The sequence below is a fragment of the Chelonia mydas genome, chromosome 9 (assembly GCF_015237465.2).
Source record: "Chelonia mydas isolate rCheMyd1 chromosome 9, rCheMyd1.pri.v2, whole genome shotgun sequence".
Taxonomy (NCBI): domain Eukaryota; kingdom Metazoa; phylum Chordata; order Testudines; family Cheloniidae; genus Chelonia; species Chelonia mydas.
Window position 1 is genome coordinate 37,226,427 of NC_057855.1, and position 144,179 is coordinate 37,370,605.

At 41.1% G+C, this 144,179-nt stretch overlaps 1 long non-coding RNA gene across 1 annotated transcript; it reads left to right on the forward strand.

Moving 5' to 3' along the window:
* The first annotated feature begins 28,209 nt into the window (after positions 1 to 28,209).
* On the forward strand, positions 28,210 to 95,571 carry LOC122461788. The gene is made up of 4 exons (XR_006283968.1): positions 28,210 to 28,314; positions 55,777 to 55,870; positions 58,734 to 58,812; positions 94,186 to 95,571. It is a non-coding gene; the product is annotated as an uncharacterized LOC122461788 (long non-coding RNA).
* The last annotated feature ends 48,608 nt before the right edge of the window (positions 95,572 to 144,179 follow it).

Here is a 144,179-nt window from a genome sequence, read left to right on the forward strand (position 1 = left end):
ATTTTCTGTTATTGTTTTTGCCATTCATTGAGTAATGGGCCTACCCTGTCCTTGATCTTCCTCTTGCTTCTAATATATTTGTAGAATGTTTTCTTGTTACCCTTTACGGCTCTAGGTAGTTTAATCTTGTTTTGTGCCTTGGCCTTTCTAATTTTGTCCCCACATATTTGTGTTTTGTTTATATTCATCCTTTGTAATTTGACCTAGTTTCCACTTTTGGTAGGACTCTTCTTTTGAGTTTCAGATCATTAAAGATCTCCTGAATAAGCCAGGGTGGTCTCTTGCCATGCGGTTTTCCAAAGTGATGTTAGCCATTAAGATGAAGCACCATGAGCTCTCTTCTGTTATCCTTATATTTCAGCACCATCCTCTTCCTGGAGTTTCTTCTCCTCAGTTACTGTAGCTCTGGGGGAACTGTCTGTGATTTCTCCCTTTCCTCCATCAGTGAAGTGCTGGTGACAGAGTGCTTTCCTGACCTGAAGCTAAAAGGCAGGCATTTGAGCTGACTCCATCTTCATTTGCTCTGTCACTTGGCTTTTTTGTTCTCTGCCCCCAAGCACTTCATAATATGATAGAGTTATGCAGAGCAGGAGAGCAAGAGACAGCATGGCTGAGGAGAAAGTCAACCAGCCCACTCACATATCATCCTTGGAAACAGGGAATTGGGATGAAAATTCCTTAAGGAAGGGAGGAGCAGGGGACGTAGAGGCTAAAACCAGGAATCTCCTCCCCAAATTAGGAGATTTAAGATATGCCTCCTGAAATGCTTGCCAGAAGTGCTCACAATTATGTGGATCCTTTGTATAGCTCCATGGGTCATGGGTTATACCAGTTTCTTGTTTTTGTTATCAAGTTCTAAGCAGAAATGGTTCTGGAGGGCCATACATGCAGCCAAAATATGAACCCTAACCACTTGGAAAGTAAAACTGATACCAACTATGAACGCTGCTTCAGTTTGCTTTTGGAGATAGCAAGTATGAGCTAATGATTTTTTGTCCATATAAATAAACTGGCTACATATTGTGTAATATGGACTCCATTCCTGGATTCCTATGTGCAGCGGGTGACCAATCAATTATTTAATAGATACCAGAACTCAGAAGCACTTCCAATCTAAAGATCAATCAAGAGCATAGCCGTGACCTTTAAGAAACTACCTTTATGCTCTATGGCATCATCCAAACTTTTCATATATTTTCTCTTTCGTTCTTTCTTTTCTTTTCTTTTCTTTTCTTATTTATATGTTGAGTCACCACCAAAAAAATCCTTGCAGCTTGGTACTTATTTGATTTGGGGTCTATGTTAATGCCTCTTTACTTATTTGATTTGGGGTCTATGTTAATGCCTCTTTACTTATTTTTGTTGTTATTTTTGAATAAGCTGCACTAGTTATATGTTTTTAGATGGTGTCAATTTTCCATTTTTTTTTCTGGGCAGTAATACAGTGGTCACCATTCAAATAATCTACATTTTCCAACAGTTTTTGCACAGTGGTCTCTGGAAGCCAGAGTTTTCCACTGGAAACAAAGGCAGTAGTTGAGATCCCACAGTGTGGCAAGTGCTGGTAAATGTTAGCACTGTTGTAGAGAGGTTTTCAAAGATATAAATGGCCATTAGCAGCTCCTTGAAAGTCAATAAGGGTCAGGCACCTACCCACAATTTATGTGTCTGAAAATCTGTGTGTGTGAGAGAGAGTGAGAGTGATTAGGGCCAGTTTTTCAAAGGTATGACACCTAAAGATAAAAATAAATGCTTCATGGGATTTTCAAAACCATGCAGGCTCAGATTTGTAAAAGTATTTCGGCGTTGCTGCACTCAGCTTTGCAATGCTAATCTAATTTAGAAGCCTAAATCTCATTTTCAAAAGTGATTTAGGAACTTACAAGCCTAAATCCATTGACAGTTAATGGAATTAAGGGCCAAAATCACTTTAGAAAATGAGTTTTAGGCTGCTAAATTAGTTAAGCATTGCAATGCTGAGTGCAGCAATGCCTAAGTACCTTTACATATCTGGGCCTTAGGCTGATTTCAATGGGCATTAGGTACGTAGGTGTTTTGAAAATCCCACTGGGTGTCTACTTGCATCTTCAGGCATCTCCATACCTCTACAAATTTGGCCCTTAGTCTGTAACCTAGACCTTCATCATTCCTTTATAGAACAATCAATACAATTTTATCCAGTTAAAAAAAAAGCTAATGTTACTAACCTTTATGTAACCAAGATATATTTTAATTTTTCAAAGGAGTGCAGCTGAGTGTAGTCAGTAAAGTATGCTAATCACCGCAATGGTACATATGAAAGTTACTTCCTTTTCCCAGAATGCTGTTGATTGTTGCTGACGTGTAACAGGTACGTTTTTCATGTGTCAGCAACTATGAAAGCCCTTCGATGTGTTCTGTATGTAGCATGGTTCCTTTTGGCCTTAAACGCCATAAAACGTAATTCCTAATAAGGAAATATATAAAATGACCACAATATCGGTTCAAGCCATCGACTGTCAATGAAACCGTCGAAAACAATATCTCGAACCCCTGAACTTCTACCAATGATTCATTACAATATTGTATTAGTTCCTATTGCTTCACATACCAGGTGCATGAAAAGCTGCCTTCTGAGGAGCAGCTCCCACTTTCAGTTTGGTTTGGGTCTTCCAATGGCTAACAAACATTGGCTGTACATTTTCAGTTGACTGCTAAATGCTTTTCATGTAATGTAGGATACATATTTTGCTGCCATGTGTTTATATAACATCCCCATCTTCATAAAGCAGAGCCCATAATAGATCTGCATGGCTGGGAGTATATTCTGTATATAGTTTTATATATTGTATGTATGTATATATATCAAGTGCACACACATATAGAGACTCAGAATTATCATCTGAAAATAGCGATGTCAGTTAGAATTATGCTGTTAAAAACTTGCACCAATAACTGAAATACAAAAATAGGGAGCCTGCTACTACTCCCACTGAAGTCAACAGGAGTTTGACTCTGGCTATGTGTGGGAAACATGTGGAAGGTGGCGAAGTCATGCTGTGGGCCAAGCTGGAAAGCAGTGCTCTGGCCAGTCCCCAGCCAGTGGAGTGGTCATTATGTGACAGGTCTTAATCCTACAAACCGTGTCTCATAGGAGTAGTCCTTGAACTCAACTCACATATGTAGGATTGGATCAGACCAATCAGAAAATGCTTTGTTGACTTACTGTTAAACCATGTTCCCACGAGCAAGTAGCTGCGGCAAAGTGCAGCACACCAGCAAAAAGAATCAATGGAACAACGTTGTTTAAAACATTGTTTAATACATTTGTGTTGCCTTGGAGTCAATGACCAAATGGGCTTATAATGCCGAGCACTTGTGGCTAGCCAGCCAGTATGGCCTTTGGACTTGCACTGTTTATTATCCAACCACTCAGCCTATGTCATAAAAATCACAATAAACCCGGAAAGACACATTGCTTTTAACCTTTGCTGAATAATTTAATAAAGTTAGCTTCATACACAAATATGAAAGAGTGGCTGCTGATAAGAGCAGAACTATTGCTTCCTTGTCTCAGACTTGGAGACAGTTCAGAAGTTTTATCAGCTATTCAGCATCTTCATCATTGGTGAGGCTTATCCCTGAGGCCATTACCAAATGTTAAGCTGCTTGTTTCTTCTTTGCCTCACTTCCCTTCTTTCAGTTCTCATGCTGATATGGTTTCCTGTGCTGTGTATGATTACAGGGCTATGCTTTCAGTTTTTCTTAGGGCTTCTCTACACTACCGCTTAAGTCAATGTAACTTGTATCTCTCAGGTGTGTGAAAAAGCCACTCCCCCTGAGCAGATTACATTGACTTAAAGCAGTGTCCACGCTGCGCTATGTCGGCGGGAGAGGGCTCTCCCGTCAGCATAGCACGTCTTCACCAGACATGCGACAGCGGTGCAGCTGCATTGTGCCGACGTAGTGCGGTAGTGTAGATTAGCCTTTATCCCTGTGTGCAATTATTCTTATTTTTCTTATAAGTGCAGTTCAATGTTCTTAAATACATCCACCCTCCCACTATATATCTATGGCCTATGTCTTACTGAATGGATGTACCGCTTCTTTTAAAAATTACTGTGATATATTTTCTCAAAAGAATAGTCCATGATTCTGATCCTGCAGTTCTTACCCCGGCCAGATTAAAAGGCATATAATGCCCAAAAGCTTTTCAAATACTACCTTGGTGCTTGTATATGTACACAAACCAGAGGAGTATCACACATGGGTTTTCACACATTCTTAGATTTTGAGGCCAGATGAGATCATTAGATCATCTAGTCTGAGCTCCTGTATAACGTAGGCCACAGAATTCAATCCGGTTCTTCCTGTACTGAGCCCAACTATATGTAACTGAAGTATATCTTCCAGCAGGGCATCTAGTCTTACTCTGAAGACTCCCCTTGGTTTCCACACTCCCATATGAATCGTGTATGTATACTACATCATGGCAGGTGTCACAAGGCTGTAAGACAGTATTAATTGACAAGGTTCAGATCCAGCGTAACACTAAGCAATGGCTGATGGCTACTATTCTACCCCATTGCTAACAGTTGCCTGCAGCAGGCCAGCCTCATGACCATCCAGAACTTACCTAGCTTGCTGAGGCTTAGGATTTGTTCCCCCTAGGTCAGGGGTTCTCAGACTGGGGGTCGGGACCCTTCAGGGGGTTGTGAGGTTATTACATGGGGAGGTCATGAGCTGTCAGCCTCCACCCTAAACCCTGCTGTGCCTCCAGCATTTATAATGGTGTTAAATATATTAAAAAGTGTTTTTAATTTATAAGAGGGGTCGCACTCAGAGGTTTGCTATGTGAAAGGGGGCACCAGTACAAAAGTTTGAGAACCACTGCCTAGCTTTTCTCCTTTGGAGCTCCCTTCCCCACATCGTCAGCCCTTCTACTCTGACTTTTCTCTTGTTTGAAGATTTGCCCCAGCAGGAGTTTTGCCTGAATAAGGCCTTCAGGACTGGGCCGATTCTCTTCCATGAGCGTTTTGCATGCATAAGCAATGTGGGATTGGACCCACACTTTAGATACCAAATTTATTAATTGGTCAGCCCATGTGGAGCTGGGGCAAAGTTGGCTTTAAGCCACGCTGGCACCCTCCCAGTTCTGAGCTGGCACTGGAGCCGGTGCAATCCCCAGACCTCTCTGAGGTCTCCCTATAGTTGGCTCTGCAACATGGAGCCTCGCAGACCCTCCATAGAGAGCAATGTGACTCCATGCCTCCTCCTGAACATGGCCTGGGTCACTCCTCTTACACTAGGGCTTGCAAGGGGGAAGGAAACACCATAGGATGGCATTATGGTAGCCCAGTGTGGAGCCTATGCTAGGGGAATTCTCCTGACAGCTTTGTGGCTACACTGCCAAACAGCATACAGGGAACAATTGAAGGGCAAATCTCTCCTGTAGTTGATAATATCATGAAGCTGTAGCTATGCTTCTATAACCCTGTAGTATAGTCACAACCTACAGTGATGGCAGGGGTTTTTCCATTGCTGTAGGAACTCCAGATCCCCGACTAACAATAGTTAGGGCAACAGAAGCATTCTGCCAACAGCCCACCTGCTTCTACACCAAGGGTTAGGTTGGCAAAGCTACAGGGCCCAAGGGTATGGATTTTTCACACCCCCTTAATGCTGTAGCTATGACCACCTAAGTTTTAAGTGTAAATCAGACCTCAGGCTTAGCCACTGGTGTTCCTAGCTTGGATGATTCCCAGCTTTGACTCCCAACTAGAGGTCCCAAATGTTCCATTAACCTTTTATTTTCTATCTACTGATAAAGCTACAAGCATTCTTTTAAAGAAAAATGTGCAAACCTCAGCCACACTTTAAATTTAATTGATTTCTTTCTTCAGCCTCAAAGTTTTGTGGCATTTTGACTGAAGCCCCCCTTGTAATATAAGCATTTATTTTAATTACACATTCTGCTTGATTTTGTAACTTTAAACGAAAGAATTAAATTTAAATTGGGACTGTGCTGAATTTGGTGGGGAAAGAGATGCAGAGCAGCGAAGAAAACCCAAACGAGCAATTAAAAAGGTAAAATGTTGAGTTAGTGGCACTTTTGTATTTTATTTTTAAAAAGTAAGGAAGATATTTAAAAAGGTGATTGCTTAAATGATTTTAAATTATAATTTAAAAAAAATACCTGTAGAGCAAAGTGTAAAACAAAGTCCAGTTGCGTATTTCTTTTATAACTGAGAAGTGTACTTAAATGTGTTGTAGTATAATCCCGGTCAGTGTCTGTTATGTGTCCCTTTCTATTTCCATTCCTAGAGGAGGGGAATCTACAGTATTAAAGTCACAAGCCACAGAGGCTGGCTATTTATCTTAAACAGTACCGACTCATGTGATCATTTCTAGAGGTCCATATTTTAATCGGTGTGGTGTCAGCCGTGGTTAGCTGTCACATATTCCCATTAAATGATAAGTATATTTTTTAAAAATAGCAATTAGTCTGATGAAATAAAAATATGTAAATCTTGTTTAGTCCTCCTATCAAGGCAGTCCTGAGTTCCCAGTTCACCCCAAACACCCATTAAACAGGCTGTAATGGGGAGGAAAGCATTGCTACATCACTGGTAAGTATTTGCATTTCTTCATTTTCTTAAAGTTCATTTTACACATTGTAGAATCTCAGGTCAAGGTTTTCAAAAGTAACTGGTGGTTTGTGATGTACCAGCATTTGGGAGCCCAACTTGGAAACATCTTAGAAGAGCCCGCTATTCAGAAGGCTTGGCATTTTCTGACAACGTCTCCTGTTCAGTACTAGAGCGCGTTAAAAAATTTCCAATGGAAATTGACACATTCCGTGGGAACATGTCAGTTAGGACAACATTTCAGAAAAATTGAGTACAAGCATTTCGATAAAGGGTTAGGCAAATTTAAAAATCTCACAATTCCCCATGAAATGGAAATTCCGGTTCCCGTGCATTTCTACCCAAAATCAGAGGCACCCAGACTAAGTAGTCACTTTCGAAAATCTTAACACCAGTATTATAATGGGTTAAATCATGGCGGGCCCAGTGCAACTGGAGGAGGGCAAGGGATTGCTGTCACTCTGTGTAACCTCCCCAAAAAGGGGCAAGCAGGAGGTAGTCATAGTAAATCAGACTAGCGTATGCTAGTGTCTGCTGCTCCCCTACAAGGAGTATTGCAGGTGGCTCCCCTCTCCCCTGGGCAGTCATAGAGCTCTAGCCCTGCAATACCTGAAGTACAGGGCCATGACTACAGGTCTGATCCCCAGTGGGAGTCAGGGGAAGTAGAACTGCCAGGTGGGGGCTGGGCTAGAACTCCTGCAGTAGAAATATTGAGGCTGCTCTGTCCTCCTGTAAATTTACGCCTGCCTGAGTGGGGCGGAGGTGAGAGCAGGACCCAGAGGGGATAGAGTGGTTGTCACGGGGCACAGGATGGGGTTGGGGAACAGGGAGCAGGACCTAGAGAGGCTAGAATAGGCCTGGGAGTAAGTAGGAACCCCTGGCAACCCCCTTCCCACCCTGAGCCAGCTGCCTCTTCCCCACAATCTCAGTACATCTCCTCATTCCCCCTTCTATCCTGCCACACCCTCCCCCTCCCCTGCCCACATAGGATCTGCTGGGTGTTGAAAATTTTTGGAAATCTGAGCACTAAGTGCTTCAACTGGGTTTCTAAATGGGAGCTGATTTCTTGAGAAAATCAGGCCCCAGTTGTGGTTGGGGAGCATTGCCTTCAGGATAAGGTCTCCCCAGCTTTAACTGAATGGTTTCAAAGCTTCTTCTGGAATTGATGTTATGATACTTTATAAGAGAATAGGAAAAAAATACAGATTCCAGACTGAGTTTATGGGCCCAATCTTACTCCAATTAACTTTAGTGGAAGCTGGATCAGGCCTTATGTCACTGTATGAGCATAGGATGTGTTATCAAGAACTGCTAAGTTCCAGTCCCAGCTCTGCCACATATGCTGAACTTGGTGGAAAAAATATGCATTATGGTCCCAATACAGCAAAGCACTTAAATATGGACATAACTTAGAGCATGATGAGCACTCCTACTGGAGTGGGACTACTCACATGCTTAAAGTTAAACCCATGTTTATCCACTTTGCTGAATTAAAACCCGTGAGCAGTTGGCTTTCCATTTGCCCATCTGTAAATTAAGGATAATTCTACTTCACTGGGGTGTTGTGAAGCTTAATTACTTAATATTTACAGATGACTTTGAAGACATATGCTGTGATTTTCAAAGCCTCCTTGGAGATCTGGACACATTTAACCATTTTAATGGGAATTGTGCATCTAAATCCCCTAGACAGCTTTGAATGCCTCAGTAGTAAAGTGTTACATAAGTGCTAAGTATTACTATGGCCCAAAAGGAAACTGTTTTCTTACATTTCATATTAATATTATTATTATTATTTATTATTTATTTTAGTATTTTTTAATAACCACTTAAAACCAGGAAAGCTAGTCTAGCAAAACAACTGGTGAGATCATCATAGCTAAGGAGGAGCCTTTTATCCTAAAGGCTTCTATAAAAAAAAATACAAAGAATAATGGACTGGAGATCAGTCTTAAAGTCCTGCGCACTGAGTTTAATGGGAGTTTTGCGTGTGTAAAGACTGTGGAGTGAGGAAGGTAAAGAGCACCAGGGACTTATGATTTCGGAAACTACAATACTATGGCTTCTATTCTGATTCTGCTCAAGTTCATGAGGAAAGATTCACTTTGGCAGCTTATTCAGTGACTAAATCTTGATATTTTTCTGGCTTAATTCATAACATAACTGTAAGCTATTGCCCTGTGTTTATATTTCCCATCCATTTCTCACATTTCCAAAGCATACTGATATGCGATCCCAGCAGTTTAGCTACCATAATTGGCATTTTTCTAGAGCCAAAAGGAAACAAATTCCTTACCCACCATACTTTTTTAATTTCTGAAAAACAACAAGTAACATGGTTAATCCTCTTTTTGATCTTTTCCCCCCTTTGAGTTTCCCTTATATTCGTTTCCCTTTTAATCTTTTACTTTCTTTTTAATCTTCACTTATTGTCCCTCCAGATATGAAGAATTCCATGTACTTATGTCTTTCAAAGAATTGGACCATGCTAAGGAAATGATTCTTTAGGATCCTGTTCAAAATACCATTATTCACTTCTGGCTATTTGGTGATGGGGGTGGGGCAGCGTTGGTAGAGAACAATTTTACAGCAGCATTTACTAGGAAGTTTCACTGGATTATTATTAATTTATATTAATAGAACATTAATCTGTTCAAGTAAATACAAAGTCAGTGTGCAGAAACACCTTGGGCCAGCCTGTAAGTTAGACTATGTGTCTGCACAGGAGTATAAGAGATAATAAGCATCTCACATTCACTATTCTCTCGGCTATCTGTACCATTGGTGCAGTTGTGTAGCAATAAAGGGGTTCTTCAGGAGTGGGTGTGTTCAGCACAGCTGACCCAATGCAAGGGGTGGAGTAATGATAGGCCAGCAGCAAATTACTTCCTTCTCCCCATTCCCCTGCAGGAGTTGTGCCTCAGTTCCTGGTGCTGATGCTGGGGTGTTGCAGTTTATGCACCACACTTTACTCAGAACTGTGCCTAAAGACACAATCTAACCCTTTGAGTTTGGAAGAATCATAGACGATTAGGATTGGAAGAGACCTCAGGAGGTCATGTAGTCCAACCCCCTGCTCAAAGCAGGACCAATCCCCAACTAAATCATCCCAGCCAGGGCTTTGTCAAGCCGGGCCTTGAAAACCTTTAAGGTTGGAGATTCCACCACCTCCCTAGGTAACCTATTTCAGTGCTTCACCACCCTCCTAGTGAAATAGTGTTTCCGAATATCCAACCTAGACCTCCCCCAATTTGAGACCATTGCTCCTTGTTCTGTCATCTGCCACCACTGAGAACAACCGAGCTCCATCCTCTTTGGAACCCCCCTTCAGGTAGTTGAAGGCTGTTATCACATTTCCCCATCACTCTTCTCTTCTGCAGACTAAACAAACCCAGTTCCTTCAGCATCTCCTCATAAGTCATGTGCCCCAGCCCTCTGATCATTTTCGTTACCCTCTGCTGGATTGTCTCCAATTGTCCACATCCTTTCTGTAGTGGGAGGCCCAAAACTGGACTCAGTACTCCAGATGCGGCCTCACCAGTGCTGAATAGAGGGGAATAATCACTTCCCTCGATCTGCTGGCAATGCTCCTACTAATGCAGCCCAATATGCCGTTAGCCTTCTTGGCAACAAGGGCACACTGCTGACTCATATCCAGCTTCTCATGCACTGTAATCCCCAGGTCCTTTTCTGCAGAACTGCTGCTTAGCCAGTCGGTCCCCAGCCTGTAGCGGTACATGGGATTCTTCCATCCTAAGTGCAGGACTCTGCACTTGTCCTTGTTGAACCTCATCAGATTTATTTTGGCCCGATCCTCCAATTTGTCTAGGTCATTATCCTATCCCAACTCTGGACCCTATCCCAACTCTCCGCCCAGCTCAGTGTCATCTGTGAACTTGCTATCCCACCATCCAGATCACTAATAAAGATGTTAAACAAAACCGGCCCCAGGACCAACCCCTGGGGCATTCCGCTTGATACCGGCTGCCAACTAGACATTGAGCTGTTGATCACTACCCATTTAGCCCAATGATCTAGCCAGCTTTCTATCCACCTTATAGACCATTCATTCAATTCATACTTTTTTAACTTGCTGGCAAGAATACTGTGGGAGACCATATCAAAAGCTTTGCTAAACTCAAGATATACCACGTCCACTGCTTTTCCCATATCCACAGAGCCAGTTATCTCATCATAGAAGGCAATCAGGTTGGTCAGGCATGAGTTGCCCTCGATAAATCCATGTTGACTGTTCCTGATCACCTACTTCTCCTCCCAGTGCTTCAAAATGGTTTCCTTGAGGACCTGCTCCATGATTTTTCCAGGGACTGAAGTGAGGCTGACCAATCTGTAGTTCCCTGGGTTCTACTTCTTCCCTTTTTAAAAGATGGGCACTATATTTTCCTGTTTCCAATCGTCCGGGACCTCCCCTGATTGCCATGAGTTTTCAAAGCTAATGGCCAATGGCTCTGCAATCACATCAGCCAATTCCCTCAACACCCTCGGATGTATTAGATGTGGACCCATGGACTTGTGCATGTCCAGCTTTTCTAAATAGTCCTTAACCTGTTCTTACACCACTGAGGGCTGTTCACCTCCTCCCCATACTGTGTTGCCCAGGACAGCAGTGTAGGAGCTGACCTTGTCTGTGAAGAGTGAGGTAAAAAAAGCATTGAGTACTTCAATACTATAGTATACACTTCAGGAGGGTGTGTATACTATAGTAAGTGCATTCCATACTTTATAATTCTTTTGTGCATATGCACACAGAGCCTTCAAATCCTCCTTCATGTAAGCAGTGTTCTGTCTGCAAGCCTTTCCTCATGTGGAGCCCAGTCTGCTACTCTTACGCACATGAGAACCTTACTCCAAGAGTAGGGTCATGGAAATTGATGGGGGTATGGTAACACTCAATAGAAGAGTGAAAGGATCTGGCTATGAGTAACTCTTATGTGAGATGGACCTACAGTTATCTTAGAAGAGTTACAGTAACAACATAGATATTTGTGACAATCATTTGACCATATATTCAAAAAAACAGGCGAAGCATGTTATTTTCAACCAATTTCTACCTCACACTTTCCCAGAAACAGTGCTGCAGCTGCATAACATGGAGACACTTAAACATAACAGTCTATCATCACAGAAGTAATTGTGACATTTTATAATCACATTCATCCAAGGCCTGATTTTCCTTTCACTCTCAGCTGAGTTCAGTGGTGTTATTTTTTGACTTACTCTGCTATAAGCAAGATCAGAATCTGGTGCAAGTAAGTGACCAAGCAAGCTAGGTAGAATAGACATATAGATTAGATCAATATTATCCCCAGTATGCCCTTTAAAGAAAATTGCCAGTTTTTTCTTGAAGCAAATCTATTTGCAAACAGATACAAAAAAATCTGATCTGCAAACCTTGAAAACTTGGAGCTGAAATCTTTTTTTCCATTACAGCCATGTAAATTTGGAATGACTCCACTGAAGTCATTGGAGTGCCTCCAAATCTGCACTAGTGTAAGGATCAGATCTTGCTGCCGGTGAACTCCATGGTAAAACTCTCACTGACTTTGAGAGCAGCATTAGGTCCCCACATCTGTTCTCTTAGTCCACAAGAATAGTCCTACTGAGGAGAATAGAATTATTCCTGTGAGTAAGATGAGGAGAACTTAGCCCTAAGTGAGAGCCGGATTTGGCGCTGCTCTTTATGGAGATTTTGCACCATTTTAAAGGCTAATTTTAAAACAAATCCTTAAAATGTAAAGCTGTAAATTTCTTCTATAAATTGCATCTTCTGCATGTATTTATACCATAGTGTGCTGTTCATATAAAATTACAGAATTCACTTTCATCTTTCTTTTTACAAGAAACCCCTAATGACAAATGCAGGCAGTTTGGTGATACTGATATACCCCAACCTTAGCATGTGAATTAGTCATCATGCAATCAGTTCAGGGGTCAGGCTTAGAGAAACAGTGCAAAGTTTGCAAACTGTTGGTGGGGTGAGGTGCTTTCCACTTCAAAGTCCTTGTGCTCCCTCCCCAGAATTTAGATCACAGCAAAAAACAGCTGGAATTGCCATTTGTGCCAGTAGAACTTTTTTTTTTTTTTTTAGCAAGATACGGTCTCACTCCTTTGTAAAACAACAGTTTACTTTAGACTGACTGAGCCAGTAAAACACAATAGGAAGCGGGCATCCACAGCGTACTGCTTTGCTATTATCATGTAAGTAGACATGACCTGTGACAACCCACACTGAGGAGAACTTAACCCCTTGCTCCTTGTCTGAAAATACTCCATCTAGTACACTTGTCACTGACAGTCAAGGATTTAATTTTCCAAGAAATATTTACAAGCACTTCTCTCTTTTCTGTTCAGAAATGTCTCTTTCATATTTCCAAGGTGATGGGGGTGTGTGTGTGTGCAGTTGTTTACTACCAGCGCTAATATTTACATAGACACATAACATCAGATTTCCTTTTTAATCTTTGAGGTTCTCAGATTTGAGCTGAAGCTAGAGTTTCACATTTAGCCTTCGGCTAGAAGAGCACGTGAATGCCGAGCCAGAGTTTTGTCTAGGATTAGATTTTGTTACCCTTAATCACACGAGTAGGAATTTGCACCATAGGCAGTCCTGTGGATTTTAACAGCACTACTTGGAACAAGGATGTCCCAATCTGGCCATAAGAGATATCTTTTTGTATAGTCTAACCACTGGGCCCTTGATTCAGGAAGTTACATAAGCACATGTTTAACTTTAAGCACATGAGTAGTCTCCTTGAAGTCAGTGAGATTATTTATGTGCTTAAAGTTGGGCATATGCTTTCTGAAGCAGCACTTAGTTTTGCAAGCCCCCTTTCCTGCCCCACTGCTGTTTTTAAAATCATTTCACTCAGTGACCTAAAGTCATTTCCCCAAACATTAAACAGTCTCTTAAATTGCATCACATTATTATTCTATTTTTATTATTAATAGACTTCACAGTGGATGAAGGCTTATCTGCCAAATGCCTCATTATCAGGTGACTGAGACCCAATAAGTGCTTAACAGCATTCCTTACCAAAAGAGGATATGGTTAAGAAGGGGCTGATCCAATTCCCATTAAAACAAATGGAAAAACTTCCATTGACTTTAATGAAGGATGGATCAGGCCCCAGATCACTAGCTGCCTTCTATTTCTTTAAGACACACTTTTTGATTCCTGAGAAAAGCAACAGCATGAACCAAACAGCTTTAGCTTCTCTCATCTTACAGTGCATTTTGCAAGGTTTGGAAGGAAACCTGGACACAGAGAAAAATGCTACAGCGAAAAATGAGCCAGAACACAAACCATATGACAATGCCTATTTCTTCATTCTCTTTGTCATGTTGTTTTACTCTTTCCTGGCATTAACTGTCTTTTTTGGTTATGTTCGCTCCAAGAAAGCCATTTCAAAGAAAGATCCTTACCAGGAATTCATCGAGGATAAGGATCGAAGTAAGAAGTGGAACATGACCCGGCCGGTGGTAGTGAAATTTGACTTTGAAGAAGAAAGTATTCTTTGAACTACTTAAACCAAAATATTCTGCCAAATGCACTGGACTGTCTCTGTCGCCTACATCTCAAAGGAAGATCTATGCATTCCTCTTGATCAGCTACGTCCAGCATAATAAGTCAAAGCATTGCTTAGAAATAGGTAATGGAAAAAGAAGTTTCACATTTTTTATGAATGCGTTTGCTGGAATGTTGCTTTTATATATATTAGAGCTTGTTCCATTGTACTTTACAATGGAGGGAGATACGGTCATTTTTAGCACAGCTTATGATTCCTACTTTGAGGAACAAGAATTGGATTCCTTCCTCCACTGATTATATTTATTACGTTTAGAATGTGGGTGAGGGGAACTGATTTGTGCATACACACACACACACACACACACACACACACTTGAATTTCCAAAGGAATGTTGTCACTTATATATATTCTAGTCTAGACATTGAATGGTATGAACCTTCACTGGGAATACAGTATTTCTCACAAATAGCAGAATATATTTTACTTTGTTTAAACCAACTAATACTATTTAATATGTAAATATAGCAAACTCCTCCTGCCTTTCTCCGGTCAAAGATTAATTTCACATGAAATGGCAAAAAAGATCAAAACACCATCTGCAAAATGTAATTAAAATGCATTTAGCCAAAAAACAGGTTACATATTCATTGAATTCTATTTCTTTTCCATCAGTTAGATGTATTCATTCTTTGCCAATTTCTCATTTGAAATGCATGCTTCAACCCTAATGAGTGGTGGCTACAATATATCACAAGTGTAATGCTGAAACTGCCTGTCTGAATACACCAAAAATATCCTTTTACTTGCTAAAGTGCCTGACAAGCTTCATTTCAGAGTTGTTGAGTTTATATATGTATTGTCTGTTTACCCAGTATAATTGGATTTGTTTGCCCTTGTTTATTTTCTTTAACACATTATCTTACTCATATAATAATATGAGGGAATTAGTTGATTTTAAACATATCAGTGTGCCCATTAAATACAAGAATATGTGCAACAAATGGTTTGTGATATGAAAAATATATATGGGTGACATTTTCCTGAAACTTATATTTGTTTGTATTCTTCTCTTGGGTCTCAACAATTTATAGGTATTTACTTGTTTGCAGTGGTAGCCGTGTTGGTCCCAGGAAATGAGAAGACAAGGTGCATTTTTTTATTTGATCAACTACTATTGGTAGAAAGTACAAACTTCTGTTGGTGGAAGGAGCTGAAGAAGAGTTCAGTGTAGCTTAAAAGTTTGTACCTTCCACCAACAGAATTAGACCCAGTAAAACATATGACCTCACCTACCTTGTCTCTCTCAGGTATTCATTTCTAATTGGACCATTTTAGTGGATATATGAAACTAATATAATTAAAAACCTCTCTTTTGTATTGCAGGCAGTGTTAATATACAGTGCTACCCAGAGGCGTTCATGATCACAATACTGATTTTCAGCAATACATTTAGTGAATTCATTTAAAGTTTGCAGCATCCACCTAGCTTTATCTGAAATGGTTTTAGAAATACCATTGTGTATGAAGCACATTAATTTACCTAAAAGCTATCGCTATCCTTCATTTGCAGTAGTTTGGGGTAAAGAAATGGAGGTCAAAGTCATCTGGGTTTACTTCAGGCCAGCAAGCTGGGACTGTGTTAAAAGAGAACTGCTGTTGCTTGGAGACTCATAGTAGATCTGAACAAATAGGGGGAATTATTCTACGGAACACTGAGCCCTGGAAGATGGTTCTATATTTCATTGTCTTCTCAGTATGCGTGTAAATATTACTCTATGTATTTGTTGAAAACCTCATCATATTTTTATCTCACTGTCATTGTTTTAAGTTGTTTTCCCAAAAGTGACTGGGTAATGTGCAAACTTAAAAATTAAAGTTCCATTGCCAAAGCATCACTGAAGCCCATCGTCATTTATTTTTGTGAGCTGGTTGATCTGGCTCCTGACAGCTGTCTGATAAGCCACGATAAGCAAACTTCTCTGAACGTTACTTAGAAACATGCTGCCATTATGCAGTGTTTTAAGTTGTTTGCTAATACTTATGTCATGTTTATAATTAGACAGGCTCTTCAAGGCAGGGATATTGCACTTCAGCATGAGCCAGCCAGAAGACACAAAGACCCTTCACCCACTGTTGCCCTCCATAGAGGCCAATCACAATCCAGCTCTTTGTCGATATTAACCATAGGGCAGGTTACTAATAATATTACTATTATTTTCTGTTCTTTTACAGTGCCCCAAAGTGTTCAAGTCCCTGCCCCAGGAAGCTTACAGTCTCATTACAGACAAGGCACTAAGATGAGGCATTTGGATACTACGATGGCAAGGGCTATGGCCCAGATCCTCTAAGTATTTAGGTGCCTAACGCCCATTGTTTTCCTGGCCCTTTGCATGCAGGTTGTTTCGATGGGACAATGGGACATGGACAAGATGGCTCTGTCTCTGGGCAATCCCTGGCTGCTGGGATGGCACCTAAGGGCCATGGGTTGTGGTGTGTAATTCATACCCAGGATAAACCAAGTCCCCTGCCAGCCCCGATACCAGGGTGGAGGGTAAGAGTAGCATAAAGCACTGAGCATAGCTGGGACACAACCCAGAAAGGGGATTAGAAAATCCAAGGTCTTCAAGACGGTAAAGAGCCGTGGTCCTCTTGGGCCCGATCCTGCAAGGCACAGCTGAATGTCTCTGACTGCCACAGATTTATGAAGACAAGTGCAGACAGATTATTTTGTTACTTTTGACCCACGTTTCTAACCTCTCTCACTCCATTTACTGGTGTTCAAAACTTTTTTAAATTTAGTATCACCTGCAGATTGTATTAATATGCTTGTGACCCAAGGAGTCCCTCAAGGCCATCTGGCAGAGGGGACACAATACCATAACTCAGATCAGGCCTGACAGTCTCGTTCCCCCAACACACTGCTTTCATAATCTAGTTTATCGTTAAATATATCATATGCAAATAGGTAAATGCTGGTCATTAATACTGTTGCATGATACATATAAGGGCAGTGCATAAAGACGTATAGATGTGTGTTGGAAATATGCTCAGGAAATATGTTTAGACCAAGCAATCAGAGTAGAGCAGATAAACAATCTTCTACTAGACAAAGGAATGTAGGTTTGCCAGTCTGCCAGGGTCAAGCTTTTCAAGCAAAGTACAATAGAAGAACATTTGCATCTAAGGCAAACAAAGTGATCAAGCTAATCAAAAAGGCAAGGGGTTTGGTGCCTGCATGCTGAAAAACAAGCAGGGAAGAGGAACTTTGTCTGGGCTTACTTTTCAAAAATACATTTCAAAGGTTTACCGAACTACAAAAAGAAAGGGAGAGAACCCATTAGTTATCGCTCATCTAGGGGACAAAGCGGAACAGCGCTCTTTGAGCTAATGAAAAGTGGATCCTCTTGGCCTGAAAACCAAGAATAGCTAGAACTGACTACAGGTGGGAAACCTGCTTAGACAGTTTGTACCTTGCTGAAGTTAAGTTTTAGTCTCTAGAAAGTGAGTTTTGTTTTGTTTTACGTGTAACCCTACCTGTCTTCTATTCTTACGTATCACTTCAACAGCTGTTCTTTGTTAATAAACTTATTCTTGTTTTATTACAAAACCATCTCAGTGCTGCATATTAAACAGAAGAGTGAAGTCCTCCACTGAACTGGAAGGCTGGTGTGTGCTCTGTCTCTTTGGAGGTAATGACCATAACAACACCTGTGAGTATCCAGTGAGAGGGACTGGACCCTGCAGGGGAGATGGTTTGGGGGAGACACGGGACTGGAAGGGCTGTTGGTGTCACCCTGCAAGGAGTAACCAGGCTGGTGGATGTCAGGGTGAGGCCATTGTGCTGTGAGCAGGCTGCTGGTGGCAGGGATCTGAGCCAAAGCTGCACAGCACAGATGCACCCAGGGTTACAGAGTAAGCTATGACAGAACCCCATGCCAGTCTCGCTGAACCTCCAACACATCACAATGCTGTTTATTTATTCCCTCTTCAAGATCATGAATGAAGATGTTAAATAAGACTCATCCTATTGCAGATCCTGCTCTTATGCCAAAATTTGCTGTTTGCTGTTACTCTTTGCTTATGTCCTTTCTGCCAGTTTTCAGTTCACACACGTGTTCCCGTTCACCTCAATTTGAAGTCATTTGGAGAGTAAGATTTTATGCAATAATGTATCAAAGGCTTTGCTAAAATACAAATATGTTACACCTTCCACTTTCCCTTCATACTTTTGTAATTCTATCAAGCATGTTTGTGTGGTAAGATATACTGATAAATCCATGATAACAAAGCCAACTGGTGCATATTAGCTACTTGTCTGATTATTGTGCTATTTTCAGCCTGTTGGTGATCCCTACACCAGAAATTATAAAGGATGAACTAGGCCAACTAAGCTTGTGGACCAAATGATGCTTTCAGTTATAATGGTGAATATCTGGAGCAACCTCATTTGCCTTAGGTTTTTGAATTTCCTGGCTTGTGAGTATTTGATTGCTCAAACTGAACTTTATGTTAATGTTAGATTTTGCTCATGTGTGCACGCACACACACACATCTGTTCAGTACAAATGAAAGATTCTGCTTGCCATTAGGAATCCAAAGTGCATGTTTCATGGAACCGATTGTCCTTAAAAGCGTAAGCAAGACTTTAAGGGCGTTACTGTGGCAATTACTCGTGCTTGGAGAATTTCATGAAATAACCATTGCTACATTCCAGATAAGTTAAGTGTGCATGAATAACTGCAGCCTTGATGCCATGCACATTTTGTGCCTTCTTTTCTCTTTGTGTAATTTGCATATCACCTGCAGCAACCTTTCTTAACCCCATCTATGACATATCTCTATACGTATCCAGGGCCATACATTTTAAAAGAAAGTCCCTTTCTTTTTTTCAGTGGTGCAACAGGTCATATAGTGTGTTTCTATGTAATCAGTAAAATGTCCTCTGGCCCCAGTTTAGGATGTAAGTACATGCTGAAGTCTAGCCCTCTTCAGCGAAGCAATTCAGCACATGCTTGACTTCAATGAGATTTGACCATGTTGTAGCAGGGTGGTTACCCTGCTCCAGCCCTGAAGCGGTTAAAGCAGCCCTGGAGAGGGCTGCAGTTGGGGAAAAGCTAGGCTGATTGAGGGAAGCAGCCACAGCTGGGCCCATGCCCCAGTCAGGCCACAGCTGGCCCTATAAGAGGGCTGAGGGCCAGACACTGGAGAAGTCTCACTCTAGCCTGGGAATGAGAAGGGCTAGCTGCCTAAAAGGAAGGTACCTGACATGGAACAGTGCTGGGGAAGGGCAAAGGGAGGTGGGGAGCTCCAGCCTGGTAAACCCCCAGGCTGCAGGCCTTGTGCAAGGTACTGGGGCAGCCCGAGGATAGGCAAAGGCAGCAGGTCCTAACTTCTTGCCAATGATGAGTGGCCATTACACTGCAGTTGGCCCCAGTGAGCAGGGGCAAGATGATGACTGGAAGTAGCCATTGAGGCAAGGTGGGTTAAGCGGGTTGGGGGTTCCCCTGGGAGGGGAGACCCAGAGTAAGGGGGGTATTGCTGGGGCAGAACCCTGAGGAAAAGGGCACCAGGGTCTGGGAGGGACACGGGGCCAGTGGCAGGTGAGATACCGGCCAGGAGGAGGTGCTCCAAATGCTGGAAGAGAGCTAAGTCCCAGGATGACCAGCAGGAGGCGCTGTGATGGTGAGTCTTCGCATTGCTACACGTGCTTAAAATGAACATGCGGTTTGCTGAACAGAGATGCTTTCCTGAATTGGGGCCTCTATGACTTATGCGGTATGTAGTACTGACCTATGGGGATCAGTTTTAAATAAGCTTTTTTTTTAAAAAAGGACTTATTCCTACCTACATGCCTCCAGCTTTCACCCAGACCACACCACATGATCCATTGTCTACAGCCAAGCGCTACGATACAACAGCATTTGCTCCAACCCCTCAGACAGAGACAAACACCTATAAGATCTCTATCAAGCATTCTTACAACTACAATACCCACCTGCTGAAGTGAAAAAACAGATTCACAGAGCCAGAAGAGTACTCAGAAGTCACCTACTACAGGACAGGCCCAACAAAGAAAATAACAGAACGCCACTAGCCATCACCTTCAGCCCCCAACTAAAACCTCTCCAACACATCATCAGGGATCTACAACCTATCCTGAAGGACAACCCATCACTCTCTCATATCTTGGGAGACAGGCCAGTCCTTGCTTACAGACAGCCCAGCAACCACACAACAACCACTAATGCAGGAACCTATCCTTGCTACAAAGCCCCTTGCCAACTGTGTCCACATATCTATTCAGGGGACACCATCATAGGGCCTAATCACATCAGCCACACTATTGGAGGCTCGTTCAGCTGCACATCTACCTATGTGATAGATGCAATCATGTGCCAGCAATGCCCCTCTGCCATGTCCATTGGTCAAACTGGACAGTCTCTACGTAAAAGAATAAATGGACACAAATCAGACGTCAAGAATTATAACATTCAAAAACCAGTCGGAGAACGCTTCAATCTCTCTGGTCACTCGATTACAGACCTAAAAGTGGCAATTCTTTAACAAAAAAAACTTCAGAAACAGACTCCAGTGAGAGACTGCTGAATTGGAATTAATTTGCAAACTGGATACAATTAACTTAGGCTTGAATAGAGACTGGGAGTGGATGGGTCATTACACAAAGTAAAACTATTTCCCCATGTTTATTCACCCACCCCCCACTGTTCCTCAGATGTTCTTGTCAACTGCTGGAAATGGCCCACCTTGATTATCACTACAAAAGGTTTTCTCTCCCCCCACCCCACCCGCTGATAATACCTCATCTTAAGTGATCACTCTTGTTACAGTGTGTATGGTAACACCCATTGTTTCATGTTCTCTATGTACATAAATCTCCCCACTGTATTTTCCACTGAATGCATCCAATGAAATGAGCTGTAGCTCACGAAAGCTTATGCTCAAATAAATTTGTTAGTCTCTCTAAGGTGCCACAAGTCCTCCTTTTCTTGTTGCGAATAATTTTTCTATGATTTCTTATTTTAAAGTGCAGCTATTACTGAACACACAGCATCTTAAAATACCCTTAGAATAGAAATATATGGGAGCAAGCAGGGTAATTTCCTCGGACCGCACACCACAGGGGCTCCTGTGGAGCAGGCCTCGGGCTTCAGAAATCCAATGTGTAAGCAGGTAAGGAAGGCAGGGTGGAGTCCTGCTTCTTAGCTTCTGCCCTGGGCCCCAACAAGTCTAATGCCAGCCCTGCATCCACTAATTGGCTGCTGCCAAGAGCCTAACGTCTGGTCTCCTCTAGGAGCATGACCCAGGGTGACTGGCCGAGAAAGATGGTCCATCCAGTCCCACCTGTGACACACTTAGCTTGCCATCCCAGGTAGAGAAATTGAGCAAAATCAAATGGTCATGTGGTGTATATTAAACAGGGGTGGCGAGAGAGAAGATGGAAGGGTGTTGAGAACCAAAGTGAGAGAGAAGAAAAACTCCAGATAGGAAATCCTGGGAGTTGCTGTTTGATAGAGAGCAGGGAGGGACTGAGGAGAGAAAACAGGCCTTTAGGAACGAGGGGCTGGGCTCAGCTTGAGACTGGTCTGGAAGACCTTTTTGTGTTCGTTTGGGACTTAAGGGTACCCTGGAAGCAGCGGGGTGGACGTTTTCTTCAATGGCTTAGCTGGAGGGCCAAGTTACTGCAGTAGCTAGCCTGAAGCCAGATGGGTTAGGCAAGGCTGTGACAAAGCACTTTGCTGGTATAGCTATACCAGTATACTATATACTAGTGTAGAGGCATTTGTACTGCCAAGTGTGGTTCTACTCGTATATATTATCCCAGCTTTCTCCTGCGCGACCCCCCCCCCCCCAACCCTGAAGCAAAAAATGCTGTACCAGCAAAAGCAGTCTTACAGTCTAGTGTTTATGCCAGGGGCTTTTGCTATTTCAGTCACTAATCACACCTCATCATACCACTGACCAACATAGCCAGGTCAGCAAAAATTTGTAGTGTAGATCTAACTTAACTCTCCATTGCCATACTTCTGATATCACCATCTCCACCTCTGCAAAATGAAAGTAAAATGGATGATTTGGTAGCATGTTACACCCACTTTGCACACATATAGATGACCACCCAAGGTTCAGTTAGGAGGAGAATCAGGCACAATGAGCAAATGTGTTCCTCATAGTGCAGATGGGGATGTGTCTATGATTTGGGAAAGGAACAGTGATAAAGGTGACAGAATGCTGTCTCAGCACGCCATCGTGCAAGGTGTTGAGCACTCTGGCCCTGATTCAGCAAAGCATTTAAGAATGTGATTAACTCTAAGCATGAATGGTGCAAAGTGGCCTTAGCAAACCGGAGACTCTGGCCATATATTTTATAAAAATATATAAAGAATAGCATTTGCTTGGCATAACTTGAAGTGACTTTTATACACCATCCTTTATGTTAGCTGTATCAGTCTCATTTCAGGCAGTGGACTTTGTAAGTGTAGCTTACAAAAATGTTTGTGTTTTGTCCATAATATGTTAGACACTATATAGGTAAAAATGTCAAATGCCTAAGTGATGTAGGGACCTAAATCCCATGGGATTTAGGCACCTAAGTTGAAACCTGGTCAGAAAAATTTCAATGAAACAATTTTTTCTGTTGGAATTAGCTAATTTGGGATCGTGTTGATTTTGCCAAAGCTGCACCAGAAATCAGGCAGAACCCTGGCTAGCAGGAAACCAAGCAGATTTCTATCAGTTTGTTTGCCTGGCTTCTTAGCAGCCCATCTGACAAGCTGATGGGGAATCTGAAAACCTAGAAGACAAGACTCACAGCTCTTCAGCAATCTGGGCTTCCAGGGTTCCCAGCTGTGGAGCAGCCCCCAAAACAGACTTCTCCAAAGCTGGGGATCCCAGTAGAGCTAGGTAGAGAACAGTAATTCTGCTCTGAGAATTTTGAAACTTTCAGATTTTGTTCCAAATTTAGAATTTCTGAGTCTTCCTCAGAAGAGAACCACGGTTCTCTGCCCAGCTCTATTCTGAAGTCACACAGACATTTCTGAAAATATTAACCCTCTTACTTCCAGTAGCAGGCCCAGATCCTGCAGCCTAGTGTGTGTGGACACTGTGTGCTAGATGCCTAACAAACAAATTTTGGGTGTGGACACTGTAACCCTGTATTCCCTCTTGAAATCAATGGAGTGCATTGATGGAATTGAGAGCAGAATTTTGCCTATTTAAACTATTTGTTGCTTCATGTCTACTCTTGTGGGTGCATGCTGTAAAATGTGTCAAAAAGGAGTGAATGGAGTTGATTAGCACTCATGGCTACCAGACAGAGAGCTGCTTGTTGCACTGGATACCCTGAAAACATAAACGTGAGAAAAATTCTGATCTCATTTTCACCGGTGTAAATCCAGAATAAAACTATTTACTTCACTAGATCTACACTGGGATTAATCTGGTGTAATGGAGAGCAGAATCTGGCCCACAGAAACTACATGGATAACAGTTACACCAGCAGGCACTCTCAGTGCCATGATGGAGTCTGGCATCAGGGCAATTACAAAGTGAGATATCTGATAAACATCAAGATGTAAGTTCCCCATTTTGCTTAAGAAGGTGATGAGAGAAGTGGTCAATAAAAGGATGTATGAAAAGCTTTAAGTGAAAGCAAAGAAAAACAAAAGGAACTGCCCTTGTTTACTCAGCACTCAGACAACCTGGTGAAGGCATTCTTATATAAACACTTACCAAAGTAGGCTTGTGTGACCAAAGGAAAAACTCCTAATATGGGTTACTTTAGCCCAAAGCCAAATACTGATAGCTTTACTCATGCTGAGTAGGACCTTATTCTGTGAGTACGTCTAGTGATTTAAGGACTACTCGTGGAGTAGGTTACTACTAACTGTGAGTAAGGCTAGCAGAATCAGCCAAAAAATAAAACCAAAAGAAGTTATTTCACCCCGACTATGGATAGGATGGAACAATGCAAGTTTGAGACATTAAGAACCTACACAAGTTGGTTACCAGAGTGTAGGCACTTATAGTCCAGAGCCATACGAGCTTGTGTTGAGAATAATCAGCTGCAAAGGTGATGTCAACTAGCTTTGAAGTGACCCTGCCCCATATGTGGACCTTTCCCTGAGCATGCTCAGATGAATTACTTACTTTCTCAAGGTCCAGTCTGCTTTTAATATGTTTGTATAACTTTCATTGCTATTAATAGCCTTTACTATTTCCTTCTTTGTTTAAATAAAAAATCAAATGTAGTCAGTTTAGCAAATGCAACTAAGAGCTTCAGGTTTACTGGCTGTAAATAACCAGTTTACTGGGCCAGTTTTTGATCTCACTTGTACCAACATAAATCATGTGTAACTGCAGTGAAGTCATGGGAGTTACACTGGTGTAAAACCAGTGTAAGTCAGAGAGAAATAAGCTGACTGTATTTTCAATATACAGAGTTCAGTTTGGAACACCTCCCCTCTCCCTTAAGCACTTCACAGTCTTGAAGTTTGGAACCATATTATGGTGACATGTTTTTGTCCAAGTGCCGCATCTGGGCAGGTTGGATATGTGCATAACATGCACATGGCAAGACTTCCAAGAAACGCTCAGCTGCTGCAGGAAAAGGGGTGAATGATTCCTTTTGAACCCGTACAGAACCAGTGACACAGAATGGTGCGAGAGGGTGGCATGGAAACTGCTCTCTATTGAATGAGAGGCAAAATTGAACCCTTAAGCACAAGTAAACATTAAAGAAGCCATGGCAGCTATGAAAAATCAGGCAAGTTAAATAATAAAAAAAATATTATTATGATATATTGGGCCAATAGTGTGCTAGATGCTTAACAAACAAATTTTTGGTCTGCAGGTCAAATTCCAGCTTGGATTACATTCTGTCCAAATCAATTCCTCCTGTAATTTGATTGGGATAAATTATTCCTCGCATCTGATCCTGCAAACTGTTCTGTTGCTGGTACAGAAAGTTTTCTAGGGGCCAATTTCAGTGGCATGTCCCCTGTGTACACTGTGTATAAAGTGATTTCAGATCTTTATCCCTCATGAATATAATATCATTATGAAGTGATTTTTCCCTCCTCTCATCTCACTTGAATTGTAAAGATTTCTAATTGCTTTTGTCAATTGTAGAAGAGCTGTCACTGCAGTCATGGGGCCAATTCTGCTTCATTACTTTTGCACTAGTGTAAGGTATTTTGCACTCTTTTCTGTAGTACCTGGCCCTGGCCACAGAAACTGTGCTAGATGGACTAAAGGTCTGACACAATATGGAGATTGCTATATTCCTACATCTCAAATAACACTATGGAAGCCATTGTGGTTACTCCAGATCTAAACTAGTATAACAGAGAGCAGAATCTGACCCATAACTTTTATATCCACGTGTCATGGTTACAGGGTGAACTAATCTTTAGTCCCTCTTGAGTGCACTTCTCTGACAAGCTTGGTTTCCTTCACCTCCTTTGAGCGAAACCCCATGGTATGACCACTCTTGGGCTGGATCTCTGGGCTGCAGCCCTCCTTTTTCCCAACTCTGATAACATGGCCGGCTCAACTATGTTTGGAATAGGTGAGCTCTTTTCCTCCCAGCTCTGTGACAAGTGGCTGATTAAGGTGACTCAACAGTTTCTTCATAACAAAGCCTTATTTATTCACCCAAAGGTACATAGAGGGAAGAGCTAAAACAACAAAGGCCTAGCCGCCTAGGATATACCTAACAGTTATTCTTTCCTTCTAAGTTCTCAGTGAGTTCCACTCCTCCCAGGCCCCCGGCTCCTGGCCTGGGAGAGTCGGACAACTATTGTAGCCTTCTTTGTGTTGTACAGTATTTCTCTCTCTGTGTCCCACTCTGAGATTCATCTCCAGCCACTATTGCCCATTCAGCAGGGCTCCTAAGCCAGGATCTTTAAGATTTTAGTATCCACACTGATCCTTGGTCTGGTTCTGGGAAGAATAAACCTTGCTAGCCTTGCTGGAGCTAGGCAGGTGGACGTTCCCCATAATAGATTCCCCTCTGTTCCACTCCCCACCCCCCCTCCCCCAACAGCCTTCTTTTGATTTAACTCTGTGTAGTCAGGAAGGATAATATCAAGCAGATAGATTGAGGTGCTTTTGGTATTCATAAACAGTAATACAGATAACTGCCTCTTACTCCACACTATATCAGATTTGTTGTTGCCTGATAGACTGACATATTGTAAATTCTCTGCTATGAATATTCATGTAATCAGTGAATTATTGCCTTTCAGAATTATGTATGTTTTCTTATTAGGGTCTTTCATTTACTTTCCTTGGATCAGATCCACAACTCGTGTAACTCAGCCTCACCCTGCTGAAGTTGGTAGAGCTGCACTGATTTACACCAAAAAGAAAAGGAGTACTTGTGGCACCTTAGAGACTAACCAATTTATTTGAGCATAAGCTTTTGTGAGCTACAGCTCACTTCATCGGATGCATACTGTAGAAACTGCAGAAGACATTATATACACAGAGACCATGAAACAATACCTCCTCCCACCCCACTCTCCTGCTCATTGTCCCTAACACACACTTAAAAAAATATTTAATCCACCTTCTGTAACTGTAGGTAACAGGAGCTTCATTCCATCATATAGTGCGGAAGCACCTCATATTGCATTCTGTAATCTTAACATTTAAAGAAATTAAAGCTAGAAGAACCTATGTGAAAAAATCACAAAACTCTCTCTCTCAAATTTCTTGCTAGAGCAAAAATTATCCCTTACTCTGTGATCTGAATGCACAATGTGTTATTTCTAGAAACAGATATAATTTCACCACCCATGAAGGTACATTGTTGGTGTAGAAATTGTTTTTTTTTTGTTTTAAAGGGTGGCAGAAAATACTTTCTAAACTAGCCAGTAAACAGGTCACTTGGCATTCAACTGTTTGCTGAATTTGTGTAATTTACAGACAGACTGGTCATAAGTGCTGAAAGCTCTGGGGATTTGGGTACCACCCAATGCAGAACAGATTAATTTCATGGTTTCCCTCTGCATTTGCACAATTTAAAAAATGAGTTTGTTTCATTTGTTTGAACCCCTTGGATGAAGTTTCTTCAATTAATTTTGTGCTAAGGTTTGGTCACTCAGCATTTTCCAAAATGCTCCAATTCATCCACGTTTAATGCTGTTCAAACACCCATACTTTGCTCTTCCTATAATCTAGTACTCTCTAGTAAAAAAACAAAACAAAACAAAACATTTTGTTACTATAACCTCTGTTCATCAGCAGTTTTCAGCACTTGGATGTTATCCTTGTTTGCGCATTCCAGATCTAGCTTTCATATATTGGATGATTAGAGGTTGCTGCATAAAGTGCTGATCCTGGGACAGCTTAAATTGCACTCGCTACTTTTTCAAATAGTCTTGAAGTCTTACTTTTAAGAAGCTGTATTCCCTGTTGGCCCTGGAGCCATTCAAGACCCTTTGGAACAAGGGATTAAAGGAAGTGTTGTTGTGGCACAGAGCTTCCATGGTCGCTTGATAGCCAAAATCTAATTGACCACCTTTTGATGGGAGAATCTCAATGATTTGACTCAGTTCTGATAAGACTCTTATATTCAGATGCTACTTTGAAGCTTATCCAAATCTTTTGTGGCTCTTCCTTTCCTAGTTCTCATCCTTCTTTCCTTTCTTGCAGTTAGAGATTGTCAAAATGGTTCATATTTTTTCATGGAAAATATTTAAAAACACTTGTTTATGTCAAAATTTTCCACAGACAATTTTGATTTTTATTGAAAAACTGAAAACTCCTAAACAGAAAAATTTTGGTCAAAAACTAAAAATGTTGGTGAGCCAGTACTTCATGAGTCACACTGACCCTCCCAGGTTGCTCCAGGGACATTACAATAAAACTTGTGATTGGATTTACCCACCCCACTTTGAACCAGCAATGGTTAACAAGCTGCTGTGGGCCCACTCAGCCCTGCCCCACTACACCTGCACTCTTTGTCAGGGAATGAAGGGGCAGTTAAGGGAAGACCAAGTACTTGGTAACTGGCTGACTAGGGAGGAGAATAGAGCTCCTGTGGTTTCCTGAAGAAAGGAACAGTCCAGAACTTCTGTAGAGGCTGCTGACTGCCAAAGGCCCTCTGGAGAAAGGTGGGTCTGGCACAGGGCTATTGAGTTTGGTTTTTGCATGGAATCTTTCTTTGCTATGTTATAAAGAGACTGCTAGACTGTTTGTGGTGCCTGGAGAGGCCTGAGGGGCCTAGTGAGACTGTTGTAGGGAACTCCAGCCCAGTGTGTGTATGTGGGGAACTGTTTCAATAAACTGTGGACTTTTTACAGCATACTTGTTTGTCCTGTAGTCTGCCTTGGACCCTGAAGCTGTCCCTTGCTTGGTGCCTGATTGCAAACTGATGACCTAGTTCTTGGCAAGCTTTGGCACTGGAAAAACATTTTTTCCCTCACAGTTCCCACAGTAACTTATCTCCTCTCTTTTCCTCCCACCAATCTAGCACTTCTGAGTTAAGGCAAAGTACATTGGGATGGCTAGCAGACAGAGCAACACAGGAGGTGACCTGGAAATAAAATGCTGGGGATAGGTTGGGGCTAGTAGCGAGACTATATTAACCTTGGATGGAAAGGGAAGCCATGGCATTTTTCCAGGGGCAAGCAGTAGAGATGCCATTTCAAAGTTAATCCAAAAGGAAAAAAACAAATTTGGAGTCTTTCCACTTACCATACCATGTTTATAGCTTAGAAACCCAAATTACATTTGCTTAAACTGCCAGCTGCTATTTCGATGAAGGGTTAGAGCAAGGCACTAGGAGTCAGTGATTCAGTGTGACTTTAGAAAGTCATTTCAGGTCTGTCTCATTTTAGTCATCTGCATACATAGGGGTTTTGTAGGTGTGAATCATGAACTTTTAAAGTGCTATTTGTTCCTAGGATGGAAGCTGCTTGATATGTACAAATAAAATGAAATATAATTAAGGATGGTTTGGCTACTACAAAACCAAATGTTAATTCACTGACTTTGTTTATAAGTGGAAAATAAGTTACTATTTATCTTCATCGCAACAATAACTTAAAAAAAAAACCCTCCAAACAAACCAGAAAATAGATATTGTCCATTATTCCCTCTGCCTGATGCTTATCTAATATACTGAAGAGCAATAAACTAGGGAGGAATATACTGTAGTCTACATTTCATCTATCGGATTAGGAGACTTATTCTGTAAGTATTTAATAATTGAGAGACCATGCAATGTTAAAACATCAGGGTCATTCACTAAGTACTAGGATTGCTAGTAGCTTCTACTAAACTTTATCACTGAATGTTCCACTAACCCAATTTGTCAAAGTAGAAGAGATAGTGATGCTTCAATTACTAGCAACACTGCTCAGTCCACGAGATGACCAAATCCTAGATGCTGAGGACGATCACTGAATTGAATGGATTGCATATTAATGCAGTGATTGCAACTTGCTTAAATAAAGCATTTGAACATACCAGCCTGCTAATGTGTTGGCCAGGGAAAGACCAATATAAGCAGCTATATTTTATGAACATTTCAAAGCTTTTTTTTTTTAAGAATGTGATTTATCTCCTTTGTTCTGACATCTCCTCCTTCACTATCACTTTTTTAATTAGTGCCCTTTCCCTGTCCTAAATAAGGAGAGGGGAGGAGTCTCAGTAGCATGCGAATGAATATATCGATTCCAAAAATAGTCACTTTCCCTCTTCTGCATTTGTCCTGTAAAACAGGCTTGATCTTCAACAGCTTTTTTTTTCAGTCACTAGACCCCAAATCACTTGTATGTAGAAACTTTCCTATTCTAGAACTCATTAGCTTTGATTCAGTAGCCCATCAAAATTAAGTAGAAGTAGTAAGAATCATGTTTCCAGTAACACTTTCCCTGTTTAAAGAAAACTGGAATAAACGGTGGAAGTACAATTACTTTATCTGATTATTCTTTTTGAGAGGCTATGTTTTTAAATGACTTGACAAGAAAAAGCTTGCTTTTAAAGCACAGTTATATTAAATTTTGATCTTGCAAGTGGATTATAGCTTGAGATTTCAGGCTTGCTTGAATACAAAAGCACTATGGACTCCATCCAAAGCCCATTGAAGTCTCCCATTAACTTCCATAGATGCTGGATCAGGCCTTATGAGCCTAATCTTGCATTGGGTGCACACCCAAAATTCTCCCTGCTGTAAGTCAATGGGAGTTTTTGGGTGTGCAAATGAAAGCAGGACTGTCCCTATTATAAGGGGAGGGGATAAAGATAGTTTAACATTCACTGGATAGGAGCTACCAGTAAATTACTGTGATGTGGGTTGTGTTAAGTGGGATGGCAGAAATGACAATATCTGTAGTACCGAGGGGCTGTGGAAACCACCATTTTCTTTGCTAGTAAATCGTCAATTCAGCCCCCTTCCCTGAATTCTCTTGGCTTGAGCATTTACTCACGCTGGAATTATATGTTCATGAGTTGATTTGTCTCACACTAACTTTTGTATGAATATTAATAACTTCAAAAAAAAATTCTAGGTCAGTACCATTCTGCTGTGGTTAATTCTCATGATTTAGGAGCAAATCCTGCTTGCCTTAATCAGGGGGATTATTTGACTCTACGTTCTTGTACCATGGTGATAATGGCAATGGAAATGCTTAGATAGCTATTGCGGGAGTGAGCTTTGGTGCTGAGCCTCTAAGGCCTTGTGTTCACTAGATGTTTTTGTCCCAAGGACGCTCTTACTAATAAGTATCCACCCAGGAACCTATACCAGTATAACAAGAAGTTATGTTTCTTGGCTGTCCATTTTTTCTGTTTGTTTCCCAGTTAACTATAGTCCAGCCCCACATAGTGACAAGTTTGACCTACATTTAGGAGAAGGGACTGTGCAGCAGGCTGGGAATTCTGCAGGAGCTTCAGGAAAATTGACAAATGGAAGGTTTTAGTGAATTGAATTTGACAAACAATCAATGCACATCTGAAGAAGTGGATTTTTTTTACCCACGAAAGCTTATGCCCAAATAAATGTGTTGGTCTTTAAGGTGTCACCAGGCTCCTTGTTGTGGATCCTTTTTGTGGATACAGACTAACACAGCTACCCCTCTGATACCTGAATCAATGCAGTATATCTTATGCTGTTTAATTTTTTGCAGATTTTAAAAATGAAAACTGCATTTTAGAATCTGTGAGGGTGAAGCTGGAGGTTTAGACAGCTAGGTAGGGAGTAGTTGAGACTCTTGGAATCAGACAAAGTATTGGATGTACTTTGGAGTAGCCATGTCCTTTGCTAAAATGTCCGGTAGTGAAAAAGTTAGAAATGTTTTTAATAGATCATAATTAGGTTTGAGCATCAACAACCCATAGGGACTTCCACATAGGTCATCTCCTCTCTCTTAAAGCTATTGTGGTTTTTTGTTTTTGTTTGGCTTGTTTTTTCTCCAACAAGCACCTTCAGGATTTGTCCTGTGCTGCTCTTTAGGCTTGGGAAAAGCTTCCTGTAAACATCCATAAAACTAATTCATTATCCTCCTTAAAACTGCTCTTTGCTGTGAGGCCTACAAAAAAACTTGACAAAGATTCAGCTGTTAGTGAGCTGAGACCACCACTTACCATACTGATCAATATTGTCTCCTTGTTTCTTTGTATTCCCCTATCTGGCTATATTCGTCTGTCTTTTGTTTTACACTGAGACTGTAAGCTCCTTGGGATAGGAGACAGTCTTTGTTTCTACAGAGCCTAGCATGATGAGGTCTTGGTCCATGTCTCTTCTGAGGTACTGTGTTAATACAAACCAATAATGTTGGTTCAGGCAGATGTAGCTGCAGCTGCATTTGTTTGGACTCAGACAAGTATGTATTAAAAGATTTCATTGCAGCCATAACTACATTTTTCTTTCTTTTATTTATTTTACATTTAAGTTCTGCAGCAAACTTCACACCAAGGCTACTTGCATTCAGACTCCACAGCTGCAGAATCACACAAAGTAACCAGTGCCCTGATTACAGGACGTACGTTTGGGACCTGATCTCAGCTGGTGTATATCAGCATTGAAGTCCATTTGCAACACTTGAGGGGTCTAACCCGTTGCTGTTTCTCTTGACACGCAATATAGCAAACTCCAGCTTTTTGTTCCTTCCTCTTCCTTTTGTTCTCCTGAATAAATGATGCATCTTGTATACGAGTGCACCTCTGCAAATCCCCACCAGCAGGATCTACATAGGACAATTAATGCACAACACAGCATGCTTTAGACCTCACAGCCCCATAGTGTGTATTTCCCCACTGCGTAGACAAGCCCCAATACAGATGGCTTTCTTCATGTTCTTCCTTCATATAGTTGTTGCTGACCTGGTTCTTACTGGAATACAAGGATCTGTTTTCTCTCTAGATCTAAAATTCTGGGTGCTTTTGTCTTATCACTTTCAGATGAACAATTGCTGTACCTTCTCAATGCCTGCTCTTCCTCAATCTCTTGCTGGAGTTCGGTTTTGATTTCACATTCTATTAATTTATCGTCAGGCAATAGCTCAGCAAAATAAAATGATTCCCCTGCTGCAGTCTGTGTGGGGCATGTTTCTGTTTAAAGGTATCATGTGCTTTATGCTATTTTGTTTTTCAGTTGCTCACAAAAGGCAGAAGGTAAAGACCTGGGGCTCTAATATTTTTCAGTGGTCTCCTTCCCTTTCAGTTTAACTCTTGTCTTCCATCATTATGCCCCATACCACCCAATTGGATTTACTAAAACTAAACGCTTTACCCTTCCGATTTTTTTCCCACGCAGCATTTGGTGCGTAGTCCACAGGTTGTCGCATCAAGTTAATAACAAGGGAAGAGCCAGTAATTACCAACTTTTTTTTTCTTGGTAGTCTAATGGTAATTTTTATACCAGAGAAGATCACTGACCCATTGAGGCTTGCTCATATTAACCCTGAAAAATCTAAGCAAACAACGTATCACCATCATGAACTTGAAAGTTCAGTTAGTGGTGTGGCCTCAGATTCCTTCCATAAACATTGATTCACTTCTCCTTTGAACTGACAAACATTACTTATCTTTATTGCCGTGGGTGTCAGCTTGCTTAATGTTTCAGCTACCCTTGGGTTCAATAACTTTTGTCTGAACTGCTTATTCTAGTCCCATCTTTACCGTCAACTTATGGCCTTGTTTATAACACTAACTTAATCAAAACAACTTATGGACATGAATGTGTCACTTTCCTTTAAAGAGCATTTGAAGCACACATACTAACAGAAGCTGTATGTTATGAACTGGGACATGGGTGGTCAAGCTTGGTAGTCAGAGCAGAGGCAGTTCTGCTTAGTGGCCAGAGTGGAGTCAGAAGCTGGGAACAAATCCAAAGGTCAGAGCTGGAGTCAGGAACCTAACAGTTGTAAAACAGGGAGAAGGGGGGAAACTATGGTGACCTGGCCAGAGGCCCAAGCCACAAAGAGGAAGCACTGCAGCTCATGGGGCATAAGAGAGGCCGCAGAGTGAGAGATTGGTACAAGGGGGCTGAGAAACAGCAAAAGGATGTGTCAAACGAGTGGGGAGGTAATCTCCGGATGAGCCCACAAGGAAGCACCTTAGTGGTGAGTCGTGCAAATACTGTGTCAGTTCGCCATGTAGGTACTTGTTATGGGGTATACGTACCCCACACGGGCCCAGCAACTAAAGAGTTAATACAGGCACTGTCAACAGCTTCCAGTCGGCAACACTGCAGCAGCTGGGTGGATAAAAGGGCTGAGGGGCAGGGTGGGGTGGCTACCAGAAGAGTGAGCAGGCTGGAGAAAGTTGCTCCTGCCAGCAAGCTACTAAAGAGCAGCCCAGGAGGGGGGTGAACTGTTGGGCAGGCTGGAGAGCCTGTCAAGATCCAGGGGAAGGTAGGAAGAAACTCAAAGAACCCTGACTGAGTTTACACACACCAATAATATCTCCTCTTCCAGCTACTTCATCCTGAATCATGTAATGGCCTCTTGCTTCATTTATGATGCTTTTATTTCTTTCATGCTACATAGCATGTTAATGAAGGGCTTGCTCTTGAAAAGTGCTTGGGTGAAATGCTAAAGTCTTTACACAGTATTTATTTGGGAGATTTTCTAAGGCACCAAGGGCCACTAGGTCAGCTGGAAGGACCTAAGGAATTGGGTTCTAACCCTGCTTTTACTATGTTCTTACACACACACACACACACCTAACTGAAGTCAATGGGAGTTCTGTGGGCCAGTGGCTTTACTTGAATTGAAATCAATGGGAATTCCTCTGAGTGTAAAACCTGAAGAAGGACTTTAGGATGTGGCCCATCATCTTCAGTGGGTGTTAGGGAGGGGGTTGCCTAGCACATGTTAAGATTAGGCCTCCAGTTTTCTGGGTTTATATGGTATTGGTCAGATCCTCAGCTTGTGCAGAATGGCTTAGCCCACTGTTTTTACTTTTTGCTGGTTACTATGTGTTACATTTGTAGTATGTCAGCCAATGTGTTTCAGACTTGCACAATCTTTTACATTGTAAACAATCATCTCTCAGAGCAATACATACTCACTTTTAGAAATATTTGTCTTGATATGTTTCCTAATTTCTGGCCCTGGCACATCAAACTCAATAAAAATAGTCTAATATTGGGAATATGATTACATCACTGGTTTTATTTTTTATATAACTGTCTCTTTCTGTTGTAGCTCCATGGAAATTCATTGCTTTCTAATTTTCTCAAATTCAACAGTAAAAGACAAGTAAATATAAAATGTATGCTTGAATTACAGACCTTGATTGTGGTCTGTATTTTTAACAAAGACAGTATAAGCTACTTAGCCAAGAACTAAATGAATGAGAAATGAAGATGATGGAAACAGGCACAAAGCCTCTATCTGAGAAAGTTCTATAGTTACAGGGATTTTTAAGATCAGAACGGATCACTAGATTAAAAAACTATCATGCTGATAAACTAGAGGATCCAACCTTTAAGCCATACATCATTATTAGGGAGAGCAATTATCTTGATGTGTCTTCATGGTGCTGAAAGAACTCTGCATGGCTCAGGGCACTGGTGAATTAGGCTATGTCTATGCTGCTTCTGAAGGAAGCAGTTCTGTGCTAGTTCTGAAGGAACTCAAATGTGAAATTGCAGAGCTACTAATTGTCGTCTGTAACCTATCATTTAAATCAGCTTCTGTACCAAATGACTGGAGGATAGCTAATGTGACACCAATTTTTAAGAAGGGCTCCAGAGGTGATCCTCGCAATTACAGGCCAGTAAGCTTGATTTCAGTACTGGGCAAACTAGTTGAAACTATAGTAAAGAACAATATTGTCAGATACACCTAGATGAACATAACTTCTTGGGGAAGAGTCAACATAGTTTTCCCTTTACAAAATCACGCCTCGCCAATCTACTAGAATTATTTGAGGGGAGTCAACAAGCATGTGAACAAGGGGATATAGTGTACTTAAATTTTCAGAAAGCCTTTGACAAGGTCCCTCACCAAAGGCTCTTAAGCAAAGTAAACTGTCATGGGATAAGAGGGAAGATCCTCTCATGGATTGGTAACTTGCTAAAAGATAAGAAACAAAAAGTAGGAATAAATGGTCTGTTCTCAGAATGGAGAGAGGTAAATAGTGGTGTCCCTCAAGGTTCTGTACTGGGACCAGTCCTATTCAACATATTCATAAATGATCTGGAAAAAGGGACAAACAGTAGGATGGCAAAATTTTCAAATGATACAAAACTACTCAAGAGTTAAGTCCCAGGCAGATTACGAAGAGCTGTTTGCCAGAAGCTGGGAATGGGTGAAAGGGAATGGATCACTTGATGATTACCTGTTCTGTTCATTCCCTCTGGGGCACCTGGCATGGGCTGTTCCATTAGGAGAAAGAATTGATGATTCAAGTCAAGTATTTCTTGGGTTCAGTCTCATTTAGTTTCAAAGAATGTACACACAGTCCTCTTTCCCTAAACACAGTAGGAAAAAAAGAATAGCTGGCAGTTTCCTTGCTCACAAATCCAAGTCTGCGGTTCCAGTCAGTATGATGCCAAAAAGCTCTGTCTCTTGGTAGTTCCAAGGCCATGCTCTTTGTCTGCTAGCTTTCTCCTTGCTTTTTTTGCCTCTCTCCCACACAGGTTAGGCTAGCATAGCTAAGTTTCTCTGGAGTGTTTTTTTTCACATCTGAGAGACTTAGCTATGCCAACGTAAGCTTTCAGTACAGACCAGCCCAGAGTGGATTCAGCTCAGTCTCCCATAGCTGTACTGGCTTGCTGGTGCTAGCGGGAAGAAAAACCAGCAAACCCTTATTTTTGCTACAGGCAAGCCTGTAACCTGCTCACCCCACCACACAGGAACTAAACAGGGCTTGCAATCCCTGTTCCATCCCAGTGACTGCAGTTTAGGTGCCTACATACCTCTGAAAATCTGGCCCCTAGAGCATTCCTTTCATCAGGGAAATGCCATTAGACGCTGTCACCACTTACACTATCTTCTGAAGGAATAAGGGGAGATGATCATTGTGAAAACAAAGGACGTATCTACATGAGAGAGGTGAACCAGCTTAATTTAAGGAGTGATTTTTTTTAAACCAGTTTAGTGAAACAGTTGTAAAAGATTGTGTGGAGAAACTTATTTCAATTCAAACCAGGGTCAGTTCAATTTAGCCTAAATTGAATTTAGGAATCAGATTATGCTAAACTGGAATAATAGTGTCCTTGCTGGGACTTGCACAGAGTAAACTAAATGGGTTTAAAATCAGATTTAAATTAAACTACTGCACAAGATTTCCCTGGGGTCAAATCCATCATATAAGCCGGGGAGTCATTCTCACATTCTGGTTACTTCCTTTGACCATATTCCATTTCACCACCTGTTGGAATATTATGGATAGATGTCCATCATACATGTTTGAGTTGGACTATGTAGGGTGGTTGAGAAGACCTGAGAGCTAGCTGAAATGGTTTTTAATTTTTTTTTATAATAAAAAATGACTCTTCAAGCCAACTAAATGTTTGTGGGATACTTTATTTTGGTCAACCTTTACCATTTTTTTTCGAAATGGAAAAACTAAAGTATTTCCTTGGGATATTTGTTTAAAAAAAAATTCCCCATGGAAAAAACTGGAATATTTTGACCAGATCTGTCTTTCTATATGAGTAATATTGTCTGTCTTTTACATGCAATTGAATTGCCCATGGGAGTCTTGTCTGAAAAATCTCCCCTCTTGATCATTCCTAAAAGGCATAAATTAATGTTTGACAATTGAATAATTGGCTAAAACCTATGCTGAGACATCTTCATCTTATGGAGTGTGCATTTGATGATAAAAGGGTGCAATGTAGAGTTGGTGACTTCAGACAAGCTAACTGCAGAATCCATTCAGATTCAGGCTAACAGCTCTGAGGGTCAGTGAGAACAAGCAGGAAAACAAATTTGAGTTCTTAATAAACAACTGTTGAACAGTTCATCAGCTTTCTTGTTTTCTCTGAGTCACAACAAAGGCTCTAGTAGAGATCATTCATATGAAGTAACATGGCAATGGTAAAGGATCACAGGGAGAGTCACTTGATTCCAACACTAGACAACAAACTGTATCAGAATAAAGGAAAGCAGTATTATCCCTAAGGTTCCTCTATCTCTAACACTGTTCACGTTCTACCTAGAACCTTTCCTACCTCCCTCTCCTGCCGGATTTCCTGTTAGATTTAAAGCAACAGTAAAAATATCTTCCCAGATGTCCCATAGTATATAGTAAGGTAGCCAGAGAAATTCCAGAATGTACCCACTATGAATTATGGGAGCTAACACCAAGTTTTCCCTTTCTCCTGCTTAAAAGGAAATCTCCATCCACTAAAAAGAAAAGGGGTACTTGTGGCACCTTAGAGACTAACCAATTTATTTGAGCATAAGCTTTCGTGAGCTGTAGCCACAAGGTACCACAAGTACTCCTTTTCTTTTTGCAAATACAGACTAACATGGCTGCTACTCTGAAACCTGTCATTATGCAAGGCTCTCCATCCACTGTTCTATTCTTCCCCCCCCCGCCAGGTTCTGTATTCCCTGTCTCCTAGGTGAAGCAGCAGAGCAGTGTGGGGCAGATGGAGAAAGTTAACACCAGAATCTTGAGTCTTGCAGCTAGAAGAGAAGGGGACTCTCTTTGCAAGGGAGTTAACTTTGCGTTAACTATCAGATTGCAGTACAGTCCATATAACCTGCATGCAACATGACCCAATCAGTCACAAAGGAATGAGGTTTGGGCTGGTTTAGTACTTGGGAGAATTACAAGAAGCACATTGGTGCTGCATGCTGTGATTGGCAACTCTACTCCCCTACATAGTTCTGGGGGCTGTGTGTTGCAGAAGCTGTTGTCTTTTGCATGTAGAGCTGGGTAAATATTTTTGCTCAAAACTCTTTTTGGGTGAAAAATACAGATTTAGCGGCACTGAAACATTTCATGAATTTTTGCTTGCTTGTTTCAGTAAAAAAAAAAAAAAATTCCAAAATGTTTTGTGTCAACCTTTTCCACATGAAACAGTTTGGTGGTTTTTTTTTTTTTTTTTCAATTTGAAACTACTTTTCACTTAACTTTTTTTTTAAAAAAATTAAATAAAATTAATTGCTCAAAATCAAAACAAAATGTTTTGAATTAAAAAAAGTCATTTTTGACTTTTCAAGAAGCCAAACATTTTGAAAAAATAAGTTAACACTGAACCCAAAAACACACACACTTTGTTTGGATTTGGTTTTGTTTAAGAATTGCCAGTGAACCAAAAAATTCACTCAGCTCTGTTTGCGTGAGGCTTATAATGGAAATCCTGGCTCCTAGTGGCCACTAAAGACAATTGCATAATTAGGAATATATTCCCCACACCTTTCCAAGAGAAGCATATTTTTCCCCTGGAGTAATGCTGAATGAGACAATAAAACCCATAACAAATATTAAACAATGATGATAACTATATATTTAATGACCATCTTCTACCCCTCATCTCCATGCAAGCCTCCCATTGAAATTTAGTGGGAGATCTGCTGTGGGTTGCAGGGTGTTTTATAATCTTAAATTTTTACCTTGACCTATGGATCACAATAAAAATGAAAGTTGGTCCCTGCCAATGCATGAGTTTGACAACTCAAGTATATACAATAGTTTGTTGCAGAGACTCTACTCTGCTAGCTCTACTCATGCTGAAGAGTGCCTTACTCATCAAGTTTCAGAGTAACAGCCGTGTTCGTCCGTATTCGCAAAAAGAAAAGGAGTACTTGTGGCACCTTAGAGACTAACCAATTTATTTGAGCATAAGCTTTCGTGAGATACAGCTCACTTCATCGGATGCATACTGTGGAAAATACAGAAGATGTTTTTATACACACAGACCATGAAAAAATGGGTGTTTATCACTACAAAAGGTTTTCTCTCCCCCCACCCCACTCTCCTGCTGGTAATAGCTTATCTCCTACAGACAGCTCCCCAACCTGAAGTGAATACTCACCAACAACCACATACCACACAACAGAACCACTAACCCAGTAACCTATCCTTGCAACAAAGCCCGTTGCCAACTGTGCCCACATATCTATTCAGGGGACACCATCACAGGGCCTAATAACATCAGCCACACTATCAGAGGCTCGTTGACCTGCACATCTACCAATGTGATATATGCCATCGTGTGCCAGCAATGCCCCTCCGCCATGCACATTGGGCAAACTGGACAGTCTCTACGTAAAAGAATAAATGGACACAAATCAGATGTCAAGAATTATAACATTCATAAACCAGTCGGACAACACTTCAATCTCTCTGGTCACTCGATTTCTGATCTCAAAGTGACTATCCTTCAACAAAAAAACTTCGAAAACAGACTCCAATGAGAGACTGCTGAATTGGAATTAATTTGCAAATTGGATACAATTAACTTAGGCTTGAATAGAGACTGGGAATGGTTGATTCATTATAAAAAGTAACATATTTCCCCTTGTTTATTCCTTTCCCTCCCCCCCAACTGTTCCTCCGACGTTCTTGTTAAACCCTGGATTTGTGCTGGAAATGGCCCACCTTGATTATCATACACATTGTAAGGAAGAGTGATCACTTTAGATAAGCTATTACCAGCAGGAGCATGGGGTGGGGGGAGAGAAAACCTTCTGTAGTGATAAACACCCATTTTTTTTCATGGTCTGTGTGTATAAAAACATCTGCTGTATTTTCCACAGTATGCATCCGATGAAGTGAGCTGTAGCTCACGAAAGCTTATGCTCAAATAAATTGGTTAGTCTCTAAGGTGCCACAAGTCCTCCTTTTCTTTTTACTCATTAAGTTGTCCCATTTAACTCTGAGTAAGGATGGCAGAAGCCAAGATTAAAACTTAAGTCCTCCTGACTTCCAGCCCTTTGCTCGTTCCATCAGACCACACATTCCAAAGAAATATTGCAATAATGAAATATAGCAAAATAAAACCATACACAATCACAGCTTCCTCCCTTCCCCCAACAAAATACACATACAAAAAACAACCACCAGTACTACAACTGGCCCAAGGAAAAAGACAGGAACTGATTCTTCTTATCTGTTACTCACCAAGAGATGTCTAATAGGCCTACAATACTCAAGAAGGTCTTTTGGGAATAGACTAGGGGAGGCAGAGATGTCTATTACAAGTATGTATGTCTGCATTAGGGAAGCAGCAATTCCTCCCCCGCAATTATTCTGGTAAGTAAAGCTGTAGGAGTTACAGCTGTTGCTAACTGAACTGATACATCACAGGTAACTCCAATAAAGTACCTAATTTATTAAAAATATTAGCCACTAACTACTTACTTGATTTTTTTTTTTCAAGATTAGCATCTTCTGGAAGAGGTTCAATTATCTTATTAGTATTTCATGATAAAGAAACTGTATAATGAGAGGTTTCAGAGTAGCAGCCGTGTTAGTCTGTATTCACAAAAAGAAAAGGAGTACTTGTGGCACCTTAGAGACTAATTCCACTTTATGCATCTGATGAAGTGAGCTGTAGCTCACGAAAGCTTATGCTCAAATAAATTGGTTAGTCTCTAAGGTGCCACAAATACTCCTTTTCTTTTTGTATAATGAGAAATATACTTGCAACTCTTTTTTCCATCGGTTCAGTCCTGCAAGGTGTTGAACCTTCTTCAACTTGCTATTGCTACAGCATTTTGGGATTTCAGGTCCCAGAGTACCTGTAACTCACCACACACAATGGTGCATGCCACTATGACTGCACCATGCAAAGTTAAGCAGTACATCTTCCATCACCATGTTACTCTGCATGATTGAAGTGTCACTGAAAACTGGAAAGATCAAACTATGAAATCATGATTAGCAACTGACACGGAAGTTCAGTGTGTAAACAGCATATTGATATCTAAGGCCTTATCTTGCAGTCCTCTATCAAGCAGAACTTCCATTGAAATTCAGTGAAATCAAGTGAACTTGCCTGACTAAAGATTGCAGGATCACACCTTTATTGTGGTGTTTTAAGGAGGCACATAAGCATGTGAAGATGAGAGAGTGACAAAACATTCAAATTGAACCCTACACCTTCACTATCTAGGTTAAATGTCACAGCCACTTAGTTTCAACTGATTTTGTGGGATGACTCAAAGATACTTAATAGGAATCAGATGTACAACAAGTTGCATCCAACTAATTGGATTCAACAAAATCCCAGAGTTGCTTTTTGCTTGTATTTCAGTGGAATTCAACAATTTGGCCAAAACAGAAACTGTCTCCTTTCCTTTGACAGTAACAAGTCTAAAACACAGTTTGTAAACTAGAGCTTATTTAGATGAGTGGAGATAGAAGTAAGAGGGTTTTCACATATATAAGTAAGAGGGGAATTTAGCTGAGTGTGGGGGTATTCAACTAGTATTTCAGGGGGCATATATAATTTTTTCAGGCTTAAAATGTCCAACACCAAACACTTCTAAAATTGTTTTTGAGTCTGAAGACTAATATGGGTTTAATTTTTGGTTTCTTAAAACAGCCTCTAAAATCTGAGATGCTTTGGAAACTAACTGTTGTAATCTATTCCTGAAAGCAGATGCTAAAGTAAATTTGCTCTTGATGACTGCGTGAACAGAACACAGCAGAGAATATCTCAGCAGCAGCCATGCTGGGACATTCTCAGAGGTCAGGTAGAAACACACCCCCGCTAGCTCCTTTTGTGACTTCCGTTATGTTGTGCTATTTATACTGTTTGAAATGATAAACTGTGACATTAGTGTATAATTTAAGTGCAGTTTTAGTGTGAGTAGTTAAAGGCAGGGCAGCGACAGCCACTATTTATTTATATAATATATTTCTAAAGAGAGACTTACTTCGTATAATGGAACTGGAGCCCAAGAAATTATTTAATATTCATGTCACAGTTTATCATCCTAAATCATAAATACAATATTCAGTGGTTTACTTATTACATAACACAAGGATTGCAATGTAAGCATACCTGTTTCCGACCTAGGTGTGATTAGATTAGTAGCAAAAAATTATTGGTTCAAATAAGGACCCTAATCTGGGCTGGGAAGGGCGAGAGCCCCATTGTGCTAGCCATTGTGTGCATGCGCGCGCACACACAAAAGGTAAAGATAGCCCCTGCCTCCAAGAGCTTGCCCGTTTAAAAATGCATGCACACCTGCTGTGTGTCAAAACCCACGTTTGTGCACGTGAATAGGCAGTAAGGCATGAAACACAAATGTCGGGTTTTGAGTTTCATAGGTGCACGTGGATTTTAAAAACAAATCATTGGTCCAAACACAGTCCTTGATCAACTATACCGAAGTCAGTGGAGTTTCACTGGGGTGAATTTGGCCCATTATCTTTGTCATTGGGCCAGTTCCTGTTTCCACTTCAGTCTGTGACACAAATTCAAGTGGCTTCAATGGGGACCGGATTGGGCCATTATATTAAAATTAAGCAAACCTATGGTCCATAATTGGCAGATACATAGCATAGTTTGCTATCCCAATAGGAATTCAGCAAGCCAGTGTTCTGTCACCATCATTGTTCAATATCGACATTGGTTAATAAGCCTGAGGAGGCAGGTGTTCAGTGGCAGTGGGTTGAACACCATTCTGCTCCAAGATCTCGACTACACTGATGATGCTGTCCTGTTGGCTCAGTTGGGTGAATTGCTGCAGCTGATGGCTAATCTGGCTAGTCAAGAAGCAGTGCACAATGATCTGATTGTTAATCTGGATAAAACTAAGTTTCTGGCTATTACTATCAAGCAGCATCCAGTTCCAGATCCTGTATTAAATTATCCAGGCAGGACACTGAGCAGGTGGCAACTGTCAAATATTTGGGCAGTGTCATAGTTCTGGAGGATGATTGAAAGATGTGGATAATCATATAGCAGCAGCTGCTGCCATGTGGGGACAGCATGATATCAAGCTTACTAGGAACCTGCCTATCTATAGAACTACAGTTATACCAACTCTATTGTATGGAAATGAATTGTGGATGCTGAGGTAGGCTAAAAAGTGACAGATTGATATTTTCAATTCTTGGCTTTGGCAGCTCCTCCATGTCCAGGGGAAGCCAACCCAGCAACTGCCTCCATTGGCAATGGTTTGGGTTTGGCAGCTTTTTTTTTTTTTTTTCATATGGACATCACATTAGAATGGAGGAACAATGAATTCCAAAGTGTGTACACGGAGGAATTCCGGTAGGCAGCTGGCAATCGTGGGGGAATCAAAGGCTTCTGAGATATGGCAAGATTGCCAGTGATGGGCTAAAACTGAATATACAACCAGGCCATCTTAAGCACCTTGACAGAGATCCATCCAGGTGGTCAGTTTGCAAGGAGGCCACATCATTTTGGTATTTACCATGGTAATGATCCATCTCAGGATCCCAGTTATAATTCGTAGGGTAGGCTCCCTAGTATTTTCTTTCTCTTTTTTTTTTTTTTTTTTTTAAAAGAGAACCAGTTATGCCCCAGGTTCTGCTGCTGCAAATTGTCAGAAGCTGGGTTGGACACTCCTGGTGGTATGAAGCTTGTAGGGAAGAAGCAGTGCAAGTCTCCCACAACCTCCACCTCCACTAGGAGACATGAAATTAGCTGGTGCACCCTCTAAAGTGGAGGGCGGGGTAGGCACACGATAGCAGTGGGACATGGTCAGAAGATGTACTGGTTTAGGGTAACTTCTTCAGTCTCTGCTGGTGGAAGCCCTGGGCAGATGTATAAGCTGCTTCCCCCTGTGGGCTCCTATGGGTAGAGGCAGCAGTACAGTCACCTGCCTTTCCCTGGAATGAATGGCTCTTCTGGGAGAGCGCTACCATGTTACAAAAAATAATGGAGACAAAGAAGTAGAGACTAAAATTTAAGGAATAAGTAATAGCTCTTTCAGGCTATTAATTTTAGCTATATAATATCAGTGATGAAGATAGGTTACCCCATAATACTATACTCAGATTTTATGTGAAATGTTTTTGATACCACATCATGTTTGATCTTGTGGCTATATTCTTATCACGGATCAGACGGAATCGCTATACTACTTTGTTTTGGGTAGGTAAAACCCAAGCTGTCCAGCAATGGAAAAGAATGGGAGTGTTGGTGGGCAGGGGGGAAGCAGGGGTTTAAAACCATGCACGCTGCCTGCATCAGTCATCCTAGCAGGCAGCTGAGAGTTGGCCAGTAGAAATCAAATAGTCAGTGGTGGAAACAGACCTTCCTACTAATTCAGTGTATATCCTGATGATATGCTGGAACCCCTGCTTAATTTTGTAGTTGCTCTTCCCCAGTGGAACCCCTGGGGAAGAACAGCTGTTCTTCCCCTACGCTTCTTTGCAGCTGCTGCTATGGGTAGCACTTTATATCCCCTGTGCCCATGCCCATGGAGGGTGAACCTAGCTCCTTGTGTATATTAGATGTTGCAAATATTCATATAGAAATGACTTCTTAAAAAAGAAAAGAAAAAAAGCCCATTTAGCAACCTAAGTCCACTGTGCACTATGCTCAGTTCTTGGATAACATTGTAAGATGAACCGAAATCGCTGCCAGTCTCCCACTGGGGTGCCTCTGAGGGTTTTAGCTGCTGGCAGCAAAGTGACTCAGCAGTTAGATGGGTCATACAGTGACTCCAACGCAGTTCTTGTGGCAACTTGCAAGGTTTCCCTTGTCCAATTTCCTTACATTAGTGCTCTTCTTAACTGCTGCCCCCTCCTTCTTTTCCTGTTTTTGTTTACACAATTGGATCTTGTAAGACTGCACCATAAAAATATTATCTGACAGCAGCCTAGGTTTATACCAGATGTTGCACATGAATAGAAGAATTTAAATACCTTGAGTCATCTTCTAAATATTGATGCAAATATGGCTGTCTTCTATGTAAGGTAAGTTTTTTTGTTTTGTTTTTGTTTTTTGTTTTGGTAGCTAGGCCACTGTTCTTCGCTGAGTGCTCAGTGCCACAAGGGCCTGGGCTTGTGGATGGCAGTGTTCTAAGCACCTAGAGCATTAAGCTAAATTTCAAATTTCTATGGCCATGCCATAGGATGATCAGATGGTAAGTGTGAAAAATCGGGACACTTTCTTGTTTGGGGGCAGAGGGGGAAATAGTTGCCTATATAAGACAAAGCCCCTAACATTGGGATGTCTGATCGCCCTAACGTGTCATGTCCTTTGTGCATGTTCACAGCAGCAATGAGCTGTCCTCAGAGTCTCGAAGATGGATTTGAATCAGCCCTCAAAAAGAAAGCTGGTAAAAGTTTTTATTTCAAACTCTTTTTTTTTTTTCAACAAATGGTAACTTTTTTTTCTAAACTGGAGTTTAACAGGGTTGTTTTTATTTTTTTTTTTATTTTCCAGTTTTTCAACAAAACTGGAAATCCTGGTTCTTGAGTTTTCTCATTTCTCCTTTCCCCCTTCAGCCCACTGAATGCAAGAGTCCATTTTTTGTTTTGTTTTCCCACTCCTTCATCTTTTTTCCTTTTTTGCTGCTAACTCTCCAAAACCTCCTCAACTTGTGAGAAGTTGGTGAGGCAAAATGAAAAATAGCTGTGGAGGGGAACCGATCTTGGACATTATTTCTATTGCATTCAGTGGTAAAGAGAGAGGAAGTATGTGAGGGTCGGGGAGGGAATAAAATGAAATCTTCATGATTGTGGAAATACACATTTTTGCCAACAATTTCTGGAAAAACCCCACAACTTTTTGATTTGGAATAAGACTTTTTTGAATTTTTGCCAAACTTTTTTTTAGCAGCTCCACCTGAAGGTGATATTAACATTATTTCTATTGTCCTAGTCCAAAGGCTCAAATCGCTATGGGTGCTCCATAGTGCCATAATACATATGAGAAGGAATAGGTTGGGTTTTTTCCCCTTCAAAGCAGTCTTATGGCAAAATCCTCTAATAACTTTTGGCAGTGTCAACTACTGTCTCTGCTTTAGAGTAGTTTACGCTCTCAAATAGCAATCAACATGTGAAGGGTAGAGGAAAGATACAATTCAAGTGCCCAATCCTGTGAAGACTTTTGCAAGTGCTTATCTTCAAGCATAAGAGACATCCCACTGAAGTCAATGAGACTATTCATGTCTGTAAGGGTAACCACATGGCTACTTTTTCAGGATTGGGGCCAAAATATGTATAACTTTATAAGCAACACATGGAAACCTAACTTTTTGGTTTTAAATATGTATTTCAACTACTCCAACTGATCATTAGTCTATTCTTAATTTGCTGGCTAACTACATGTAGACATCCTAAATAAGTAGATCTTGTGAGGGTAATAGTGGGAGGAAATTGTAGTGGTTTACAATTTACACATACATTTGGATATAGTGTCTCTCTGGTAGAGGGCAGCATGGAGGAAGATATGGGAGAAACAGGTGGATGGATGGGGCTAGTATAAACGAAAAGCAGAAGAGGCGGGGGGGGGGGGTGGATGTGGTAAGAGAAAAGTTGACAGGTAGGGGGAGTTACAACTGCGAAGGGCCTCAGGTGATGACAAGAAGCTTGAACTTGATACAGTGCAAATAGGGGAACCATTAGAGAGATTCTGAGAGGGTGACCTGGTCAGAATGACCAGAGACTCAAGAGGAAGATGGTCATAGAAGTAGCATTGTGTATGGATTGGAGGTGGTGTAGAGAAGTGTCCAGCAGGCCAAAGAGAAGGCGGTTGCAGTAATCAAGACTGAGAATAAAAGTCTGACTTAGAATTACACCATGGCTTATTAAAATGGAAATCACACCTATATAAAATAGCTGCCCAATCAGTGAAAAGGAAGTTAGTCTGTTTGTTTTGATTATTTTTTTCTTCTCAGCTTGAACAGAGAACAGACTGGTCAGTTTTACTTTTATGGTCTGTCTAGTCCGTTTCACTTTCTAGTGCTCACTCACTAACACAATGCTGTAATGATTAGGTTGCAAACACTGTTATTGGCAGTGGGGTGGGGGGAAGAGGGAACTCCTTGAAACTAGAAAAAGTAGTGAATCATTTTTAGTAAGCTTAAGCATTTGAAAAACTTTTTATAAAACCTACCTTTTGGGCTAAACTTGATCTGATGTCCATTTCATGACAATTAGGGATTTATTTATATTCCAGCCATTTAATTCAATCAGGGTTCTCTAAACTGCAGATTGGCACAGCTCCTTAGCCTGTTTCTGCTTTGTTATACCGTGACCAACCTTAATTTATGTATTCAGTACATAACCCAAGTAGGGGTGCCATACACCTTCCTGAAGGAAGCCCCAATTCCTGTGATATGTCCCAGCTTTCTCATAGGGAAAACAAATGAGGAGAAAAGAAATTTGGAGAACATTAAAGAAATGTAGCCAAAGTATTGTAAATATTTAGCAATGAAAGGTGAGAGGATTTAAAAGTATGATTACAATGTGTACTAACAGGAGTTAATTTGTATCAGGGGTATCTTCATTTTAGCAAATTGGGAGCAGCAATGAATATATTAACTGGGGAGAAAGAACAGCAAATAGTTAGTGCCATCTAGCGGACAGATTTGGGGCTGCGATGGAAGTAGTGAAATTGGAGGTTCTGTGCCAAACAGGAATACTCTGACAAAGTAATTTCTGATATCATACAACCTATAAAGTGCTTTCTTTAACAATGTTGGTAATTTGTATGGAGATGCAATTGCTTTAATCTTATGGGGCAGTTGTTTTACCCAAACTCTCCTGTAATGAAGTCTAAAAGGTTTTGATTACAACTGCCTGCATCTGATACTCAGAAACCTCATCAGAAGAAAAGGTTGTTTGAAAAATCCTTAAAATGACTAAGGTCAACATTGTACTGTCTCCTTTTTTTTAATTGTTCCCTTCCAAAACTTGTCGATTATCAAATTATATATAATAAAATCCTATTTAAGATAAAATCATGACATTTATAATGTCGGTGATCTGAAACAAAATGTTGGTACTATTAATTTTAGCAGCACCCAGAGGCCATAGTATGAGAGTAGGAAGGGGACACTGTATGTACAGCCATGTAAATAGACCTACTCCCTGCTCAAAGAGCTTACAGCCGAAGGACCCAGGCCTGCAAACACACAGACAATTAAATCTACACACTGAAAACAGTCCCATTGACTTCAGTGGGACTGCTCAGTGCATAAAGCTAAGTGGATGCATACATCTTTGCAGCAGTGTGACTCCTTAATAGGCATGGGCACAGAGATCTGCCTAATACTGACTGGCAGGATTGGAGCCTTAGGTGTAAAGGTTTACAGGATCAAGCCGAAGCATGTTTGCTATACACTGTTTTGAGAATTTAACAGGGAACTACTGGTATTGTGGGATGACACATGGACCCTATCCTGGGATAGATGGACTACCTAAGAATTCTGCAGCTTGAAATAAGATATTTCTTAGACAAACAAATATATCCTATACCCTCAGCCCAGGGTGAACCACAAACATTAGGAGCCAGAAACAAACCCTCTTGGGAGTGTTGTGACTAGCTTTTGAAACCCTTTTAGCTGCCTCCAGGTAATTGGAAATCAATTTACACAAAGTAAACTCCAGTTATACTCCAGCTCTATGAAAGCAAATCCAGAGATAAGTAACTCAGTTCAAAATTCCACTATTACAGAAATCATTTACAGTATTTGCCTAGCTCTTGTACTCAGCCATAAGAATTAAAGGTATATAGCAATAGAAGTAATCTATCCAACTATACGCTTAGCCCAGCAGAAGAATCTGTCTTATCTCGGGGCCTCTCCTTCTGCCCCTCCACCCCCACAAACATGATACAGTTCTGTGGTGACCTAGAATCCTATTTTCGACATCTCCGACTCAAGGAATATTTCCAACACACCTCTGAACAACATACTAACCCACAGAGACCTTCCTACAAAAAGAAGGATTCTGGGTGGACTCCTTCTGAAGGTCGAAACAGCAGACTGGACTTCTACATAGAGTGCTTCCGCTGACGTGCACAGGCTGAAATTGTGGAAAAGCAGCATCACTTGCCCCATAACCTCAGCCGTGGAGAACACAATGCCATCCACAGCCTAGAAACAACTCTGACATCATAATCAAAAAGGCTGACAAAGGAGGTGCTGTCGTCATCATGAATAGGTCGGAATATGAACAAGAGGCTGCTCGGCAGCTCTCCAACACCACTTTCTACAAGCCATTCCCGTCTGATCCCACTGATCCCAAAAGAAACTACAGCATTTGCTCAAGAAACTCCCTGAAAAAGCAGAAGAACAAATCCGCACAGACACACCCCTGGAACCCAGACCAGGGGTATTCTATCTGCTACCCAAGATCCATAAACCTGGAAATCCTGGATGCCCCATCATCTCAGGCATTGACACCCTGATACAGGATTGTCTGGCTATGTAGACTCCCTCCTCAGGCCCTACACTACCAGCACTCCCAGCTATCTTCGAGACACCACTGACTTCCTGAGGAAACTACAATCCATCGGTGATCTTCCTGAAAACACCATCCTAGCCACTATGGATGTAGAAGCCCCCTACACCAACATTCCACACAAAGATGGACGATAAGCTATCAGGAACAGTATCCCCGATAATGTCATGGCAAACCTGATGGCTGAACTTTGACTTTGTCCTCACCCATAACTATTTCACATTTGGGGACAATGTATACCTTCAAATCAGCAGCACTGCCATGGGTACCCGCATGGCCCACATTATGCCAACATTTTTATGGCTGACTTAGAACAACGCTTCCTTAGCTCTCGTCCTCTAATGCCCCTACTCTACTTGCGCTACATTGATGACATCATCTTCATCATCTGGACCCATGGAAAAGAAGTCCATGAGGAATTCCACCATGATTTCAACAATTTCCATCCCACCATCAACCTCAGCCTGGACTAGTCCGCACAAGAGATCCACTTCCTGGACACTACGGTGCTAATAAGCGATGGTCGCATAAACACCACCCTATACTGGAAACCTATTGACGCTATTCCTACCTACATGCTTCCAGCTTTCATCCAGAGCACACCACACGATCCATTGTCTACAGACAAGCTCTACAATACAACCGCATTCGCTCCAACCCCTCATCCAGAGACAAACACCTACAAGATCTCTATCAAGCATTCTTACAACTACAGTACCCACCTGCTGAAGGGAAGAAACAGACTGACAGAGCCAGAAGACTACCCAGAAGTCACCTACTACAGGACAGGCCCAACAAAGAAAATAACAGAACACCACTAGCCATTACCTTCAGCCCCCAACTAAAACCTCTCCAACGCATCATCAAGGATCTACAACCTATCCTGAAGGATGACCCATCACTCTCACAGATCTTGGGAGACAGGCCTGTCCTTGATTACAGACAGCCCCACAACCTGAAGCAAATACTCACCAGCAACCACACAACAGAATCACTAACCCAGGAACCTATCCTTGCAACAAAGCCCGTTGCCAACTGTCTCCACATATCTATTTAGGGGACACCATCATAGGGTCTAATCACATCAGCCACTGTCAGAGGCTCGTTCACCTGCACATCTACCAATGTGATAGATGCCATCATGTGCCAGCAATGCCCCTCTGCCATGTACATTGGTCAAACTGGACAGTCTCTACGTAAAAGAATAAATGGACACAAATCAGACGTCAAGAATTATAACATTCAAAAACCAGTTGGAGAACACTTCAATCTCTTTGGTCGCTCGATTACAGACCTAAAAGTGGCAATTTTTCAACAAAAAAACTTCGAAAACAGACTCCAACGAGAGACTGCTGAATTGGAATTAATTTTCAAACAGGATACAATTAATTTAGGCTTGAATAGAGACTGGGAGTGGATGGGTCATTACACAAAGTAAAACTATATTTCCCCATGCTTATTTTTCCCCGCCACTGTTCCTCAGACGTTCTTGTCAACTGCTGGAAATGGCCCACCTTGATTATCACTACAAAAGGTTCCGCTCCCCCCCTCCTCCCCCCCACCGCCACCCCTCTCTCCTGCTGGTAATAGCTCACCTTAAGTGATCACTCTCATTACAGTGTGTATGGTAAAACCCATTGTTACATGTTCTCTAGGTATATAAATCTCCCCACTGTATTTTCCACTGAATGCATCCGATGAAGTGAGCTCACAAAAGCTTATGCTCAAATAAATTGGTTAGTCTCTAAGGTGCCACAAGTACTCCTTTTTTTGCGAATACAGACTAACACGGCTGCTACTCTGAAACCTGCCTATACTTGCGTCTCTTGGGAGGCAGGAGGGAGGGCGGCACATGACGACTTTCAAATACCAAGAATTTGCCAGAGGCGGCACATGACTACTTTCAAATACCAAGAATCTGCCAGAGGCCACACGACTAACAATATGGTATTATATAGCCTATAGGAGAAAGAGGGTCCCAGCAGGCAGATAATAAAAAACGTTGCTTGAACGCCACTTTCACCCATAAGTGCATAAGGGCAAAGCTGTAAATAACAAACATTGCAATTTATAAGTAAAGCTCTCAAGCTTATTAGCCTGGAGTGAAGAACCAAGTCTGATGCCCTCTTTTCTTGGGCAGAACTGCCCTTGACTTCTAGGGCAGTCTTGCCTGGGTGACAAGTACAAGATTAGGCCCAGAATATGTCAACCTGTGTTGTACTTGCATGTTACATAGCCCTGTGTATTTTAAACATGGCCCTTAGCTGAGATCCAAAGTTCAGATCTAGATTTCACTCTTCCAAAGATCAGAGGGGTTTGATAGTGAACTTCTAGTTTGGCCCACTATAGAGGAAAAGGGCTAGCTGGATTTGGATCTGAATACTTCCAAACTGGCTAGATATTGGTCTCTGGAGAATTAGTTTAGGCCTGTTTCTATTGCACTACTTTAACTGTCTCAGGTTCTATATTTGAGGCTCAGATGATAGAATAAGCCAAGGTTGTATTCATGTGTCCTAGCTAATGAATTATATTAAGATGTAGCTATTGCTTATAGAGTAGTGACACTTTTTATAGTAGGTACATAACTTCCTTTTACAAGTGCCCAAGGTGCAACAATGAATAAATGAAATAAAACTTTTTGCGTATTTATGGAATTATGGTGTAGGTAGGTAACACTATTGTCCAAATTAGGGCCCTGCCTTTGAGCCATAGGAGATCGCATCACTCCAGTGGTGGATGGATGATTTATCCCTCAGACTAGGGCTGCCTCCTGTGCGGGTCCTGGAAGTGGTAAGGGAAGGGGGTCCTTGTGTTTTCTCCACATCTAGCACACACGGATTCATGACTGTCCATAACTTGCCCAAAGAGTAAGGGGAAGTGAAGAAGTGTAATCCGTTGGTTGTGAATGTAACTTCTAATAAGGCTGCTGGGACGTCTTGAACATGGCAGGGAGCTGAACAATCCTGGCTGGTGGTCTCAGCTCTACCCCACCCCTGTATTGAGTCTATTTGTGGTATTTTGAAACTCTTCTAACATAGCAAAGATATAGTCATGATTAGGCTTTGAGAAAACTGCTTTAATATGAGGTATGCTCTGAAAAGTGACAGTTGTGGCATTGTGGGTAGAGCTGTCTGAATAACTGAATTTTTGGTTAGCTGCATCAGTCAATGTTCCATTTTCAAGTTTTCTAAGTTTTTTTTTTTTTGTAAATAAAATTGAAGTAAAATTTGAATATGTAATTTTGAATAAAAAAGTCAAAACACTTGTTTTGAAAATTTCAACTTTTTATTTATTATAGAATTTTTTTACTAAAACAATCTGGCAGAGTCGCATAACTTTTGTCATCCCAAATCTGCATTCTTTGGCTAAAAACTTCATCCAGTATTTTTTCCCCCAAACTCTAATTGTGGGCTTCTGTGGTTACTGGGCCAGAGTCTGTGCAGTGTTACTCAGGAGGTGTGGCTATCTTAATTCAAAATTTAGCTTGCCTATATAAATACACTATCTCTGAAACTTAAAGTTCAGTCATCATTTCCAGTAATGCACAACTGAAATTACACAATCTCATTAATGCAAGAAAAGACAGTGAACAGGTACCTACTATCTGGTTTTTAGGGCAGGTGGCTTAAGCTTTTACACAAATAAAGCAATACTTTCAGCATATTCTGGTGCTTACAGATAATTATTATTCAGGTAATATTATCTTATTCAGGTGTGGCATCTTGTTTTAGGCGTTGTAACCAGGTAATTTATTCTTTGTCTATTCATACTTATTTGGTAATTGCTTTGCTGAAGACCAAATTACATGTTGTTGTTGAAATGTCAGCTGTATTAAAGAATTGCCAAATAACTTTGGGATGTTTGAGAGTTATCCACTAAACTGCAGTGACAACAGTTCATGCATAAAGCAATATTCCAACTTGTTTCTGATCAGATGCCTAATGTAAGGGCAAACTAACTTTTGCTAAAATCAGAACCTTCTGTGCAGACTTTACCCACTGTTTGTGAGCTTTGAAAAAGATTAGTTTAACTTTGTGGGATTCAAACCTAATATTTTCATGTTGCCGATTATAATAATTTAAATAATGCTTCACATAGGCTGGAAAATGTTTCCTATGGGGCAACTGAATAAGTACTAGAGATGTCTTAAGACAGTTCCAAAAGCCTGTCTTCACTGAATTGTAATTGTGCCACCAAGATATTTCTGAATTAAGTGTTCTCTTAACAGAACCTTGATGTTGCACATTCCACTTCCACAAAATAGTCAGTGGAAGCAGCTGGTGCTCAGCATTTCTCAGGTTCAAGACCCTACTTGGGTATTGCTACTTAAGATCACCTCTGTTTCAGGGATGGGGACTGTTTCATAAAATGTTCAAACTACTAGCATTATTACTGCTGCTAGACCAGTTGTGGCTAGGGTGACCAGATGTCCCAATTTTATAGGGACAGTCCCAATTTTTGGGTCTGCCTTATATAGGCTCCTATTAACCCCCCCCCCCCATCCCAATTTTTCACATTTGCTATCTGGTCACCCTAGTTGTGGGTGACATTTTTGACAGGTGAGGTACATATCACACAGTCTCACAAATTGCAGTATACCTCTTCCTCCTTGCAGCCCTGGCTGGTGGTTTCTGCTCTGCCGTGCCAGGACTGCAGCCTCCCCCTTCAGCTTGCACCTGCAGGGGTCTGCTGTCACTGGTCCTGTGGCTGGAGGCTCCACCTTGCAGTCCTGACCAGGAGTCTCTTGTCTGCCTGGGCAACTTCAACCTCCCTTGTGCCTTGTGTTTTAGGCTCCTGGACCATACAGGGAGCCCCTCCAGCCTCACTGTGTCAGTCCTGAGAGGATGCACTCTGCAGCCCTGCTGGCAGAATCGGCCCGAACTGCTGCAATCCTGTCAAGGCCTCACTAAATCATGGTTACCACAGCAACTGCCTCATAAAGTGACTCCTGTGTGTAGTAAGTTGCCATGGTAAAAAGGCAGCTTCCTGGGGCACTATTTTCTATACCACAATTTGAGCCTCACTGGCAGCATGAAGTTTGCTGGCATTGCATTTCACTATGCAGACAGAGTGAGTTACCTGACAGATTTAAATCAAATCCCAAGTGCATAACTGACATTTTTTATGTATATACAAATTTTTAAAGGAAACTTTGGGGAATTAGCTGCTGAACTCTTTGGTTAGTCTGAGCCTCCCTTGTTTAGGGCGGTGAGCTGCTAAAGCCCCTCAGCTGAGAATCCCCATTGTGCTAGGCCCTGTACAAACATATAGTAAGGCTTGCCTCACTTGAGATAAAGGCCAAAGCAAAATGTGTATGCAGATGCAAACTTTTCAGCAGGAGTTATGATCCAGAATTAGATCCATCTATAATTGTTTTACATTGGGATGATATTAGGAACACTAGATTCTATCTTACGTGCCCCATTATTGTATCTGAGCACCTCACAGTCTTTAATGTATGTATCCTCTCAGCACCCTGTGAGACAGGGAAGTGCCATTTTACGAATCGGGCACAGAGAACCTAAGTGACTTTCCCCAGATAACGCAATCTGTGACAGAACAGGGACTTATGCACCTAACCACTGGACCATCCTGCCCCTCAAAAGCTAGTTGTGCCCTACAGGCTGCACTGTGGCCAGTGAATGACTCATAAAGGATGAGTCTGCTTTGATCAAACAATTGAGCTTCTAAATGTTGAGGTTGTCTTCTTTAAAAACAGACAGTTTCCTGGCCCCTGAAAATGTTCTCTTTCAAAAATATACTAGGCAGAAAGGTGATCCCTGGTGGCCAGATGGAAGTGAAATTTCCTAACCCTGTTAGTTTTTGGTAGCAGTCTCAGCAGCCTGCTGACCCATTCAGGTAAGTCATCAAGTTTTGCAGTATGGTAGTTTGTTGTGGTTGGTGAGCAGAAAACTGGAGTGAAAACTCTATTGGAATGCTACTTTTCCCACTGCTCCTGCACATGAAACAACTTGCTTTATGACTCCACATAAATTATTTTCTCTGATGGAAAATTAATCTAGGTCAAAACAGGATTAGGGAGCTTGGCACTTACCTTTCATTGTAGGACAAACATCCACCCCGGGAAACTTGACTTGGATAGTCAATTCAGATGCTTGCTGTCTATAAATGGTATCTTGCCTACCTACACCCATTCTTATCAGATAAGACTGCATTGTGGCCTCACCCATGTTGTTAACTCTTGCTCTGGCATATAGGCTCCAGACACTGAAAGGTTTCAATAGGGAGTCTACAAAACACTACACATCTTTTGCAGGAAATTCCTTGAGACCTTAGATAATCTGGTCATAGCAGTGAGGAAAAGAGGAATAGAAGACATGGACAATTCTAACTGATAAGCATAACAGACCATCTTCATATGTAGATGGGGGACGGGGGAATACAACCAAGTGGTGACACCAGGAGTCATAGTGGGTATGCCTTCACTGCGGAGTTAGCCCCAGGGATTGGTACCTGGGTCTGAACACCAGGGTTAGCCTAGTATAGGTGTGAGAAGCCACTGCAAAGCCATACCTGATCTTACTGCATCCTCATTTCCACACATCGGTGTGTGTTGCTAGGTCTTCTGGGAACATATCCCATGGTTCTTTGTGCTGCAGTAAGCAAGGCCACTCTTAACTCTCTCAGTGAATTGTGGGAGAACTTGACTGTCCTTCTAGGTACATGGGGAGGTGTGGGGGGGGGGGGGGAGAGGCATTGTAGGACTATCAGCACTTCAGTGCTGTGAGGACATAGGCTAAATCAAAGTGGGATGGTTACCAGCTAAAGTGAAATCTGTGCTCTTACCCATACCTGCACTGTGCTAGCTAGCCTGGGTTGAAAGCACACCTAAGCTAGGATTCGAGGTTTTAGAACCTTACTAATATCACTAGTGACTAATATCACTAGTGACTGGGAGAACCACAGTGAATGACTGAATCTTGCAAATTAGCAAGTACAAGTGATAAAAGAATAGGGGATCATCACAAAATTTATGTGATTGGTTTCTTTTTTAAATTGCCGTTTAAATGACTGATTAGAATACTATAGAATGCACTTGCTATGAAGTATCTTATAAATAATGGACCAGATTCTATTTTGCAATCCAGCTCCTTTGTTTCCTCTTCTGAGCCAACTGTCCCTAACACCGCCATGGTATAGTGGCCATACTGGGGAATGGGAGGTGTGTCAAGAACAAATCATGCCAAACTGTAACTCCTTTCTCTCAATTTTCACCTGGCCTAGGATCTGCTGGTAAAATAGCCAGCTGTCATAATTTAAAGCAATCCCTACCCTATTCTAACTTCATCAGGGCCAAAGCAACTACATAACTGGGGAAAATGTAACTTGCTTCTTGATATCCCTACCCCCATGTTCCTGTATTGAGTAGATGTTGGAGAAAACCTAGTTCAATGAAATGCTAATATGACGCTTACTGCAGCATCTGCTCTTTTGGCCTGAATCAGATTCCAATTAAACTAAAGAAAAGACGCCCCATGTATGTCTACACAGCAATAAAAGACCCATGGTACAGCTAGGGCTGGCCTGGCTAAACTGACTTGGGCTCACAGGGATCAGGCTACAGGGCCTCAGAGCCCAGATTGCAGCCTGAGCCCGAATATCTACACTGCTATTTTGAGCCCCTCAGCTTTAGCCTCAAAAGCTGACACAGTCTCTGAGACCTGGGGCCATGGGTTTTTTTTATTGCAATGTAGAGATACCCCCAGTGACTTCATTGGGCTTTACAGCAAACCACTAAACCTCTGAGACTAGAGCTTGCTGAAAAATGGAATTTGTGGTCCTGCTGGGAATTTCAAAATTTGGTTAAATTCTGAATCTGAAGAGTAAAAAACACAGAACCTTTTGCAAAAATAAATAATAATCTGAAATATTTTGTTTCAACCTTAGTGAAATGTTTAAACAACAAGGAAACATAATTTACAATAAAAGTCAAAATAACATGTTTTAACCTTGTCATATGAAATATTTCACTTTCCCATGAAACATTTTGGTTTTAATCAAATCAGCATTTTCTGATGGAAAATTTTCAACCAGCTATAGCTGAGATGTACGGAAGCGACACAATTTGTTATGGAAGTCATAGAGCTGGAGGTTTAGGGAAGTGCAGATTAGTGAGATTCTGGGGTAAAATGAGTTTCTTCCAGCCAACAGAAATAATGAGCAGGAAGAGAGAAATAGAGGAAAGTAATTGTGCAGGTCTTTTGTTTTGTTTTCATTAAAAATTCCATTTATGCAGCAGCTTTAAAAAAAAAAAAAAACCAACAAAACTATTTTTCTGCTATCTACATTTACCACAAAAGGATTTACAATAATTCTTTGTTTAATTTTCCTTAAGGCAGCCAACTAAGTTAATGTTATACAGTTGTAAAATTAAAAGTTTTAATTGTAATTTGAAACTTGCTAATCTGAGGGTGTTTAACATACATATTTTAACCAGTAAATAATTCAGAAAAAACTTTTTATTAAACCTCATTTTTTTGTTTCCTTTTTCTCGTGCCCCGTTTTTATCTTCCATTTCCATATTTCAAACCAAATAACCAAGGTTCTTTATATTTATACTCTAGTAAACGTTTTCCTCATACAGTAATTACTGTAGAGCTAAAATTATGTAAATTAGACATTTGCTTCCTTATAGCATGTCTTTGTACAGTGAGACATTAGGAATATGGATGTTTTGAGAGTTTCATGAATTTTTTTACAGGAAGGGCTTCAGGAGTTATGAAATGAGGACTTATGTTACCGAAGGTACATCCTGTATCTCCTCACCTTAACCAATTCAGGTAAAACAAGGACCAGTTTGTGAAGACATTTTCAATATTATTGTTTTAATAGTGTTGTGAGGATGAATAGTCTTGTAGTTAGGGCTCCGGACTAGCACTTCGGAGGTTCAATTCCTGGCTTTACCACAAACTTCCATTCTCTTCAGCAAGTCACTTTAACCTCTCTCTTTTTCTGTGCTGTCACAGGTAGGCTACTTAAAGAACTAGCTGAAGCAACCTTGCATTTATCCATTAGCAATTATCTTTGAGAACTCCTAGATGTCCCAGAAAACTGGAGAAGGGCAAATATAGCACCTATCTTTAAAAGGAGGAACAAAGAGGACCTGGGGAATTATAGATCAGTCAACATAATTTCAATACCTGGAAAGATACTGGAACACATTATTAAACAATCAATTTGTAAGCACTTGGAGAATAAGAGGTATATAAGGAATAGTCATCAGCATATATTTGTCAAGAACAAATCATGCCAAACCAACCTAATTTCCTTCTTTGACCGGGTTACTGGCCTACTGGATATTGGGGAAGCACTAAGTGTGATATATCTTAATTTTAGTAAGGCTTCTGGCACAGTCCCATATGCCAGTCTCATAAGCAAACTATACAAATATGGTCCAGATAAAATTACTATATGGTGGGTGACAACTGGTTGAAAGATGGTACTCAAAGTAGTTAGCAGTGTCAAACTGGGGGTATGTATCTAATTGGGGTCTTGCAGGGGTCAGTCTTGGGTTTGATATTTTCATTAGTGACTTGGCTAATGGAGTGGCAAATATGATTAAAATTTACAGAAGACACTAACCTGGGAGGGATTGCAAGCACTTAGGAGGACAGGATTAGAATGAGCTTGACAAAATGGAGAATTGGTCTGAATTCAGAAAGATGAAATTCAATAACAAGTGCAAAATGACTCATTTAGGAAGCAAAAATCAAATGTACAACTATAAAACTGGGCAATAACTGGCTGGATGGTAGGACTATTGAAAAGCATCTGGGTATTATAGGGGATGACAAACTGAATATGAGTCAACAGTGTGATGCAATTGCAAAAAAGACTAATATCATTCTGGGGTGTATTAACAGGAGTGTTGTATATAACATACAGGAGGTAATTGCCCCACTTTACTTGGCACTAGTGAGGCCTCAGCTGGAGGACTGTGTCCAGTTCTGGCTACCACATTTTGGGAAAGATGCAGGTAAATTGGAGAGAATCCAGAGGACAGTAACAAAAATGCTAAAAGGTTTAGAAAAGCTGACCTATGAGAGAGGTGAAAAAAATTGGGTGTGTTTTTAGTCTTGAGAGAGAGAGGCTGAGGGGGGGCCCTGATATCAGTCTACAAATATGTTAAGAGCTGCTATAAAGAGGACTGTGATCAATTATTCTCCATTCCCACTGAAGGCAGGAGAAGAAGTAATGGGGTTGATCTGAAGCAAGGAGATTTAGTTTAGATATTAGGGAAAAAATTCCAACTATAAGGGTAGTTAAGCTCTGAAATAGGCTTCTGAGAGAGACTCTGGAATCCCCATCATTGGAGGGTTTTAAAAGCAGATTGGACAAACACCTGTCAGGGATGGTCTTGGTTTCCTTGGTCCACCACAGCACAAGGGGGCTGGACTTGATGACTTCTCGAGGTTCTAGCCGTACATTTCTATGATTCTGTGATGTAGCTGATCTGCAAATAAAGGATTTGGGTTCCGGGGCTGTTATTTCAGCACCTGGCATAAACACTTCATCTGCACCAAAAATGTGTATACCAAAAACATTTTGGATTTTAGATGCATTAAAAGGGTTGGAGCTGAAATTTCACTTGAAGGGAAAGATGGTTTAATGTCTGAGGTGGTGAACTGGGACTAAGAAGAGCTGGGTCCAGTTTCTAGTACTTCTGCAGATTTCTTGTGGTTTTTCAGACAATCCACTTACCCTCTGTGCTGAAGTTGCCATCTGTAAAACTGAGACACTAATGCTACCTTTAGCTGTGTTGTGAAGAGTAAGCTGTCTGTGTTTGTATAACACCCAGCATGACTTCTAGATGCTACAATAATTAAAAAAAAAAATCAAGGAATAGCAAGTATGGGAAAATATCCAGTTGGCTATAAATGTGTAGATGTACAAGCTGGGTACAAGGCATCTTCCAAACTGTTTCAGCCACTTTTTAGAAGAGACGCAGTGAGTATGCACGTTTGCTTGGAGAGCTTGTTAGTCCACTGTGACTGGTTGTATCAGTAGGTCTGCTCAGTGATGTGCACTGAATTCTCTGAATATAGGTCAATCTTATGGGATGTCTTCACATGGGAGAGAAGAATGAATTACGAAATGCTTGATTGTTTGGAGAAACATTGCCCTCTAGAGTCCAGTTATGTTGTAATAATGGACAAATATACTAGCAATCCTTTCTGTACATTGTGGCCTGGTAATAACCTCTTTTGAATTTGTCTCAGGTGTATTTGGCTACCTGGGCTGTTAATGTCATAATCACCTTTCAGAGGAACCATTGTGGTTTGTGAACATTTCCCTCTGACACTTCTCTCTATCTGATGACAGGCTATATCTGAATGGTTAGCTGAAGTTAACCCTTTCTCCTTCCTCTCAATCACAAACAGTAATTAGTATATGGTGGGAGGAGGGGAATGTCCACAAAGGGACCATGTTTTTAAGGGACTGCAATATAACACATTGTTTTTCATAAAATATGTTGAAGGGGATTAAAAGGTCAGTAATTTTTATCATTGCCGAGGCAAAGTTCCAGGAGCCATCAGAGGCCAAGAAGAAGAAAGTTGGCCTACACAGAGTGAGGCCTTAACTACACTGAAATTTCAGTACCCTCTAGTGAAGACACAGTTTACACTGGTGCATCAGTATTTGGGTTTCTGAAAACATGTTTGCACTGGGGCAGCTATACCAGGTGCTAAAAACCAAGGGAAACAAAGACCTTATTGGGCTTCTGAGGGACTACTAAGCTGAGGATAAAAAGGGAGAAGTGAGGTCAGATAAACAATATTGCCCACCAAATAGTAGGGCTGAGTCACTACTTTTTCACTCCAATTTCATGCCAGTGGATCCAGCGGGACTTCAAGAGAGTCTCACTAGCAAAACAGAAAAACAGATCATTTTAATGTGGTCATGAATCGCACCCAGCATGTTCACATTTAAAGTTATATTTTAATTGGGAGCCAAAGGAAGGAGGATGTTAAGACTTCAATTACACTGATGCTTTACTTTTCAGAAAAGACTTTCCAAAGGGAAAGTTGTAGAAAAGTACTGCAAAGAAAGTCTAATTTTGTGTCTATTTTAAAAATACACAATTACATTATATTCTTTGGTCATGTTGCTGTTCTTTACTCTAATATAAGGGAACCAATAGACATTTCCATTAAATTACTGGCATAAGGATGCTATGGGTTAGCTTATCATTAAGGCACAGCCCTAAGTAGGGGACAGTGCATCACTGCACTGTCTCCAAGGAAGCAAGGGAAAGGGCTGTGCCTCTCTTGAGACCTTTGGTGCACAAGGGAGAGCAGGCTGCACCAACCCTTAGAATGGTGCAAACTGTCTCCTCCCTCCTGGTGTGTCCAGTCGACTCCATGAGTCAGTGAAGAGGGGAAGCAGAAAAAGAGAATAACCAGGAAAGAATGGTGGCGTGTGCCAGCCACACAACACAAATTGGAAAGGGTTTAGTTACGGCACATCAGTGTCTTGCGGTTATCTGGCCCTCAAACTTTTCCACTCATGGGGCCACAGGTTTTTACTCACAGAGGTCTCGTGGCTTATGGCAAGCCCTCTCCTTCACAGCTCCTCCATAGCTAACTTGATGGTCCCAGTGATAACAAGAATGCAGTAACAATATATTCCATAATGACAGTTTAGTGAGTAATGGTCCTGATGACCCCTCTAGAAATTCTGTGAAAGAAGTTGAGGAACCCATGGACCTCTTGCAAAAACATCAGTGCTGAATCTCAGAGGTGACCACTTCTCATACTATTCGACAAGAATAAACATTTTCATTTTCATTTGCAAACAGAAGATCCAGTGGTCAGAGACCACAACATTCCATTGGAAAACAAAACAAAGGGTGACTGACATGTTCTCTGATACTTCCCCCCTTTTTTTTTGTACCACCATAAAAGATACCACCTGCACCCATTCAAATACCTCAAGCTAGTCAATTCCTATAATTCAGCGTTCCCTTCTGAATTATTTCTATAGCCATTCATTAATTAGGCACTTAATAAAGGCTATTATCCAAATCCACCTATGAAGATATATGCCCACATTCTTGTCTAGAACACACACCAGAGTATGTGAAAACTTGCTCTATATGTCAGTTTAAAAATCAAATCCATATAAACCAGCTGGCTTTACAAATCTCTTTGAGACCACTTACTCATAGAAGTAGGAGTTCATAGATCATCTTACAGGGATGGCTCTATATTTTCACGGAAAACATTAATCCTTTATGGAGCAAAATGGCATTGTGATGGGTGTGTATAAATGCCATACAGCTAAGTGGTAAGGAAAGGGTTAATATGGCCATTAGGGAGGTGAAGTTCTTCATTTGGTACTGATTACAGCTCCTTTAAAGGTTGCCTTCTCAGAAGTCGGGGAACTGGCTGAAGGAGAGAGGTTTTCCCGGAGAGCTTAGAAGTAAATGACTGACTGGGATTGGCCAGATGGGGTTGTAAACTTGTTTTGAGAGTCCAGTCCAGTCTAAGGAAGAAGATAGAGGGTTAAATGCTAAGTCAGGTTTGAGGAACAGGCTAAAGCAGACTGACCTAGGAGCTGATTGCTTTAAGTTCACCTGGATCAAATCTGTTACCAGTTCTGTTGGCCTGAACTGATGAAAACCTAGCAACTTTCTTCTCTGAAAGAGACAGTGCTGGTCAGGTAATGACTAGCTCTTTGGAGCATCCACAAGCATGCTCAGACTTGGCATGGTGATGTAGGAACTCGTGGCACTCCTGGCTTGCTGCCATGCACACCAAGTAATAATGGGCAGTATGTACTGTCTGATAGCACAAATATTCACTCTCAGGTTCTGAAGGCTTAAAGAATGATCTGATTGCAAAGAAGTGCACCTCCTTGAGAGCAATATCCCTAAGGATGCGGGCGGGCGGGGGGGAGAGAAGATGGAGAACCCCAGCTTGGAGCAAAGAAAGCAGCACGGGGTGCTCCAGAAAACAAAGCAGATGCCGATTCTCCCTACTGCTGGAGAAGTTGACCCTTCGAGAGTTCTAAAAAATTGTTTAGTGAGGGGAATTTTCTTGTGGGCTGACAGCTGGTAGGTGGAGGCAAGAGAACAGAACTGAATCCAAGCTGCTGAGGATGACTGGTGCTCTTCTCCACAGGGAATCTGAGAGGAAGGAAGCCACCAATAAACAACACAGGACAGGAGCAGGTGTGCTGGAACAATTTGCATAGAGGGAGTGCTGAGAACCATTGAACCAAACTGTAAACCCACTTCAAGCCAGGAGGTGCAGCAGCACCCTTAGTTCCAGCACCTATGAACAGGAGCACTGGAAGAGGGTCCCAAGAACCTGGAGCAGGTGGGATGTATCTGGCCCTGGTGGACGTCAGTAGGGGACTGGAGTCTGAATACGAAGACCTTCATCAGGCCAGATTCACAGCCTGCTCCTGGACAGTGCATTACGTGGCATAATGCTCTGGTAACCTCTCTTCAAGACGTGTTGAACAATGAAGGCAGTGTGTATATATGTGCCAATCTCATAAACATGAAAAATAGCATTTTACCCCAGCGTGTCTTATCCCACCATGATGGAATGCCCAATGATTACTGAAAAACTATTGATAGGGCTGCCATAACTCAAGACAACTCCTGGGTTATATCTAGATGAATTTTTTTTTTTAAAACAGTTTTCTGTTGGAAAATGCAGTTTTGTCAATCAAAATATTTTGCAGGAACATGTTTTCAATTACCCTTTTGGTGGAGGACGGAGTAGTCAAAACAAATAGTTTTGACTTTCTCATTTTGTTTTGAGAAGGTAAAAGCATCTTGTTTCAGCTCTTTTGATTCATTTTGTTTTGATTTAACATTCACGTTGTTTCAACACTATCCAAACAAATTTTAAACTTTTTGTAATAGGTAATCTTGAAACTTCAGCTTTTAGTTTTGATTCAGAATGAGACTCTTATGTATGAATAATGCCAAGCACATTAGGGGCCCTGACTTTCATAATGCTTTTGAAAGAACATAGTAATCTACAATGAGTTGCTAAACATAATTTTTATCAGCTTTTCCAAAACACAAGGCAAAAGGGATTGCTCTAGCTCAGTGTTTCAGAGTAGCAGTCGTGTTAGTCTGTATCCGTAAAAAGAAAAGGAGTACTTGTGGCACCTTAGAGACTAACAAATTTATTTGAGCACAAGCTCTCATGAAAGCTTCTGCTCAAATAAATTTGTTAGTCTCTAAGGTGCCACAAGTACTCCTTTTCCCTAGCTCAGTGGTTTTCAAACTTTTTTTCTGGCAACCCAGTTGAAGAAAATTGTTGATGCCCATGACACAATGGAGCTAGGGATGAGGGGTTAGGGGTTTGGGAGGGGCCTGGTGAGGGAGTGATGGCTGTGGGGTGGGGCCGGGAATGAGGGGTTCAGGGCTGGGACAGGGGGTCAGGGACAGGAGGGGGTCAGGGCTCTGGGCTGGGGGTGCAGGCTCTGGGGTGGGGCTGGGATGAGAGGTTTGGGGTGCAAGAGGGGGCTCTGGATTTGGGAGGGCTCAGGGCTGGGGCAGGGGATTGGGCTGTGGGGTTACCTTGGGTGGCTCCTGGCCAGCGGCACAGCGGGGGTGCTAAGGCAGGCTTCCTGTCTGTCCTGGCACCGTGGACTGCGCTGCGCCCCGGAAGCGGCCAGCAGCAGGTCTGGCTCCTAGGCGGAGGCACGAAAGCAGCTCCATGTGGCTCTTGCCTGCAGGCACCACCTTCCCTCCAGTTCAGAGCCAGGGCTCAGGGTGGGGCAGCGCATAGATCCCTGTGTGCCCCCACGCCTAGGAGCCAGACCTGCTGCTGGCCACTCCCGGGGTGCAGTGCGGTGTCAGAAGAGGTAGGAACTAGTCTGTCTTAGCTGGGCAGCACTACTAACAGGACTTTTAATGGCCTGGTCGGTGGTGCTGACCAGAGTCACCATGACCCAGGGCCTTGCATTCAACGACCCAAGACTGGGTTGCGATCTGCTGTTTGAAAACCACTGCTCTAGCTAAATAGTACAAATGCTCTACTGGAACCAGTAGATAAGTTTTCTGTCCTTGTTCCCCATATACTGAATCCATAGAGGGAGCAGTATGTTATTCAAGAGAAGTTGATATGCATACTGGCAAAAGCAAGATCTGGTTTGCTAATGAACTATGCAGGTAGGTTTCTCCAGACTCTGTAAGGTCTGTTTTTGCCACAGTAATTTGGAAAGTTCAAGAAAAAGCATTTGACTTCCATCCATGACTTTCATAACATCTTTTGACTTTCCTCCAAGGTCACTCTAGGAAAAACTCACTGCATTGATTGCTAATGGCTGGATCTCCCAGTAGGGGTCAGAAATATACTTTTCCTGTTCTGCTATGGAAAGGATGCTCTCTCCTGCCTCTACCCCTGCCTCCGTGAGTAGCTGTGCTCTGTATCATGTATAAAAGATAGCGATATCACCAAGCTGTTTCCCCCCCATAACTGATGTGCTGAACTCTATCATAAAAGATCTCTTAATAAGGAGACACTCTAACTGTGGCTGTTTGGTCAAGCTACAAATTTTGTATATTGACCTTTATTTGAACCACAGTCAAATATGAGCAGGTTGAGGGAGGAGACAAATGCTTATTACTCTAGCCCACTTTTTGATCTGCTTTATGCATTCTGATAAGCACCTGATCTTTTATGTTCAGACTACATGTGCTCATAGATTAATTTGGAAAAATTATGTAGCTTGGCTGATTTGGGGACCTAATCCAAAGCCTATTGAAGTTGATGTAAAAGGACTCCATTGAGTCTTTTCACTGACTACAATGGGTTTTGGATCAGAATCCTAAAGCAGAAGCCTCCCTTGCCATGGGTGAAATTCGCCTCTGTGCTGTGACTAGCAGAGAGCCTACACATCACTTAAGTCCCACTTACTCCTTATTTTGAGGGCATAAGCATGCACTGCTAAAGTCCTAAATCTTGTGCTGGCTTTCTACAGAACGGTGAAATTCACCCCCCTTCTTAAAGTAATTTGGCCATATACTCCTGTCCCAATTACAGGGCCAAATCTTGGTCCCGTTGGAAGGAAGTTTTGCCCTCTTTGACTAAGCAAGGGACAAACAGTAACTGACAAATCAGAGGTTTGTATTTAGCTGCTGAACAGACTTTTACTGAAACCTTGGGGTTTTGCTTGTTGCTAGAACTGTACAAATAACTTTTTTTTTAATTAATTTGCTGGCCATACCAAAAAGGCAAATCGTTTTGTGTCAAACAACCATTTTGTTTGACTTGAAACAAAATATTGAGTTTTGTTTTCAAACTTTAAGTCTTTCGTTTTTTTTTCTAGTAAAACTTTTGAAGCAAATTTTGAAACCAGCATTTCAAATACAATCCTTACATTTCCAAAGTGTCAGAACGAAACATTTTAAAGTTGTTTTTTACCAAAACAGCACGGCAAATTTGACACGAATTAATAAAATGGTTTGGTTGATGTGAATCTACTTTTTTGTCCTTTTTTTAATTTAAAAAAAAAGGCAAAAAGACTCTACTTGTGTCTAAAGAGAACAGTCCAAATTCTGCTTTCAGTTAGGCTATGTCTACACTAGCACTGTTGTCGATATAACTTACGTCGCTCAGGGGTCTTTGTGGGTGGTTTAATTATGTTGATGGAAGAGCTCTCTCTAGTCGCCATAGAGCAGTTACATGGGACATCTTACAGTGGCGCAGCTGTGCCACTCCAAGGTATCTAGTGTAGACATGGCCTTACTCTGCATGGAATAACTCCATTCATCTTTAAGGATGGTTTGCTATATTACACCATTGTAATTTAAAGCAGAATTTGGCATGGGGTATTGCCATTCAGAAATGTTACAACAAATGTTGGAACAAATTTCACTGATTTTCTTTTTAAAATTTCAAATGTGTACCTTCCTGTTTTACTGAAACAAAGGGCAACTGATTTAATCAAGGTTGATTAAATAGTGAAGATGTTACTGTTACTGTTACTTAGCTGTCAGGTTAGATACTAAAACCTATATATTTTTAGGGAATAGTACATGGAGCAACAAAATACCAAGTGAGAGAACATGACACTCTTGTAGTTTGTCCTCCTTTAAATTGCAAATTTAAATCAATTTTTTATGTATGTCAATTACGAGCACACAATGCAGTGATTAACAACCCTGTGCTAATGAGATGAGAAATGAATTTTAGATGCTCTTTGGTTTTAGAAGTAATTTGTGCAAAAATTAGATTCTGCTGTGACTCAACTATTTCTTACAATTTGAAAAACACTGCCCTGGAAAATGTGTTACTGGAACATTTATCATAAATCAGAGCTCATTATTTAAAAGGCTGACAAGTTTCTAACTGCATGTTTATTACGAAGCAGAGCCTTAATCATATCTGATTTTGTGTGTCCCTGTCCCATTAGATCTGTGACCTTCTTTTTAAATCACTCTGTTAGAAAAAAAAAAAAAAGGGAAAAATGCTTCCCCAGATTCCGCTTTAAAATTTGGATAATTATAGAGATTAAAAAACAGTTAGTGATTTTTGATAAGGTAAGGCAAAGTACATCTTTTTAAAATACCAAAGATTTGGGCCCTGATCCAGCAAAGCACTTAAGCACATACATAGCTTTAAACATATAAGTAGTATCATTGATGCCAAATCTTCTCTGCTGGATCACAGCCTTTGGATTAGCATCCAGATGTTTCTGAATCTTCTGGGCCTGAAAAGTTTGTGCGAACAGTCATGCGAACAGGCTCTGTAGGCTGGATAGGCTTTACTGTCACAGGCTTTCTTCATAGTTTTGGAGTGTTGCTGGTGAGAACAATGGAGTGACTAAGCTAATAAAAATGGTTTAAAAAGTTTAATTTTGCCAAACCTTGGTAAAGATTCATTACAAGAGGGAAGTGATGGCTTATGCCACTCAGCTGAGCAGAATTGGTTCTCACATCCTAATTTTATTTCCGTGTCTGTTCAATGAAATAATTAGTTTTTCTCCTTCATCCATTTCATCTATTGAAGGGCATCAGCAGAAGGACTTTACCAATTTGCTGCATTAAAAGGCACCCTGAAAGACTGAATACAGAAAGCCTGTTTTTCACATTAACGCCCACTTTGCACAGATATAAATAATACTAACAAATCAGAATGGTAGCATTTAGCACAGGTCAGGAATTTTCCATCAGAATAACTCTGATGGAAAATATAAGCTTCCACAAAATTTTGAGTTTGCAAAAAAATCTTTTTTTTTTCTGTCAGGAAAATCAAAGGTCCTCTGGTTTACACCAGGACTGAGTTACCCTCTGTGTGAAATAAGATGTTCAAACGTATTTTAAATTATTCTGATGGATGAATGTTGAGTAGTTGTTTGTTGCTAAGGGATTCTCCCAGGCACAGGACTTGGGTTTAAATTCTTTATAGGACTTGGGTTTAAATTCTAAATAAACTACTCCTGGAGGGAAATTCTGCACCACTGCGCAATATGAATTTTGCAGAAATTAATGTGCGTGCAGAATTTCCTTTCCCCTGCCACAGAAATGGGCTGCAGTGCTGCTGGCCACCACTAGGGGCCACTGGACCCAGCAGATCCCAGTTCGAACATAGAAGACACTGCCGGGGGAGAAGGGGGGGGAGCTAGAGCAGTGGTGGGAAGTGACGCAGGCCTCAGGGATATGCTGGCCCCAGGGATTTGCTTCCCACAGCTCTCATTGGGCAGGAACGGCGAACTGCGGCCACTGGGAGCTGTGGGTGGCCGTGCCTGTGGACAGTCAATGTAAGCAAACTGTCTCATGGCCCGCCAGTGGATTACCCTGATGGGCCACAGGTCGCCCACCACTGAGCTAAAGGGTTCCTGGCAGCTGCAGTTCCCAGCACATCTTGAGGGAAGGAGAGAGAGGTGCGCAGAAAAATCCACACAAGCCTGGGACCCAGCATCAGGCTGTTTCTCCCTCTGGAGGAGAAAGGGGCAGGTGTCTGGGCTGGTGGGGAGCCGTGGCTCAGCTCTGAGCGGGGAAGAGGTGATGTCTGGGCTCTGGGGGGAGGGGGCATTAGTACCTGGCCGGGGGGCCACAGCTGGGGAGTGGGAGTTTGTGTGTATTGGCTGCAGGGGGCACAGCTGGATTCTGGAGGGAGGGGGTTTGGGTGTATTGGCTGGGGGGCACTGTGGCTGGGCTTTGGGTCGGAGGGGTTGTGGGTGCCTGGTCCCCAGGCTGGGCTCTGGAGCCGGGGGGGAAGGGGCAGAGAAATAGGAACTAGGTTGTCATAGGGATTTCTTTAACTCTCTACTCCTGGGGGAATTTTTGTGTCTGTATTTTATTTTGAATTTACCAAAATCATTGAAACTGGTGTGATTATGTAGTATTATTTTGATAAATAAAATTTGCAAAATTTGGCAGAATTTTAAAATATTGTGCACAGAATTTTTATATTTTGGCACAGAATTTCTCCAGGAATAATAAGCTGGTGGCATAATGTCATCATGAGACCTCTTCACCCAGAAGAGGCCGGTCTTCTGCTACTCATAGAAGTCCTGCTAGTGAGAAGTGCTGTGCCGGCAACACCACCATGTGGCTCCTCAACTTCAATTTCAGCTTCTGGTGTCAGTCTAAAGACTGCAAGAGCTGAAGGGTTTAACTCTCCCCTCCCCTCCCACTCCCCCCGCCCCACCATTACCTTAAGTATTTTATTTTTCCTCTCTGTTTTTGTCTTTTTTTAAATTAATGGGGAGATGCCCTAGCCTTTTCAGTGCAATGGTGTGAAAGTATTGGTACTCATATACATGCTTGCACACAACCACAAAGTCTGCATAGGGAAGGGGCATGAAAGAGAGCTCCCCAGGTTCTAACAACCCTAAATCCAACCTCTTAAAGGTACTCAGAGTGTTCTATAATCTTTGGCTGAGAATCCTAAAACTCAAAGCTGTCAGTTGTAAACTATTAAGAGTTGTCAAACTTTTGCTTATCGGTGTTGAGGCCTGAACTAACTTGGGTTGAGAGAGGAGGAGGCTGGTTAGCCACCTATGTGTATTGAAATCTAAGGAAACCTTGATTTGGCTCTGAAATGGTGGTTTAGACACTAACCCATAATTTAGATTTCAATATTATAATATTTAACCAGCTTTAAATTCTGATTTCATTGCCTTTGAGGAAATTCTTTAGTTGGGATTCATAGCCAAATGGACAGGCACCTCCTTGGTTTCTTTTTTAGGATTTATTTCCCGCATAATCTGATTTTGACCAATTTAGTTGCAGACCAATTTCAGTGCTAACTTGCTGAATTGATATATTGCTTTATTCTTAAATTTAGTAGTGTTAATGGTAGCTTAGTTTTAGCGAGACGCTTTCATGACTTTAATTTTAATAGCTTTAATAAAACTTATGGAGCAGATACTCAACCAGATTTCTTTCAATAAGTAACAAAGGTCCAGATTCCTCAGGTCTGCTCAGCTTCTCATGATTAGTCTTTGCCCTCGCATTGTAGCTGGTCAGGAATTATTTGATAGGTTTTTGTTGGAAAATGCTGAGTCAATGAAATTAAAGCTTTTTCATGGAAATGTATCAGCATTGCTGAAAATTTCATGGGAAGGTTTCCTCAGTTACAGGATGGAATTTCTGGAGAGAGAGATAACCACTGGCTATTGGCAGTTTGAGGTCAGGCACTCTGAATCAGACAGAGCAGGGGTTTGAACCTGACCTCTCACATTCCAGTGAGTGCTTGAACCTGACCTCTCACATTCCAGTGAGTGCCCTAACCCTGGGCTGGAGGCTATTCTAGGGTGGATAGCTCTCTGGTTTCTTCATCCCAATGCAGAACTGGGGAAAAAACTGCCTCAAGTTTTGTGGAACAGGAAAACTCTTTCCTGCCCAGCTCTACCTTTTTACAAATTAACCCTCATTCACTTGGCACAGAGCACATTATAAAAGCACTTCCATTTGTGTTCACCGCATGTGTCAAGGTTCCTTCCCCACTCTGAACCCTAGGTAACACCGGTTACTGGGAAAGAGTTTGTTTGGAAACATCTTTCCCCCCCCAAATCCTCCCAAATCTTACCCCCCTTTTTCTGGGGAAGGTTTGATAAAAATCCTCACCAATTTGCATAGGTGACCACAGACCCAAACCCTTGGATCTTAAGAACAATGAAAAAAGCATTCAGTTTCTTAAAAGAAGAATTTTAATAGAAGAAAAAGTAAAAAGAATCACCTCTGTAAAATCAGGATGGTAAATACCTTACAGGGTAATTAGATACAAAACCTAGAGAATCCCTCTAGGCAAAACCTTAAGTTACAAAAAGACACAAAAACAGGAATATCCATTCCATTCAGCACAGCTTATTTTCTCAGCTGTTTAAAGAAATCATAATCTAATGCATATCTAGCTAGATTACTTACTAAATTCTAAGACTCCATATCTGTTCTGTCCCCGGCAAAAGCATCACCCAGACAGACACAGACCCTTTGTTTCTTCCCCCCTCCAGCTTTGAAAGTATCTTGTCTCCTCATTGTGGTCAGGTGCCAACGAGGTTATCCTAGCTTCTTAACCCTTTACAGGTGAAAGGGTTTTTCCTCTGGCCAGGAGGGATTTTAAAGGAGTTTACCCTTCCCTTTATATTTATGACAGCATGTGTGAATCTAATCCGCAAAAGTAAAAAGGGTGAAAGTAATGGCCTAAAACTGATGATGGCCAAACCAATTTGGTGGAGAGGGAAAATAAGAATACTCCCTCCCTGCTGAACTGGGGCTGTGTTCCAGCCTAAATGTCTGGATCTAAATCTGGTGTTTGGTTCTGGCATTCTGCACAACCTATGTGAGACAAGGTTAGCACTCTCCAACCCACAGCAACCAACCTCCTGTCTGAGGGTTGGAGATGGAAATGATGAGGTCACCTCTCTTGTTACCTTGGCGCTTGTCCTTCTGTCTGTTGGCAAACCTTCGTGCTACAAAAGTCTTCCATGAAGCCATGTCATCCACTACAAGAGATAAATCCAGAAAAAGGGCCAAGAAACAAAGTAAGTTAATAATCACAGCTACCATCATAGCATTCTATCCAGAGGACAGTGTTTGATTCCAGTTGGGTGGCAGGGCTGAGACCCACCAAGCCCACTAGTGTCTCAACACTCATGGGGGGACTTCTGTGGATCTGCAGATCTCTGTATAGAGCAGGGAAATCTACCTTAATCTTTCCCTCTTCTCATGCTCATGGCAACAGCAGTGCTTCCTCAAAAGCCATACTCTCACTTGCTTCCATGGCATCTACTCAAGAACTCCTGTTCGGTTGAGATGAAGAGTTTAGGGTGCTTAGGGTATTTTCATAAATGCCGAAGTTGGCATGCATTTCTCTGAATAAGTCTCGGTGAGTGGAATAATATTTGAGAGGCTCCCCTGTCTGTGCCCTACACCACTTTTGCCCCCCACACTCCTCAAAACACACATTTAAATTCCAGGGACTTCTGGAGAGCGGAACCATAGAGCTGGAGGGAAAAGAGATTCATTCTGTGGAGATTCTCCCTTCCTGTTACCACTGGATTTTGTGTCCTCTCCACTTTCATTAGCGGAGGGAAGATTAGGGGTTTGGTATTTTAACATGTTTGCTTCCTTTCCCTTTGCTCATAAACAACTCTGTCTTGGTATTCTGACTTATCTTATCCCAGCTGAAGGCAGGAAACCTCTGGAAATGAGATGGGTGAGAGAGCCTATTCTCATGATTTCACAGCTTTTTTGTGCAGAGAGAGGCTAATTCAGACAAATACCTGAAATGCTGTCTGCTTATCCTAATCACCCCTCCAAAACATGAAGTTTGTTCATCAGTTAATAAGCTACTGTAAGAGAATCCTCTCTTCTATGGCAAATTATAGGATGGTATCTTTTCTTATGGGAAAAAAAACCAAAACACTTTCTGCCAACTGGAAGTACATGAAATTGGATGTATCCTGGAGCTGCCATTATTCTTCTGCAAACTTCAAAGATAAATGCAGTTTTAAAAAACCATTAAATAAGTAGGTCACTACTTTATTACTGGATAAGCATCTGCGGTCCTTGAGATGGTTAAGGAAAATCTTCTTTCTGAAAGTGTAGGTATTTTACAGCACTGCAGAACTTGGCAATGCTGGTTTTAACATGGATCCTTTAATAATAATAATAATAATAATAATAAAAAAAAGCTTCAGTACTAATGTGAACGCACTTTAATGAACACCTGTGGAGAGCTAGACCTGTTAAAAGAATAGATTTGCTGTGCTTCAAAGCAACCCATGTAGATTCCCAATGGAGCCATTTAAAAAGAATACAGTGTGTCTAAACTGGAGAATCCAGTTAAAAGAATAAACTTTCAGTGCGTAGAAAGACCAAATACAAGAAAAAGCTGAGCTGCATAAGACAAGGGTAGTCTTTTGTGGTTATATTTTTTCTCTCTTCACAAAACTACTTGTTCCTGCTCCCATTATGAATGAATGAAAGCAAGAACTCTCTGAACTGCATACCTGGTATACATAGTGGGGTATCATCCCTCTGGTGCATCTCTATGTGCAACAGGATTATGTGTTTAACTGGTTTCAACTGCATCTTCTTGATGTTCTTTAGCTAATAGTTCTTATCCCTCAGGAAATGAAACTTTTGAATGAGAATGTAATGACCACATTCACTAAAGGAAAAGTAATAGAATTTTTGCTGACTGATTATTTTATCACTATTAATGCTTCCTTATGATGGTAATGAAAACCTTGAAATATTCAGCTGATGAAATGTTTTATAGTGAAGACTGAGCTAGCCTGTTACAGGAGCTGAATTTCTGACCTGATAATGGCTTTAGTGGGTTGGCACAGGTGATGAGTGATCAAATAATCAATAACTAAAACACAAATCCTGAAGCAAAGGCCTTCAAGGCTCATCTAATAGTTATATTTTGTTCAGATTATCTCCTCTTGTAAACGAAACAAATAGAACCAAATATGCTGAGGCACTGCTGCTAGAAATATCCATCTTCTTTAGTAGCAAAACCAGTAATAAGACCCCATTTTCAAGATTTTTCTTTTTAATTAGATGTTCTGTAACAGTCAGTGCTACTTTTCATTCAGCCATTCATTCTTTCTACCATTGCTGATACCCTGGAGCTTTTCCTGAAGTGGAAATCTTTTCAGACATTTTGATTAAAAATCATACATCACTGTGACCTTTCAAGGTAACTTTTTTGCATGATTTATATTTGGAGTTTTCAGGCATAACAAAAACATATACAAAGATCAAACAAATGCTACAATAACAAATTCTTTTCACTTGTATGGGGCCTTCCATTTGAGGACCATGAAGCACTCTGCAAACTTTAATTAATTAATCCCCACAACTATGGGGTAATAGCGAATGAGAATTGCTATCCCAATTCTACAGATGAGGGAGTGGGAGGGAAAACGAGGCACAAAGAGGTTAAGACCTAAATAATGCCTGCACCTATGTGGGTTGTATTAGAGGTAGGAGATGGCACAGAGAACCCTGCCCTACCCTCCTCCATAAGTGGTACATGTAATGGGCTAGGTTCTATCCTGTACCAAAGTTCTATTCGAGTAGGGGAGGGGTACATGCATGAGGGCTCCGCATCCAGGATCTTTTTCTGGCTCCCTAATTCTCTGCTCTAGCCCCAGACCTGATGCAACTTAGAGTGGCTGCCAGAATGCCACTGTCCTTGATGGACTTAACACCAGTATAGGACTGGTGTAGTGGAGTTCCATACCTCCTCTTCTGCTAGATTTCGGTCCCTTTTCACTGCCTGAAAGGTGCGCCACAGTAGAGAATCTGTCCCTGCACATTTTTCGTTGTGTAACGGAAAGGGACCAGCTAGTACTGCCTACAGCATTGACCAGCCCCAGAAAGGGTGTTTCTAAATGGAAGATAGGCAAGTCTTCATCCCTTCTTCACAATAGAGGGAACATTTGCTTCTGCTCTGCATTCTGTGCCCCTTGGTAAATAGGAGGCATCATGTCTTTGTCATAAAGGGTCAAGCACCAACACTTCAGCAATAATGACTGGAACTCAGCCATGAGTTTGAAACAACTGTTTTAAATGGAGTCCAACTATTTAAGCACTAGTCTTTGCTACAAAAGCATCTAACCATGTGAAAACAAATAGTGAATTGCACATCCTAATGTGAAGGCATCCAAAGATTCCAGGGTTGTCCTGCCCACTGTGTGTCAGTGTTGAGATAGAAACAGCTACAAGCATGGTTGGGAGCTCTTTTTGTTCAGAATGTAATCACTGGGATTTGCAGTCTGTTACTGTCCAATTTTTAAATTCTTGTCAATTTAGATGTTGCAGATTACACCTGTGCAACAGTAAGGCTATGCTATGCCCAGACTTCTAGACAATTACGATATCGGAGGTATCAGCCAATGATCACCACCTACTATACAGCTAATTTGCATGCAACAGTTTCATTGGTTGTGCAAAGGGGACTGCACAGATGGTAGACTATTTGGCCTAACTGCCCCAGTTCTTCAAAACCACATGAACAGCCATCACAGACACAGCCCTCATTTGCCACCCCCACAAATCAACATCCATCTTTCAGGATTGTTACCGTGTCTGGGTGTCGCTTGGAAGCTTAGAATGTCTGCTGAGTCAGTGTGAAGTGATGGCAACTGCTACGAGTGTGGCTGAGAGCTCTTTCTGTTCAGAATATCACTGAGTTCGGTCCTCACCAAGCCCTGTGAGAACCCGATGGAATGTTGGAGGCCAAAGATTCTGTGGCAGCTGGAAAGTGACAGCTGATCAGAGAAGGTGGCAGTAACAGTTATGTAGGGTAACAAGGAGGTGGTGGTACCTTCAGCCAGATGGCAGCTCTATACACAAACTTGAGGGGATGTGAATAAACAGCAACAGATTGCTCACCACAACCCAGCACCTGGAAACAAAAGCCCCCCATTCTCAGATTTTTTACACACAACTTTACAAATTATATTCGTGCGACAGCATAAGCTTTCAGCTACTAGCTGGTACAGAATGAGTGCTGGCTGCTACTGTCCATAATAAAAAGAGACTTTCACTATTAGAACATACCATTTCACTATTAGAACATACCATGAGACTGGCCAGAGTACTAGAATTTCACTTCATGAAAAGTTTTGAGGTTTTGACATTTTGTTTTTGTTCCAATGTGGATTGAAACTCACTTTTTGAAATTTCTCATTAAACGGAAAAAGAGAGAGAAAGAGACCCAGCAACAAACTGATCCATACCTACCCCACATAGCCACTGGTTAGGGCACTCACCAGGTTCAAGTCTCTGGTCTGCCTGATTCTGTTCTCTCTCTGGTTTTAAACAGAAATGCCATCCTGGGCCTGGGAAACTATCCCGACAAAATGCTAATCTAAACTAAGTTTCTGCAAGGCATTTCAATTTGGGCATTTTTCAACAGAAGAAAGAGCTTTGTCCAAAAAAAAAATTCGATTAGCTCTAGTGATTGTATATTATAAATTATTTAATGGCTGATTCTCGTGTCATCCAGCTCCTTTGTGTTGTTTAGCAGGCTAAAGCTAAACATAAATCCAAGTTGGTCAGAGACACTGAAAACAAGAGAATAAAAATGAGAGAGTGAATTGTAATCCAAAGTACAAATTGATTTCAGAGAATGAATATTTCCTTTCAGTCTGTGTGGCTTAAGCATAAAATAAGTAGGATTAAACTGAAATTCTAAAGATCAGTCCTCAGAACAAACTGTCAGGTGATTTTAAAGAACTCATCTCTCTTCCTTGGGCTGATAAGTAGACCAGTGTGAAACAGGTTCTTTTCTCTTCAGTTTGTCCCTAATGAGTGAAAATGATCTCAAAGTTAATTTGAGATATGCTCACTTGTGCCACCTGGACTTTAGCAGAGGGTTTTGTGTATGCAGGGACATTTGTATGCTGTGTAAAAATAATAACTGATGTTAAATCACAATATTTGATGTACATAATTTCTACCATTCTTTCTTTCACCATATTGTTCCTATTTCATCAAATACTAGCTCGCAACTCCCACTGACTTCAGTGGAAGAGGAATCCACTTAGGATCTCAAAGGACAAGGCATTTAAATGAGTGAGTCTGGCTTGATTCCTGATTAAACGTGTGCTGGGCATTTAGTCCTGGAAGAAATCATGTGATCAATGATAGCCTGGAAGTGGTTATACCAAATATTGTTTCATCATCGCTAACACTACCACCAATGTCTCGGAGCGAGAAAGGCAGTTCTCTTTCAAACAAAAATGTGGCATGTATGAAGGGTTTTGTGAGAGCCATTTTCTCTGTTACAGAATGAGCTAGGTCTCTAAATGGTTCAAGTCCTAGCTCTAACATTTGCTATCTTGTAATTATGGGACTGGAGCAAGGCCTTTTGGGAAGAAGAAAGCAGATTAAAAAGCAGATCATGGCCCTCAGGACTGAGGAATGCTAGAAGGAGCAGTAGTGGAGTGAGAGACTGTCTAGTAAGTGAAGTGGAACTGGTTGGAGTGAGCCAGAGGATGATCGCAGAAGGCAAGGGAAACTCACAAGGCGGGGGGGCTGTGTTGGTTCCTTGTAGAATCTCTGAGGCCTGAGGAGGGTCTAGGGCGTGACAGGCAATGTAGAAAGTGGCCTTCAGAAAAGCTGAAGAAGGGAGAGTTTGAGAAAAAGCAACAGTTGCTTTCTGTTACCAGTTTAGGTGCTTGGTGTAGAGGGAGGGCCTGGATGCCCCTATATCTCAGCTGCACTATAGGGATGGGATGAGCAGGTTCCCTAATGGCTAAGGGGAAAAGAACTGTTGTGAAGCCCCTCAGAAGAATAGACGGTTGAGACCTTTGAGTTGAGGGGTGTGGCGCAGGGAACACACAGAATCTTGTGGAGCTCCTGTCTGAAGGGGAGAACTCTGGCTTTGGTAGGACCATACTCTCCCTGGAGAGAAGACTGCAGACCGACCTGGGAAACACAAGTGTGAACGCATCCAGCAAGAGAGAGGTAAGCTGCATGCGCCCAGTGCAAAAGCATCCTCCGAATCAAAGTGAAATGTCTGCTGCTTAGTGCAAGGAATTCATACGGCGACTGAACAACAGGAAAACGCATTCGTGAACTAAAAACGTTGAACCAACTTTTTTCAGGGTCTGGTAGGTGGCTGTCTCAGGCTTGAAGTAAATAAAGCTTTATCAAGTGATTTAACTCATCTCTGATTTTGCGTTGGAAGGAACTATGTGAGTCAGTGATCAGAACTGGGCTTTGTATGACTGCATCAAACTATGTACCAAGAGGGGGTTAGATACAGTGACCCCTCTCTTATGAGAATCTGTATATGCTCGCTATAGTAATCGTTGTAAAGAGGATGCTTTGGAGAAGGCAAATGAAATTAACTTCAATTGTTCAGATTAACACATTTCAATTTACAAAATTCCTATTGTACATATAGGATAAAATGCTGGGCTAGAACAATTTGGCTAAATGGCTTTTATAATACATATGTGGTTTGTATGTAGTAATGAGGGTCTGCAGCTCTAGAGTTGAAGGTGTACTGAAATCTGCAACTAAAATGGAATTTAAATCTTCCCATTTGCTCTGAATTTAGTCTCCAGCTTTAACAAACGTACAAACAATAACATTCGTATTGCTTCATATTATGAAAAGAATTACCATCTACAAATCTAGTGTGGCTACTTTTATGCTGGGCATGAAAAGGAATATTCTGGCAATGAAGAGTTTGAGTACACATGGGTGTGTATGGATAAGGAGTTGAGCTTGTCAAACTCTCCTTTATACATTTTTTGGGGGGAAAATGGCCTCTTTCCTGAACCAAAAATATTGGTTTCTTTTGAAATTCTCTGGGGGGTTTCAACACAAACTAAAAATCTCTCTTTGTGTGTGTCTGTGTGTGCGTGTGTTGTAGGAAGAAAAAGTGAAAAAAATTTGGAAAATATGAGAACTTCATTTAAAATACCAGGTTTCAGAGTAGCAGCCGTGTTAGTCTGTATTCGCAAAAAGAAAAGGAGTACTTGTGGCATCTTGGAGACTAACCAATTTATTCTCTAAGGTGCCACAAGTACTTCTTTTCTTTTTATTTAAAATACCGTTTTTTTTTTTCATGGGAAGTTTTGAGGAGTCATGTCTTGAGGCTTGTCTGGAGAGTAATTCCCATTAAATTGGTGGTTTTGTGTGTGTGTTAACTGCACTTAAGCAGCATTATCTCTTAAATGAATCATGGTATGGGTCTATACATTCCAAACACTCTTAGACATTTCCACATTTGTAGGCTAGGTGGCACTCTTACTCTGCACTTGTATCCTGACACACAACACTAAAAATGTTCAGAAAAGTATTTTCGATGTTATTTGAAAGAAAAAAAGCCTTTCCAACACTGAAATTTGAGAAAATAATAAACCTCTAGACTAGATTGCATTTCAAGTATATATTGAATTTTCTTTTTTGGAAAAGTACATATTTAAGTATTCTGTTAGATAATGGGTAAACTTTCCTATGGAAAAATGCATATTAGCTGTGCTTCTGCAGCCTAAAAATAGATCAATCTACCTTTGGCAAATTCTACAGAAAAGGAGAAATATTATGTTTTATAGGTGCACTGCTCTTTGTATAGTGATACAGGACCTGCTAACATCAGTACAAAATTCTACACAATGGTTTCTCGATCTCAATAAATAAAGACTGTTCAAATTCGCTCAATTTAAATATTTCTAAACATTTCATATTCATTTTGAGAAATTAGACAGGCCTTAGCCTCCAATCAGGTTTTTATTTTAATTCCTTGTCCAACTTTTTGCCATCTGTAAAACTAACCAGCAAAGCCCCCAGAAATGGCCGTGTGTGTGTTTATAAATGTAGACCCTCAGTCTGATGTATGGTGAGTTTGAAAAGGGGGAACACAAGGGGTGTGGTGCAGATTGCAGTCTCGTATATGTTACAGATATTGTTTTCTATGCCCTTAAGCATGTATGAGGTAGCAGCCATTTGTCAACTGGGGTGGGGGTGTGTGTGTGTCATTTTACATGGCTGAAGTATGGACAATGTAGAATTCTGAATTGCCGCCTTCTGATCCAGTCATGTAGGGTAAGATTGTGATACCCTTATCAGTAGAGAATAGCACTTGATTCCACAAGTAGTCCCATTAACTTCAATGAGGCTACTTGTAAAGTAAGATACCCACACTCACATTGAGTAGTATCCCAGTCTGGCCCATATTGTACTTAGTATTTCAGGGCACATATGGTACTGCATGTGTGCAGGTTTTTAATTAACATAAGAATGGCCATACTGGGTCAGACCAATTTTCCATCTAGCCCAGTATCCTGTTTTCCGAAAGTGGCCAGTGCCAGATGATTCAGAAGTATTAACAGAACAGAGCAATTATAGAATGAGCCATCCTCTGTCATCCAGTCCCAGCTTCTGACAGTCAGAGGTTTAGGAAAACCCAGAGCATGGGGTTGCATCCCTAATGGCCATTGCTGGACCTATCCTCCATCCACTTTCCCAATTCTTTTTTGAACCCAGTTATAGTTCTGGACTTTGCAACATCCCCTTTCAACGAGCCCCACAGGTTGACTATGTGTTGTGTGAAGAAGTACTTCCTAATGTTTGTTCTCATTGAGTGACCCCTGGTTCTTGTGTTATGTGAAGGGATAAATAACACTTCCCTATCAATTTCTCCATACCATTCATGACTTTATAGGCCTCTATCGTGCAATAGTATCATTCATTCGTTACTGTATTTCTGTATAAAGTAAATAATACTTTAACAACTATGATTCACCATTTTAAATGGTGTGTACACAGCATCCAGCACAATGGGGTTGAGTCTATTATGAGAGCTCCTAGGAGCTATGGAAAGACAAATAATAAGTAAAAATAATAAATTTGAAATCTTGTAAACCAAAATTACTTACTGTCTGCAGTTTGGGGGGGGGAAGTATTGTTTTATTCCACATTTTTCACATAACCTATGATTATATACTTGCTAAAATAGTCTTTTTGACCAAACTAGATTTTAAATGAGAAGCCTGTTTTTCAACTCAGGTACATTTAAAAAAATATATATCTGATGAATTCAGAGATGAAAGATGGAGTTCAAAATGATGTGTGTATGTCTCATTATGCAGACTGCTTTATTTAATGCCTCTTAATTTTTCCTATCTATGCTGTTGTTTTATATGTATGTTTCTTTAAACAGATTAACCGGTATTCATCTGCACATACGATAGAATTTTAATACTGGTTCTTTGAATAAAATACAAAGAGAGACATTATGACCTAGTTCCACTTGACTTTTACTAAGATGATAAGTAATACAAACTAAAAAGGGAAATAGCATCTTTAAATTAAAAGAGGCTGGATAAACCATGTGCTATCAGTACAGCTCATCTAATCTCTCTTGAAGCAACACTTAAATATTATGGCAGTTATTGCTTGTGTATTTAATAGTGCAAATGTTGTCTTTAATGTAGTAATCACATAATTTTTTCATTTACATACAAACACTTCATCTTTTAGAGTCTCAGAAGTGCATGACTCTGCATTTCTTATTTAAAAGGCTTGAAAGAAAAATCAGATTCTTTCTAAACTGGTGTTAGTGAAATATCTAGACCAATGGTTCTCAAAGCCGGTTCGCCGCTTGTTCAGGGAGAGCCCTTGGCGGGCCGGACCGGTTTGTTTACCTGCTGCGTTCACAGGTTCGGCCGATCGTGGCTCCCACTGGCCGCGGTTCGCCGCTCCAGGCCAATGGGGGCTGCGGGAAGGGCGGCCAGCACATCTCTTGGCCCGTGCCGCTTCCTGCAGCCCCCATTGGCCTGGAGTGGCGAACTGCGGCCAGTGGGACCCACGATCGGCCGAACCTGTGAACGCAGCAGGTAAACAAACCGGTCCGGCCCGCCAAGGGCTCTCCCTGAACAAGCGGCGGACCGGCTTTGAGAACCACTAATCTAATCTAGACTGAAGAAAAAATTGGCGGTGGTTTAATAGATAGTTTGCAAAGTGTGTGTGGGAGGAGACTTTTCTTTGCTAACATAGTAGCTCTCTCATAGATAAATACCATTTCATAAACATGCTCAAGCTGTTCTGCCCTGCCAGATAAGGAGCGTGGGGTTGCTTGAGTAGGTTGCTAAGCTTCTATCTGGGGCTGATGTTAGTACAAGACTACTACATTTCTGGCCAAGTCATGGAAGGGAGGGAAAACCCTACAGGCTGTCTACTTTGACAAATATAGTCCAGAGGCACATGTCTAACAGAAGGGAACCTTTGGCTTCAGTCTGTCTCTGCTAGCTTGTATGGGGGCTGTGGCCACTACTACAAGGTACAGGTGGAGGAAATAAGATGTAGCCTGGACTTTTCCCAATTTTGCAGGGTTTATTTAGAGATCGTAGCTTTGTGCAACTGGCCACAACCCCATTTCCTCCCTGGCCCACTCAATCTCTCCCTCTGCATCCCTGCAAAAGAGAGCTGCTAAGTAGGTAGGCTTCAGGAATACAACGGACTGTAGTGCCCACTTCTTGTGGGCCCTCCACTGTAGTTTCTGCTCAGCCCCTCACAGTGGCTATGCTGGGATTCTTGTATGTTTTGGCCCTTACCCAGCTGCACAAACGGAGGACAAAATTTGCCCCAACATTACATATAATTTTATTGAAGTAGTTTTAAATTCCCCATTTAAAACTTAAATAAGGACGAAAGGAGGCATCATGTGCTCTTTACTCAGGCAACTATCTGAAATCAATGGGGGTTTTGCATCTGTGGGATGCAGGATCGTCTAGCCACTTTGGCTGGATTATACGGCCCAATATAAGATGGCAGATGTCACCAGATGACGCTGTTATGTATAGTCTTCCAAGTTTTCTGTCTCAGTGTGCAAGCAAATGGTCAGTTTTAAGAAAACATTGCTATGATATAAGTTTGGGTTTTGCTAGGTTCTGGGTAGAAGGAGCTATAGGAGCAGCAGGAGAGTTTGCGTTCTGCTTTGGTCTCTGATGGATTGCAGTCAGAACCCAAAGCAGAGTTGCTCTCTGGGAATGGAGCATTTGTGTTGGGCTAAGATTCCTAGAAGAAGGGATTGCCCTGCATTCTGTTGACTGGCTGTATTCTAGGTCTAGAGTGCTTATATATAAACAAGTTAAACTAAGAATATACCTAGACTCCTCCTCATTGATTTCTTCCCCACTGGGAAGCTGGCATGCAAGGTCCTGAACATACGCTACTTCTCAGCAGATAATAGAGAGAATATCAACTCATACAGCACCTTTATCAAGAGCAAGAACTTTTTATTTCATTAGATTGGCCAGTATATACAAGCTCAAACTATGCCTATTAAATGCAAAACACTAGTGTTAATACAACATAGTTTGAAATATGAAGCACTTAGAAGCCAGGAAAATCCAAAAGTAAAGGTTGCTCTCATTATATCAACTCAGACCCATTATACATCCTATATATCTCAGGGTATACATAAATAGCAATGCTTATTAATATTCAAGCTTATATAACACAGTGTATGTAGTATAAGAACCTCAATAGAATTATAATACATTACATTTTACACATTAAAAGGCAACTGGAATGGAAAATGTATGTAAAAATATCCCCTACACAGGGCAATGGAAGCAATCCTATATTTTGGGCTTTGTTGATTTTTTGAATGCTTGGAGCCTGAGTCTTATTTACATTAAAGCCCCTTTATACCACTCAGGCAATGCAAAGGGGCCTTAAAATGGGTGGAAATGTAACTTCCTGTGGCTGAAATTTAGATATCCAATATTCAGGCAGGCATTGTTCAAACAGATGCGTGGGGGAAAAAATTTCAATATTCCAAAATTTTATCTCAAACTAAACTCTACCCGGATTCACCTGCGACTTCTAATAGCAATGTGGAAAACTACCAGCAATAAACCGTGATAATTTTAAAACCTGTAAACCAATTTTATTCACCGGTGGCTTGACATTTTAAATGTCAGTGAGATCTATAAAACAAACCAAATTCTTAAATTTTGAGCAGCAGCTATTTTTGACTTGTCCAAGCACAAATGTTTCTGGATGTCCCAATCAGAAAAGAGAAATGTTTGTTTTATGTTGTCATAACTGAAGCAGCTGAACTGAACTCACATTCTAAATAAACAAATAATGGCCTTTGTAACTACTACAAAATATAGAAAACTTTAGACCAAAAGATTGTTTGTTTTTGTTTTTTTAATTCATGCATGACTGAGTTAGAGAGAGATTGGAAGTTGGAAGTCCTCACACTTATTGAAACTGGAACCAGATTTATTGGAAGGTTCACTAAGGCTTGCAAACTTTTTAAACTTGTTTCAGAGTAGCAGCCGTGTTAGTGTGTATTCGCAAAAAGAAAGGGAGTACTTGTGGCACCTTAGAGACTAACCAATTTATTTGAGCATAAGCTTTCGTGAGCTACAGCTCACTTCATCGGATGCATTCAGTGCAAAATACTGAATTTCCACTGAATGCATCCGATGAAGTGAGCTGTAGCTCATGAAAGCTTATGCTCAAATAAATTGGTTAGTCTCTAAGGTGTCACAAGTACTCCCTTTCTTTTTTTTTTTTTTTAAACTTGGGTTGAGTTCTGAGTAAACCTGGGCCAAGTTACAGCTGTGTGTGGAAACCATGTGAAATTGTGGCTTTTATATGGTTTCAACCACAAACCAGCAACAGCTGGCAATTTTAATGGAGTTTGGAGTTCACTCAAAAGCTCCAAATGAATCAGAGAACTCATTGCAAAACTTAGAAGCTGCAAACCCACATGAGACTTAACAAAATAAATGGTTCACAGACACAACAATGCCTTGCACGGTTCTAATGTTCTGTATATAGATAGTGGTAAGGCAGCTATAGGGCTGCACAGTTTTCTTTGACCTTGGGTGTGGCATATCTGCTGGACTGGTCTCATTCTGATGATAGACTGGAAGCAATAGTCCATGATGATTCTTTCAGGTATTTCAGTTGCCTTCCTGGTATTGTTGACCATGGAAATATTATTTACACTCCTGTGGATCCTAACAGAAGGAGACAGATGTGTTTAAGTGACTCCATTTTCTTCTCTCGGAAGGATCTATTGAGTAGTCTGGGCAGTTGCTTCTCTGCCCTTAGGCCTCAGTGGTGTGATATACCACCAGGTTTTAATCTCTCATCCCTCCAGTTTAGTGTGCACATAGTCGTATTGAGGAAATAGTGAGAACTGGGTTGAAGTTTCATCAGTATTGTGACACTCAGCTTTGTCTGTTTCATTAGACCTGGATAATTGATCAGCCCTTTTCCAAGATCTGTCCAGGACTGAATGTGAACTATCTGGCTGAAATTTCACTTGACCAAAACATAGGGTATGTTGGGATTGACTTGGCTGCCTAGCAGATACAATATGCTAACCTGCTGCTCCACAGACTGAAGTTTTTGAGCTTCTTTCGGGATGCAGTTCAGGGTATTATTTTGATCTATACACTGGTATGACTTGAAGTCCTGGCTACCTCCAAAGAAAATAGGCCAAAGATAAGTGAATCTAAGTGACACTAAAGGAGTCTCAGCTGGTGTAACTTGCACTTTCCTTAGCTCCCTCCAGTGGTAAGGTGCACCCAGTGAGAGACAGACCTCTCACGGCCTAATTAACCCCTGTTGCAATGCCAGTAAGTTTGCTGGAGATGTACCAAGGATGAATTTGACTGGAGACTCTTACTACCATGTAACTTACATTCCAGACACACTACTTCTAATGTTGTGTTAGTAAAAGAAAAACAGCAAACAGGTGACTTAAATAGTAACCTAGCTTCTATAGAGTGCCTGTAATCAGTAGATCTCAAAGCTCTTTAAATTGTAATAGCCTAAAAGTCCTACCTGATCGTGGGCCTGGAAGATGATCTATGCTTATGTATGTTTAGACTGCCTTATCATTTACACTTGGCTCTGAATTTGGCCCAGCCCCTCTCCTCATATTTTAGCTTAACAGTTGAGATCAGATTATTTTTTGAGCAACAGCTCCCAGATTTAACCAGTGTGGGCCCGGCGTTTTTGGTACAGAATCCTTGTCTCTGGAATTCATTCCTCTCTGTTAGTCTGACAATACTCTTATCTGTTACCTTCAATGAGTGTGTGCTTTTGTTGCATTTGAGTAATGTTAGTTTAGTCAATATACGGGGCTTTTAATTTACTTTAAATATGCCTTGCAGCTGTTAAATAGACCAATTTTAGAATGGGGGTGGGGATATATGATTTTTAGCAGAGAGGAACTGCCTCGTAGCGTTAGAGGAAAATTAATAAAAATGCGAGTTTGCAAGTCTGTTGCACAACAATACATTCATTATTTTTAATTCTTTGTCTCTAGAGGCCATGGCCAAAGGGTTGCTGAAATTCAATATAATAATTACATTCTTTTAAAATTGCAGTTACAAGGAAATATAGCTGCTTTCAAAGAAAGGCTAAAAATGAGGTGTGCGTGTTCCTTATACGAGTGTTCAGTAATAAATTAATCTGTTGCCCTTTAGCCTTTGAAAGCCTTGGTCGTTTCAAAGTTTAAATAGATCTGGAAAAATCCTGTAACATTTTTTCTTTAAAGCGTAAAAAATCTGACACATCAAATTCTTACGCCTCTTCCCCCCTCACCCCCCAGCAGATACATGTCCATATAACTCCCACTACATGTATATAAGAATGGCCACACTGGCTGAGACCAAAGGTCCACCCAGCCCAGTATCCTGTCTACCAACAGTGGCCAATGCCAGGTGCCCCAGAGGGAGTGAATCTAACAGGTAATGATCAAGTGATCTCTCTCCTGCCATCCATCTCCACCCTCTGACAAACAGAGGCTTGGGACACCATTCCTTACCCATCCTGGCTAATAACCATTAATGGACTGAACCTCCATGAATTTATCTAGTTCTCTTTTAAACCTTGTTACAGTCCTAGCCTTCACAACCTCCTCGGGCAAGGAGTTCCACAGGTTCACTGTGCGCGGTGTGAAGAAGAACTTCCTTTCATTTGTTTTAAACCTGCTGCCCATTCATTTCATTTGGTGGCCCCTAGTTCTTATGTTATGGGAACAAGTAAATAACTAACTTTTCCTTATTCACTTTCTCTACACCACTCATGCTTTTATATATACCAAAAAGCCAACAAAGCCCGGATGCTGTAAATGTAGGGCTTTGTTGATGATATACTTTATCCCTTATATATTGGTTTTTCTTGCATTTAGAAATACCACAGCATGACCTACTGTTCAAAATCTAAGATCATGGAACTCTTGCATGGCAGTTTCTTTGTAGGTTGCCTTTTTTAATGTGCAGATTGAAAGTACGTGTTTACATACTTACTGAACAGCACTGGACAATTGTGTAGTCTTCTGTAGAAGCTAAACAAAGGATGAGCAGCAACAGTGTACATTTCCACTTTCTGTCTCATTCCGCTCCAGATGCAAAGAAAACAAACTGGTCACAGGTAAAGCAAAAAGGATTTCAGTTTCATAGCTAATGCATGATAAGACCATCTCTGGAAAAGTCAAATAATGCCATTTGTTCACAGCAACACCCCACTATCACAGACACCATTAAGATGCTGTCAGCATTTCTATTATGATCACGTTTCAGGGGCTTATAACATGGTCATGAAAAGCCACTCTAAAATTGAATCCAGAATATAGACTCTATTTGCTATATTATGTGTGTTATTCTTGGCATTGCTAGGGTGTGTGTCAAAAGTGTATAATAATAATAATAATAATTAATAAAAGAACTGGCTAAATCGGAACAGGTGTACTGATGAGATATGCTGTCCAAAGGCATCTCAGACTCAGGTCACTGATCTACCCATTGCTGAATTTTCTTTTTCTAATAATATGGGATATAAAAAGACATAAAAGAATCACAGAATGATTTTTGAAATATCGTGGCTTGAACAAACCCATCAACAAAAAGAGGAATTACAGAAATTATCATTTTGTAGGCCCTGTATATCTAAGATTGTACTGGCAGAAATTAAGCCCTCTCCCTAAAACACTGTTGATAGAAACATAGTTATGTTATCTGGGATGGACTTGTCTTGGGTACTCATTGAAAAGTCTGCTTCATGGGAATACGTAGGGTCCAGATTCTGGCTGGCACCTGCATGGGCATTCAAAAGGATGAAATAAGGGTGCAAGGAGCATTCCCTTTCTCTTTTGCATCCTTGTGTCAGGGCTAGTTACACATCACACAGGAAGCCTATTCCCATTGCTCCTCTACTAGAGTACCCATGGGTACAGTGTGCCTAAAAGAGGGCAGGTTTAAGTGGGGAGCATGGCAGAGCTGGTGAAATGTAGAGGGGGTTAGTATTCTACAAATTCTTCAAAGGTATTGTACAAGACACATTTGTTTGTGCTTCCTTGGATCCTCTAGGAGGCCATCAGCCAGAATTCCTCCAGGGCCTGAACAGACCCTCTTCGCCCCCTCTCAGGCTCCCAACTGTACATGGGGCAGTACTGGTAAATAATTAAAGCATGTGCTTTCTCTAGTAGCACAAACCAGTGCTTGATACAGGTTTGATAATTTCACGTGTCTTTTTGATAATCCATAACTGTCTTCTACAATTATTTTCATCGTCCAGCCAACCAAAGATAAAAGGTAGAACATGCTTCTTTTGCCTACTCCCAAGGAAACTCCATTATCCTTGAAAGGTCAAGTGACTGTGAAAAAGCCAATCAGGACTGAGAGAAGCAGCCCACAAGGACACTCTTGGTATGAGCAGAAAATGAAGTTGTTACCAGACAGCAAACTGCAACCCTCAATTCTTATGAATATTTGAATGAGTAACTAAAAACAGCTCAGTGAACTCTAAGCAACTGTGACAGCTGAAACTGCCTGGGAAACTAGCAGTCTACACGGACCATGATGAAAAGATCACCAGTCACATTTCCACCGCCATTGCAATAAGTATATTATAAAATATTATCGGATCCACTGTCCTCAAATAGTAGTTAGGAAAAAAAAACTGCTCTCCCCCAATAAATTGTCATAAGCAAGATACCCACAGGATCTCTTGTGATATTTTGAATGCATTACAATGCAAGGATTTCTAACAATCTACTCAAGGCAAGAGAACAGTCACATTTTCTAGACATTGAAATATTGATGTTGCTGTTGCTTATACTCATAGAAGATTGGCCCTGGTGAATCTTTCATGAATATCTTTCAGCTAGTTCCACGTGGTAAGAAAGATGATGAGAACAGTTTCCCTGAAGCTAAAATGTTCTGAATAATTTGCACAAAAAATGTATTAAGCAAGGTAACTGAGGATTAGACTATATTTTTGTAGCAATCGTAAAATGTACAGCAAAAAACAAAACATCCAGTCTTCCATACCCCGTACCCCCCAACTCTCTCCACCCCCACATACGTGATGTTAAAGTGCATTTTCTGACACTGGAATTTTTTTGTGTGCATCTTCCAAAGCTGTATTTAAAATCACAGTTGGTACGATCTTCCTGGATATGTGGATTAAAGATTAATGCATCATTCTCGGTTTACTAATCGGGTATGACCTTGCATTTTTTACTCACATGAGCACTCTTTACTCGAGAGTAGTTTTGTCGACTTCAGTGGGGCTACTCACATCAATAAAGGTTGCAGGATCAGTTCAGTGTGGTATTGGCTAAGATGGTGGCTTTAAACTAGCACAAGGAGAGTAAAACCTTCACCTAGTGCAGTTATTTGTGTTACTACTGCAAGTTTATAAATCTGACTCCAAATCTGGATGAATTTTTCACATAAAATGGAGATGATTTACAGTAATTGAATACCCAATAAAGGAAGAAATGTGTTTATAACAGTAAAAATCCTGTTTGACAAGAAGTGAAATTTTTTGTGTGCTGAGTGGTACCCTACTCAGTGAGTAGTACCATTGTTCTTAATAGGCCAAGGTATACAAAGTTCTACTCAACATGAATAAGAGGGGCAGAATCTGGCCTGACTTCATACTGGAAAATGGGAGAGCCAGAAATAGAAACCAGGGCTCATGATTCCCAGTGTTGTCTATTTCTTCTGTAGAGAGAAGTTTTATTGGTACTAGAGGATCCCCAGAGGGTGCTGGATAAATCAAAAAGCAGACAACAGGAGACTCTGCTACTGACCTGGACTAAAAATTCTGTACAAGCTTCTCTTTCAACTTCTGTATTTACTGAGATTTTGGCGTATGTTCTTTGATCTTTAACTGTGCCTCAAGGACTTTACCTGGCTGTGATTAATTGAAATGGGTTAATTCTACTAACATGTTTAGATTGAGTATTGACATGGATATTATTTAAATTTGCTTTATGGTGCAAAGGTTATGACACTTCTTGCTCACACTATTCAAGGGTATTGTAGTTTCTGGGAACACTTTCTTGCATAAACGTGCATAAAGATATTAAGCCTGAGAGAGAATACTTAGCAATGGAGGAAAAGAATTATTGACTAGGCTATAGTATTTGCTGTTTATAGAATTAACAGATGTGTGCTTGTCAATCAGAAAAAATACTTACTGATGGTGATCCTCTTCCTCTGGAATTGTAAACTGCCAGAAATCCTAACAATGACTCAGTGTGTTCAGTAGGGATAATCTAAAATCATATGGGTCATTATTTAGAGCTAGATTATACCATCAAGGACAGCTCTGAGTATGGGGCAGAGTGTAGGTTCCTTCCACTCTGGGGTGAGTAGGGTGACCAGATGTCCCAATTTTATAGGGACAGTCCCGATATTAAGGGCTTTTTCTTATATAGGTGCATATTGCTCCCCACCCCAGTCCCGATTTTTCACATTTGCTATCTGGTCACCCTAGGAATGAGCACAGTGAGGCATTATGTTTCAGAGACCACAGTGCCTTCCTGTCCTCATTGACTGCCTTGCAGAAAGGGGGTAGCTAAACTAGGACTCCCCTTTATGGGTTGCAACATATTTTGTCTTCCTCCCTCAGGTGGGGCAGGAAGGGAGGCTAGACCCACGATGCCATCTGTTCCTATCCCTCCCCATCCACTCACTCCTGAGGAGAGTATCTATCTAGTGATATGGTACTCCTATTCAGGCTGTAGAATATAGGTAGGAATCCTTATTCCCTCCTACCCCAGAATATCTGTATTAAGACTAGGCATGATCTAGCCCCCCAACCTGCTAAATTAATGAGATGTACCAAAGTTCTGATCTGAAGACATTGCCAATACCTTTCTCCAGTCATAGGAGGATAAGGGGCAGACAGTGTGGTCACTGGAGACGCTCAGAAAATGGGGTATTTCCCCCCCATGGGAAATTTAGGCAGACAAAAAATTATTTGAATTTTCCATGGAAAACAGATGTTTTCTGTTTTGTGTACAGTGTGCTGGGTATTAACATAACTCTCTTAATAAAGAGACATTTTAATTGTAGATACATGGAGCCCTAGCTACCAAGGTGTGCAACTGCAAGTAGCATTCAAGTCATGTGCGCATAGATTGATTTCCTGATGCTTCTTCCAGACCTTTCATGCCTGTAGCCCCTGCTCTACCTACCAAGTTTCATGCAGATTGCTAGACTTTCCAGAAGCTTTTATTTAAAGAAATAGGAACAGATAAATCAGTCCTTAAACACTGTCACTCACTCCTGTTGCCTTGTTAAGCTCTCATAGAGCTTAACTGTGAAAATTTTGGATAATACAATGTCAAGGGCAAAGGGTCTTGTTTGCTAAACCTTCACCTACCAGTCACTAAGGTCTTTATTCACCTCCCCTTTTCCTTTGATTTAGTGCTAAAAATAATTTCAATGGGGCCGCAATTCCTGCCCCTGCTTCCACTTTGTATCTCTTAAAAATTCTTTGGAGATGGGAACTTAGGATAACACAATTTATGAATAAGGTGCTTTGAGTACTTTATTTGTCTTTACAAGGCACCAGTGGTGTTTGTGATTTTAAAAGGGCTCCCACGTGGGAGAAGAACTTCCAAGAGAGTCTTACCTCACCCTGCAAACTATTCAAGTCAAACACTGCTGGAAAGAATGGGAACATCTCTGAGGGTGAGATATTATCTGTAATCAGTTTCTTAATGTATTAGGTTTAGACTTGAGTGTTTTTGCTTTATTTTGCTTGGTAACTTACTTTGTTCTGTCTGTTATTACTCAAAACCACTTAAATCTGAATTTTTATACTTAATAAAATCATTTTTATTTATTAATGAACCCAGAGTAAGTGATTAATACCTGGGGGGGGGGGGGGGGCAAACAGCTGTGCATATCTCTCTATCAGTGTTATAGAGGGCGGACAATTTATGAGTTTATCCTGTATAAGCTTTATACAGAGTAAAATGGATTTATTTGGGGTTTGGATCCCTTTGGGAACTGGGTGTCTGGGTGCTGGAGATAGGTGATCTGCTGAGTAGTTTTTGGTTAAAGTCTGCAGCTTTGGGGGTATGCACCGGACCTGGGTCTGTGTTGCAGCAGGCTAGCATGTCTGGCTCAACAAGGCAGGGTTCTGGAGTCCCAAGCTGGCAGGGAAAATGGGCTCAGAGGTAATTTCAGCCCATCAGGTGACAGTCCCAAGGGGGTCTCTGTGACCAAACCCGTCACAGTCTCATTCACCTTAACTACTTCAAACCAGTAGTGTGAAGAACATGTTAGATGTACTGTATGCATATGGCAATATACAAACTCTGCTCTGGGCCAACGTAAGAAAGAGTTTGTGCTCTGATCTGCAAACTGGGGGCTTGATTGTCTATAGGTGCCTATGCAGGATGGTGGAGAGTAGCGGAGTGGGGGGAGAGCCCATGATGTAAACTGCATCGTAGGTAGCCTGCACAGGGACTTAGAGTGTCTGTTTCTTTACCTCCCTGCTTTGGCGTGTAGGGTGACTGTTTTGCCTGCATAATGTAAAACAAATTATAGCTTCCTAAATATTTTGATTCTTCTCCTGCGTAGCCTAGGAAAACCACAATTAAATACTATAATAATCATTCTTAAAAAACAACACCCCCACGCTAAAAACAGTAAGTGTACTGCCAAATGCCTAACATAAATGAGGTAAGAACATACGTTTCTTAAACTAAAACTTATATTGTTTCCCCCTTCTTTGTGCTTTCCCACTGTCAACTTTCCATTACCGCTAGTCAATTGCACACTGGGAGGTTGCAAGGGATAGTGATCAGGCATTTGTGGCACCACAAATTGCAGCAACAACGAAGAATTGCTCCCTAAGAATAGCCTTTATCAGTTTTCTCCCCCCTGTGAAAGAAAATCTCTGCTCTGTTTTTCAGTAAATAAATGCACCGAACCACACAGTCATCTGAACCTGTAGCCGACAAAGGGTTTGCTTCCACGGTTGACTTTCATTTTACCATGGAAAGAAGAAGAAGAAGAAAAAAAAAGGAACACTTGATTGAAAAGATTCATCCTTTCCTAGCATTGTGTTTAAGAGGTGTCTGTTTGGGGGGATTCAGTAGCACCTCTGCACCTACAGGAGAAAAAGAATAAGGATGTGTATCCTGCTCTGCAGCTGAGAAACACTGTAGCACTTTTCAGTGACTCTGGAATTCGTTTCCTCTGAAGTGTTGTTGGCTTTATACACAAAAAACAAGACTTGAAAATTGATTCATTGCCACATCTTTTCCCATAGAAAACAAATAGTGTAAACTTCCTTTGAAATCATCAAACTGAATTGTGGATACATTATTTATTGGCTTGCGTTGATTTTATAACTAATGATGGAGGCACTGCTTGTGAGTCAATAGTTAAGGCTGAGTTTTTCATTTAAAGCAGGGATTCAGGCTTTGGTATGAATAATATAGCATAGCCTCTCCAAACTTACAGCACTTACTCTTTTTGAGTACAGAATATAGATAGATAGATAGCATTTGCAAGAACACTTGTTAATTTTTATTCATAAACTGACTTATAAATTGGTCTTTTCAGAAATTCAGCAACCACTGTTTCATCTCTTTGACTTGAATGATCATAGCAATGGCATAACAAATGCTCTAACTTTCCATATTGCTAAAACTCACTGAAAACTTATTCATAGTCTACATTTGAAGCAATTAGTTTGTAATTAAGAAAAGTTATTAACTGTTCCATCCAGTTGTTAAGTTTATAGGCTATGGATCAGGTCAATAGCTCATGTCATTCATAAGATGTGTCATTATGCCATTAGAAATAACTTAACAAATCATCACCATTCCTTTCCAATTAATTTGCATGCTGAAATTCTATTGATTTGAAATGAATTAGTGGAGTAAGGGAAGATTGTACATGTGTCAATATGTAAATATCCTCTTTCAGAGCTCTCTGGAAATGTCCAGCTTCTATTAACTTCTGAGGGTGGACTGTCAAAACAAATACCAGTCCCCAACAAAGTAAGTGAACACCAAACCTGAAGTCACACTAACCTATGTGTTAAACTTTTTTAAGTCCAAAAATATTAGGCAATTGAGTAAGGGATGGAGAAAATAACTGCAGTATGTATAGGTCAACTGGGGGAAATGTTTGGTATTTAATACATGTTTTCTAGAGATTAAAAAAAAAAATTAAGCAATAAAGGCTTATCTCTCTCACAATGTTAGCTATTTCTATCAAGAGTTTCCATTAAGCTAAGTGATTTTTTCAAGGGGCGTTCTTGCAGATTATTAAGGACCAATTAAGTGCCTCATGGGCTTCAATTACAATGGTTTTTGCAGAAATAAAATATAAGGTGTAAATGACAAATTGTGTCCTGGAAACCCCTGATGATCTGATTAAGCATCTCAGGAAAATCAGACTCCTATTTTTATCATAGGGTAGGTATGGTTAAAAGAAATAAATTAGGCTATACTTTTGATGAACTTCTCCTTGGAATAACACCATATTGCACTAGTCCTTGTTTGAAAGGAATGGATAGACATACAGCAGGATGGTGCTGCTTAAGCTATTTTTATCCCTGTTCTGTATCTTTGGTTGGGATTACTGTATTACACTGTTTCTGGAGACAACTAGGGGACAAATCGTTCCATGAGATGTTGCTTGTGGAGCGGTGGAAAGTGAAGTCACCTGAGGCAAAAAAAGGAAGGCAATCAGAAGTAGTTCAGGTCTGGGGATTATTACTTGGGGAATTAAGAGCCAAAAATAGGGATGCAACCAGGGTGTAAATAGGAGAAGCAGATTTAAAAAAAAATGTGACCGAGTCAGACCATTTAAAAAAAAAAAAAAAAAAGGCATGGAAAAACCTGGTTGAATGTCCTGACATATTAATATGAACTCTGTCAGCATTGATGGGAGGCGTTCATATGCTATTGTGATGAGCACAGTATAAAACATTAGATAGGTGTAAGCCTCTTTTATATTAGAAAAGTTACATGGATTTAACAAAATCGGTATTAAAGCTAGGTAAACTTGTGCAAGATCCTCATGTCGATGCACTTAAACAGGTTAGCTTGTGTTGCTAAATAATTAAATTCAGGCTAGTGAGGTTCAATCTGGTTTAAGTGCATCTACATGAGCGGTTTACACCATCTTAACTACATTGTTTTGGTTTTTTTAATAATTAGCTGAATTGTTGCACTTCTTATATAGGCAAGGCCTTAAACACAACAGATGGTTTTACCTTCTGGAGCTGGCATGGGGCTGCTCCCAATGCTGAAGGCATCCTGGCTGCCTTAGATCTTGCAGGTTGAATCCCTTCCTGAATGAAAGGCAAAAATGCCATCTTGTTCTAATATGTTTAGAGTAGAATACAGACAAACACGGTGTAACAATCTGTTTCACAGGCTCTGTTGTGATAACTGGGCCTACAAATTTACCTTAATAGGGACTGGGAGCTCAACTGTGAGAAAGTTTGTAAAATCACAATAACCTATAGCAATAAATTGTGATGGGAAACTGTGCAGAAGGGACACTGAAAGACTGAATTAGTTCAAACAAAAGGCCTACTGATATGATTCAAGGACTGTGTTAAGATCATGCCTTAGGAGTTGCATGAGACTGGAAATTAATGAACCAAAATTGGTGTGTCAAATTAAGCCTAACTGGTGACAAAATAATGAAGGGATTTGCTATTCCACCTATTATTCCGCTTTTGGATCCTTAAAAGAAGAGAATAGGTGTGTGTATATAAGTTAGGAGAGGGAGAAATCTGGCTATTGTTATGCTGACTGACTGAAAGATGGGAGACGGGAAAGGCACAAGCTTCACCATCATGGCTGCCACCCCTACCATCCCCGGGGACTCCAGGATCCAGCCTAACATTGTGCCTTTGTCATTCTGATCCTGAGAGATGTCCTGACCAGAGCGGGCCACAGAGAGGGACCCAGATGACATGTCCACCTCATCGTGTGACACTGTTTCTTCCACTTCCCACCTCCTCCTTCCCTCATGTTCTTTTCCTTCCCTACTTTATTTCTTTTTTCCTACCTTGCTCCTTCCTTCTCTCTAATAGGAGTCTCACTTAGCCGGCCAAGACTGCATATTTTGCGACACAACTGTAAGCCTGTGATCAGAAAGGCAGCTAAAAGCAATGTCCTAAACAGCCTGATGCAGATGCAGGTTTTCCAGGTCTTGGAGTGGCTGATAAGATCAAGTGCTGTGCCTATGTTTGTTTTTTTTAAAGCAGTGCCGTTGCAAGTGAAAGTCAAGACCAGAGACAGAAGCTGCATTTTCTATCTCTGCTGTTCTTTTCTTTCCCCCTTTTGTGTGTGTTTGTCTTGTTTTGCCTTTTAGGGAAACAAGATCAGACTTCTACAAGTTCTCCAGCCCATCTAAACTTAACTTTTTCTCTTTTCCCCAAAAAGGACAGTTATTACCATCAAAGAGCCTGTCAAACAAGGGGGTTTCTTTCTAAGACTTTCTCCAACTAACAGGAATAAGGGATGTTGTTAAAATGAAAACCTTATTTAATACTTTACATTTCAAATGCTTTGACTGTTTTTCCTTTTCTGCATTCTTGATAAAGGGATTTAAACATTTTTTTTATGGTGTGTTTGCCATGTACTGAGCAGGCTGAGTATACCAAACCTTGTTTAAAACTGTTTTGTGGTGGACAGTCACGTAACATCTCTGGCTCTTTGGGCCAATATATTCTATCTAAATTAATACAACAGCTCCTGTTTTACTTCTTTGTGATCTTGCAGATCATGAGACTGGGCAGCAATTGGCACTCTGCTGTACCTGCATGTAGATCCATGGTACTCCACCATGTCTCTACTGGTTTCCCATATCATTCCAGAGATCTTTTGTATGCTGTATGAGACAGCCTGTGCCCTTTAATTCTTCTCACTTGCAGGTATGGTGCATCATGATTTCTGCTGCTTCAAAGCTGAGGAAAGCTAGCATTATGCTGCCTTCCTCATTGCACTTTTGCATAGGAGCTGACAGAGTAGCCCAAACAAAATTTTCCTTGTTATAGCAAAATGTGCTTCATAATAATGGAGTTTATGGTGAATTTGAATAGAGCCAGCTTGTAGATTTTTATATCCAGTGCAGCCAGTACCAAAGAATGATAGGGGAAAAGCCCTGGATTACTGATTAGCACCTTTTAGATATAAGGGAATATAGTTCATCCCATTAAAACTAACAATATGACCAGTACCTTTATAGGAAACCCAAGATAGCCATAATGCAAAAAGCATCAAAAATTAGTAAGTCCTGGGAATGTAAATAATTAGATAAAATAGTTGAATCTGATATACAATAGTTCTATTTACAATCATTTTGCCTTTATTTGTACAATGGTTAGGAGCCTTACTTGTGGACCATTGTTCTAGGTGTTATCACAAATCTAATAATAAGAATACATACATTTACTTACATTTGATGTGCAAGGGCCATAAACTGGTCAGTAAACCACAGGAAAAATTCAATGTCCATATCTAGGCCCATTTGCAACAACTGTCATTTTGACTAAAAATGCAGTGGGGCGGGGGGTTCTCCAAAAGAATGTTTGTTTTTTTTTAAATCAGATGTATTCCAAGTAAAGAGGGGGGAAATGTTAATATTTCCTAGGCTGGCATACTCTCTTGTGCTTAGTGAGGAAACATGCCAAAGAAGGATTCCATAATGATATATGAATTTTAATAATAAAAATCAATCAGGGCAACTGGTCTGTGATTGAAGATGTGATCCAGTATTCAGTGTGCATGTTTCAATACGGCCTACCCAATGTTTGAGTCTAACCTTCAAAGTCTTCCTTTTAAGTACAGAATTCCTAAGTGTGACTATGGAACTGCTATTTGTTCTATTTTTACTCCTTCAACTGTCGCAACATGCAAGTACAAGCTGCAGTTTTCAAAATTGTTCCTCTCTGATGATTTATGGTACATGGATTTATTTCTTGCTCAGACTACAAATCAGATGTTCTGAACATTAGGTTTCTGGGGCGGGTATAAAGGTAGGAGGCAGGAAGAAGGGGGTTGAGTTCTCAGGTTTAATTTAGAACATCTAGTTTAGTAATTCATTATTTCGTTAACAGTGGCTACCTGCTGTAGTCACATTAAGCATTACACATGAAAGTGAAATGGGAGCCAATCAAGCAACTTGTTACAAGAGGTTTGTCTGCATTCTGGTCTACCAGATGTAAATAACCATCCTGCAACAACAGGACTGTGTCTCTGTAATTAATTCAGGAAGGAGAGGAAGGTGTTCAGTCTAGGCTGGTTCTCACACAACAGTGCTCTGTGGTGCGTAAGTAGCATGGCCTTGAGAGCAGACCAGAAAATGAACTGAATTACAATCATTTCTCTCCTGCTACTCGCACCCTCCCCCTGCCCAAAATGCTGTAGCTGAAGAGTAAATTACTTCACCCCTCTTTGTGGAGCAGCTTATGGTCTTTCCTGTGTGCCCACCCAGCTACTCTTCAGGGAGAGGTAAAACTTAAGTACTTTCTATTCCCCATGCTTCTTTCCTGCCCACTTGTTTGGGGAAGTACTAGGCAAGCAGCCCCTGCTTTATCCCCATCTCCCTCATTTTGTCAGAGTCTGTCTGAGCATGGGAGAAAGAGAGAGACTTATATTTAGTTTCTTTGTCTTTGCATTACAGTGTTAGTGGAGGGAAACTAGGGGGCACATAAGGACTGTGACAATTCACCCAAAGTTACTGCTAGAGAGGAAGAGGCTTTACTATACTGTTATGTTATTTCCCACCCAGGGATGGGGAAGGGAGGTGAGGGATAATAAGTGTGTCTTTGACAGAGAGGCCCAAATCACTTAGTCTGCACCACAGAAAAACGTGGCCTCAAGAATCCTAGATGTCATATGTATATTTCACAAAACAAAGTGACTTACTGTCCTTCACATTAAAGAAGATAAAATGCTGACAGATAAGAACATATTCAAAACTTAAGGTCCTGATTGAGCAAAGCATGTGCCTAGCTTTAAGCACCTCGTGGTCCTGTGCTTGAGTGCTTTGCTGTATCGGAGATTTAATACCCTGCTTTGGGCCATTATGCTGGGTGTTCTTCAGCTCTCACATGGGCTTTGTCCTGTCCTCTTGTTTTCTCTCCCCCCACAGCAGCCCTGATAGCTCTTTGGTTTGTGTTAGGGAGCACTGCGGCCACCCCCAGCCTTCAGAAGGCTCAGGTGCCATGCCTCTGTGGACATTTGGGCTTTTGAAGGCTGTCAAAAGCCTCTGCAGTTTCCTTACCTCCAGGGAGTTGCCTCTGCATGCTTCCCAGGATTTATTCCAAGCCTTTCTCCTTTTGGGATTAGTTTATTCATGACCATTTTTACTTCTCCTGTTTTCCACCTACTCCTCTGTTGGCATGTCCCATGTTGCTCAGCCTTCATCCCCACCGCACCATTCCAACCCCTAGTCAAGGCTGGTGAGGTAAAAGTGAAACAAGCCGTAAATAAATATATCAATCTTTCCCAAGAGATGTTGTAGCTGTGTTGGTCCCAAGATATTAAAGACACAAGGTGGGTCAGATGATATCTTTTTTTGGACCAACTTCTGTTGGTGAAAGCGACAAGCTTTTGAACTTACACAGAGCTCTTCTTCAGGTCTTCTTCAGCTCCGTGTAAGGCCGAAAGCTTGTCTCTTTCACCGAGCTGAAGAAGAGCTCTGTGTAAGTTCAAAAGCTTGTCTCTCTTACCAACAGAAGTTGGTCCAATAAAAGATATTACCTCACCATCCTGTCTTTCCCGAGAGAAACAGCTGAGGAGCTGCAGCAATTGTAGCAACCCTTCCCCGTTATGTAATAGGGTGTGCACCTTGTTATAGGGTAACTCATCTCTTTGCAGATCATAAATTAAAACTTCCATGTTATGTGTGTATCACTAACAGCGCACAATCATTACTTAGGGCCCACTCTCAGCTAATAGTGAAGTCCATTGGGGGTTTTCCCACAAAAGACGGATCCTTGGCTGTTGTAAAGGGGCATAGCTCCATTGATTAGATGGCGATTTACACAAGCTGAAGCTATGGCCCACTGACTTCAGTGGCAGCTGGATCTGGTCTTTAATGCAGAATGGAAAAGAGAGACAGTGATGTAATGGGACATAAAAAAAATCTTTCAGGAAGTGAATATCCAAAATATCAATTTTTTACTTGTCAAGAACTGCATGACGAAGAGGTAGAGTGATGATACATTTTCAGGTGTTTGTTAATTGGAAAAATATCTGTAGAACATGCTCCTGATGAATTGACATTTTGCTTAAGGTTCACAGGAAGCTTGGCACAGCACCATTCCTGAGTAGATGAAAGGACACTTCAGTCTATTTGTTTAGTCAAAATGTCTCTTTTCATCTTTGTTAATTGTTCTGAAGAATAAAGAGCCATCAGTCTGTGCATGATAATCTGTCTGTGAAAACATCTCTTTTTAAATGTAGGTGTTTATGTTAATCCCGTTTCCTATAAAATATAACATAATTAGATGTGTGTTTATTGACACTCTTCTAGACATTATTGCCATAATAAAAAAAATTGAATAAAGTCACTATTTTTTAATATTTTATTTTTAATATTGTTGGCACTTAACAATAAGTTCCTATTTTCAGAGCATGGTGAGATCTGTTCTCCAGGTTATTTTTCTTCCAGGTTATTGCAATACGATGTGTAATTTATTAAATGAGAACTCTGTTTCCAAATGAACTATTATACTCTAATAATCGTGTTCTTAAACTGCCCTATTGTTTCTTTTCACTGTTACAGTAAAAGTAGACATAAAAAAGTCAGATGTTTTTATTAATCCAATTATATTTTCAAATTTTGCACAAGTTCTGACATTAAGAGAATGTTGTTCCTAATTCTTCAGGATTTCCATGCATAAAGGACTTGAACTTTAAAATGGGAGTTCTTTGCCTGGAGACTTTTCAGGACTGGATGCATTCTTCTCTTGCTGAAAATGACCAAAGATAAATGATTAATCTCTGTAAAAATGTTCATTCCTGGGACCTGAGTCATACAAAATGAGTAAATCATCATGCACTTTTATATTTGTTCAAGAAATGGCTCATGGATTACCACCACCACATTTGGTATGTAATGTAACCATTCCAGGAATGATTAATGCAAGAAGGACTTGATGACTTGGAAAGGATTTGGGTATCCCTGAAGAGGAGTTACTTGCCAGTGCCACTAACCAGTTCCGTTGGTATTCTGCAAGCCTACATAAACTAGATATAGTTAAATCTGATGTGATTGGTGTAAGCACTATACTTTTCAGAATATCATGCTGCTTGTTATTTTTAAAGGATTATTTCCAATGGCCTGTGTGAACAAAAATGTGTTGGCCTTTTGTAACCTGATGATCTCTACTACTCTAATCACTGTAGCAGGCAGGTTATTATAGTTGTTCTATGCTGGGACCACCCATTTAAAATCAAGGTAAGTTTTGAAATGGAAAAGACTTCAGTCAGTTTGCAAGAGTGCTCTGCATTACTGTCTGTGGAAGAAGGTAGCTTGCCTAGTGCTAAGACTGCGGCCTGGCTATATGTTAAAATGAGCTAGCTCATTGATGATACATGAAATAAAATTGGTGAGTGCGGAACTAACTGTATCTGTCTATAAAGTGAGACTAAGGGGTTTGGAAGCAGGTGTGGTAGTAGTATCACAAGCAGAGAAAGTCAAAAGATGCACGGTGAGGGCACTTGTGAAAATTTTAATTAAAAACAAACAAACCATTCACCCCTTTTCCATTAACATAACTTTTGAGCAGACCTTGTTTTTTTCGGGATGGGGGAGGGGGGAATGTTAGGAACAATGAGTTCCTTACTGTCACTGGGGCATCTGGTTCTTTGGTAATACAAATAATATTAAATAATATTAAACAAAAGTGATGAAAAGCATCTGAAATAGATTCAAAATATTTAAAGTAGCTCATGATTCTTGGGTAGTTAGTGGCTGTCCCTTCTGCCAGACAGGGGAGTCTTTGCAGTCTTCCCCCTTCTCTCCACGTCATTAATGTTGGTGTTCTGGTGTCTTTTCCTTTTACCAGGTGGCCCTTCCACCTTGCAGGGCTTGAGGTGATCATTCCCACTTGGTACAGTGTACACCTCTGTTGCATGTAGTAGCACCAGCGCATAAAGATACAGGCTCAGGAACAGTGTAAGAGAGAGCTCCCTCTTTTGTGTTGGTTTGTCATGCTTTAAAGGATTGTAGGCACCCTGAGGGGAAGAGTAGGGGAAGAATGTTCAATTTGTCAGTGGTTTTTATTTTTAGAAGCCATTTTATTTCCAACTTGGAGCAAAGAAAAAGAAGAGAGAAATCAGTCATCTTTATAGGGTGAAATAATGTAGTCAAAGGGTAAGGATAGTGAAATTCTTGCCATCCTACAGAAGAATTGGATCAGACACATGGAGCTCAATTTCTAAACTTAATTCCTAAAGTAAGGTATATAAAAAGAATCATGGAGCACAAAGCAGGTGAGAGAGAAATCCAGGGTGCCAAATTTTACCCACCTACCTGTGTAATTTGAGGGTCCTAGTTTGAAAATTAGGTCCATTGCTTGGGGGTCTTTTAGTGCTAGTTAAAAAAAACCCTACAAACTCATCCTCCTACTGGTTACATACATGGGATTTTTTTTTTCAATATATTCATTTTTCCCCACTGTGAGTACTTAATTACTGGCCAATTCCTTTTCTGTTCCTCCTTCCACACCCCTCCTCCACAAAGTTCCTTAGAGCAACAGCAGTTCTGAAGCAGAGTGTCACATTTCCATAACTGGAGCAATTTTGTCATAAATGCACTTAAAACAAGTCAAAATTCACTAGCTCTGTTTCCTTAAGGAAAGTTCCCACCAACCACTTCTTGGAGCTTAAAAGAAACTCACATGTTTGTCTGCATCCTGGGGCCCATTGTCAGCACAACCACAGGTTTGCAAATATGTTGTCTACATTGCTCCATTGTTTTTGAGGAAACTTGTATAAGCTAATGACCAACTCTCAGATAGTAACAGGTTTCAGTTGCTATTGATCTGAGCCACATTTGAACCAGTGACTTGGAGGTCAAAGGTTCTGAAGCCCATTACCAATTTCCTGAACCATTCAGTTGTCTACAATATCTGTCTTTTAAATGTACTACTAATAAATAATATTTTGTGGAAATTTCTTCCCTCCCTACTATTTAGCACTGGCCTCCTTTTAGCTAGGGAAAAACTTTTTTTTTTAATTCAATTTCTTCAAGTCAAAAACATAGTTTGTGAGAATTGTAAAATCTCAAACACCACATAATTTGCCTGAACTGCTAACATCAAAACTGTTCTAAGGATAAGCAGTCCATCAGTGAGGTTAGTGCAAAGAGCCACTGCACCAGCAGGAGCTCTTGGAGCCAGTGATTCCTGGAGCTTCTAGGCAGCACCAGCGATATCTTTAGGGGTGGGTGAGCAGGGGTCCAACTTCCAGGGGTGCTACATTGCTCAGCTGCTGCTCCACTGCCTTTTTGCTAAGATGGTCCATTATGGTGGGGTGGGAAGGGGTGCAAACACTGAGGGCTACGCCTAAAATGGTAGGCTCTAGGAAATATTTTGGGGAAGTATTATGGTCTGTATTATACAGGAGGCCAAATTAGATGATCACTATGTTCCTTTCTGGCCTCGGAATCTATGGGTGTAGCCCATTCTTCTTCTGTGCATGGCTGGTACAGAAGGGAAGGGACCATAGTCTTGTCCTCTTGTCCATGCCCCTTTAACCAGACCAACATCAGAAGTACTAGCCCAGTGGAATCCAGATGATTTCCCTGGGTGAAATTTGCCTCAAAATAGACTTAAGTAGGACTTCAGTGGTGTGTAGGCCTCATGCTGGCCCTCTGCCTGAGCATCCTTATGTTTAAGGACCCTATGCCCTTAAACAAAGGGGAGAGTTTCCATGTACAATCTCCATCTCCCTTACAAATGTACTTGGGAGTGGAACACAATCTCACCCATTCTGAGTAGACTGGTTTAAACTTATTCCCACTTTCAAATAAACAGTGAAGATAAAATACGCTGGTACCAGACTAGGAACACACTAACTCCATGCCCTGTAGTAAAATTGTACCTTTGCATGGAGAGATTCAGCCAATTAGGTCTATTGCAGAGGTCACCATGACAGGCCCCGCGTTAACATAAAATTACAAACCTGAAGAGTTTATTCTATGCTTCCAACGTCTTCAGCATTCTCTCAGATGCATTTAAATGTACAACAATCACAATAATTCAGTATGGCTAATTGGTTCTGCTGAACAATCTGTTTTCTTGTTACTCTATTCACTCTTTCTTGATCTGTATAATACCTGTAGGACATTCACTGAGTTCACTTTGAGTAGTTACTGCCTCTGGGAAATGTTACTTCTGGGAATATACTTCCATATCAGTAGGAATTTCAGGAGGAAAGGATTAGAGAGGTAACCGGTAACACATCTGTAGTGTCATTTGTTCCCCATCTAAGGGGGGTAATAAATAGATTCACGTAACATAGCAACAGTCAATGTACCTACTCACCCATCTGTTCAAGAGTGCTCAAATAGAGTCAGTAAAGTAATTATCCCCTAGGGGCTGTTTATATTTTAGAGTATCTGCTTGTCCTTTAGATCCTTAACCTTTAGACAGGTCCACATAGCAATGCTGTGATTTATTCTCTTTGTGGTCTTAACCTTCTCCTGGCAGATTGGATTCAACTTTACATTCCTTAAGAATGTTGCTGACATTAGAAAGGTACAGCCCTATATCAAGCTCTATACTTTTCTAATATGGCTACTGTACACGAATATCAGTATTCTGCACTATTATCAAGTTCAGTGATGATAATCCACTTTAACTGGAAAGAAAATAATATGAAACAGTCATGTAATAGCGGAGCGTTTCAGGGATAATACAATTCAAAATAAGCTCATGTGCCTGCATTTTTCATTCATGTTCTGGACTCTCTTCTTAAGTCTTTACTCAGGCAAAATTCAAGTCCTTCTCACTTAAGCTTCTGTGTAAGGCCTGATCCTGCTCCCTTTAAAGTCAATGGCAAATCTTTTAACTGAGGCTAGGACTGGGATGTAACAGAATTTGCTATTTCGCCCTTAGATTTAGTGGTGTTGCCACTGCAGGCTTTCTCCATGTTGGCTCATATAGCGCTCAGCTCAGCATAATGTTAAGCACCCTCCACTCCCATAGTGCATCAGTAGTGTCAGTCTTCTATTCATGCCTCCTAGTGGTAGAAATAATGCTTATAACTTGCACCTGTATTGGAAGCCTCAGCAGGGAGACATTGGCATGAAAAGACATGGAGACTAACATGCCTTCTCCCCTTCAGACAGTGGCAGATTTAGAGTTAGTGGGGCCCTGAGCACAGCTTAATTTTGGGGGGCCGCGCCTCAGGATCCAGCCAAGAAAAAGAACGTTCTCTCTTATCTCCCCCCGCCCTCTGTTTTTCATTCTTTTTTTCTTCCTCCTCCACCTATATTATCAGTAATAGGAAGTAGAGGAAAATAAAGTGAGGTACCTTGATTGGGGCAGGGGGAGGGAGTGTGGGGGTCGGTCTCTGAGAGGGAGTTTGGGTGCGGGCTCTGGGCTCTGGGCTGGGGCTGGGGGTTGGGGTGTGGGGGTGTGGGGGTGTGGACTCTGGGTGGACATTTGGGTGTGGAGTGTGGGAGGGGGTGAGGGGTGCGGGCTCTGGGAGGAAGTTTGGGTGCGGTTGTGGGCTTTGGGCTGGGGCAGGGGGTTGGGGTGTGTGAGGGGGTGAGGGGTGCAGGCTCTGGGAGAAGGTTTGAGTGTGCGGTGTGGGCTCTGGGCTGGGGGTTGGGGTGTGGGAGGCGGTGAGGGGTGCGGGCTCTGGGCGGACGTATGGGTGCAGAGTGTGGGAGGGAGTGAGGGGTGTGGGCTCTGGGAGGAAGTTTGGGTGAGGGTTGCAGGCTTTGGGCTGGGGTAGGGGGTCGGGGCGTGGGAGGGGGTGAGGGTTGCGGGCTCTGGGAGGAGGTTTGGGTGCTGACTCTGGGTTGGGGTAGGGGGTTGGGGTGTGGGAGGTGTCGGGGGCAGCATTTACCTTGGGCAGCATGGTTCCCAAAGCGACCTGCACACCCCTCTGGCCGCGGCTCCTAGGCAGGGGGGGTTAGGGGGTCTCTGCACACTGCTGCCCGCAGGCGCCGCCACCACAGCTCCCATTGGCCGCAGTTCTTGGCCAATGGGAGGTATAGAGTTGACACTCGGGGCGGGGGCAACGCGCGGAGACACAACCCCCCTGCCCCCCCCGGGGCCGCAGGGACATGCCAGCCACTTATGGGAGCGGCATGGCGCGGAGTGGGAGAGGCAGCATGGGCAGGGAGTCGCCTTAGCCCTGCTGTGCTGCTGCTGGCACGTCTCTGTGTGCCCTTTGCGGGGATGGGGGGCAGCGGGTCTCCGTGCGCCAGGGGCACACAGAGACGTGCCAGCAGCCGGCCGCTTCTGGGAGTGGCATGGAGCCGCTGGCCATGGAACGCAGGCAGCCTGCCTGCCTGAGCCCTGCTGTGCTGCCAGCTGGTTGTCAGATGAGATTTGCCCTACATTTTGGGGGACCCCTGTCACTGGGGGCCCCATGCGACCGCGCTGGTTTTTCATGGTAAATCCGCCTCTGCCTTCAGAGGTGATTCCCTTCTAGGTTACAATTGTAGCATATTGACAGGGCAAGTAGGGAAAATTTGCACTGCCACTGCCAATGATATTCCTGTTATCAGTATAAACAGAGTATAGTAGCCTCTGGGGCTGTCAATAGGTCACTTTTTCCATGGCTATGAAATTGACTCATTTCTGTTGCTAGAGAGCCAAAGTAAGATCATGTCACTAGACTAGCTGATAGATCTTATCTCCGCATGTTTGCAAATAAGCTCAAATTGTTTCATGTATTTTTAAAATGGGTTCTGTGATTGATTTCCTAGACTTCTATTTGTTGTTCAGGATTTATATCATAACAAAGCTGCTGTATCATTTTATCCATGGCTGTTTTTGTATTTAAATCCGGCTACCACAAATTAGCCAACTTTTTAATGGCCAATACCAAAAGAAAAGATACTCTATATTTTCTAGCAACGTATTACATTTTTAATGAAATGATCAAACATGACTATAAAAACACATTGCAATGTGTCTGGCATTGTGCATCCTACCAAACATGTAATAAATGAACAATACAGGCATAACTAGATGTGGACTTCTATTGACAGGAAGGCTACAGCGCAGGACTGGAGCTAAGGTGAGCTGAGTTCAATTTCTGGTTCTGCCACAGACTTTGATCTTGGGGAAAGTCACTTGATCGCTCTGTGGCTTTGTTTCCCATCTTTAAAACCCTTTGTCTCTTATCTATCTAGACTGCAAGCTCTGCAGGGCAGGAAATTCTTTCACTATCTTTATATATAGTGCTTAGCACGGTGGAGCCACCATCTTACTGGAGCCACTAGGCACATTGCTGTAATACCTCTACTAACTTAGATATGAGTGTGATGCTTTGGGGTTCAACCTAGACCAGTAATGGGTTGTGTCACTGCCTGCCCTGCAGCTCTGGGTGCCTTAAATGCTGTGCTGCTGGGACTCAAAGCCCTGGGACCATCTGCCTGCATACAAGCACACAGGTCACATCCTGGCTTCCACCACCCAGCTTTTTTTTTAAGGTGACCCCAAAGATCTGCCCTGTAGTGTCCAGGCCTCTTCTGGAACACTCACAAAGTTATTTAATTTGCTCCTCCTTTAAAGAGACAGTAAACAGTAGCTCATTAATTAACTAGGGTTTGATAAACACTCATTTCAATCAAAACACTTAACTGGCCTATAATAAAAGTAAAATAAGTTTTTGTTTAGTGAAGTCAGAGGTTTAAGTGACACCAAGTATAAGGGAAAAATAGAAACGGTTACAAGCAAACAAAAATAAAAATATGTTTCTAAGACTAAAACTTAATTTCAGCAAGTTACAATCTTTGTCTAAGCTGGTTTCTCACCTATATTCAGTTCTCAAAGACTTCAACCCCCTTGGTTGAAGGATCCATCATTCTGTGATTTTAAGAGCTCTGGCCCTTTTTGTCCCTGAAGTGAATGGATGCCAAAATGGGTCTTTCTCTCTCCATACTTTCTCTCTCAAACTTCAGTGACCCTGCTTCAAGAGGCAGGAAGTCTTCCTGGGGGTGCAGTCTTCATCCTCTGTCAAGATTGTTGAATTGTCATCTCTCCCCACTTGCTTTCCTGATGCCTTTGCTGACCTTGCATGTCGATGTGGTGTTCATTGTCTTTGGTCACACCTTGCTTAATTTACATCAGAGACACATTCAAGCAGACAGACCTAGGTTCCTTTGTCTGGAACAGGCGTGGCTTAGGCACTGCTTGCGCTTGCCCAATCCTTTTAAAGAACATATTTGCAACACATATCTAAAAGTCCTTTGGGGGTTGACCAGACATTCATCATGCAAGAACATTAATGATCAGTGAGTTGCTAGTTTTCAATGCTATACTACATGCCACTTTTTGTCACGCTACTGTGTGTTGGGGTGCACGGAATATGCCAGCCTGACAAGAGTTGCTGACACGGCGGTGAATTTCCAGTTGGCCTCTGGGTCACAATAGGCTGTCCAAGTCTGCATAAAATAAGTGGAAAATCTGTTATCTTGGCCAGAATAGAAAACACTTTTCATTTGTAGAATGTAAACGCTTGATACAGACTGGCTAAGCGGCACATTGGTTCAAATCATTTAGCTGTGAACTGAATAAACAGTTAAAATTGTAAGGGATCATAAAAGAATCAGGAGTAACCATCCCACTTACCACCCCATTGAGGTGAATGATGAGATACCTCTTGCTGGGGTTGTCTCCGCTGCAAGTGAAGGTGTGATTGTAGCACAGGTAGGCACAGTGGAGGTGCCTCAGCAGGGGCTAGCTGCCATGATACAAGCCTGCAGAGGAGCCTCGGTTTATACTCAACTCGCTCACCTGTGTTGAAGGCCACAGCTAGATTAAAGCTAGCAGGGATGTGCCTACCTTGCAACCTGACTTTTACTTGCAGCTCAGCATAGACGTCCCCTCAGGGATAGTTACTGTCTATGGGATGGAGGGCTCTGCATTTCTGGGGGGTCTCATGGCAGGGGACCAGTCCTCTTGTGCAGGGTGCATCTCAACTGGTGTGATTCCTGGAAGCCTGATGAACAGGGGATTCAGTGGCTAGAGGGAAAGGCTATGTTGCTTTCCAGCTGTGGGAGGAACCTCGCCACCACCTTCCTTTATTGTGATGAGGCCTCGTCTGTGCCTGCTTTGTCTCAGCTCCCTGACTCTACCAGCCACGGACAGCTCACGCACTGTCCACTTAGCCTACACAGGCTCTGCAGTCAGTGATAGGCACACTCTATCTCCTGGGCCCTCTGGGTATCCCACTGCAATGTCCAGCCGCTGTGCCACTGGACACTCACAGTGTTCACTGCCCCAAAAGGAACAGTACCCCCAGCTTACCAGTTACACCGTAGATCGCAGCTCTGCTTAACATGCAGCACTTAGTTATGTTTATATGAAAACAAGTAAAAGTTTATTGGACAAAGAGTAGCGATTCTAATGAAAGCAAGTAAAAGTATTGAAAACAAAATGTTCACATATAAAATAAAAACATAACATATGCTCTAGAGCCTAGACTTACTTAACTAGTTACGGTTGTGCCTTCTAGCACAAATGCCCACCCCAAATCCTTCCAGCCTATTACAGCCAGGCTTGGGAGTGATCATCCATTGAGGAGACAAGTCACGCTGCCCTCCTACCTCCTCAATGAAAAGATCTGGGGGTGTGGCAGAGGTATCCCTGCATATACTCCAACAATCCATTGTCTTTACTCATAAAGAGGCTCCCCATCTGCTATTTTAACTCTTTTTCTGTAAATTTCCTCTCATGAAGATTTCACAGTCTCTTGATTATCATTTTGGCTCAGTATGCAAATAAACCTCTGTGGTCTATGCCCAGCCTGGATGACAAGCATCTCTCCCCGCATCCCTGGAAGAAACTGGTCTGGGGCATGTCACCGTGTGGTGACCTGCCTTAACGCCAAGGCTTTGAGAACATAATTTCCAGTATAGATACATAACTACTTAAATATTATCCATCCCTACATTTCAAAACAATTATGAGCAGTAGGCTCCTGGCTCTCAGTGGAGACCTCACAAGCCACCCTTTGGTGAGTTATTGTGCATGTACTTGACCCAGAGGACCCCTGTAAAACTCTGTGCTCGCTATGCCCTTTGCCAGCTGGCACAAAAAGGCTGCTGGTCACAGGGCATGTATTTGTAAGTGTGCAGGTCCAGTGTGGAGGAGGTGCACAGCAGCAGCAGAGGCTAATGCAACTGTGCGGATGCAACAGTGACCATCCAGATGCTCCCCTGCTATTTCTCAGCCTGGGGTGGATGATGTCTTCCTCCAGCCCCTGTGGACTCTAGCAATCTGAATGAATGAAGATTTGGGTGGTAGTCTGTCTTGTTGTACAATCATATACGCATTGGTGAACTGAGCTACACTGGAGAGGATCTAAAAATCCTGCCTTCCCAATAAAGATTGAGGCCAGATCCTCGGCTGGTGCCAATCTATGTAGCTTCTTTGACTTCAATAGATGTACAGCAGGAGGATCACGTGCTCATTCTTTAAATGAGAGCTTACGTTCGGTGCAGCAAACTAGAGAGGAAGAAGCTTGATCCATGTATCTAGTTTGCTCAAGACAATGTCTAACAAAGGTTATGTAAACTTTCCAATTGGCTGTTCCCCTCTTTTGATTGCTCCTATTACGGTATTTCTTACTGTCTTTTCCTAAGGAAAAGAATGGTATTTGGATTGCTGTGTGGGGTTGAAGCTTCATAAGCGTACGGTTTAATAATAAAACTGAGCTCTTCTATAGCACTTTTCATCAGTAGTTCTCAAAGGAACGTTGTACAAAGGAGGTCTGTATCATTATCCCATTTTATAGGTGGAGAAACAGTCTATTACAGACAATGCATAGAACCATCATCATGGCCCCGGACTGAGGCAGCTGAATCCAATCTGGCCTTGTATAAGGATTTATTCTTTTGTGGAGCACCTTTTGAGCCCTGTTTAACCTTTTTGAGTGATTATGCCTCCAACAGTAAACATGGAATTTTATCACTGAAATGACCACATCGTTTTCACTAACTTCTTTGAATTTTTATGATTTCAAATGGAGTTGGTTTAATTAAGGAGCTATAATGTTCAGAACAAGCAATATTTCCTACTGGTATAGCCTCATCTATGATCGGAAGGCTGAGTTGGTGCTTCAACAACTGTGAGGGGCCAGAGAACAAAAGCAGGCAGAGTACCCCCAGGTGCACTAACCTGTGAAGGAGCGGTAATTGCTACACCCTTTAAAAGTCTTTGGGGGGAGGGGTTCTATGTAGATTCCCTGTCAGATCACCAGACTCTGTGGAAGGAGTGGGGTTATGGCCAATCCCCTGCCCTCCTCAGAGGTGTCTAGCATCACTAGTGGTACTTCTCTGCAGCTTGTGCTCAGAGATTATAAGGAACAGGATTCTGGCAAGTGCACAGTGAGAAGGGTACTCTGCTTTTTCTCTGCTTAGGGCACCCACACCAGGATGTCTGGTCCAGAACCTCAGACCTCCTTGATATTGAACATGTTGATAACATAGGCAAAGCATTTTAAACAAAGATCTATAGAGACCAAAACTTGGATCCCAACATTACCAGACTTTGGGGGTGAGGGTGGGCGGTTATGTCTAGAGCCAAACTTCTCAGCTTGGGTTTATCTCTAGTTCAACAGTGTTTTGGTGGGCTTCTGCATCTTGCACAAACAGGCACAACATATGCAGCTATACTGGCTAGAAAGTCAGGCATAGCAATCTTTGTAAGGGATAGCAATCTTTGTACTTCAAGATACAAAACGATCACCTGCTACTGAATGAGTGAAAAGATGTATGTGTTCCAAGTGTCCTGTCAAGGACTGGGTGTAAGCTGCTGCCACAGGCTGGGCACTGGATGAAATGGACTGCTCCAGAATGGTGGCATTTCACAAGTATTATTAGCAACTGAAATTTCCCCACCTTCCATTTGTAACTTTCCCCCAGAAAGGGATTAGGAACATCTTTGGCTAGTTTAAGATGGAGGTTATAACACCTTGATCAGAGAGCTGGAAGAACTTAACAAGATTCACAATGGGTTTGGATATTCATATGGTTATCAAGATGACGCAGAGTTACAATTAAATGACAAATTTTGGAAGGGATATTAAACGTCATCTCCAGGATTGAAGCCAGTCTCTATTCAAGATGCAGAAGGCAGATTATCTTACATTTTACTCATAAGACCCACCAAACTTCTTGGGTAGAAAGGAAATGTCTGGTTTCAATAATATAGCATCCTTTGTTATTCTTAGAAATGGGAGATCAATTACAAAAGCTTGTAATTCCCCAACCCTTAATGGCCAAGAAAAACCCCTCAGTAGTTTCCAAACACAAGAGACCTGGCTTCACACATAGATAAAGACTCAAATGGGTAATGTTAAATTTGTAGGTTCTTATTAGTGCTGTTCCTCAATCCCAATAGGCCAATAAATTCCTTAGAGAGCTCAACCCTTTCATTCCCATAAGGAAAGACTGAAATAAAGAGTTTGGGCCTCCTTATAAGACTCCATTGTTTTAATGAAAGGTGAAAAGGGCTGCAAGATGTATCCTAGTCATTTTTACTTGCAGGGACTTGCAATGGTTTGTTTTCCCTTGGGAGGTTAATGGTAACCAACAGACCATACATACCGGTTACAGATAGCCACAAGCTGCTTTTATTGTTTAGTAACAAAAACAGAATCCGAGTTCTCTATACATTCACGCTCTCTGCCTAGGAGTGTCTTCTTATGGTGCCCTCAAGACTCCCTACCATTGCCCCCAGGTTGCATCTGCCTAGAACTCTGTATGAATGTCTACCAGGGTGAGAATATGTCAGAGGCAGTAATTGGACTGCTGCATTTTATTGTTAATCCAGATTGATTAGATTCAGACCCAAGTTATTAGAACTCCTAAAGAGTAAAAGGTCTGGGGTAGAATAATTGTAGGGTGGCGATTTATGGTACTTGTTTAATTTTCTTCCCTGTTGTATATAGAGGGCCTTGTTGTCAGACAGCCTCTACCTGCCTTCTGATTGTTCAGGGCCCCTTTTGTGTAAATAATATTGCATTTGCAAAAGTGGATGTGCACATACAGGGAATAGGTGTATGTCCATTTTTTTCATGTGAAGTAACGTGCCCACTTCAGTTCTAACAAAATCAAAGGCTGGGGTTGAAAGTCTTGATTGGGCTCAGCAACAAAACTCTGAAAGAAACCTTTGCCCTGTCTTAGGCACAGGGGAGGTCCTACAAGCATGTGGACAAAAATTAAAATTCTTATGGGGTTTAGAGTTTAATGGTATGTCAAGGAGTGAGTACAGGGCATGGTAGGGCTGTCTACCCCCAACCCTGCTGAGGCAATGGTAAGGATCAGTGGGACTTGAACCTAGCTCTGCAGGGCTGCTAAGCAACCAGCAGCCCCACACTGTTACCTAGAAGCCATTGTAAAGTGGATACTCCCTGTGACCTACAATCTGCAGTGAATGATCACCACAGGAAGTTCCGCCTTGAGTGAGCTGACTGACAGTGGTCTTAGTGAGCCTTGATTGGCTTCTTGACCGTACATAAGCCCATCAGTTTACCAGGAAGTGTCTAGGCAACAATGTGGTTTTATAGTTAGCAGGTATGCTTCTCTGTTCCTGAATTCCTGTTGTTGACTTTGGTTTTGTCTGGGATTTTGACACTCAGTTGGCCCCTGGAGCCCCAACATGGACCCCAATACCTGGTATTGACCATTGGCTGGTTCCTCACGCTGTCTCTGACCCTTGGTTTAACTCCTGACTCTGACTTGACTCTGATATTGGCTCTGACCCCTGGCTTCAGTTCTGGGATACCAAGCTCTGTCATTAGTCCTGCCTACCTTTGCCCAGGATCCTGAGAGGCATTGAAGGAATCCAGTTCTTTTAACCTAGCGTAGAGGTGGTTAGGGATATCAGCAATATTGTCTCAAAGGATATCTTTAAGGACAAGGAAGCTAGTAAAGGGAAATCTGGACATAGTCTTTTGTTCTGTCCACTAGACCATGCTGCCTCTCTGTCTTGGAAGAACATGTGTGGATCACCAGAAATGAATTCTCTATAGTTCTAAGGGGGGCATACTGTAATTGCAGCACAGCAGTGAGCGAAGTCTTGGTGTGATTCCTTTCCACTGTAACTTCTTTCTTCAGTTTTGGAAAAGCAGGCCCCATGAGTGTATGCTTAATTATCAGTATCCTGCGGTTGGACATCAGCTGCCAAACTGTAGTGTGGCACATAATTTCTGCTATTCCAGTGGGGTTTTTGGAAATACAAGCAAGATGTTTCTCCTCTTCTGTGAGTAGTTGAGTAGAAGTCTGAAAAGGCTACCTCTGACCTAAACAGAGCTTAGAACTGATAGAGGGGGAGAGACAATACCTGCTTGTCTTGAAGGCAGAAATCTTGAGCTGAACATATCCTGATCAGATGGAGCTGGAAGAGGAGCAGAGTGAATGGAGAATAAAGGAAAGGAATTAACCATATAGCTACCAAAGGATGGTTTTCATGATTCTGATTGTGGTAAGTTGGCTCAACAGAAAGAGCCTATTTATGGGGACTTTTGGAGGGTTTCAGGGGAAACACCCTGCCTATGAGAAGGGTGAATGAAAACATTCCCTTTTGGAAAGAAAAATCAGGAGGGGCATACAAGCCAGAAAGCAAGAGGACTGGTGTCAATAGTATTTTTCACTTGCTTTTGAGATGAAAATATAAAATTATTGCTTCTCTGGGGCCGTACAGAAGACAGTCCACCCTGTACAAATGGACAAGTGGGGTGTATTTGTGTATGGTGGGGGCACAAGGAGTCTGCTTTGCCCTTCTGTTCCCTGAGCAAGGTATGGCCATAGTTTTATTCTTTGCACGTGTTTACAAAGCACTGTGAGGGGCTAGCACTACTAGCTTCTCTGAATTGAGAAGGTTGAGGAGAAGGGATCATGACGCTGCCCTGGCTGATGGAACTGACCATTAAAGCATATAACTGCAGGCACCCACTCCCACAGCATAGTAAGCCCTGAGGCTCCTCACCTTCAAAAGGAGCAAACTGGGGGTAAGCTTCTATGTGAAATGCATATTGCAAAGTCATGGCTCTAGGCTCTAACTTCTCTGTGCCTCAGTTTGCATCTGTAAACAGGACATTGTGCTTTGTGATGGTGCTAGCAGTGTACATTATCAATATCCTGAAGTTCTCTTAAGTCACCTTTTCTCCATTGCTGTCATTGACAGGGGCTCTCAAAGTGAAATTATAATTTATGCTTATTGATTATTGGGAGATAAGTGGCCCTCAAGGGAGAGGAAGGTAGGACAAGGGGCGTTCTTGGAATAGCCCATTTTGGAGAGGAACTGTAGACTGGATTTTAGAGTTCGGCTTCATTTATAACTCAAGGAAGTGGATAAGTCTGGGAGCTGACTTAGGGTCTCTGTGTTCTGTTGAGGACAAGAAGGATTCAGCCCATCTACTAGTTCTCAAATTTCCTAAATCCACAAGTTTGAATCCTGGCAAGATTGACTTGGTATTTTTTCCTTCCAAGTTAGATGCATTGAAAATTGCAGTTTACTCTGGCTTTTTTGGGTGTGTGTGTATAGGAGCCTGTCTGCTGTGTAAAGCCATTTAAGATCCCATGGCACTTCTTGTAAGAACTTTGGTCTGACATCCTTGGCCAGTATATCCATTGCTGTTGCATATGATGCTTTGTTCCTGTTGCCTGCCTGCTGCCCTTTCACTGGAGAAATAATCAGAGTGATTTCCCCTCCACCACAGGAGAGATTTGAAGTAGTTTGTAAAGAGCTTTGGAAGGAACTATATAAATGTAAGCAATTATTGTATCTAAATAGACTGAAGGCCTTTTTTAAAAGTTAGCAAGCATCTCTCATTCACTGTGCTTGGGTTAGATATTTCTGTCCTGGCATATCTCTAAAATCATAATGACTCTTAGTTGGCATTAATGTGGATGCCATGAGCATTTCTATGGGACTTTCATTGTCAATTCAGCATTAAAGTGCCATTAAAGTAAAGTGTTACTGTAAGAAGCACTATCTGCCAAACATTTCTCAGAAGAGCACTGTGCTGTACAAGATGGGGTGAGTGCTAACCCTTTCCATTTTCATATGAAAGTCAGAGATGAGTCTTCTTATTGATTAGACAAAACAATATAGAATAGATGTGAGGGGACAGCGGGCAACACTTTATGACGAGTGGCAAATCATTATGCATTAACTTGCTATTCATTGCACTCCAGCAGCCAAGATGTTCCCTCTTTAGTATTCAAGAGAACATTCAATGATACTACTTATGAATTTAGAACACTTACAATATAGTGATGACAAAATGTTCCTGTTAAACCTGGCGACTCCTGCCTATGCAGCCTCACTATACAAGTCTCACATGAGTTGTCAGAGAAATTTTACATGCCATTTCTCCGTGGCAGCATACGTACCTGTTATTATATTTCACATAATGAAGACATCTGAGTTCCCTTTTCAAAAGTCACTTAGGCGGTCAATGGAACTTAGGCTGCTGTGTCACTAAAACGGCTTCAGAATAGAAATGGACTAGAAAGCAGAGCTGGTTGGGGAACTTTTTTGATAGTGTTTTTTGTTGGAAAACACTGACTCATTGAAACTGAAACTTTTTGACAAAACATCAGTTCTCTCCAAGACGAGAGATTGAGAGAGACTGCCTCTCCAGAGCCTGGTGGCTATGGAACTTATGAATTTTGCATCTATTTATGTCCACTTAAATGTGTTTGACCTACTATGTCACTTTAATATTATACCTGTCTCTTATCCTCAACAGCCCTCTTGACCACCTTCTGTTCACAAAGTCAGCTCGAAGTTTAGGAAGTGGTGACAAATGGGAGAACTCTTGGTGCATTCCAAAACTGGATGCACAGGGAGATTTTTTTTCCTCTGCTGATTCACCATTTATTCTGCTCTTTGGACAGAGTTTACTGATAGTTGCCCAAGGTTCATATACACACAAGACAATTGGGTACAACCATATTCTTAGGAGGCTTTTGTGTGATTCAAGCAGGTCTCATGATTGAGATGAGCAGCCTATCAGGGGTATGGTCTATCCAGTGTCAAGCTCCATTCCATTTTTGTCTAACAGTACTTCCTGCTTCTTTCCAGCAAGGCAGAGGTAGTGGAGAAGCATGTGATTACCTCCTACAAGGCCAGTATTATAAAACCTAAAGTCACTTCACAGCCTGCACTACTTACATTTAAAAAATAATAAAACATCCAAGATGGCCAGTTGAGGAAGATAAGAGGTTGTATGGGTGGATAGAAAAAAGAAATGGTATTGCCTAACTGAAGTTTTCAAAAATCATCAATCAGCTCCCCCACATCATGAGGTTGACTTAAAAATCATCAGATTTTAAAGAAATTGTGGTTTTTGCTATCCAAAACCATGCACTTGGGTGACATTTTCAACCTTTTCTCTGCAGCTATGAGAATTAGAAACTTCCTTGTTTAAATGAGAGTGAAAAATCTCTTGTAATCCCATGACTCCAGGAGCTGTGGCTTTCAGAAAAACAAATATCATGAAGCATGCAATAAAATCATTAATTGTCAACATTGAAAAGGCAGGCATGGGTACTTTTGGCACATTCTTAACACCTCAGCAAGAATAGCAGACAAAAGATCCCCCTCATGTTTTGAAGGTCTTGGGGATTATTTTTCCTTCTTTTCTGTCCTAAAAATAACTTCAGTTAATGGTCTTTTTCATGCAACTATGGCATTCCCAAGGAAGATTCATGTTTGGATTATGTTCCTAGGCATTATAAATCAGACCTACTAGCAGGGATATGTTGATGGTTTGAAGGCGTGGGGGGAAGGGTGGGTGGGTGGGGGGCAGAGGAAATAAATTAGAAAGCAAGAAGACATAGGGCTACAAAGAAATAAATACAAAATTTAAACCCATGGGAAAAAAGGGAAAATGCAAAAATTCAATTTGAAAATATTTACAAAAATAGAACAAACCTGCTATGCAAGCCTTTTCCAAAAGTGATGAGGAACTTTAAACATGGAGCAGTACAAAACCATTAGGGATATTTTTGATAAATAAAGTTTATATTTTTCAAAAAGTGCTACAGAGCTATCCAAATGCATTAGTTTCTCAAGAAAAACAGATTATAATGCATAACAAGATACGTTAATAACAGACTAGATTTCTTGTAGCAATTTTTTTAAAAAGGAAAAGCACACATACAGTCTCATTGCCTAGATTGCTCTCCTAGAGTTGAGTTCTTTCTTTGGCTTTGTCCTCAGCCCAGTTTGGATGTATTCCTTTACTGTAAGCAGTGTGAATGCGTACAACCCCACACACTCCTCCCTCCATGCAATGATTCATTTCTTAACTCATAAAGTAGAATTTAACTCAGTCCTGGACTGTAGAATCTCCACAAAGGCAGTGATTCACCAATTGAGCACAATCATTTAGTTATATCTTAAATCTCCTTTTTGTAAGACAGAAAAGATCAGAAATACGTTTTTTTAAATTACTTTTTTAAAGAAAAATTTCCAGCCTATATATTTTCAATACTCAGAATGCTTTTTCTCTTATGTATAGACTAGAGCTGTGAGAGCTTAGAAAAATGTACCTACCTACCTGATGATTATACACACATGCATAAGAAATGTTTATATATTTATGTGCGTGGATTAACAAAAACTCCAATTCATAATATCTTTCAAATGTTGTGCTGTTTCTGATTTCACTTACACCAATGTACATCACAAGCAATTCTGCTCAAGTGAATGGAGTAACACTGTTATGCAAGTGATATAAGAGAATGGTATTGGCAGCTTAGCACGAAAATAAGTTTGCTTTAAATTGTATTAGCTGTAGCAGAATTAGAATACGTGTGCTTCCTTTCTCTTGGATACACTGAGAAGAACCTTACTTCTCTGGAGTAATCTTACTCTCTGAATTGTCCCACTGATTTCAAGATAAATAAGGATGTCATAATCTGGACCATTCGCTTCAGAGCATTTTTCTTCTTGGGAAGGCTGCCCCTTGATTAATCCACTTCAATCAGGACACATAGGGGGCGAGTTAGAGTGGGGCTATAAAAAAAGTTTAACCTGTAGCTAGCCCATAATTCTGTGAGCCCCATTTCCTGTCCCCTGGCTTCCCTTACTGATGAGATGGCTTTCTGTCAATCAGCTAAGAAGGAAAAACCTTTCAAAAATACTTTAAAAGCTGTTATTGTCTAAAGAATAGTGCAACTTCTAAAGGAATATTTTAAAAGTGCTACAGTTTTGTAATTAAATAAAAAGTCTTGCTTTTTATCAGGAGGACAGTCTGTTGTGAATGCTCCATCACTCCCCTTCTTCTTTGTAGCACAGGTTTTCCTCCTCAAAAGTGCACAAATATAGTCATATATTCAGGACCAGAAAAACTTCCATAGCTCATTGTCCACCTCTAGGGAAAATCAGCTTTTGGGTAGAGCTGGGTGACATTTTTGGGTGAAAGCTCATTGTGTGTGAAAAGTGCAGATTCAATGACACCAAAACATTTCACCAATTCTTGTCATTTCAGTAAGTTATTTATGTTATTCAAAACAAATAGACTTCTGAAAGTCTGAACATTTAGTTCTGAAAGTGTCAAAAATAAATGTTTTTAAGCGGATTCAAAATTATTGTTGACTTCAAAATTTCTTTCCATTTTATTAAAGAAAAAAATCAGAAATAATCAAAATGAAATGTTTTGTTTGACCTGAAACAAATACTTAGTTATTTCAGGATTACTAGCAAACGGAAAAGTCAATTATTCATACCGCTGTACTTGTAGGGCCTGAATCCCCACTGCCTTACATCATTCACACACATAGTGCCTGTAAAATGCTGCCAAATCAGAATCTGCACAAGTACACATGATTCCCCAAGATGCATCTTCATTGCTTTGCATTACCTCCAACTGCAAACTCGACACAAGAGACAGTGTGGTTTTGAAGACTGAGCATAGTAGTGTGAGTCAGAATTTCTGCCTTTTAATCCTGGCTGAGCCAGGATTGCTGTGTACCATTAGTCATCACTGTAGCTCTGTGGCCCTATCTGTAACATGGGGCATCATGTTTGCATATCACACAGACAGGTGCAAGGATTAACTAAGTACAGTGTATGTAATAAGTATTGTAGCAAATCTGTATCAACTTAACGATTGTCATTAATTACACTGCGCAATGTGGCTACTCAGAACATCATGGTGAAAACGGGGTAGAACCTGCTTCCAAAGAACAGGCCCCTGCTGCTTCAGGTGAAGATAGGGTAACCAGACAGCAACTGTGAAAAAACGGGACCTTGGGTGGGGAGTAACAGGCGCCTATATAAGAAAAAGTCCCAAAAACCAGGACTGTCCCTATAAAAACGGGATATCTGGTCACCCTAGGTGAAGACAAATTAGGAGTTAGCAGTAAAGAGTCTGACCCGCATGTTTGTCTTTAGCATGAAAACGGTGTGTTTGATCATGTGTTAGCTGACAGGTGGAAATCTTGTGTAAACAAGGTAATTTGCAGTTTTCACACATGTTAGCAGGTCAAGGTAAATGCTAAACTCTCCCAAAACAGTTACCTCCATTTTCCAATACATGAAAACTGCAGCTTGTGAGGATTTTACCACGTTAGCTGAAATATGGCAAACACCATTTTTCCTTCTGTGGACGAATCCACAAGGTTCTGTTCCCAGCTCTACCCTTGAGCTACCATGACCTGGGGCAAGTCACTTAATTCTCTCTTCTTTAGTTTGCCCATCTGTAAAATGGGGGAATATTCAGACTTATCTGCCACTGTGACTCACACACTATATGAGAAAAATGGTAAGTAATTGGGAAGATTATTTTTAGAGTCACACTCACCAGTTCATTCCATATTCTTTTTGCATGATTGGAGGTGCATGTTGGATCATGGGACCAGGAATTGTAGGTGAACTTACAGGGGCTTGTTCAACTGAAGTCAAATCTTTGGTTAAAAAGCTTGCAGCACTAATGCCGAGCAAATTTAGGGTCATGTGCTGTCCTTGATAGTTACCCGTGGGAACTGTGCTGTGGCCAGAGAGCATCATATGGCCGTTAAGCTAGCTATCACTCTATATTAATCTTCAGCTTGAATGTTTCCAAAAGTGTTGATATGCTCATCTATTGCTCCACACTGACCGCTGGCTAGCCTGCTTTTTTACAACAGTTATTTTCTACCTTAAGCCATCACCTTGCATATTATCAGGACAGCTTCCTAGATGTATAACATGGCTAGTCCAAAGACAATTCATTTTAGGGTGTTTTCTGGTAACTCTGGGCTCAAAATGAATAACTGAGATGTTGCTATATACAGAAGGCTCAGTTCACTCCCATGGATTGCGCAGGGGTGTGTGTCCACATTGCTTCCCCACTTGCCATTCATTCCTGTGTAAATTGGCATTGGGGCACCACAGGAGCCTACTGGTAGAGAATTGCCTGGGGGTATGCTGAATCAGGCCAACCTCCCCTGCTCTCCCTGGATGTGCCCCCTCCTCAGGTAATGCAGCCAGCGGTGGGCCCACTGGTAGAGGGATGTCTTGTTGTGTAACTTTGAACCACTACACTCTTCCCGCCCCAAAGCACCAGACTGGGACTCCGGAGATTTGGAACCACTACCCATCCTTACTGGTCCCATAAATGGTGCCACTATAATTACCAGCATTCCTGATGACACTACAGTTGCAGAACTGTAAATATATCTTTCAGTCGTCTTATACTCTTTTGCAGCCAGGTATTCTGACAGGAACTGCAATAAGCTAATTAATATTAGAATTAAGCTCCCTCCACCATAAGTATATATTTATATACTATGCAGTGGACAACCAGCTGCAAAAGAGACTAGAGTTAATAGTTTTACTCATGGTTTACAATATTGCTGGCGTGTTGGCAGGAATGATTACATTCACAATGAGTGTTTTTACGGAACCTATCCTATATCTGCAGAACTGATTGTATTCCCTTAAGGAGGTCAGGCCTCATAATGCAAATGTTAATGAACATTTTGTATTAAAAGCTAAATACAAAGACTGGATCATTTTTATTAGCAGCTTCTTTAACGAATTCACTGTCCTTTGAACCCAAACAATTTAATCTTTAAGCACATGAAGCAAATTAGAAAGCAAAACAAAAAACAGATTTTAAAATCTCTGAATCTTCCCCACAATATTTGATAGATTTTTAGCTATTGACTTTTAGTGCCTATTGAATCTGGATCAGATTAAAAGATTTTCCTTTAAAAAACAAACACAATGGAAGAGAAACAAGTCTTCAAAGGGAAAAAATTTTTTGAAAAAATTTGAAAAAAGCACAATGGGATTTATTATTTTGCTACTGGAAAAATGCCGAGATGAGACCAAACTGACAATGATATAGATTACGTATTGTAGTGTATAATTTAAGCAGCAAGCAGTCTATAAAGTATTTCCAGCAGACTATCTTGTATAATGCAAGTTCACAGCACTCTAACAGAGACCACCTAATAAGTCTTTTAATATGAATTCTACTGGAGATTTAAATTAAAGTTTGAATACTAGTAGTTTACAGTCCATCAGTCTTTGAAATGATTAGACCTGTCTATGCAGCCTGGCTTTGAAACTCTATTATGATCCGGAATAGCCTAGCAGATGACTTTGATGAAAGATACTGCTTTTTTCTCGCTGTGTAGGTTAGTCTCTGGAGACTAGCAAAACTGACTTTTTTATTTTTATTTTTATTTTTTGCCCCTCTATTGCTTCTCATTACTAGTTTATTTTGTATTTTAATGATACTCCCTTGTCTTACAATAAGAACTCATGTTAAGTTTGTAACTAATTTGGAGACTATTGAAAGATAGTGAGTGATGAGCTCTTTAAACATATTTACATAGATGTAAGCGTATGTATGAACTCTTTAAGTCCTTGCAGAATCTTTTAGGGCTACCACTGAAGTCAATATGTGAATCTATATTTCTTGGATCCAGTTCTATCATTAATAACTTAAACCAAACCAAACCTGTATTTGGTCTCTCTTTACACCATATTGCACCAATTTTCATTAAAAAAAATACTCCTACTCCCTAAATCTGATCTTTGCCCCCTGTTGCAAAATGATCCTATATATAAACCACCTGTCAGCTATATATTCTGTACAAAATCATTTGTGTTTTTTTTTAATTATTAGATTTTTCATATTAGAATAAAGAAAGAAGGAAAATCACTTACCAAGACATGATTATCTGTCTGATTAATAAATAAAAAAATAGCTTAATTGTGTAAACTTGGTAAGAATTATTTTTCAATAATTTATAAAATATAGATATGGTTTAATTTATATAATATCTCCAGGTCTTTTGGTTGTTTATCTTTTTTATGAGTACATTTTATAATATTTCTTACACTCAGTTTAATTAGGAGATTTATTTTCTTTTCATAACTTTCATCAATTGCAGCTGATAATTAGGGCATGAATTCTTTGTTTCAAATATCTGTTGATTTTCCAACTGAAGTCCCAACAACAGAACCAATATATTCATTGGTCAATTGCTAATATCTTCAATTTGTTTGCATATTTGTTTCCTAAATATCTCCAAAAACAAAACCACCAAATATGTATGAAATCCCATCATAGCTCAAATTTAGATGATGTTTTTATATATTCCAGATTAAAGGTTCAGTTGTGCAAGGTGTTGAATAGCTCCCAAAGATGCTGAGCATCCTCCATTCATCATGGATCAGAAAAAAAAATCTTGCTTATAATGTGCAACTTGGTAGAATTCAGTGTATCGGGTGTTTGAAAAAGCAAAGGACTAACTATTTGCATGTTTGTTACTGAGACGCTCAAATATGAGACAACTAACCATTGTTAAGCTGTTAGGGCTGAATCCTGTGTGCAAGATGTTGAGCAATTCCTCATGGTGCTGAGCACCCTCAGCTCCATGGACTTTGAAAATTAAACTCCATCAACATGCACAATATGGACAAAACTCTTCTTCCTGATCCAACCTGCAGATGTTCTGGGAAGCAAGGTGGTCTAGTGAATTCTTATAAGACTGGGTTTCAAAAGGACCTAGGTTATGTTTCTAGGTCTGCCATTGACTTTCTATGTGAGCTGGGCAAGTCATTTCACCTCTGTGTACTTCAGCTGCTCCACTTATAAACAGGAATAATAGTGATTGCCTATCTTTGTAAAGTGCTTTCAGCCTGTGTTACAGGAGAACTAAGCGTAATATCCTACTATATCTGCATTACTGCACTTGGCCATTCTGTGCCCATGGACTAAATGCATGGAAAGAAAATCCATCCTACGAGTAAAATCTCCATAATACAGATGAGGAGAGAAACTCATTCACCCAATGTGATATTTGAGAGTCTTGCAGATATTCTGAAAGACTTTCAGAAATGTTGATCCTCCTGAGCATGACATACCAGCCTGTGAGTGGAACACACAGTTTTGCATTTTTCCCTAAGAAAAAGGAACCTGACACAAGGGTTTTTTCTTTAATACAATGCATAAACTAAATATGTAGATTATCTTCTAATTGATTGGATTGTTAGAGTTTTTAAATAAGCACTTAACTTTAAATATATAGAAATCCAGGAAAGGAGACTTGAAATCCTGAAAGTACACTGTCTTAATTTCTGAAAAAACACTCCAGAGTGGTGAGGAAACTGAGGCAGGGAAATGCATACAGGTTTTTTTTGCCTAGATTTGTATATTTCTTCCTGGCTAAAGCAAAGAGTGATTGTGTTAGAAAACTTACAAAGTCCATGTGTTACGTGCTTCAACTATCTCTGTCCCTGGAGAGATGAATGGTAAACCAGAGTATGCCCAAGGTTGGAGCTTGGGGAAAGCATGTACTTAGACAACTGGGGTGTGTTGATGAATCAGCACTGGTCCAGGGTCATAAGGTACCTAGGCAGTGAAGCCCCTCTTCCATGAAAGGGGGAACAGATGGAGCCTGTGCACAGGAAATGTGCCAGAGAGTGGGCAAAGATAGATAGTACTGGAGCCTATCCAAACCAAGGGAAGGCCATTAGGAAAAACTTCCTAACTGTAAGGGTAGTGAAGCACTGGAACAAATTACCTAGGGAATTTATGGAATCTCCATTATTGGAGGTTTTTAAGAACAGGTTAGACAAACACCTGTCTCAGGGATGGTCTACGTAATACTTAATCCTGCCTCAGTGCAGGGGACTGGACTAGATGACCTATCAAAGTCCCTTGCAGCCCTACATTTCATGATTCCATGATATCTAGTATGTGTCTTTGTGCATTCAGTTTAGCCCAGGGATCGGCAACCTTTGGCATGCGGCCCATCAGGGAAATCTGCTGGCGGGCCAGGACCGTTCGTTTACCTGCAGCATCTGCAGGTTCGGCCGATTGCAGCTCCCACTGGCCGCTGTTCGCTGTTCCAGGCCAATGGGGGCTGCTGGAAGCGGCAGCCAGCACATCTCTCGGCCCACACCACAGTCTAATAGCAACACCATTTTAATTCTTGCACTGAGTTCTTATTTACAGAACATTATAGACACAGTTACATAATGATCCAATGATACAGGTACTGGAACTAATTCTACTTTTAATTAAATCTGTGTAAATGTAGTGTAACTCCATTAATGTCAATAGATTTACTTTGGTGTTTCACTTGTGGAAATGAGATCAGAATCTGACTTGCTGGAAGACTGTGAAGACCAGAGGAGGAAGCCACAAAAAAGATCCCAATTATTCATTCCCTAAAGTGGTAAAGAATGAGTGTCTGGTAGTAGTATCCTCACTGCTGTACTTGAAAAAATGCAGTGTGAAGAGAATCCTGGTGCTCAAACAGACAGGGGTGGGTAAGACCCACTTGTGTCTGGGTTTCCTGTTTCTTCATTCACTGAATAGTGTCAGGACTTCTTCAGCCTCTTTAAATCCATATAGACTCACTCATTTTGCCCTTGTGGTAACAGTAGGATTGCTGGATATGTTCGCGCCAAAGGGTTAACAAATGAGTTCATATTAGCTTTCATTTATACTAGATGACAAATATAACAGACATTGAAATGTGTGCTCTGGTTTGATACGGTTGGCTCCAAAAGGGTCCTTAGATATAGTGGAAAGGGACCTGACTCCTTTCTTTTAGGAATGGCTATTGCTGTAGTTGTCTCATAGCTAGTACAGCAGGTGAGCTGTCTCAATTAAGACTGATATAGGTGATGTTTGGAATATGGATTAGTCCAGCCATGAAGGGAAAATGTTCTGTCCCATGTGCACAGAAGAATAGTGAATGCACACAAAACTGGTGTTTGTGAAAGGGGTTGGGGAGTAAGGAATGGAGGCTTCCTGTTCAATTGTAGTTGGGAGTGAGTCCTGCAATGTTCTGCAGTCAAGCCCAGGATAAAGGGGAAGCCATCTTAATTTCCTGGTAGGCTCAAGTTATTGTCCCCAGAGAGTTCTTAGTCAACACACAGCAACTCATGGCTCTGAACATGTGGTATTGGAACTTGAGATGAAAACACCATTCTAAATTTCAGTCTCCCTCTCCCCACCCCCGGTGACTTGTACCCCCTTGAGCTAAAGGCCCTTTGCAGCTGCAGCATTCTTGTCTGAACTTGACCTGCCGATGAAAAATGGTCCCAGAGCAGATTTCAGACCCTCTGTTACTGTTGTCTGGACAGCACTGACACTTATGTCTCAGCTTGACATCTTCAAGGATACTTGAATTTTGCCCTCTAACAGTATTTCTGTGAGTTGTGTTCCAACTGAACATGAGACACGGATGATTCACTTAAAGGCAATATGTCTTTGAGAAATACTCCAAGATCATACTACCTTAAATAATATCTATTTATACTGTTGTTTACAAGGCTAAAGAGAACTTCAAATGACACGAATTCTATTCCCAAGGCAGATTTGCTTAATAGGATGAAAATGTATACATATAGGAAAGTACTAAGATGTAACTGATAGAGTAAATCGTTAAAAGATTCAAACCGTGAAATCACCTTTGTTTCAAAGCTGGCTAACACAGCTGATATGTACTTGGGGCCCATTGCATCTTCTTCCTTTTTAATCCCATGTTACAGGAGTGATTTGGATCTGTATGTATGTAAATACCTAACAGATGGCACTCAAGAATATGTAGTACAGTTTCTTGGTTTTGTAGGACTGATCATGCTTATTACTGTGCACTGTAAATGGCTTCCTCTGGCAGGTCCTTACATCATCTCCTAACAATCTCTTGAAGAAACTTGGCAGAGGTAGGTCACATCTCTGCCTGAGAATATTTACATAGGCTGTGTTCTGACTCCTTGTACAGGGATGAATTGAATCTTCCTTACACCTTCTGGGGCATGTGACACCCCCAAGGGCCTAAGCTACAGGTCATGTAGCTGCTCTGGCTGGACATGAAGGAGGGAGTATTTTGCATGTCCTGAAGGAGTGGCTGGAGGTGTGCTCCTCCTGCATGGTGGAAAGTTCTGGGAAGAATGCTGCCTCCCTGAGTGGCGAGTAATATGCTGAGTAAATTCTAACTGTATTAAGTGAAGTCCTATTGAGCAAGATGTGTATGTTTAAACTGGAAGATGAAACTGGTTAGAAGCAGAAGGCTTCCTGAAAAGAAATGAGGGGCTGGTTGCTTGCTGCTTATGGATCATCTCAGCTGCCTGTATACAAACTTTGAGGTGGCAGAAAACATTTTAAAAGGTGGGGGGAAAAGACCAATGTAACTCAGGAATTTAGTAAGAGAGTGAAAATGAAGGAAAATGGATTAGGGAATATAACTGGTCAGCAAAGGAGCAGTCAGAGGCTTTTCATCTTAAGTAGGAGAAGATTGACTTGACCAGCAGGAGAAGAGGAGAAGAAATATTGCTGGCAGCCAAAACACAGAGACTATTACTTGAGAGACTCATCTATAAAGAAAAAAACAGCAAATCCTAAAGTGTTTGTATTGGAAATGGGAAGCTGCAGAAGCAACATATGACTATAGGTAGAATCTATGGATAAACTAGAGGAAAGAAATTACCAATGTGTATCACTGTGTGATCCCTGCCATGTCTCTGTTATATTATGTCTGTTGTACAGAGAGAGAGTTAAATATTTTTGTAACAATACTTTGCTCTTCAGTAGTAGTATTTTTTTTATCAGAGGGTCTCAAACCACTTTGCAAATATTTGATAAAAAGGCTGAAGATACAGAATTAGACTAGGGAGACAAGGAAGAGTGTAATAAATAGCATAATGGGATGAAGTCAATTATCATACCCTCATTGGTATAACAAGCCTCTTCATTCTTTGTCGGTAAACAGTGAATCAGGCCATGGGGATTCATTCTGCATTAGAAGTATTTTTGCAGTCACTTTAATGATGATTTATTATTTGTACTGTTCTTCCAAAATACTTCTTGGTGATGAATAACAGGGTGCCTTGTTCTTAGTGCATACCTCGGAGCATAGGACTAGATCCTCAGTTGGCTTGGCGTAAATTGACAGAGCTCTATTGAACTCTATGGAGCTATGCCAATTTATACCAGCTAAGGATCTGGCACATAATCTCTTGACAGATGCCTTAAGTACTCATGGGGTAACATGTGCAATTCAAGCAGGGAACTTCAGGACTTGGCATAGAAACAAGTACCTAAAATTTGATTTTTATCATCCAGCCCAGTCATACCAATGACTCACTCCATATTGCATTGGAATTCCACTGTGTGAACTATGAGTGGATGTTCCATCCTGCACAGTGAACTCCTTTTCCCCATATGGTTCTCCATATGGGACCAGGACGATAGCCATGAGGTGCTTAAAGTTATGGGAACATTTAATTTAAAAAACTAAGCTGTTTCCTGAGGTCTTTAGTCAGAGAAAGCTGCCGTTAAGTTAATGGGAGTTTGCTTTGGATAAGGACTATATCATCATGCTCAAAACACCACTCATTATTTGATTGCAAAAAGTTCCATATAATTCCTCTAACATTTTATTTTATAAATATGAAGTCTCAATGGCAGCTTGAGTGGTGATGTAGATAAATCTAGATACAGAAATGGCTGCTGGGTTGGAGGGAATTGGTTTGGCTCCACAGCCGACAATGGTTGGAATGTCCGGAGGATAGCTGAATTTATTTTTCAGTTAAGAACTGCATGATATTCTGTCCACCCAGTAGCACAGACATCAACAAGAAGTTGTGCCAACAGTTCTCTCCCCCCCCCCCCCAGCAGAAATTATTATGGTAATACATGAGCACTAAAATCTCACCATTTCTTAGTTATACTGAACCTGTTGTTACTTCAGACTTCTCCCAGCCTCAAAAACAAATCACAGGCTAAAGAATGATGAACGTAAGTCTGAAAGCACTTAGGGGTCTTGCTATACCTCCAAAATCAGGGAGTGTGACTTGTGCTTTTCTTCTCCACCTCTTAATAATTGTTTCCCTTTTATTTTCCTTCTGTCCTTCAAGACCAATAAGATGCTTTTATCAGATTCATAAATTTGAAGTCCAGAAGGAACCATTATGATTATCTATTGTAGTCTGACCTTTCCTGCATGACACTGATCAAACAACCTCACCCAGTGAGCTCTACATCAAGCCCATAACTTCTGTTTGAGTTACAGCATGTCTTTTTGAAAGGCATCTAGTCTTGATTTAAAGACTTCAAGTACCGGAAGTTCCACTAGATAAGTTATTCCAATGGTTAATTAACATCACTGTTAAAAGTGTGCACCTTATTTCTAATCTGAATTTGTCTGGTTTCAGCTTCCAACCACTGGATCTTGTTCTGCCTTTCTTTACTAAATTAAATAGCTGTCTACTTTCAGCAATCTCTTTCCCATGTAGGGACTTCTGCACTGTGATCAAGACACCTCTTAACCTTCTGTTGGATAAATCAAATAGATTGAGCTTCTTAAGTATCTCTTCATAAGGTATGTTTTCAAGACCTGAGATTATTCTTGTGTTCTTTTCTGAACCTTTTTCAATTTATCAGTATCCCTTTTGAAGTATGGACACCAGAACTGGACATAGTATTACAGTAACGGTCTCCCCAATGCTGAATACAGAGGTAGTACCATCTGCTCACTCCTATCGATTCTCCCCTGCTTATACAGCCAGGGATCACATTTGTTCTCAGCTACAGCATTGTAATTGGAGTTCCAGTTCAACTTGTTATCCACTACTACCCCTAGTCCTTCTCAATTTCGCAGCATTATGAGCTAGAACCCCCAGTCTTGTAAGCGCAGCCTATGTTCTATGACCATTCATTTTGTTGTATCAAAATGCATGTTGTTTAAATTATCCCACTGACAAGAAATCCAGGTCATCTTGAATAAATGACATGTCCCCATCATTATTTACCAATCCACTAATTTTGATACTTGATAAAGATATTGGCTAGCATTGCACACAGAACAGACCCCTGAGGAACCCCACTAGAAATTCCCCCATTATATGACAATTCCTCATTTACATTTATTTTTGAGAACTATCAGTTATCCAGTTTTTAATACATTTAATATGGCTTACACTTATTTGTTACAGTGAAATTTTTATCAAAATGTCATGTGGGACTAAGACAAATAATTTACAGAAATCTAAGTATATTATATCAACATAATTTATCAACCAAACTTATTAGCTTGTCAAAGAAAAGTTTGACATACTTTCCATGAAACCATATTGATTGGCATCAATTATTTTACCATCCCTTCATTTTTTACTGTTTGCATCCTATATCAGCCTTTTCATGATTTCTGTTCAGGATCTAGTCTTTTCATGATTTCTGCCCAGGATCTTAGTCTTACTGGCCTGTAGTTACCTGGGTCATCCCATTTACACTTTCAAATGTTTGGCATGACATTAGTTTATTCCTGTCCTTTGGGTCGTCTCATGTTGCAAGAATTATTAAAGGAATATTAAGCTTCAGGGAGCTCTGACACCGTCTTTATACTATTGATGCAAGTTGTCTGACCCTGCAAATTTAAAAAATATTTAACTTTTAACAGCTGCTGTTTAACATCCTCCCCAGTTACTGATGGAATTGAAACTATTTCATTATCACTGTAAGATATACGTCTTCTGCTTCTTTCCAAATATAGAACAGAAATATTTATCAAATACTTCTGTCTTTTGTACATCAGGAGTGACAATTTTTAACCATCCTTATCTAATCAGCTCTGTGCTATTGATAGGATTTTGTCTCTTCCTGATTTATATAAATAATTCCTTCTTGTGGTTCTTAACTCTTCTGGCTATAGAATTTTCATTGATGCTTTAAGCTTCCCTTATCAATTGTCTCCCTACCTAACTACTGATTTGTACTTATTACTATAATTGTTTTCATTTGCTACATATTAATTTTTTGTTGTTGCTGCTTTTGTCTCCCCTTTCAACCAAGATATTATTTGTACCCAAAGAAGCCTTGTTTTATGATAACATATTTGTATTTGGGGGCATTCTTAAACAATTACCAATTATTCACATTCATGTGTTTAAATTTTTTCTGCTCACTCAATTTTGCTCATGATTCTTTTCAGCTTTGGGAAATTGGTTTCTTTAAGCACCAATAACATATATTACTTGTTGGAACGATATTCTGTTTGCACATAACAAATAAAATTAACTCCTGATTGTTTGCACCTAAGGCAGCCATCAATTTTTACTTCCATGATCAATTCATTTTAATCTGTCAGACATCTAATATAAAATTATCCCAAATTGATATATGGCTTCAGGGTAGTCAGCGCACTGAGGAATCTAGAGTGGAGCATGCAGAGGATATTCAAGCCTGTAACCAGTACCTCTGCTTCCTGAGGTACTTGGAGAAAGATTTTTTAAAAGTATGTAGGCTGCCTAAAGATCCAGATAAGCTCCTAGGCGCTTTTGAAAGATTTTTTTAAAAATGCCTAGATGCTGATCTGATTCTTTGGGTGCTTAAATACCTTTAAAAATGTGGCCATAGGTCAGGCCAGACTCAGGATACTGCCGTAGATTGCCTCCTTTCAATGGGGACTGGCTTTACTGCAGTACTAGGCAACCCAAAAAATCAGGCCAGTAATTAGATGACTATGTGACATCACTAGGCCTCTCACAGTGCCTTATGTCAGGGGCTTTCAAATGTTTTAATAGTTTTGACCATACCTTTTTAATAGACAGTTTGTCTTAGTGATCACCTTCCCCCATCTTCACCCATTTGCGATTCCATAGACCTTGTTCCCATTAATGATCTCATATCTTTCATGTGTCAATTACAGAAATTTGCTTACGTGGAAAAGTAACATTAGATGCGTTTTAATGCAACTTGGCAGGTGGAAAGCAGAAGGAAGTTACCATGTGACCATGTAGCTCTCTGCAGACTACCAGGGTGCTCTCTATACCTGCTGCTGTGGCCCACTGACCACAGTTTTAGACTCACTGCCTTACGATGTTGTTATAGAACATTTTTTTGAGAGTGACAAAAAAGGGCAAGCAAAATTGAATTTACACAATGTAACAGATATTCCATAGCAGTCAAGCCTAAATTCAGACAGCTCCATAACTCTTTCTCTCTTTGCAGAATACACACTGCATGTCCTATGGCATTTATGCCCCAAGTCAGCATTGTACTCAAACATATGCCTAGCATGGCTCCAATGGGACTGCTCACATAGGTACGGTTAGGCATGTCATAAGCACCTTGCTCAGTCACAGCCTTCCTAGGTAAGGAGAGAAAGATGAACTTTTCTTCTCAAAATGTAAATCATGCAAGACTCTAGGCATTTACAGATATATTTACTTCATATGCAACACAGACTAAAACAAAAATAAACCTAACCCAGTGTGTCCTGCACATTTCCAAATCCTGAGTATTTTGGAGTTGAGAACTAAAATTCACAATTAATTTTTTTTTTCACTGAGGCAAATTCATTTTCTCTTTGTCATTAAATATTTTCTTTATCTGGTAAATGATAGGGTTCCCCCCCTTCTCCTCCCCTATCTTTCTCTCCTTTTTCCATTTTTTTTTTTAACCAATTGTAATTATACAGGCCAATTCCTGGGTAGACTTGTTTTCAGCTGCATTTATTACGTGCCATTTTAATAGGCTGCAATTTTTGTTAACTAAGTTATGGAAGATTAACTACTTCCGACAAGATGTGGTATTATACAGAGCTTTATTTCCCAGCTGGGATGCACAGTATGTGTCACTGCTGACTCGCTTCCTCCTGCCTCCCTCCAGCTAAATGGCATTATGCCACTGCAGCAAAAGTTCTGTGGGAATCACAGTTTCATTTGTGAGAGGTTTTTCTGCAACACAACACTCAAGGTAGCTCTGATTATTGAGAGAGCATGCAGGAAAAGAAATCAGATGAGCAAACCTTTATGCAATCCCCAATGCAAGCCTCCATGTTAGCTTCTAAAATTGAAGGAACATTATTTTCACATCCATTCGGGTTGGGGAGAACTATATTTATTCACCCTTTTCTGACTTTTTTTTTTTAAATATCATCAGGGTTGGATGTTTTGACTAATGCAAAACAGTGTTTTTATCGTGCTCTTTTGTGTCTGTGTGTGTATAAATTGCTTTATTTTCCTGTTTCTCAAAAGAGCCAAAGAGTTCTTGTCTTCAGCAACACCACTGGATGTCTGGATTTGCTGGTAGCTGAGTCAGTTTTTCTCACTCACTGGGCCAAATTCCCTTCTGAATGAGGTATAAAGGACTGGATTCTGGCTGTGAATTGCCAAAAGAAACTTCTTCTGGCCCAGGGGAACTCACTGTTGGGGCATATGAGCGTTCTCCAGCTCCAACCTCACCACAATTCTGGTATGTTGGGGGCAATCAGTACCATGGGATGCAGTGGCCAATAAATGGGCAGGACTCAGGACTGCAGCACATCCCCGTCCATGATGGCTGCTATGCCAGGCTAAAGGCTTTAATGGTAGCCATGCACTCTGTACCTCTGAGCATGTTGCTGGCCATTGGAGCAACAAAGTCATAGATGCAGTGGCCACATCCCCAACCTGCAATCTTTTCCCCTTTCAGTGGTGGTCTAAATCTAAAAACCAAATTCATATGAACCTTTACAAACTGAAATGGCCAATTTTCAGCCAGCTCTCTTCCGCCTAGATTTTTTTTTCAGGTTTACAGCTGACTGTCTATGCTTTTGTGGATTTCGGTCACACAGTCATAACAGATTGTTGTGCTTTAATACAGCGTAGTTAGATTTCTGAGTCTTCATGTGAAAGGGGATTGTCTGCTAGAAAAATTTCAGCTTGTTTTATTTTATTACTTTTTGTAAGAAGTAAACTAAATTAAAAGAAAAAAAAAAGATGCTGTACATTGAAAATATGCTCTTTTCCCCCCTGGTTTCATACTGGAATGGATGTCATTTATCAAGTGCAAGGAGGATGGAATAAATCATATAAATCATCTTAAATGTGATTTGCCACCTGCCTGATTGTTCAGAAGTGCATGCATGCTTAATTAATCTAATTAGTCAATGCACATATAAGGAGCAAATTTATAGCCTCTCTGTCATCATAAATAAAGTATTTTTGTTTTCCTAGGATAAATTATTCATTTTAGAGATGAAAGGTAGACAGTAATCCTGGATAGCTGGCTTCTTTTTCAATGAAATATGGAATAAATGCTGCCCTTCTTCTTTTTCTTTGGTTTTTATGCTGCTTCTATGAAAATATTCTGTTCATTCTATAGAATTCCTGTTACTACCAATAAAGAACATAAAAAAAGTCTTTTCTAAGGTAGGTAGATAGTACCTAGTGTAAACTTCAAGAGATTCTACTTACCCAGGTACAACTTCATTTTTTACAAGTAAAATTAGTTTGATGGCCTCAGTATAGTAACTGGCACATGAGTGTGTATATGTTGATTTAGACATATGATGTGATGTTTTAAGAAATCCATGGTCACTTAGGAGTTCACAATGGTTGTTATGCTACAAACCATGCCATTCAGGGTGACTTGGTGACAGTGTGCATAGAACTTAGATCCCCCTGCTCCAAACGATAGGCCTTTTCAACTTAATTAATTAGCCTCTTACTCCACCTTTTCATGTTTTCTGTATGTATATATATATCTTCTTACTATATGTTCCATTCTATGCATCCGATGAAGTGGACTGTAGCCCACAAAAGCTTATGCTCAAATAAATTTGTTAGTCTCTAAGGTGCCACAAGTACTCCTGTTCTTTTTGCGGATACAGAGTAACAGGGCTGCTACTCTGAAACCTTTTCAACTGTGATGAATGAAGGGGGTGGGGGTAAGCTCCCTTTTATGGACACCTAGCCAGCCAGTTAGCTACAAAATCCATGTTAGTAGCTGTTCTCTACTTGCTTGACCTGTAAAGTGTTAAAGCCCATAGGTAAAGGGAAGGGAGTGGGCACCTGACCAAAAAAGCCAATGGGATGGCTAGAACTTTTTAAAATTGGGAAAAAACTTTCCCTTTGTCTGTCTGTTGCTCTCTGGAGAGAGGAGACCTGCTACTTCAACTTTTAAATAAAAGGCCCTCCAGCTTTTTGCCTGGCTCTCTGCCACCCAGTGGGCACCTCTGACTTTCACTGTCCAGTTGTCAGGATGTATTTCCCTCTTATTCTTCACCTCTTGCTCACTAAATGTAACCCTTCTGCCCATCAGAGTTGGCAGCAACAAGGGCCGGGTTCAATATCTAGGGGATCCATTCCAATAACACAATGCAAACCGGCTCGAGCCCCCACCCAGTGACCTGGGACAAATATATACCACCCCCGCTGGGCGCCTCCAAGAGGCAATACTTCCCCTCTCGCAAGCACATAGTCTGAGTGTAGCAAAAAGCCTTTTAATAACACAGAGAAACAATGTGGCATTATGTTGGGGAAACACTACCAACAGGATTCATAACACAACCCATGAGCAAAAAAAACCCACCCCAAGCAAATTGGGGCATGCCCCTTTCCCTTTGGTTCTTGAGTCCAGGAACCCCAAATCACCCAAAGTCCCAAAAGTCCAATGACCCAAAAGTCTCTGTCCCTGGTCAGGGCAGCCTCAGAGTTCGAAAGTTTATCTGCGGAGCTTTACCTCCCAACCTGGGTGGAGATGGGACGGGGGTAAGAGGCACCTTACATGATCTGAAGCTGACAGCCCCACAGCTCCATAGGCCTTCGCTCCGCCAGCCACCCCACGAACTCCTTCGCTCTGCTCCGCTCTGCTCCACGGCCCACAAATAGCTCCCGCCGTCCCACGAACTGCTCCATCAGCCGGTCCACAAACTGCTCCGCATCCCACCAGCAGCTCCCGCCATCCTATGAACTGCTCCACCAGCCTGTCCACAAGGCACTCCAGCCGTCCCACAAACTGCTCCACACTATATCTTCAGGCTCCCCCACTACTTAACACAACGCTCAGTGATTTCAGCTCTTAGTCAGTTCAGCTCTTTGGTGAATTCAGCTTGTAGTAGGGGAGCCTCAGTGCTGGTGCACTGTTAGCCCAAAGTGAGCTCAGCACCTGTAACTAGACTTCTAATGAAATCAAAATTAGCTCCAATATTCCACAGTGGAGAGAGGAGGAAGTGCAATTAGCATGTAAGGCCCTCACCAAGGGGCCCATGCCACCAAGTATTAATACTTGTCCCCAGCCTCTCTCAAATCACAGAGTTTTGGAACCCATGACACTTGCCTAGCGAGTGCCACTTAGTTGATGGTGAGTCCCTCCATCATAACAAAAGGCCAAGTACAGTTCCAAGCACAGTTCCCATAATCAGGGTAATAACAGTTTATTCTTCCTGCCCCAATAACAGAGACACTGGGGATCCCACAGCAGCCAAAGTGGCCATTTGGGCAGCTATGGCCTCATTCTAGGCGGGGTGGGTGTGCCTATGCAAATGAGATCGGCCCCTGAAGTTCTTTTCCACAACTTGCCACACCTCACCACCAGATGTCAGGGTGGAGCTCATCCTGACACTGCTTACATAAAGATTGCTCTCTCTCCCAGCTGCAGGGAAGACGAGTGACAGGGCAGAGTCTCCTTCCACAGTCTCTCCTGTCTCTTGCTCATGGGTGTGTGTAGGGTGCGGAATGAGTAGGAGTCAGGAGAGGAAATACTCAGTTGGCACAGGAACATCAACCAAGATGTCTGCTATAAGCTGCCTTTCTATCCCAGAATCAAGGCCTTGAAGAGACAAGTGGGGCAGAAGAAGTATGAGGTCCCACAGGAGGAGAAAGGGGACAAAGGCCCAGGACAATAATTGAGATGAAGTCAGAGTAGCATGGACGCAGCAGCATCAGGAAGAGCATGTTACCATTCTTCCAGTGCCACCAGCCACCTGTCAACAGGAAATCTGGTAATCTGTTCACCACTGTGCCATTCAATGCAAGATGGATGTCCATAATTGGGGGCAGTTTCTGACTTCAGTAGAGGTGGGCTCCTAAATAATTCTAAGGATGAGTTGTCAGTATTCTTAAGGTACCTAGTTACTTTCTGGAAGCCCTTTGTTGTTTTCACGTGGCCTAAGGTCCTGCTGTCTGGAATGGTGGGACGTGGTGTGAAAATGAGAGATTTATCTGACTTATTTATTTTAATATACAGCCCCACTGTCCCACCCTACCCTAAACGGAAGGAAATTCAGTGTGCTATGTTCAATGGTTTGGTGTCCCTCTCCCCCTTTGTGCTCTGCAGGTGGGGATACAAAATCACATGTTGTCTAATGATACATTTTGAGAAGATGCCTTTCAGCTTTGGATGTAGTGTGCTTGGGTTTTCTGTGAAGAGGGCGTCCAGCCGAGCCCTTCCCTAATTGACACGCTTGGTCCTGCTTCCCAGCCTGATGCAGATGAGAGGAAAACTCATTGAGCTAGATTTTCCAGTAAAGTACAGTGGTTTTATGGTGGCAGTGTAGTTATACCAGCATAAAACCTGGAGCATTGGGCCTGCTCTGGGATGGGATGGCAAGTCTGTATGTCTGAAAAAAACAAACATTGGGTTTGTATTACCACAGCAGCTAGCATTTTCTCCGCGATTTTACTCTCTGTAAAACACCACACAAACATTAACTCATCATCCTCACAACTCCCCTGAGAAGAGGATTATCCGCATTTTACAGAAGATGAAACTGAGGTAGAGATGTTAGGGGCCATATTTTCAAGAGTTCAGCTCCCATTTAGCCACCTAAATAATGGCCAGGTTTTCAAAATAGCCCAGAACCCAGCTTCACTGAAAAGAAATGGGAGCTGTTGGGTGAGAACAATGGGAGATGTTGGGCATTGAACACTTCTTGAAAAATCTGGAGAGAAATCTTGGTGCTATTGAAGTTAACGGGAGTTTTGCTGTTGATCTCAGAGGGGCCAGGATTTCCCCTCTGGTCTTCGTAACTTTGCTGTGCTGGGATTAGAACTGAAGAGCTAGTGGCTACCCGGCCTGTGCTCAAACCACTAGATCACGTCTTTCTCTAAACAGTTTCTAGGATTAATTAATTTCTTAGAGTTAGATATTCTTAGTCAAAATGGTAATTTCCACTTGATTTCCAGTGATCAAAGTGACATATTTAAATTTCATACTAACAGAGAAGCAACTCTGGGGGGTATATTTTAAGAAATAGGTTTTGCTCTGTATGAGTAGATGGTAATACAGAACTCCTGCAAGACAAATTAATGCGAAACTGTTTAATTGGTGCATTGGAACCATAGGAACTATTTATTGTGAAATAGGATGTACTGAGTTTATTACAAGGACTTTTGACCATGTTTTAGTAGTTTTCTTTGGTCTAATAAAATTGTAAAACATAACGTGACACCAGTGGGGTCTTGGTCCATGATTACAGCTTTGGATGTAGTGTGCTTGGGTTTTCTGTGAAGAAGGAGTCCAGCTGAGCCCTCTCAGTGGGTTTCACAGCCCAGCTCCTAGGCACTATGACAGTACAAATGAATAACAGTAATAATTGGATTAAATTATTTATTGTATTGGTTTGGATAAAGGGATGCAAACAAGCATTCTTTCTAGGTTTTAACCCTGTTGTATGCTACATTTTTTGTAAGAGATTTGTAGAACTTGACCAACATTTCTTTTCATAACTATTTAGGCCTTTATCCTGTAAGGAGCTCTATATGGGTGGAGCCCTTCCCCTGCACAGAGCTCATTGCAGGATCTGGGGCTTAGGACTTTCTCTGTTTCTCAAAAATATATTCCTGTCTATCCAAGGTACTTAGAGCCCTGATCTTCATAGTATCTGAACGCCTCACAATCAATGTATTTACATTGATAAAATAAAGAAAGAAAGAAAGAAATAAAATTGATAAATAAGATAAATAAATAAAGTATATTTCTCCTTACAAAACCCCTGTGAGGTAGGCAAGTACTATCCATCCCCATCTGACAGCTGGAGAACTGAGGCAAAGAGACTTAGGGTTCATTTTCACAGCAAAAAAGCTATGCTCTGCCATGAGTCTCAGAGACTGGGTCAGCTGACTTGGGCTTGTGGGGCTTGCGTTACGGAGTTCAAAATATCAGTGTAGATGTTACAGCTTGGGCTGGAGCCCAGGTTATGAGACCCTCCCCTCTCAGTGGGTTTCACAGCCCAGGCTCCAGTCCAAGCCCAAATGTCTACACATCTATTTTTAGCCCTGTAGTGTGAGCCCAAGGCAGTTGACCCAGGCTCTGAGACTCACTGCCTCATGAGGTTGGGTTTTTTTTTTGCCTTTGTAGACACCCCTTAAGGTGCAGATCCTTAGAGGTATGTAAGTGCTTAGCTTCCATTGATGTTATCGGGAGTTAGGCGCCTCAATACTTTTGAGGATCTGGGCGTAGGTGGTTTGCCCAAGGTCACAGGAGGTTTGTGTCAGACCAGGGAGTTGACCCAGATCTCCTACGTCCCAGGCTAGTGCCCTAACCACTGGACCATCCTCTCCTGTTGCTGCTCGTTAATCACAACTTAGGCTATGTCTACACTAGCACTTTTGATGGTCAGGGATCTGAAAAAAACACACCCCTGATTTCAGAGTAACAGCCGTGTTAGTCTGTATTCACAAAAAGAAAAGGAGTACTTGTGGCACCTTAGAGACTAACCAATTTATTTGAGCATAAGCTTTCGTAAGCTACAGCTCACCCCTGATTGACATAAGTTACACCGACAGAAGTGCTGGTGTGCACAGTGCTATGGCAGTGGGAGATGCTCTCCTGCCGACAAAGCTATCGCTGCTCGTTGGGGATGGTTGAGTTATGAGTGGCTACACGGGAGACCTTACAGCGGTGCAGCTGTACCGATGCAGCTGCGCCGCTGTAACGTCTTCAGGGTAGACCTGGCCTTAGTTCCATTTTGCTCACTTGTTTGTCCATTAACATCACTGATGGCATCAAGAGGAATACAAACATACCAGGGCATAAAAAGAAAAGGAGTACTTGTGGCACCTTAGAGACTAACCAATTTATTTGAGCATGAGCTTTCGTGAGCTACAGCTCACTTCATCGGATGCATAGCACCAGGACATAGTATCTGTCAGTTTATCACTTCTGCAGGCCAAGCAAAGCAAACACAAAACTGCTTTTGTGTAGATCCCTGGCTTAGAAAAAAAACTTTATAGGGAGAAACCTATTTGTTTGTTTTTAAACATCTAGAACATGGAGGATTTTGTTCACTCATTTATAACCATTTTCCTTTAGGAGAAATTTTCAGCCTAAACAATTTGTCACTGAATATTAAAGAGACACTGTCATTCTTTTTACTAGCTTATATTTACACATTCAATCCCAAGTAGGGTCTGAATATCTCCAGATTCATATAAATAATAATAATGAGATGTAATAGTAATAGGTAGAGTTTTACAGACCTGATTTGATACATATTTCATTGATTAGGCTCAATTAAGATGTAAAAGTGTCATGTGCTTTGAACTGGTGGAGGAAAATAGTTATATTCTTTGAAGTAGTTGTATGCAGCTTGATGGACAATGCCTACTGGTAGCTTTATTGTTAGCTCGGATTGTAGCACATTATCAATTAATTGCTCACAAATCTCTGGTCTGTCTGTGTAGGGTGTGAGCCATGGTAAATCATTAAACTTTCAATGTCAGAGAGTTTGAATTACAATGTCAGCCCTGCAAGGTATGAAATTTGCAAGTTTAATTTGGTGAAAATAACCCCTTTGTGTTGCAAAATCCTGCCGGTAAGGCCGAGAACACACACTCAGCACTCTGGCTTCTTTATAACCTTTCTTCTGTTTTGCACTGGCTGGGTTTCAGCCTCTCATGTATAGAACTTTCCTCAGTGGGCTGTCTCCTGTGTTCTTTCCTTATCTTACACATGCACGGTTGGGTTCCTAGGGAGTAGGAGTACCTGTAGGAGGAACAATGTCAGCCATGTGTTGTTCCCTCACTATGTTCTGAATAGCAGCAGATGCTTAAATCAAACAGTATAGTCTCAGCCATCACGCCAATGTGCAATGAACAAACACTGCATTACAAAAAACAGAATAGAGGAATAAAATGTGATTATGACTTAGCAAACAGATATAGTACAGTGCAGCAATTATCCAGCCATGAGAATGAGAACAACTCTAATTCTCAGGGCACGGATAACCTCTAGCTATACATTCATCTCTTTTATAAGGCACTGTGTGCAATGACTCTGATTAACTTGCATATACATTGCCTTAAAGTAATACTATTTTGTACTTACATAGAGTGCTCATCCAAGGAATTCAGTGTGTGAAATAACAAAGCATGATCATTTCCACTTCATGAATGAGAAACTGAGGCACACAGAATAAGAGACTTGCCTAAGGTCTAATAAGAATCTCGTGGTAGAGCTGAAAAAAAACACCCACCTCAGGTCTTCTAAGTCACAGTCCTGAGCTTAGCCCCAATACCATTCTCATCTTTTAATAAACTGAATGGAAGTATAACAAATGAAGCAGGCTTTATTTTCACTGCCCCAAAAGATGTGTGTTTGCCACAGGATAATTTGATGCACATTTGCTATCCTGTGACAAAATCCTAGTGGAGACAGGGCACATTATTATTACCACCAGGTAAATTAGGGGAGATACCCTGTCTCTAGTTATAGTAAAAAGAACCAGGAGTACTTGTGGCATCTTAGAGACTAACAAATTTATTTGAGCATAAGCTTTCTGGGCTTAAACCCACTTCATCTGATGCATGCAGTGGAAAATACAATAGGAAGATATATATATATATATATATACACAGAGAACATTAAAAAATGGGTGTTGCCATACCAACTATAACGAGAGTAATCAGTAAAGGTGAGCTATTATCAGCAGGAGAAAAAAAACCTTTTGTAGCGATAATTGGGATGGCACATTTCCAACAGTTGACAAGAAGGTGTGAGTAACAGTAGGGGGGAAAATAAGCATGGGGAAATAGGTCATTACACAAAGTAAAACTATCCACTCCCAGTCTTTATTCAAGCCTAATTTAATGGTGTCCAGTTTGCAAATTAATTCCAATTCAGCAGTTTCTCGTTGGAGTCTGTTTTTGAAGTTTTATTGTTGTAGTATTGCGACTTTTAGGTCTGTAATCGAGTGACCAGGGAGATTGAAGTTTTCTCCAACTGGTTTTTTAATGTTATAATTCTTGACGTCTGATTCGTGTCCATTTATTCTTTTATGTAGAGATGGTCCGGTTTGGCCAATGTACATGGCAGAGGGGCATTGCTGGCACATGATGGCATATATCCCTTTGGTAGAAGTGCAGGTGAATGAGCCTCTGATAGTATGGCTGATGTGTTTAAGTCCTATGATGGTGTCCCCTGAATAGAAATGTGGACACAGTTGGCAATGGGCTTTGTTGCAAGGATAGGTTCCTGGGTCAGTGTTTTTGTTGTGTGGTGTG